Source organism: Hyla sarda, chromosome 2 (assembly GCF_029499605.1).
Source record: "Hyla sarda isolate aHylSar1 chromosome 2, aHylSar1.hap1, whole genome shotgun sequence".
NCBI classification, from domain to species: Eukaryota; Metazoa; Chordata; class Amphibia; order Anura; family Hylidae; genus Hyla; species Hyla sarda.
This window is the reverse complement of record NC_079190.1, coordinates 51,168,929-51,288,928: the sequence shown is the minus strand read 5'-3', so window position 1 is coordinate 51,288,928 and position 120,000 is coordinate 51,168,929. Positions and strand designations below refer to the sequence as shown.

The 120,000-nt window shown below is 43.6% G+C and overlaps 1 protein-coding gene across 4 annotated transcripts; it reads right to left on the bottom strand.

The window, feature by feature from the left end:
- Positions 1-26,972: 26,972 nt before the first annotated feature.
- Positions 26,973-112,944, bottom strand: NUP58 (nucleoporin 58). Of its 4 annotated transcripts, none has more exons than XM_056561776.1 (15): positions 112,652-112,944; positions 102,418-102,491; positions 92,195-92,332; positions 88,733-88,870; positions 87,004-87,105; positions 82,568-82,592; positions 82,408-82,473; positions 79,034-79,208; positions 73,927-74,006; positions 62,840-62,958; positions 62,664-62,746; positions 56,085-56,286; positions 36,988-37,086; positions 30,880-30,975; positions 26,973-27,244 (listed from the first exon to the last, which is right to left on the bottom strand). In XM_056561776.1, the coding sequence occupies exons 1-15, from the start codon at positions 112,756-112,758 to the stop codon at positions 27,075-27,077; spliced, it is 1,674 nt and encodes a 557-aa protein (XP_056417751.1). In that variant the 5' UTR covers positions 112,759-112,944; the 3' UTR covers positions 26,973-27,074. The 4 variants fall into 4 exon arrangements, with proteins under 4 accessions (XP_056417751.1, XP_056417752.1, XP_056417753.1 ...); XM_056561777.1 differs by lacking the exon at positions 112,652-112,944 and adding an exon at positions 112,454-112,610; XM_056561778.1 differs by lacking the exon at positions 36,988-37,086 and having other exon boundaries at positions 112,652-112,942.
- Positions 112,945-120,000: the final 7,056 nt, after the last annotated feature.

The following is a 120,000-nucleotide window of genomic DNA, read 5'->3' as shown; positions in this document are numbered from 1 at the left end:
CCTTAGGGTGCGTTCACATGTGCCTATTTTTGCTGCAGATTTTGCTGCTGCAGATTTTGGTTCTCATTGACAATGGGAAGAGAAATCTGCTAAAGCAGATCTGCAGCAGAAAATACGCACGTGTGAACGCACCCTTAGTGGTGGCACAGTATAGTTAAATAATAGTGGCACAGTATATAGTTCATTAATGGTGGCACAGTATATAGGGAATTAATAGATGAATGGTGGCACAGTATATAGGGAATTAATAGATGAATGGTGGCACAGTATATAGGGAATTAATGGTGGCACAGTATATAGTTCATTAATGGTGGCACAGTATATAGGGAATTAATAGATGAATGGTGGCACAGTATATAGGAAATTAATAGATGACTGGTGGCACAGTATATAGGGAATTAATAGATGAATGGTGGCACAGTATATAGGGAATTAATAGATGAATGGTGGCACAGTATATAGTTCATTAATGGTGGCACAGTATATAGTTCATTAATGGTGGCACAGTGTATAGGGAATTAATAGATGAATGATGGCACAGTATATAGGGAATTAATAGATGAATGGTGGCACAGTATATAGATCATTAAGGGGGGGTATGGTATATAATTAAAGGGAAACTGACAGGCTGTTTACTCGCACTAAACCCAATACACTAGGTTACAGTGCATGTATACAAAAATTGGTCTTCCCGCTTTCTAGGTATTGCCCCACATTGCTAGTATGCAAAGTCAGTCTTGTGGGCAATGGAGGTGAAGCTTCCCTGCCTCCATCCTGTATGCTGTGCTATGCCCGGCCGTCTTTCTATATTTATCATTCTTTTTTTTGCCAACTCTTGTATATTGTAGCATGTAAGCATATATTAGTGTGGTGTCCATCTCTTCAGTGTAAGAACCAGGGCTGTGTGGAGATTCCTGCATAAGGTGGGTGCTGGGTGATTGGGGATGGGTGCTGGGTGATTGGTGATGGGTGATTGGTGATGGGTGGTGGGTGCTGGGTGATTGGGGATGGGTGATTGGTGATGGGTGCTGGGTGATTGGTGATGGGTGATTGGTGATGGGTGGTGGGTGATTGGTGATGGGTGATTGGGGATGTGTGCTGGGTGATTGGTGATTAGTTCTGTCATATAGAGCTCAGGTGGGGGCATATAGGGGGAGATTTATTAAAACCTTTGCAGAGGAAAATCCTTCTGCAAAACGATCTGATTGGTTGCTATGGGCGACTGCACCGCTCTTTCTCTGCACAGGTTTTGTATAAATCTCCTCTATAATACAGTATATTATAGGGCAGCTGTCACATGTTTTCTGTAAATAAGACTGACAGCACAGCCAAAGTGTATATACACATGGCAGACCTCAGAGAAACTGTTCTTGACTTTATTTTACAAAAGCACCAACTTTTATGGGGATAGGAATGTCGAGGAGTCCTCTGTATCCCTGGGCCGCAGCCCATTAAGTCTGGCAGACGTTTTTTAAATTATGAAAAGTGCCCTCTTTTTTTACTTGAGCCCCTGCCCTTCAAAATGTCTGTGCACATCCCTGGTAAGGGCAGGTATATCACCTACACTGCGCATAGGTAAACCTGGTGACGGCTGCCAAGCATGGACTGTGTGGCTCTGCAGAGGAGTTGGTGACACCGCCATGACTTGCAGGCAGGCCTGCTGCCACCTCCTCTACTCCTCCTACTCCATCCTCTTCCATAACCTCCTTGGCCGAGTCCTCTTCCACTGCTTCGTCTTGCTCCACATCACCGGCACCCCCCCCCCCCCCCCCCACAGCTCCCCAGGTGCTATTCCACATCCCGGATACGGCAGTGTCACGCCATCTTGGGGTTGACTTGCCTCAAAGCGGAGAGTCACACCGCACCATCGCTCCTGTCGGCCCTGAACGCACAGGTGGACCAGTGGCTGACTCCGCACCAACTGGAGATCGGCAAGGTGGTTTGTGACAACGGAACAAATTTGTTGGCGGCATTGAGGTTGGACAAGTTGACACATGTGCCGTGCATGGCACATGTGTGTAATCTGATTGTACAACGCTTTGTGCTCAAGTACCGAGGCTTACAGGATGTCCTGAAGCAGTCCAGGAAGGTGTGTGGCCATTTCAGGCATTCCTACACGGCCATGGCGCACTTTTGAAAAGGATTTCTTTGTGTTTTTCACCATCCTGCGTTATAGAGTCTTCTGGACTTTATGATAATTTAAACTTGAATTTTCAAGAGTACTAACCATTACACCAAGGAACGCTTGTTGCGTGTGATTTATTAACTTACATTTTCAAAAGTAAAATACAGAGAGGGAAGAACTCTGTTTCTTTATTTGATGAAAAATTTTATTGATAAAAGAATTTCTTTGTGTGTTTCACCGTCCTGCATTATAGAGTCTTCTGGACTCTTGGATATGGGCTTGTTCTTATATTTCAGCCATGTGTACATGCCTAATTTTTCTAGCCTCTGGTGCTGCACTTTTTCTGCTGCTGCAATTTTTCTGGCCGCTGCTTTCATCTTGATTTGATGACAAATTTTATTTGGAAAAGGATTTCTCTGTGATTTTCACCGTCCTGCATCATAGAGTCTTCTGGGCTTTCTGATAATTTAAACTTGAATTTTCCAGAGTACTAACCATTACACCAAGGAACGCTTGTTGCGTGTGATTTTTAAACTTAAATTTTCAAAAACAAAATACAGAGAGGGAAGAACTCTGTTTCTTTATTTGATGAAAAATGTTATTTAGAAAATAATTTCTTTGTCTGTTTCTCCGTCCTGCATTATAGAGTCTTCTGGACTCTTGGATATGCGCTTGTTCTTATTTTTGAGCCATGTGTGCATGCCTAATTTTTCTGGTACTCTCTGCTGACATCTCTGTCCATTTTAGCAACCGTGCATATTAGATGTATGGTAAGGGCAGCATGGTGGCTCAGAGGTTAGCACTGCTGACTTGCAGCGCTGGGGCCTTGGGCTCAAATCCCACTATGTGCTGCCTAAAGGGAGGCTCTAACTATGTGCTGCCTAATATGGGGGAATCTATGTGCTGTCTAAAGGGGGGATCTAACTATGTGATGCCTAAAGGGGGGCTCTATGTACTGCTTAAAGGGGGCTAAAATACGTTATTCCAAACCATTTAGGAATAATAGGTGATTTATGCCCTTTATGGATTAAAACCAGACTCTGCATCAACTATGTAATTTTCCATGGATCCTCCTCCGGCACGCCACAGTCCAGGTGTTAGTCCCCTTGAAACAACTTTTAAATCACTATTGTGGCCAGAAAGAGTCCCTGTGGGTTTTAAAATTCGCCTACCCATTGAAGTCAGTGGCGGTTCGCCAACTTTTGCGGAAGTTTGCGTCCGTGGTTCGCAAACCGAAAATGTTATGTCCGCGACATCACTAATCCGCATCTATAATTTCTTCCTCATCATTTTTTAAAGGGCCTTCACTTTCATTTTTTACCTTTTTGCTATTTATATAGTTAAAGAACAGTTTGGGGTTAGTTTTACTCTCTTTGGCAATGAGTCTCTATTTTTGCTGCTTTTATGTGTTTTTTACATAATTTACATTTTTCCTGTATGACCTCCCTACAACGCCAGGGCATGCTCCTGATGAGGTGGTGGATGGTCTCCTGAGGGATATCCTCCCAGACCTGGACTAAAGCATCCGCCAACTCCTGGACAGTCTGTGGTGCAATGTGGGGTTGGTGGATGGAGCGAAACATGATGTCCCAGATGTGCTCAATCAGATTCAGGTCTGGGGAACGGGCGGGCCAGTCCATAGCATCAATGCCTTCCTCTTGCAGGAACTGCTGACACACTCCAGCCACATGAGGTCTAGCATTGTCTTGCATTAGGAGGAACCCAGGGCCAACCGCACAAGCATATGGTCTCACAAGGGGTCTGAGGATCTCATCTCGGTACCTAATGGCAGTCAGGCTACCTCTGGCAAGCACATGGAGGACTGTGTGACACCCTAAAGAAATGCCACCCCAGACCATTACTGACCCACCGCCAAACCGGTCATGCTGGAGGATGTTGCAGGCAGCAGAACGTTTTCCACGGCCTCACTAGACTCTGTCACATGTGCTTAGTGTGACCCTGCTTTCATCTGTGAAGAGCACAGGGTGCCAGTGGTGAATTTGCCAAGCTTGGTGTTCTCTGGCAAATGCCAAACGTCCTGCACGGTGTTGGGCTGCGGACGTTGGGCCCTCATACCACCCTCATGGAGTCTGTTTCTGACTGTTAGAGTGGACACATGCACATTTGTGGCCTGCTGGAGGTCATTTTGCAGGGCTCTGGCAGTGCTCCTCCTTGCACAAAGATGGAGGTAGTGGTCCTGCTGCTGAGTTGTTGCCCTCCTACGGCCTCTTCCACGTCTCCTGATATACTGGCCTGTCTCCTGGTAGCGCCTCCATGCTCTGGATACTACGCTGACAGATACAGCAAACCTTTTTGCCACAGCTCGTATTGATGTGCCATCCTGGATGAGCTGCACTACCTGAGCCACTTGTGTGGGTTGTAGACACCGTCTCATGCTACCACTAGAGTGAAAGCACCGCCAGCATTCAAAAGTGACCAAAACATCAGCCAGGAAGCATAGGAACTGAGAAGTGGTCTGTGGTCACCACCTGCAGAACCACTCCTTTATTGGGGGTGTCTTGCTAATTGCCTATAATTTCCACCTGTTGTCTGTTCCATTCGCACAACAGCAGGTGAAATTGATTGTCAATCAGTGTTGCTTCCTGAGTGGACAGTGTGATTTCACAGAAGTGTCATTGACCTGGAGTTACATTGTGTTGTTTAAATGTTCCCCCTTTATTTTTTTAGCAGTGTATTTTATTATCCATGTTTTAATATCCATAGTTTATTTTATTTTATCATCCATGCTTTATGAACTTTATTTTCCAAAAAAGTCTTAATCTGATTTTAGTCTAATCTGATCTTAATCTGATATAATAATAATAATTATTATTATTATTATTATTACATTTTTTTTTTTTTTTTTTTAAACAGTAACTCTTCCACAGCATTTTTCTGTGTTTGTTGTTTTTTTTCTTGCATTTTTTTCTGGCGTTTTTTGCCTTTGAGTGGAAATAGCTTTTTTGGGTACAAAAAAAAAAAAAAAAAGGATGCAGTAGTGATGGAAAAAAAATGTATTTAACGAAATTAATATTTTTTATAACAAAATTTTAATTAATTCTTAAACAGGGATCAATTTATGTGGGTGGGCAAGGCACAAAAAATTTAGCCGACAATAATAAAAAAATGTAGTGTGTGTGTGTTTCACTTTTTTCTTTATTTTTTAGATAGTACTACTACTCCCAGCATGGAACACATGGTGCCATGATGGGAGTAGTAGTTCCTGTACTAATAGACAGATCGCCCGGGGGGTCACTCCTGACACCCGATGCGATCGTCCATAATATAGCAGAGATGTGGAGCGGCTCTATACAGTGCTTGCATCTCTGCTCTGTACTCCGGTCAGTGATGTGAATAGAACATCACTCATTCATATGAATGGGGATTGGCCAGATGGTGGCAGCCAATCACAGCTCTCAGCGGGAAATATGAATGAGTGAGTGACCGGCCAGAGAACAGAGCAGAGATGCGAGTGCAGGAGAAAGCTTCTCTGCATCTAAGGGAGGGAGGATGAAGGACGATTTCAGCGGGTGTCACTTCTGAAACCTGTTGTGATCTGTCTATTAATGCAGGTACTACAGCTCCCAGCATGGAGCAGAATGTGCTCCATGTTGGGAGCAATAGTACCTGCTGTTAAGGAAAGATCACAGTGAATGTCACTCCTGACACCCGCGGTGATGCTCCTGTATAATGTATAGATGCGGCGGCCGCTCTCCTATGGTCCCCTGCACGGCCGTATATATACACATGTTCATATTTCACACATAGAGCTGTGATTGGCTGGAACCATCTGGCCAATCACAGCTCTCTGCGGGAAATATGAATAGGTGTATGCACGGCACTGCAGGGGACCATAGAAGAGCGGCCAGCCCCATCTATACATTATACAGAAGGATCGCAACGGGCGATCTGTCAATTAGAACAGGTACTACTAATCCCATCATGGAACAGTGTGTTCCATGCTGGGAGTAGTAGTACTACCTAAAAAATTTAAAAAATAAACACACTACATTTTATATTATTGTTGTCTACATTTTTATTGCCCTGCTCGCACACATAAATTGATCCCTGTTTAAAAATGAATACAAATGTTGTTATAAAAAAGATAAATTTCATTAAATACAATTTTTCCCATCACTACTGTATCTTTTTTATTATTTTTTTTATGGTACCCTACGAAATTTTATTAAAAAAAGGTATCTTCATCACTTTTTTGGATCGCTAAAGTCCAAAAAAGAATAAAAACCGCCTGCAAAAACGCCAAAGTTAAAACCCACATGTCATTTTTCTTGGCGTTTTTTTTTTTTTAACTCCCATAGACTTCTATGGGAGAAAAACGCCACGATTTCAGGGGGAAAAAAGCAATAGGCTCAACATGCTGTGAATTTGCAAAACTGCCAATGAGCTGAAAAATGCCAAAAAAGAGTGAAAGAAAAATGCCAAAAGGATTTAAAAAACGCCAAACTGAAAAACGCAAAGTGGAAAAAGAATTTAGCTATTTCTCATTGATTTACAGCTGACATCTGGCCACAGCGTCTTTTCAAAGAAAAACCGCCACGGGGGTTGTTTTGGCATTTTTTGGGGGATAAACGCACAAAAAAAAAAAAAAAACAAGTGGAAACTTAGCCTTAAAGGGGTTATCCAGGAATTGAATAACAGATCTAATTTCTTTCAAAAATCACTCCCTCTCTGTCTCCACTTTGGATGTGGAATTACAAATTGGCTCCATTCACTTCAATGGAACTGTGGTGCATAACCACACCCAACCTGGAGACAGGATGGGGAGGGGTCTTTGAAAGAAATGATGTCTCTTTTTCAATTCCTGGATAACCCCTTTAAATGTGAAAAAATAAATCTGCATGTACCAGATAAAAGGTCCGGCAGCAGACCCAACTTGGTGTACAAAAAGCTCCCAGATAATGTAAGAAAAAGGAAATTTGTACCAAAGGAAAATATTCTACTGCAGTGCCAAAGGAGGGGAGATGCTTAATTATACGTAACTTTTATGAGTGTATTAAAAAATACCACAAACAATTGAGAAGAACCCATAACCAATTAAAATAGCAACCTCTGTTATGGGTTGTACTGGACTAACTTTATATGCACATGACAAAGTCAAAATACAGAGTAATAAATAGCAGCTCTATACCACAAAAGAGTGCAACATAACCCCCGATGCATTTCTGCCAAGCATTATATGGCGTCTTCAGGGGAAAAATCAGAAGCACATACAGCACTCACATCTGTGGTATTTTTAATCCCTTAAGGACCAGGCCAATTTTCACTGTAGGACCAGAGCGTTTTTTGCACATCTGACCACTGTCACTTTAAGCATTAATAACTCTGGGATGCTTTTACCTTTCATTCTGATTCCGAGACCAGTTCAGGTTTGAAGTGGATTTGAAGGGTCTTCATATTAGAAATACTCCATAAATGACCCCATTATAAAAACTGCACCCCTCAAAGTATTCAAAATGACATTCGGTAAGTGTATTAACCCTTCAGGTGTTTCACAGGAATAGCAGCAAAGTGAAGGAGAAAATTCAAAATCTTCATTTTTTACACTCGCATGTTCTTGTAGACCCAATTTTTGAATTTTTACAAAGGGTACAAGGAGAAAAATCCTCTTAAAACTTGTAACCCAATCTCTTTTAGTAAGGAAATACCTCATATGTGTATGTCAAGTGCTCGGCGGGCGCAGTAGAGGGCTCAGAAGGGAAGGAGCGACAATGGGATTTTTGAGAGTGAGTTTTTCTGAAATGGTTTTTGGGGGGCATGTCACATTTAGGAACCCCCTATGGTGCCAGAACAGCAGAACCCCCCCCCCCATGGCATACCATTTTGGAAACTACACCCCTCAAGGAAAGTAACAAGTGGTCCAGTGAGCATTAACACCCCACAGGTCTTTGACGACTTTTCGTTAAAGTCGAATGTGTAAATGAAAACATTTTTTTTCTCACTAAAGTGCATTTTTTCCCCAAATTTACAATTTTTACAAAGGGTAATGGGAGAAAATGCCCCCCAAAATTTGTATTCCCATTTTTTCTGAGTATGGAAATACCCCATGTTAGGATGTAAAATGCTCTGGGGGCAAACTACAATGCTCAGCAGAGAAGGAGTCACATTTGGCTTTTGGAAAGCAAATTTTGCTGAAATTGTTTTTTGGGGGGATGTCGCATTTAGGAAGCCCCTATGGTGCCAGAACAGCAAAAAAAACACAACACATGGCATACTATTTTGGAAACTACACCCCTCCACTTTTTTATTTTCACAAGGGGGTAATAGGAGAAAATGCCCCCAGAATTTGCAACCCCATTTCTTCTGAGTATGGAAATACCCCATGTGTGGACGTCAAGTACTCTGCTGGCGCAATACAATGCTCAGAAGAGGAGGAGCACCATTAAGCTTTTGGAGAATTTGTTTGGAATGGTAGTCAGGGACCATGTGCGTTTATAAAGCCCCCCGCGGTGCCAGCACAGTGGACCCCCCACATGTGACCCCATTTTTTAAACTACACCCCTCACAGAATTTAATAAGGGGTGCAGTGAGTATTTACAGCTGATTGGTCATGCTGGGAATTGTAGTTTTGCAACATCTGGAGGGCTACAGTTTAGAGACCACTGTATAGTGGCCTCAAACTGTAGCCCTCCAGATGTTGCTAGGCAACTCACCGGCTTCCGTAAGATCCAGGGAGCTGCATCGCCGTCCTCTTCCGCCCCCGATCGCCGCCACGGATGGGTAGTGGACTTCGGTGCCGGTCCTCGTCGGTTTCCCTATTCTGCCCAGCCTACTGTGGGTGGGCAGAATGGGGAAACCGAAAGTTAACCCCCCCCCACCCCGATCTGCTATTGGTCGTCGCTTCTTGATGACCAATAGCAGGGATAGGAGGGGTGACACCCCTGCCACCTCACTCCTATCCCTTCAGGGGGATCGTGGTTGTCTTGGACAACCCCGATCCCCCTTTTTTTCCAGGTCACCGGAGACCCGTATGACCCGGAATAGCAGCAAATCGCTGGTGTGAATTTACCGGCAATTTGCGGTGATTGCTGTCATGGGGGGATCTGATGACCCCCCCCCCCCCTGGGCATTTGCACGGGGTGCCTGCTGATCGATATAAGCAGTCACCCCGGTCCGGTCCCCGCTCGGCTCGTGGCAGGGACCGAAATTCCCATGGACGCACGTGTACGTCCTTGGTCCTTAAGGGGTTACAATACTATTAAAAGTTATGTAATAGTACCTTCTCTCCTTTAAACTGCAGTAGAATATTTTATTTGGTACAAATACCCTTTTTCTTACCCTTTAATGGGACCTGAAGTTATAGCTCCATTTTATACATGTTTGATCAGTTCTTCTATCATATGATAGAGATGCAGGAATGAGTAGTGCGTATTATTAAAGAAGCACTGTTATTATGAAAAACTTTTTATACTTTGTGGTACTACTGATAAGATAACTTTTTAAAATATACATTTATTTAAAAAAAATTTTACTATAAAAATCTAAAATAAAAATAGCCACCACTAGGGGTCATCTGTCTTTATGCAGACAGACTACTCTGTATTTTGCAGCATACTGGATACCGGCCGTAAAGTGTGTTGGTATCCAGTATAGGAGATCCCCATTGCACCACTACAGCCTTCAGCTGTTCTTAAACTACAACTCCCATGATGGGAGTTGTAGTTTTACAACAGCTAGGGGTACAATCATTGTAAAACTCTGTTTAAGAGCTGTGTATTCTCCAGCTGTGTGCCTCTAGCTCTTGCAAAACTACAGACAAAGGATGTGTGGGCATGCTGGGAGTTGTAGTTTTGCAATAGTTAAAGGGAACACTGCTCTAACACAGTGCTTTATAAACACTGTAGCTCCAGCTGTTGCAGAACTACAATTCCCAGCATGCTTGAACAGCCAAAGCTTTCTCTGACTCCTGAATGACAAAGAAGCTGATCAGACATCCAGGAGACTGTGAAAGCTGAATGACACACACAGTGACAGCTATGTTGATTAGCATTCAGCTTTACTAGGAACAGATAGAAAATGTATGCATAAAAACTACTGTGTAGTGATTTGCAGACTGCCAGGCTGCTCCCAGACTCAGAGCAGATAAGTCATCCACAGTGAGGGAGAGAGATGGACACGCCCCCTCCAGAAGGAAAGAACAAAAAGCAAGTGAGCAATATATAAATGCTATTTGTTAGGGATATATAGGTCCTAGACACATACAAATGATATGTGCATGATCAGGATTAGGTACTGAGTAACATATAACATTTTTTTTTTTTTTTTGCACTATGACAGGTACGCTTTAAGCTAATACCATATACACCTAAAACAAATTGTAGACATTGCAGAGCTCTCTATGGGGGAGAATTTTCAAAACCTGTCCAAAGGAAAAGTTGCTGAGTTGCCCATAGCAACCAATCAGATTGCTTCTTTCATTTTTCAGAGGCCTTTTCAGAATGAAAGAAGCGATCTGATTGGTTGCTATGGGCAACTCAGTAACTTTTTCTCTGGACAGGTTTTGATAAATCTCCCTCACATGTCTCTATTCCCGTATAAAGTGACCAAATGATTATTCGATTACCCAACAGTAACGGATTACAAGGCTCCAGATGCTGAATGCAGGTTTGGACATTTGGGGCGGTGATGGGGAAGACGCTATCTTGAATACAATTATGACTTGGTTTGCAGGGAAGGGATTTCCATTCAGTGTGATTCTCCCTGCTGTGTTGTTGTCTTTGGGTTTAGTCCCATTTCAGCATCTTGTCTTTAGTCCTTAGTCAGTGTGTTGTTTATGTATCTTAGATCTCTTGGCTACTTCACGTACAATACAGCAGTAACTGCACCTACCTACAGAGCGGGCACCTTCCTGTAATGTCTTCGTCTGTCTCACTAATCAAATAATGACATCACCTGGCAGCGGCCTAAGAAAGCGCCAAGTTAATATCCTACCATTGTTCTCTTATTAGGGAGCAGACTAAACATGCTTGTCCAGTGAAGTTTAAAGGGGCACTCCACAGGAAAAAAAAATTCAAATAAACTGGTGCCAGAAAGTTAAAGGGGTACTCCGGCCCTAGACATCTTATCCCCTATCTAAAGGACAGGGGATAAGTTGTCTGATTGCGGAGGTCCAACTGCTGGGGGCCCCTCCCATAGGCCCGCATTGAGGGGGCCTCGCTCCGTGAGGTTGATAATAGAGGGTGCGGAATGAGAGACTGCGGGGGTCCACAGTGGAGGGTCCCCCGCGATCAGATATCTTATCCCCTGTCCTTTGGATAGGGAATAAAAGATGTCTAGGGCCGGAATACCCCTTTAAAGAGATTTGTAAATTGTTTCTCTTTAAAAATCTTAATCCTTCTAGTACTTATCAGCAGCTGTATACTACAGAGGAAGTTGCGTAGTTCTTTCCAGTCTGACCACAGTGCTCTCTGCTGACACCTCTGTCCATGTCAGGAACTGTCCAGAGCAGGAGCAAATCCCCATAGCAAACCTCTCCTGCTCCTGACAGTTCTTGACATTACAAGATTATGCAACATATATGCATGATGTTGCATATATATATAATTTTTACTCTTTTTTTTTTCTTCCTCTTATATTTGTGTGTATACATTTGCCTTTATATCAGTCACTCAAAAAGGAAAAAAAGTGACAAGACAAGTGGACAGTATATCCATAAATAATATGAATATAGCTCCCTCAAGTGGTGGAATTACTACAAGTACCTAGAGCAGTGGTCACCAAACTGTGCACCTCCAGCTGTTGGCTGTCTGGGCATGCTGGGAGTTGTAGTTTCGCAACATCTGGAGGCCCACAGTTTGGAAATCACTGGTAGAAGTAGCACAGTGTGAATAAGCAATTATCCTGATCGGAAGCTTTTATTTGGTTAGTCGAGCGCATGTTGAGCCAACTTTACAGAAAGTTAAAGGGGTATTCTGGCCAAATACATCTTATCCCCTATCCAAAGTATAGGGGATAAGATGTCTGATTGCGGGGAGCCTGCCACTGGGAAACCCTGCGATCTCCATGCAGCGACCGCATTCTATACGGGCTGTGTCTCCAGTCTCGGAAACCTCTTTGTTTCCAGGTGGGGAGACGTGACAGCCGCCATGCCCCCTACCATAACCATGAATGGAGGGGGCGTAGCAGGACGTCTCTAGTCCCAGAAACAAAGAGGTTTGGTAAACAGCTATCTCTCCTGTTAATCCCATACATATCACCATTCAGCTTGTCCAAACCTTCATATGAGAAGGGGAGAGGTAAGATGCTGCCAGACTCCTCTGGATTCAGCTTCTTTCCCAACAAATGGTTTGGGCTGTTGAAATCCAATACAATTGTCCCATCATCATCTGTTGGGGACGTGTGTGTCTGAATACGCATTAGATGGTCGGACGTTCCTGCTGAAATCATTGGGCTCATCTGATTTTCCCTACTATGTATGTAGGCCTCAAGGCAGAATCATGTTTAGGAATCTTCTTGTGCCACCATATCATTTTCGGGTACAGAACTGTAGTACAGAGGTATTCTTGTCCGTAAGCAATGCTTCTAGAGAAGAATACCACCAGTTTTGATGACACTTCTGGCTTTGGCTCAAAAACTGCAGTGGCAGATATCCAAAATCTCCCCGAAAAAAACCAAGTGGAAACTTAGCCTAAGGAGTCTGGAATCTGTAACACTTTATGGGTTTGTTCTGGGGTCTGTATATTTTGGGGGTGGGATGGATGACCAAGCTGATACATATGTGGTTGGTTGGAGTTGTGTCCTATATAAATTGGTGGCTCCTAATATACAGTGGGGCAAAAAAGTTGTCAGCCACCAATTGTGCAAGTTCTCTCACTTAAAAAGATGAGAGAGGCCTGTAATATTCATCATAGGTATACCTCAACTATGAGAGACATAATGAGAAAAAAAATCCATAAAATCACATTGTCTGATTTTTAAAGAGTTTATTTGCAAATTATGGTGGAAAATAAGTATTTGGTCACCTACAAACAAGCAAGATTTCTGTCTCTCACAGACCTGTAACTTCTTCTTTAAGAGTCTCCTCTGTCCTCCACTCGTTACCTGTATTAATGGCTCCTGTTTGAACTTGTTATCAGTATAAAAGACACCTGTCCACAACCTCAAACAGTCACACTCCAAACTCCACTATGAGCAAGACCAAAGAGCTGTCGAAGGACACCAGAAACAAAATTGCAGACCTGCACCAGGCTGGGAAGACTGAATCTGCAATAGGCAAGAAGCTTGGTGTGAAGAAAACAACTGTGGGAGCAATTATTAGAAAATGGAAGACATACAAGACCACTGATAATCTACCTCCATCTGGGGCTCCACGTTAAATCTCACCCCGTAGTGTCAAAACGATCACAAGAATAGTAAGTAAAAATCACAGAACCACATGGGGGGCCTAGTGAATGTCCTGCAGAGAGCTGGGACCAAAGTAACATCAGTAACACACTACGGCTAAGGCTACCATCAGTAACACACTACGTCGCCAGGGACTCAAATCATGCAGTGCCAGACATGTCCGCCTGCTTAAGCCAGTACATGTCCGGGCCTGTCTGAAGTTTGCTAGAGAGCATTTGGATGATACAGAAGAGTATTGGGAGAATGGTTTCATCTGACCATATGACAAAGTCGAATTTTTGGTAAAAACTCAACTTGTCGTGTTTGGAGGAGAGAGAATGCTGAGTTGCATCCAAAGAACACCATACCTACTGTGAAGCATGGGGGTGGAAACATCATGCTATGGGGCTGTTTTTCTGCTAAGAGACCAGGATGACTGATCCGTGTAAAGGAAAAAATGAATGGGACCATGTATCGTGAGATTTTGAGTGGAAACATCCTTCCATCAGCAAGAGCATTGAAGATGAAACATGGCTGGGTCTTTCAGCATGATAATGATCCCAAACACACCACCCAGGCAACGAAGGAGTCGCTTCGTAAGAAGCATTTCAAGGTCCTGGAGTGGCCTAGCCAGTCTCCAGATCTCAACCCCATAGAAAACCTTTGGATGGGAGTTGAAAGTCTGTGTTGCCCAGCTACAGCCCCAAAACATCACTGCTGTAAAGGAGATCTGCATGGAGGAATGTGCCACAATACCAGCAACAGTGTGTGAAAACCTTGTGAAGAATTACAGAAAACGTTTGACCTCTGTCATTGCCAACAAAGGGTATATAACAAAGTATTGAGATGAACTTTTGTTATTGACCAAATACTTATTTTCCACCATAATTTGCAAATAAATTCTTTAAAAAAATCAGACAATATGATTTTATGTAGGTTTTTTTCTCATTATGTCTCTCACAGTATGATGAAAATTACAGGCCTCTCATCTATTTAAGTGGGAGAACTTGCACAATTGGTGTCTGACAATACTTTTTTGCCCCACTGTAAATGCATGCAACTTTTTTTTTTATTTCACATTCTCCCTAAAGCTCTTTCTGAAAAGTGTGACCTTACTCCCTTTGCAAAATGTTGTGCATAATGTTTGTATAACCGCACATGATTATCCGGCTTCTAACAGGGAGCTGAAGGGTTAATGTTTTTGTGCATTCATGACTTGGTAACTCTTCAGAATCCAGTCACAGACACTCCGGCAGCTTGGAAACAGTTCATGTGCGCTGGTGGTAATATAATGAGAACCAGGAATATGAGATTGTACACGTACCTGTGATCAGCGCGCTGACGAAGCGCTGCATTATTACTTTTCTGAACACTACTATGATGTATAAAATAGCAATTACTTTAACCCCTTGTGGACTATTTTGGGCTTGAGCACCACAGCATTTCCCTTCTTTTTGCATTACTGCATTCGGAGAATTTTTTCCATTGATGTAGCTGTATGGGGGTTTGTTTTTTGCAGGTTGTGTTGTATTTTTTTTTTTTATAGCATGATTGTGGGGTATATTACACTCACTGGCCACTTTATTAGGTACACCTGTTCTCTTGCTTGTTTCCCCAAACAGCAAATCACATTGCAGCAACTCAATGGATTTAGGCATGTAGATGTGAGCAAGACAAATTGCTGAAATTCAAACTAAGCATCATGCACAACCATCTCTAGGGTTTACAGAGAATGGTCCGAAAAAGAGAAAATATCCAGTTAGTGGCTGTGTGGACAAAAATGCCTTGCTGAGGTCAGAGGAGAATGGGTAGACTGGTATGAGATGAGAGAAAGACAACAGTAACACAAATACTCACTTGTTACAACCGAGGTCTGCAGAATACCATCTCTGAATACACAACATGGCCAACCTCAAAAGAAGCTGGGCTACAGCAGCAGAAGACCACAGCCTGTTCCACTCCGGTCAGCTAAGAAAAGGAAACTGAGGCTACAATTCACACAGGCACCAAAATTGGACAACTGAAGACTGGAAGAACATTGCCTGGTCCGAGGATTCTCAAATCCAGCTGCGACATTCAGATGGCAGGGTCAGAATTTGGTGCAAAAACAACATGAAACCATGGATCCATCCCGCCTTGCATTAACTGTTCAGGCTGGTGATGTATTGGTGTGGAGGACATTTTCCTTAGTAGTGTTGAGCGGCATAGGCCATATTCGAATTCGGGAATATTCGCGAATATATGGACGAATATTCGTCATATATTCGCGAATATTCTCGATTTATTTTCGCATATGCGAAAATTACCATATACATTAACATAAACGAAAATTCGTATGTGCGAAAATTAGCATATGTTAATTTTCGCATATGCGAAAATTCGCACACCGGTCTCACACAGTAGTATTAGAGCCTTCTTTACACCACACAAGCTGGAAGCAGAAAGGGATGATCACTGTGATGTGTACTGTGAAAAAAAAAATTAAGTTAAAAAAAAAATTAAAAAAAATTAATATTCGTAATTACGAATATATAGTGCTATATTCGCGAATAAAATGCGCATTGCGAATATTCGCGAGCAACACTATTCCTTAGTACCAACTGAGCATCATTTATAGTCTGAGTATTGTTACTGACCATTTCCATCCCTTTATGACCACAGTGGATCCATCTTCAGATGATACTTCCAGCAGTATAATGCCCCATGTCACATCAGATCATCTCATACGTGACAATGAGGTCATTGGACTCCATGTGTGGTTGGTACTCCAATATTGTAGAGTAGAGTTTGTGCAAATGAAAAAAAAAAAGCTGCAAGTAAAAATTGTGTCTAAAAACTCGCTACACTTAAATCACGCTTTTACATCAGAAGAGACACACAAATGTCTAAAGCGTACGTTCGATTATCGCTCTGGCGGCAGGTTAAGTATTTAAATTTTGCAGCAACTTCCAAGCCTGAGACTTGTGTTAAGCTTCAGTGCAAATCTTATTCTCAGTAGTTGCTGTAAAATTTAAAGACATATCCTGCCGCCGTAGCCGTTATTGGACGTAAGCTTAAAAACAAAGACAAGTTGCAGATTTTTAAGCAAAATTAGATTTTTGTGTGATTCCCACAATACGAGCATTAGAAAAAACATTTCTCGGAGGGCTTGTTTTTTTGCAAGATGAGCTGTAGTTGTCCTTGCTAACATTTTGTAGTTAATTTATTACAGAGGTATTCAGAATTATATATAAAAATAAAAAAAAACACTGCAGCCTGCAAGGTCCAAAATTGGCACCCTGTTCTGTCCAGGCCCCTGTTTACTTCCCCTGATGACGTGTTCTTCCTGCTCTACCGATGACATTCCAAACCCACTGCTCTACCTTGTCTACCGATGACATTCCAAACCCACTGCTCTACCTTGTCTACCGATGACATTCCAAACCCACTGCTCTACCTTGTCTACCGATGACATTCCAAACCCACTGCTCTACCTTGTCTACCGATGACATTCCAAACCCACTGCTCTACCGATGACATTCCAAACCCACTGCTCTACCTTGTCTACCGATGACATTCCAAACCCACTGCTCTACTTTGTCTACCGATGACATTCCAAACCCACTGCTCTACCTTGTCTACCGATGACATTCCAAACCCACTGCTCTACCGATGACATTCCCAACCCATTGGTTTACCGATGATATTCCAAACTTACAGCTGTCCGGGCATGCTGGGAGTTGCAGTTTTGCAACAGCTGACGACACACTGGTTGGGAAACACTACTCTAATGTATTTATGGCTTTGCTTTCTGGACCAAATGTGTCTTGTCACATGTAACCCAACTATACAGACAGGCAAGGTGGCCTCTTCAGCATGTTGTCTCCAACGTGTTTCCTCCAAGCTTCCTCATATTTCCTTCTCTCTGGAACACAATGTAAAGACTCATCTGAAATGGAGAATATGGTGTTTTAACTGTTTTTATCATTTCTTTTAGTGCATCTCCATTTGCCTGTGAGTCATGCGTATTCAATACCAGTGGATAGACCACAACAGTGAACTATGCAATGTCTGGAGGCTCCGCGTAAAGAATATAGAATTATCTGATTTTCTTCAGATAGAATTCCTTCCAAACCTCAGACATTTCTTCTTCAGCTGTTCTGAAAGCAACAGGATAATTTAGAACACAACATGTTCCCTAATGTGTGGCGCTAAGACGACCAAAACATAATAAAAGTGTCTCCAACACAAACCAAGCTGATTTATAGAATCATGATAATCTAGAAAATACAATTAAAGAAGGTATCAATGGAAATGTGGAGATCATCAGTGGGTTTGTAGGCAGAATTTATTTAAAAATAAATAAATAAACTAAGTTTTCTTTCCATTTTAAAGGGGTACCATTATTTGGAAAAATAGTTTTTTTTATATAATGAAGATAATAAAATGATATGTATATTTGTAATATACATTGGTTATATTTGTGTGTGAAAAAATGTTCCATACTTCTTACCACTAGGGGTCTCTGCAGCTACTGTGGACAGGACAATCAGGGCTTTGTGCAGGCTCCTGGCTTATCAATCAGCCTGCTGTGTGAGACGTGGGAGTGCCAGAGTCCTCAGTGCACAGAGCAGTCAATTGTTAGCGCTGAGGAGTGAGGCAGGAATTCATTCCCACATGAGCTGTGAGGCAAGCAAGGGAACAACCCCTCCTCCTCAGTAAACTGCATACAATGTGAGCAACATAAACAAGGGAATTAAGAGCCATAAAAGGATAAAAACCTGGATTTAAAGAGTTACTATCATTAAAAACAAATATTGATATATTGATCATGACATGTCAAACATTGTTGATTGCACCAGGTCTCACTGCTGAGACCTGCTGCGATCGTGCATTATTGGCCAAGGAAGTAGAGGGCAATACACTTGATTTCTTGGCCAGTGAGATGTATATTAGACTTTTATGCAGAGAAAGAATTTTCATAGTATGAATGGGGCTCAACATTCCTCCTCTGAGGACCACACACCATGGAGTGGTTTCTGACATCTCTGACTACCTGTCATGCACTGCCCCCTCAGGCCCTGTACTAGGCATTAGGTTTTTTTTATATTCCATTTTCTTTATTAACAATTTTTAGTGCATTACATAACACATTAATACAAAAACAATCCAGAACATGTCCCATACCCCCCCCCCTTGCTCACTACCCACTACCAGCCAGGTTGACTCCTCCCATTTCCTCCATTCGTTTTCTATCCTTGGCCTTTTTTTTTTTACCTCTATAGTAAATATCCTCATATCTTCTCATCTGTTCTATTGCATTCTGCCATTCACGACACGATGGGCCCTCTGGAACAAACCACCTCCTAAGGATTAGTATTTTTGCCATTCCAAAAAATTTTAAGATGCCCATATTCTTAGCCTGCTCCTTTAAACCAATCCCCAGGATAGCTGTTCTGATATCAGACTTTATTTCCACTCCCAGTCTTTCTTCTACACTTTTATAAACCTCAGCCCAAAATGTATTAAGTACAGGACAAGCCCATACCATATGCATCAAATCTTCCCCCTCCATTTGGCATTTAGAATCCTCTCTCTTCCCTATCCTATGTAGGAATCATGGTGTATACGGTACCCTATTTGCCAATTTTATCAGCGAGATTCTATGATTCATGATTAAGGATGAGCATGCAATATTAGAAAAAAAACTCCTCCCACTCTTCTCCTCCCATCAGTCCCACTTCTTGAGACCACTTTTCCCTACTTTTGGGGCCTGATTTTACCATTAAAGCTTTTACCAATCCCTTATATATCCTGCCCAACACCTTTATATTTGTGGTCCGTAACCCAAATATATTGTCCATTAATGTATGTCCTTCTATTACCCATCTTGGATTATTTTTTTCCCTCTCATACGCACTCTTCGTTTGTATATATAGGAATTGATTCTTCTGACTTATGTTATTTTCCCCTTCTTAATGTGCTCCAATCTTTTAACTTATTCTCTACTACTAGGCATTAGGTTAGATTCACATCAAATTTTTGCATCCTGTTGCCACAGCCATTTTTCCACCTCTTTAAAAATGGACCCCGAAGGAAGCTTGCCAGATGGACAAAACACGGATACTTCTTTAGGCAACCCCTTAAGCAGTACAAACCTTCCTCAGCACTTTGTAGTAGTAGGCATAAATTATCTCGAATGAGTTTGGATGTTATGCCCATAAGTTACCTTGGATGCCACACTATTGTAGAATTCAACTTTAGCCACCACTCCCAGATGCTGGCTATGTAGACATGGGGCGGAGGTGTTGTACAGGTAGTCATGCTGCCTCCCCACTCTTCCCTATCACTCACGGTTGATTGGCACACCGTGTGCTGGGCTGTGTATGAAGTTTACGACACAATCTGTCAGTCAAGTGTGAGAGACTGGGAAGAGGGTGGAGGGGGCCACGTGACTAAACACGCAGCAGCTCCACCTCTATGTCTACTTAACTGGTGGCGGGGAGCAGTAATTAAAGTTGAATTGTACAACAATGCAGCATCAGAGGTAATTTATGCTACTACCACAAGGTTATGGGAAGGGGTTGTGCTGCTTGAGGGAACTGACGGGTTCCCTTTAACATTGTTGGAAGACCCAATGAAAACCTATGGAATTGTTAATTTTATTTATTTTTCCAAACGGATTAATTAACGTTTCTACAGGATAGCTAAACGTAATGTGAACAGGCCAAGATACACAGTAAGGCCACTTTCACATGGCAGTATTCTGGTCAGAATTTTCCATTTGTATTTTTTAGCAAAAACCAGGAGCTGGTCCAAAACACAGAAGAGGTGCAAATCCTTTCCAATATAGTAAGTCTCTGTGTAGGTTTCAGTCCTGGATTTGGCTTACAAATACTAATGCAAAATACTGACTAAAATACAAAAGTGTAACAGAGACCCAAGTCAGTTTTGCCTGAAGTGTTCCTTTATTAGGAGGCTAGAGGGACTAATTTGCTTTAATCTTTGATTCCTTCCTTTCCCAGGCTAATATTAGACCTGGAATAAGTAGAATAAATGCTATGGACACCTATGAAAACCTTTAGGGGACGTGGAAAGAAATAACCCGCAAACCCAACCCTCACCCCAGAAATTAGGCCCCCATTTTAATATTTACAAGGTAAGTTTCCTTTATGAAAAACAAAAAACATATAGGAGCATATTTAAAGAAAACATTAAATAACTTACAGTGAGACTGGAATGGAGTTGTGATGCCGGGAGAACCAATCATCGGAGTTGGCGCTCTATTGGGGAGTATAGTTTACTTGCTGATGACTAGTAATAAAATCTGGATGTTGCTATACTAAACCTTGGAGCGAGCAACCAAGAATAAAGGGTTTCAGCGCCCGGTTCTAGGTTTCTGTCTTCCAGAGGAACCAACACTTCCTCCAGCTCCGTTTCTCTTGCTTTTCACACTCCCTATTGTCTGGTGAGAGAGTACTAGGCATTATGTATATCTCTCTGCTGCCTCTAGTTGGCCGCTCTTTGCTTCAGATGATTGTTCCGTCTGATTCTAGCCTCCGAGCCACCTCATAAATAGGTTTTATTCGTGTGCTCGCAGCACCTTGCCGGAATTGGCCTACAAGAGTCAATACCAGAGTCTGTCTTTATCGGCGTATACAGAGAGTTCATACTGAAGTTTACACATGGAGAAGTCTTGGCTGCTTGTGGCTTGTCGCTGGAGTACGTCACCGTTACTTATTTGATTGTGATAAACAGTTGCCAAATTCACTACTAATACCACAAGTTACAAATCCCTGGGCTGGTACAAAAATTTTGTAGCTCTCTGAGGCCTGAACGTAGATTTACAAAAAGAACATGTATATATCGTTTTTACGTATTTTACAACTACAGGCAGATTAAAACCAGCATCAAAAGGGCATAATATATATATATATATATATATATATATATATATATATATATATATATATATATATATATATATATATATATATATATATATATATAGCTGCAACACCAAAAACCACATTAACCCCCTTGTCGCTCTACTGAACAGAATTTAGATCATAAAATTAGGTCAGTAGAAGCTCATGGCATCATTCAGGATTTGGTAAATATGGCTGCTTTCTTCCAGAAACAGCGTCACACCTGTCCATAGGTTGTATCCCCAGCGCAGTTGAGCTCTACAGAAGTGAATGGCGCTGTCCTACAATATCACAACTAACTTGTAGACAGTATGGAATCTGATTGTGCAGCTCACGGTGGTAAATACGCAAGGTTAACTGAAATACTCTCTCACCCGAGGAGAGAAAAAATCCTTTTCATAAGTTGTAGACAGGTGTACCACAGAAGAAAGCAGCCATGTTATTTGCAAACTCGGACAAATGTCTCTAATAGGGTCCATAGAAGTGGGTCATAATCTGGCAGGAAAGAAGTAGCGCACATGGGTTATAAACTCACTCAGTACGGTAATAAAAGTTAAACAAATACTACAATGTCATATGAAATAAGTGTTTCATCTGTACAAAGTAAATACGTCAATGGGGCACAGAAAACCAAAAGGCTTCACCGCATTGTGGATTATTCCAACATTATAGGTCCGGCTAGTAACAAAATATTAAAAGGTTTGATCTGTAATAAGGCGCTGACAGACACGATGCTGTTTTAACCATTACATCGATCCCAGGACAGCTATGGATTCCTGGATGTAAGAAAAAGGAGAACTTGTGATCTGAGAAATACCATCAGCATGGCCATGTCCGTGTGGAGTGTATGCGGTACTGCAGCTGATGGATGGGGTTAACTTGCAATAGCAGGATAAAGGTATCCCACTGCAATATATTCAATATCAAAGAAGTGGAAAAGGGTATGAATATGATACAATTCTGTATCACAAGCCTGTTGAGAAGTATTGGATCAAGAAGGTGTGAGAAGTGGTTTATGGGAGAGGAAGGAGGAGAGGTTGGGGGTTTATATATATATATTTTTTTTTTTTTTAAGAGTGGATAGACGTATATAATATATATTATGTATATAAAAAAAAGGATTGTTTTGGGCATTATAACCAATAAAATATACATTTATTAGCAACAACAACAAAAAACGTGGACAAGACTTTAGATGTTTTTGGGATGTTTTAGGATTGGAGATATCTGAAATAAACAAATAGTGATTATTGTTAATTTAATCTACAATAAGGTTTGCTGCACCTGAATCTAATGAATCGGTCATCCATTTCTTGTATGAGTCTAATAACCAAGTGTTTCCATTCTTTAGAGACGTCTGGTGTGACACAGTCCACAGTCTCATCCCAGACTTCTCTAGGGAATCAGAACATCTGTTTCAAGACAAAATGAATCCTTAGTCAACTCAGTCGATTCAGGATCGGCAAATCATACTGATATTCACTCATTTCCAGTAGTAGAGAGTATGGATTTTCCTGGAATTAAACCAGGCTCCTCCTAACACTCAAATGTACATTACATATAAGAGACTGAAGGTTTAGTGCCACCCAATTAGGGTCCCCTACAGATGTTGCAAAACTACAAGTGGCCATATGCCCTCACATGGTAGGAGTAGTCATTACAGTTGGAGAAGCCCAGGTATAAGGAACACTGCGCGGTCACAGTGTTTTCAGTGACAATGTGTTGCTGTCATTTATAGAAAAACTTTTCACGTGCCATAGAGACTTGTCGAATGTTTTGATTATTCAAGGTTTGAGTGGTGAGACTACAGTGAGCAGGGAGAAGCACTCGGCTCAGCTCTTCTCTCTGCAGTAGACAGGTTCTATAGAAAGGCTAGGAAGACTATCATATACAGAGAAATAGAGAAAAGTGCTTCACTGAGCGCTCTCCCTGCTCATTGTAGTTACTAGTGGAGGTCTCCACACCAAGACCCTGACCGCCAGATTATTCAAATGTGCGGAATGTCCACCATTGTTTTCCGGGCATGCCATATTTTCCTACCCATTGAAGTCAACGGGTATCAAAATACTCTAAAAGCTCAGTCATGGTAATGTGTTTTATACATGAAATGATGGCTGCATGGATTTGCTTTTACCCTTGTGTGACCGAGTTACTACAGTAGTATCTGATCGTTCTGATGGGATGAAGTTCTGTTCTACAGCTAGTTCTGGTGCATAGCACGCACAGTCATAGATCAGCACTAGAACCAAGATGCATAATAACCTAACTTTAAAGGGGTACTCCACTGGAAAACATTTTCTTTTAAAATCAACTGGTGCCAGAAAGTTAAACAGATTTGTAAATTACTTCTATTAAAAAAATCCAAATCCTTCCATTACTTATAAGCTGCTGTATAATACATAGTAAGTTCTTTTCTTTTTGAATTTCCTTTCTGCCTGACCACAGTGCTCTCTGCTGACACCTTTATCCATGTCACGAACTGTCCAGAGTAGGAGCAAATCACCCATAGCAAACCTCTCTTGCTCTAGACAGCTCCTGATATGGACACTTGTGGTCAGGCAGAAAGGAAATTCAAAAAGAAAAGAACTTCTTGTGTATTATACAGCTGCTGATAAGTAATGGAAGGATTGGGATAAATTTTTAATTTTTATAGAAGTAATTTACAAATCTGTTTAACTTTCTGGCACCAGTTGATTTAAAAGAAAATGTTTTCCAGTGGAGAACCCCATTAAAAGGGTTACTCCGCTTCCTAGCATCCGAGACATTGAGTTCCTGGATGCTGTGTGCGGGCTTCTGTGTTCACACCCGCCCCGTCGTTACGTCCCGCCCCCTCAATGCAAGTCTATGGGAAGGGCCGTGAGTGCCGTCGCGCCCCCTTCCCATAGACTTTCATTGATGGGGCAGGCGGTGATGTAACGAGGGGGCGGGTGTGAACACAGAAGCCCGCACACAGCATCCAGGAACTCAATGTTCCGGTGTGAGGTGGAATTCTGCAGATGCTTGAGAGCGGAGTAACCCTTTAAGATATAAATGATGGAAATCAACTTTAAAGTGCTTTTTGTATCCTTCAGATCAGTGTTTCCCAACCAGGGTGCCTCCAGTTGTTGCAAAACTACAACTCCCAGCATGCCCGGACAGCCTTCGGCTGTCCGGGCATGCTGGGAGTTGTAGTTTTGCAACAACTGGAGGCACCCTGGTAGGCAAACTCTGCTTTATATACTATACCACATCACAACTAATACTTTTGTAATTCAGCAACACGAGCTGTGCCTTACATTCTTTAATCATTTTTTTTTATTCACTTTTTAATGGAAAGAAATATTACAAAAACTTGGGAAAGAAAAAAAACAAAAACAAAAAACAAAACATGCTACAAAACGGTCACAAATATACGCAACTCCAGCTCATATACATCCAGTACGCATTACATATACACACGCCATAGCTAAAAACATGCAATCCGGCGTTATTATCCTTACCAGTTTAATACAAATTCACAGACATCTTTCAATGGAAAATATAATTCAGTGTCCCAAAAACGGTCAGGCAACAAAAATGCACTATTAAAACAGAGTCTTGTCCACACAATGTATGTAGACTTGCGCGCAAAAAAAATATTTAAACACAGAGACAAGATGGAGAATCGTCACGTCTACATCTTTTCTATGTAAAGGGGGTCTAACCAAGCAAAGTGTACAACATACAAAAAGTAAAGAAGTACGAATGTGCGGTACTGTTCTTCTCCCCATTCATCTAATAGCTTTTGGTTACCTTTTTGAACTGTGACCGTATTGGTACAATGCAAGATTGCACGCACTTTCCCATAATCCCCTTTGCCTGCATGCACAGTGGAGACTGCAAATACTTCCAGGACAGACCAGGAGACTGCAGCTAAACTGTGTGTGTGCGACCACTAGAGATGAGCGAACTTACAGTAAATTCGATTCGTCACAAACTTCTCGGCTCGGCAGTTGATGGCTTATCCGGCGTAAATTAGTTCAGCTTTCAGGTGCTCCGGTGGGCTGGAAAAGGTGGATACAGTCCTAGGAAAGAGTCTCCTAGGACTGTATCCACCTTTTCCAGCCCACGGGAGCACCGGAAAGCTGAACTAATTTATGCAGGATAAGTCATCAACTGCCGAGCCGAGAAGTTCGTGACAAATCGAATTTACTGTATGTTCGCTCATCTCTAGCGACCACCTTAGTAGAAAGTATAAATCTCTTTTAGAGTGCGTTCACACGCGCGGATTTTTGCTGCAGATCTTTAATGGGCAGCAAAATTTGCTGAAGCAATTCTGCATCAAAAATACGCACGTGTGAACGTACCCTTAGGGCTCATTCACACGGACGCATCTGCAGTGTATTTTACGCTGCGGATACGCCGTCAATGAACCCTACAGTCCTGCCTCCTCTGTGCCTGCTCATAGCGGCAATCCCCTGCTACGAGCAGACACGCTGTGATGTGCGATCCGCTGAGCGCAAACGCAGTATACTCGCACACATCGCGGCTGCTCTCTGTCTAGCTCAGGGAGGAGCCGCGATGTGTGCAACTACACTGCGCATGCGTTCGGCGATTCGCACTCCGCAGCATGTCTGCTCATAGTGGTGGATTGCCGCTATGAGCAGGCATAGAGGAGGGGTCCCATGGTCGGCAAATCCACAGCATAAATTAAGCTGCGGATCCTTCTGTGTGAATGAGCCCTTAAGCAGGACATTTTCAGTATTGTACATTTGAAATCTGTTTAATTTCGCATAATGCAGCAGTTTAGACCTATTTAGCTTAATAGAACAACCCCTTTAAGGGCGCTCTATTTGGATGGACCTATGGCCAAGCACAGGGGCTATATAATGGATTCCCCTCTACATGTGGTGCAGTGTAATCTAAAGTTGTGCTCTCTGTCTGGAAATCAAATACTTACAAGAATCAGGAAATGCTCATCTCCAGTTTCTCCTAATTTGTTATTACCCCCAAAAGAGTGCAAAGGGGAAAACTGGTGTTGGAAAATGATAGGGTATGTTCACACTACAGAAGTTCCATGCTGAATTTCCATGAAAAAAAAAAATCTGGGCACATTCCAATTGCGGCAGTCTCCTCTGGAATCTACCATTAATGGCTGCACGGACATTACGCGGCACTGTCCGATACTATAAAATATATTCACCATCAGCATCATCGCTAAGTAAGCGGAACTTATAGTGCACAGAGCAGGAAATTCCATTCTGTGGATGTAAGAACGGCACAAAAGATGGAACTTTGGCAAAAAAACATTTACCAGCCAATGGTGCAATGAAAGCCCCCCCCAACTTAGTCTTTAGGGTATGGATAGAATATGGAACCACAGCTACCACATCGTAGTTAAAAACATAATTGAAAGAACGCATCATTACTAAAGAGCAAATCAAAGCTATACATAACACACTTTTGGTAACATTCTACCTTTAAAAGGTGAAAAACCATACCAGCGAGGCAGAAGCCATCATGAAGACAATCATGTATATTGCATTTCTAGCTTGGAGAACATTTTTCATGATATTTTTGCAAGGAAGACACTACAGATATATAAAGGACTTCCGGACATGAAAATAAGAAAAAAAAAAAAACACATTTAGAAAAACTTTATAAACCTCTTGGGGAACAATTAAGAGTACTTGTTTAGAAAAATAGATTTTTCAATGTACTAACTACATAATTTCTAAAAAGGTCTATCTTTTCCCTCGCTTGTTTCCAGCTGGGGGCTTCTTAAGCTGTAGCAGCTGTGATCCAGTCCCAAAACCTGCCGATGAGGAGTTAGATACTCCGAAGGTTAAGCCAGCTGATGCATTGATCCCGGGATTGCTGAAGTTAAATCCAGATGTAGATGAACTGCCAAATCCTTTAGGGGATAAAATACATTTGAAACCATTAATTTAAGTGAGAAAGGGTTTCCATTTAAATAACTCTACTCTAGCCAAAACATGAGATACTATTCCCTTCACTTATTTGCACTTTGGAATGGTTACATTTTCGGCGTGTGAAAGTCAGGAGTGACAAAACATCACAAAAATGTTTAAAAAAAAAAATATTAAAGTTACTTAAAGGGGTACTCCGGTGGAAAACAAATTTTTCAAAATCAACTGGTGGCAGAAAGTTAAAACATATTTGTAAATTACTTCTCTATAAAAATCTTAATCCTTCCAGTACTTAGCTGCCGATTACTACGAAGGAAGTTGTATTTCTTTCTGGAGTTCTTTCCAGTCTGACCACAGTGCTCTCTGCTGACACCTCTGTCCATGTCAGGAACTGTCCAGAGTACAAGCTAATCCCTATAGCAAACCTCACAGTTCCTGATACGGACAGAGGTGTCAGCAGAGAGCACTGTGGTCAGACTGGAAAGAACTCCAGAAAGAAATACAACTTCCTCTGTAGTATACAGCAGCTGATAAGTACTGGAAGGATTAAGATTTTTAAATAGAAGTAATTTACAAAGTCTGTAAAATTTTCTGGCACCAGTTAATTTGAAATTTTTTTTTTTTACCACTGGAGTACCCCTTTAAAGTGAACCCCATCACTTAAAGAAATGAAGTTTCGTTCAGCTCTGACATACCCATGGGCTTAGGGACAAGTGTCAGAATGACCCGCTTTACCCTTAGAGCAGTGTTTCTCAAAGTGCCTCCAGCTGTTGCAAAACCACAACTCCAAGCATGCCCGGACAGCCTTTGGCTGTCCGGGCATGCTGGGAGTTGTAGTTTTGCAACAGCTGGAGGCACCCTGGTTGGGAAACACTGCCTTTGTCATACACCTTCCATTATGCCTTTAGCAAAGTTGTGTGCACAAATCTGTGACGCTCAAATGCACTCAAGTCCCTGGGAATATTAGCTTTTGGGATGAAATGTGTCCCCGTTACACATATTTAAGTGACAGGTTCACTTTAAATCTCATAGGACAGAAGAAGAAAAAAAATTTAAACCAGAAAAAGGGCAAAACTAGAAGGTTCAATTCTTAAGAGATCAGTGGACACTTGTACAAATGTAATACATGGCACAGACATCAAATGATTTACTAAATTCTTTACATAGTCCAGGGCATGTGAAGTGCATTATATAATATTTATTTGCTTTTTTAGATTATATTGCACTCATGGATTATTATATCAAAATGAAGAAAAGGCAGAGTTAAAAGGCATTTTCCAGCTTTATTTAAAAAAAATATATATAATTTAATTCATGCTCTGGCGACTATGTATTTGAATCAAGATATTTCCATGCATCACAGCAAGCGGAAATCTTGAAACTTGTTGATAAATTTATATTTATATATATATATATATTAGAACTCCCTTTTAGAACTCTTTTAGCCAGAGGCGTTTAAAACAATACATAGCTGTCACCTTTGACAGTACTTCATTACCACCGCAGCTAAAATGTACGGCTATATACAACTTCCCCCGGAGAGCCGATTGGGAGCCAGATTTAGCTCAAGGTAGAATCTCTTAGAGCGTAACTCCAAGTTTGCTCCGGCGGCAGTAAATCAGTTTAAAGGTGTACTCTAGGGGTAGGGGTAGACATCATATCCCCTATCCAAAGTATAGGGGATCAAATGTCTGATCGCAGGGGGTCCAGCTGCTGGGACCCCCCTGCAATCTCCGGGCCAACACAGCAGCGTTCTGAACACTGTAGATTGGAGCTTCCATGGGAAGGGGTGATGGCTATGGTCGACAGCCATCCAGCACGGAGCGGAGTTCATTCCGTGCACCAAATGACTGGCGTGCCGGAGATCGCGAGGGGTCCCAGGATACGGCATAAGAGGTTAAGGGGCGGAGTAACCCTAAAATTCCCAGCATCTTAGGGGCCCGAGACTACAGGGTCAGGATTTGGATTTTGCCTTAAATCCCATAGACCTGCTTGGGACCCCGAAGATGCTGGGAAATTTAAACAGATTTCCTGCCGCTGAAGTAGGATTTCCCTAGAGTTGCAGCGGCTAAAGCTCTACAACTGAACAATCACTGACTGATGCGGACACTGCTGCGGTCATCTCCGGAAAGCCAAAGATCAGCGGAGACCCATAGAGGCCTGGCCACAGAGTGGGAACCCCGATACCAAAGGCTACAGGGAAGTGAGGAAGAAGAGAGAAAGCTTTTATTGTTTTATTAGGCAGTCTGGGCACAATAGTGAAATAGAAATGTAAACCGGACTACCTTTTTATATGGAATCTGTCATAGTTTCATGCTTCCCAAACCACTGACAGCATGTAACAAGGACAGAGTTCCTTATTACAACCATCTATACATGATTCACTTAGAAAAACTGCAGTGTTTTACAGAAATCATAGTTTAAAAACTAGACAGGAAAGGAGTGAAAAGCCAGCAGGGAAGACTCTTCACCCAGTTCTTGGATAAGTTTTATATTATGAATTTATAAAACACCGTCCATGTTTCATACTGCCCATGGCTCAGAAAGCATGAAATGACCGGTTCCCTTTAACTCCTTGGTGACATACACCATACATGTACAGCTAATGTGTGCTCAAGACCTTAGCCAACTCCATACACAACAGGTGTTGGCTGCTTACAGTCAGTACCCGATGAGTATTTCCCAACCAGTAAGCCTCCAACTGGGGCAGGGAATATTGAGAAGGCAGGGGAGCTCGGCGAGCTGGCTTCCTGCCTCCATTGCGCACAGCAACGCAATAGGAATGAGTGAATAAACAGCAATAACTCTGCAACTACTACACAGATTACTATAAGTAACCCCTCTTTTTAAAGCTGTTCACTCGCACTATAACCCAGTATATTCGGTTAAGTGCGGGTCAACAGGCTGTCAATTACTCTTTAAAAAGGTTTTAAATTTATTTTTTATCTTCTGACCCACAGAAGTTACATGTCAGTTTCAGTGAACTGTGTAAAAACTAAATAAAAGAGATACAATGTTAGCCTACAAATATCACAGTAAAACTTTGTCAAAATAAAGAGTGCCATTAAAAGGTCCAATTTTTGGAAAATACAAAAAGTTATGGCTCCTAGGAAGCAAGGAGGGAGAAAAAAAAATAAAAAAATAAAAAACAGGCAGGCTAGAAAGACAACCCTATTAAGGCATATCAACTTTGCCGAGGGTGTATCTACACATGGTAACCTCTTCTGAGCAAGAGTCGATCTGCTAACAAAAGAATGGCTCACGACCTTGTCGACTGTCGTTACCAGCCTTACACTTATGGGATATTATGGGATAGTCCATTTCACAAGCAATGGTCAGGGCTTCATGGAGCCACACCTTTGGCATTCACCGTATCACTGGGCCAGCATCAATTTAAAAGAAAGAAAATGTTTGAAGAGAAGTGAGAATTATAAATGAGAACATATAACCCAGTGAATGTGCTTTTTACCATAATCTTAAACAAACTAATGGTGTAAGAATTTCTAATGATCTGTACGAGATATCCCATGGGGCACGTCTAAGAGCATTTACATAATGCTTTCGATATGCGTCACTTTTTTATACAAAGCTGCTCGGATAATATACAGACAATACAAACCTGCACTGAGGCTTCCAGATGGTTTATTTGCAGCTCCAAAGCCAAAGGTGGAGGCCCCAGTGGTGCTGCCTCCAAAAGCAGAACTACTTCCAAATCCTATTGGGACAGTATTAGACAAAACACATGTAACATAATTTGTAACACGTAGACAGCTACAAAGGTTATATTATAATATATACACACGCACAAATGATATACAGTAAGAATGTCAATGCTTTCCCCACCAAACCAAGATTACGAGCTACATTTCTGTACAGTTTAAAGGGAAAACAAGTTCTTGTCTACAGACCATAAAACTAACAAATATTCTATGAAAACATAAGGATAAACAGATGTCTGGATAAAACGGATACTGTGCAAGGTCTGAGGTGGAGTGGACACAAGACAACTGATCCGAATGCTGGAGCCGGGAGCTCGTGACGTCATAGCCCCGCCCCCTCAATGCAAGTCTATGGGAGGGGGCGTGACAGCCGTCACGCCCCCTCCCATAGACTTGCATTGAGGGGGTGGGGTGTGATGTCATGAGTGGGTTGGGGCTATGACGTCACGAGCTCCCGGCGCCAGCTCTTGGAACAGTTTGTTCCAAATGCTGAGCAACGGAGTACCCCTTTAAGACCTCCACTAGGAATAACAGTATCGGCATTCCCCAGAGTGTTCCTTTAAAAGGGGGGAGGGGGGTTGCTGGTGCCGAGACCCCCATCTAAGACAAAGGGAACCCCTTGTTTTAGTAATCAAAACTTATGATGTGTCGGTTTGAAAGTACAAGATAAGGGCGTACAAAAGGAGATTGCCTTAGAACACAAACCAGGCCAACCAGAATATCTCCATGTAGGACTGACAAACTGAGCTACAGAAACAAAAGGATTTTTTTTTCATACATTGTTATTATTCTTTGCAATTTTGGTTTTAAAGTGTAACTCCGTTCACAATGGGGCAGCAGGATATCTGTTTAAATCTCCCACAACTTGATAGCCCGAGACTACAGTGGTTAGGATATGGATTTCACTCGCATTGGACTTCAGTCTAAGGCTACGAAGATTTAATCGATTACCTTCTGTCGGACTTATGCTTAAAGTTAAGGGAACTGGTCACCAGGCAGAACTCCAACATTTGGGCATCTATAAGATACCCTAAAAAGTGCTGTAAGTCTACGAGGCTGGGAGGAGCCAAACTTTTAGTCTTGTTGTTACAAACTTAATGGGTGTACACATTTTTAGCCTCTAAATATTATAAAATGGGTCCATCCAGAGGAAACTAGATGGACCCAACTGGTTGATATGGAAACACTGCTCGATAAACTGGTAATGGTCACACTGAACATATATTATGTTAAAAAGGGTATTCCCACCTCAAAGTGATGGTATATGCCTAGGCTATGCCATCATTTTATGATCGAGGGGGTCTTACTTTTCCAACACCCATTATGATCAAGAGTGGGTCACTAAAGAACTGAAGTTACCCTCATTTTAGGTAGAGCAAAAAATATGTTCATAATACAGAAGGGAAAAAAACTATATAAAAACAGGAAGTGCAGATGCACCGCAGAAAGTACACAAAGTAGCACGAGGCAAATGCCAAGCAAGCAAATAATGGTGCAAGAGAAAGGAAGTTCATGAGGAGACTAAGCCAACAGACTAAAGGGTTGTCAGAGCAAAACAAATAAAAAAATAAAAACCAACACACTCACAACCCCCCCTATCCATTCCAACATCCATCCCAGATACCTTCTGCACAGACATGGGAGGAATTGGGGTAGGTAAGTATATTTTTATTTTTGTGCCAGTTCAAACCCCCCAAAAATTTATTTGTACAGACAACTCCTTTAACTGTATATACTGGATATTTGATATTTACTTTGTAAAGGCTCAGAGTCCGACACAACAGTAAAGTGACAGTAGTATAATAGGCAGAGGTTAGGGCACAACAGTTGGAGGTGTGCAGATGCATGCAGATATACCAGACAGAATGAGACCCGACATGGAGTCTATGACTGGGATGGATTATATTTTGTTCCCGTTCTTTCCAAGTACTGGCAAGTTTGCCACTATTAGGTGCTGGGCATAGACACGCTTACAATAGGTATGTGCTACTTGCTTGTAAATAAGAATTAACCCCAATGTTTGTAAGGTCCAAGAGATTGTCTGATTTACAAAATCTATTTTCAGGACATTATGGGGCTCATTTACTAATATTCCTCTTTTTTTCATTTTCATGTGTTCAGATGTTCTTCTTCTCATTTACTTCATATGTATTAAAGTGTTTTTACACATTGGAAAAACTTTGGCGCATTGGCTTGGAAAGTTTGAAAAAATGGTCGGAATTGGTTGGAAAAATTGGCGCATGACATTAATAAATACGGTGAAATGCGTTTCACCCACCTTTTTTCTCCAAAATTTATACGGAAATCCAATAGTAAACGATGGCCTATAAGTTAATAAAGGGAAGGGTTCCATTATGGGCCTTGAGCAGAGAGCTGGAGGTCTCGTCATTACATAAACTGCCCATTGGTTTTAATGGACACTGTAATTATTTCTTGTATGGCGGCACTGCTAGGGGATCAAACACTGGTTTCAGCAGACTGCGGCTGCTAATCACTGCGATTACCTTCTTATAAAAAGGGGTATTAGGACAAACCCTTTCACAGGAAGACACTATAGTCTGCTTAATTATAAAACAAAGTCTTCCACTCTCAGGCCTTGTGAAGCTCATACTGGATATGACTAACCTTTGACTCTGTTGCTTTGTGTAGCATGTCAGATAAATCACACCTAATTTCATGTAACGTGACCCTGCACTTCCCTTGCTCTGAGCCCGACATATGTACATGAAGCTATAACCTTGCACATACCATTGTTACACGCAGAGGTTCTCTCATTTTACTGCCGTGTGATGTAGACAGCTGCAGCTGCTGTTCTGTCTTAGGCTGGGTTCACACCACGTTTTTGCAATACAGTTCCCGTATAGACTCTACATTGAAAACTGTATGCCAAAAGATGCATCAGGTTGTGTCTGTTTTGCATCCTGTACGGTTTTGTCAGTTTTTCTCCTGTATCCAAAACTGTAGCCTAAGGCTGGGTTCACATCACGTTTTTGCCATACAGTTTTTAATCAGTTTTTTTTAAAGAAAAACGTATGGCAAAAAAAAAAAAAACGGATGGAACAGTATGGAAAAAATAAACCGTATCCTGTTTTTAAAAGTGCATACAGTTCCATCCGTTTTTGGAAAAAAAAAAAATAATAACTTTTTGAAATTTTTGTCCATTTTGTCCATTTTTAATGCAAATGCGTATGTGCAAAGTAAAAACCGTATACGGTTTACCCTTTGGAACCATATACATGTCCCATTCATGTCCATGTTATTAAAAAAAAATCGTATGCAGTTGCAGAACGGTTTTTAAAAAGGAGACAAAATCATGGTCAACCACGGTTTTGACTCCGGTTTAAAAATCGTACTGCAACCGCATACGTTTTTTTTTTTTTAAACATGTTATTAAAAAAAATGACGTCAATGGGAAATGCACATGTATACGGTTCCACATGGGAAACCGTATACGGTTTTTACTTTGCCCATGCGCATTTGCATCCTTAAGTCCCCACCCCTCCCCTAAAAAAATGGACAAAATTTTCAAAAACTTAGGCTTTTTTTCTTCTCTTTTTACAAAAACGAACGGAACTGTATGCACTTTTAAAACAGTATATGGTTTACTTTTTTCCATACTGTTCCATCCATTTTTTTGCCATACGGCTTTCTTTAGAAAAACTGATTGAAAACAGTATGGCAAAAACCTGGTGTGAACCCAGAACACTGTTTTTGGTCCGGGTGAAAAACCGCATTAAAACGTATACGTTTTTCTTTTTTTTAAAACATGGGAGTCAATGGGAACCGTACAGAACCGTATGTACGTACGGTTCCATCCGGTTTTCACCATACTGTTTTTGGCTTTGCACAGTTTTTTTTTTCTTGGAATTTCAATCAAACAAGTGAAACTTTATTCATAATGGAGTGAAAAGTTAAAAATGTTTACTTTTTTCTTAAAAACGGATGCAGTCGGACATCATTTTTCAAACCGTATACGGATTAAAATTTGTATACACACTTTGATACAGTTTAGTCAGGTTTTGAAGAGTTTTTTTTTTTAATCAAAAACGTGATATGGTAACTGTATTGCAAAAACGTGGTGTGAACCCAGCCTTACCAATGTTAAAGTTATATTTTTATGGTAAAACCACATTTTATATGGCTATGAAACCTGAAAACCTGCCCAATTATTAACGCACACCAAAGAATCAGCAGAGTCAGGAAGATATAGAGATATAAGCCAACATACATCTCTATACAAAAGTAAGCTTATGTAGGAAGCTATACGGACCTGAGCCTACATGACAAGCCTACATAGGAGGATATATAGGTAAAAACCCATGAAAGAAGGGATATAGACACAAGCCTATGTAGGAGGATTTACAGACAAGGCCACATAGGAGGATATGTAGACAAAACCCTATGCAGGAGGATATACAGACATATGCCTACAGCAGTGTTTTCCAACCAGGATGCCTCCAGCTGTTGCAAACCTACAATTCCCAGCATGCCCGGACAGCCGTTGGCTGTCCGGGCATGCTGGCAGTTGTAGTTTTTCAACAGCTGGAGGCACCCTGGTTGGAAAACAATGGCCACCAGTATGCAGGAGGGTATATGGCTACATAGGAGGATATGTAGACAAAAGCCTATGTAGAAGGATATATAGACATATGCCTATGTAGGAGGATATATGCACATAACCCTACACAGGGTTAAGTTAAACAGATTTGGAAATTACTTCTATTAAAAAATCTTTACCCTTCCAGTACTTTTTAGCAGCTGTATGCTACAGAGGAAATTCTTTTCTTTTTGAATTTCCTTTTTGTCTTGTCCACAGTGCTCTCTTCTGACACCTGAAGCCAATATCAGCAAGTGTCCAGAGCAGGAGAAAATCCTCATAGTAAACCTATGCTGCTATGGAAAGTTCCTCACACGGACAGAGGTGTCAGCAGAGAGCACTGTGGACAAGACAAAAAAGAAATTCAAAAAGAAAAGAATTTCCTCCGTAGCATTCAGCTGCTAATAAGAACTGAAAGGATAAAGATTTTTTAATAGAAGTAATTTCCAAAATCTGTTCAACTTTCTGGCACCAGTTAATTTAAAAAAACTAAAAGTTTTTCACCGGAGTACCCATTTAAGCCTATGTAGACAAATATAGAGAAATAAATCTTTGAAGAAAGACGTATGGCAAATAATGGGGATATTTAAACTTAAGCCTATGTACAGGGATATACAAGGATAGGCCTACCTAAGAGGCTAGAGGCGTAAGGCTGCATATGTAGATATATAAACTTATCCCTACATAGGAGGATATAAGGATATGTATAGACTTAAGCCAAGAGAGCAAGGAAAGTTTTGCCTGCTGCATATCTAGAGGATTAGTATTTAGTCAGCCGTAAGCAAGAAAAAATTATAGTCCACAATCTTAATGCCCAATAAACAATTTCCATGGGAACATTTTTTTTTTGAAGATTATAAGAAAAACAAACAACCCATTTTAAGGGTTATTCAATAATAGAAAAATAAAGCTATTTTCTCCAAAAACAGCATCCTTGGTGGGGTGTGTGGTATTACAACTTAGATCCATTCATTTCAATGGAACTGAGATGCACTACCTCACACAACCAGGTGTGGCGCTGTTTTTCAGAAAATGTAGATGTGCTTCTGAAATCCCGAATAATCCCCTGTAATATCTTTCCTAGTTGTATTGTTACATGCATGTGCATCATTTAAAAAAAAAAAAAAAAAAAAAAAGTTCCCCAAAGCTGATCCTGTTTGCATAATCTAAAGGGGAAGAATGGTTAACATCCATATATGTGTATATGTATGTACGTGAGATGTCCAGGGAGTGCTATGGCGATTAAGTAGACTTTTACTACTTACAATATTATCTCCCCTCAATCTTCTTTACAATATAACAGCTCAGTCCCATTCATTTGAATAAAGTAAAATTCAACGTTCCCATATCACAAAGTACTTTTCTAATACCAAAATAAGGATCTGTAATGATAAAATATAAAAAAAAGTACCTCCGAGATTTGAAGAGCCTAAGCCAGCCGGCTGCAGAGCAGTACTCATAGCTGAGCCGAATGGTGCTCCAAAGCCCACTCCCAGAGAAGGCCGAGGCCCTAGTATGAAGAGTAAATAAAAAAAACAAAGCAAAGATACAAAACAAAAAAAAGGAATAAAAAAATAAAAATAAAAAAAAAAACTTTCCTTACTTGAAAAATTAAACAAAAACTTAAAAAGGCAGAGAAGTAAAAACAACTAAGATATAACCATATAGGACAATCTCCCATAGTCATTTATTATAGGTTACTATAGGCTACTGCCCGGACAGGATGAACAGCACCAATATAAAGAACACAACCATAGATTAGTGTTTATTCAATTTATTTTTCAATTTCAAAGAATCAAAGAAAGGGTAACATCATGACAATTCAGTATCACACACACATTGGTAGAACCTGGTACGCTGGGGGTAAACACATGATTCAAAGCAAGTTATAGATGTCTCTGTGCAGAGAAACATGGGTTTACTGCATCCAGCACGTGAGCATGCTGCAGCTCCAATGGATTAGGGACAGGAGGATGAGGGGAAAAAAGAAAAAAAATACAGCAGTAACAATGACAAAAAAACGGCAACAAAAAGAATAGAAATATAAGAGATCGATTGAACACATCATATGCAAGGCTCTGCTGTAGAGTGGGATCTGCATAAGTGAAATATTCCCTAAAATTAGCTTATCTTAGTCTTTTCTATAGAGATTTTATTATGTCTTGTCCGTTTTGGGAAATTACTAACTCTAGGGCATCATTCTATAAACATTTTCTTGCGCTGTTCTGCTGTTATTCCTCCTGGAAATGACTAAACCGACAACTGGGCATTACAATTCCAGCAGTCGATAGAACTGTGTAGGAACGCACCCTATCAATCGCCACTGAAAAGGGAAGTGGTAACATGTCCTAATGTTGTCAAATTATCCATATTAATAGAAGAACAGCGTAACAGTTTTAAGAATAGATGCTCCAGAACGGTTACTTTATTGGAAAAGCGAGTTTACACTCTATAACAGTCATGTCAGGGGAGCAGAGAAGTCCTCTTAAAGGGAATCTGTCAGTTCTACATTATGCTCAGAGCTCAAGTGTCAGAGGTGGTACTGAGCCACAGAATGCATGTCTCCCTCCTCCACCACCACTCACTGCCCAGCATGATTAATAAACAGAGCTTGTCTTCCAGAACTGAGCCCTGCAGGTGAATCGGTCAAAGCAGGGAAGGGTGGTGGAGTGAGGAGTCATGCATGCTGTGGCTCAGAATGGCCTCTATGACACTTTAGTTCTGAGTATCATCTAGAGCTGACATATTCCCTTTACCTTAGCTCATACTTCAATGTAACAGTTGAAATACCAGTATTATGGTCAGTGCAGGCTGCTATTGCTCAGGTAAAAGTAAAGTAAAACCAAAAAACCTACTCTTCAACAATATTACCTTAGCAAACTCTGCATAAAATGTAGAAAATCTTTGTAACAAAAAAAATAAAAAAAAATAAACCCTTTCCTTAATTAGTACAAATTTGTGCCCAATTCTGGTTTATTAGCTATTTGTGTGAAGGGTGAAAACCAAGCTACTAGTTGCCCCTGACTTCACAGCTGGGCATACACATAAGTGTGTGTATGGGGGGGGGGGGATCAGGAGTGATATAATTATGCATGGATGTATTTTCAATGGGAGTTTAGTCCAACATTACTGATCCTTATCTTCCCAAACAGCAGATATATGGGAGGATCATAAACATTAGATGGTCAGCAAGTTTGGCCAACAATGTAACGGGTTGTCAGGGATCTAAGCTGTTAAAAACGTACCTTGCTTCCAAGTGTGCTCCACTTCAAGGTCCAACATCTGCTACACCATCATATAGCCGATGGCCTGCATGCAGCAGGTGCAGCATAGCAAACATGGCCTGGCCCCTTCAAGAAAGGGGAAGCTATCGCGCTGTATGGTCATGGAGCAAGAGGTGGAGCGCTGGGGAACAAGGTACGCAACTTCTTAAATACAAGCCCTCTAACTAATGCGCATGACCAATGTGTAAAAAGCATCACCGCTTCCACAACGTCCTGCTCTCTAGAAACCGCAGAAATGAGATTTTTATCATAAAAACCATCAATGAATTCAAAGTCTGTACAATATAACAAAAACATTTACAAAGAATAACAAAACTGTAGTTTATTTTTAAAGCCACTAAAAGAAATTCACATTCAGCAGATTTGTTGCAGAAATGCCTGCAGTTTTAGTGACCTGAATCGGGAAATTTCAGATTAAAATAGAGGCTATGCTGCGTGTGAATTACCGTAAAATGGTTATCCAGAAGTAGAAAAGCCTGGCTGCATTCTTCTAAAACAGCAGCACGTCTGGCCCATGGCTTGTGTCTGGTACTGCAGCTCGGCTCCACTGACATGAATAGCGCTGAGCTGCAATACCGCACACAAAGGCTAGGAGTGGTATGATTTTTGGTGGAGAGCAGCAATATTTTTCTAACCCTGGAAAAGCCCTTAAAAGGGGTACTCCGGGCCCTAAGACATTTTATCCCTTACCTACAGGATAGGGGAAACAATGTCTGATTGCGGGGTCCCACCGCTGGGGACCCCCAAAATCTCTCACACAGCACCCACCTGTCTCAGCTACACGAAGCGACGATCGCTCTATGTCTGAAGACTAACGACCACGGGGCCGGAGTATCGTGATGTCACAACTCCGCCCCCTTGCGTCACGACTCCGCCCCCTTTGGATAGGGGGATAAGATGTCTTAGGGCCGAAGTACCCCTTTAAGCAAAGTCAGTAAAGTTTAAATTACTGCAAGCCTTGCAGCCAAATACATCCAAGAAACACATTGTATGTAAGAAAAGCAACGTCGAGGATCGTGTCAGCACATTATTGTACTATAACATGGCACGTCAGATATTACTTCTGTGTGACTTATGACTTCTAGCCCTGAGTATCCGAGTGGATCTAGTATCACCTAGCAAGGAGAGATCCATTAGATCCGATTGATCCAATCGACTAGACCTTGCTAGAATGTAACATTTTATAGCTAACAGACTGCCTAGTTTTCTCCTATTCTGCTCTTCTTGCCAGGAAGATGCTGGTTTTCAGATTTAATAAGGGATATAAGATACGCTGGTGGTAACTGCGGTGGGGAACACGTACAAGAACGCAATGTGAGAGTCACTGGATCTGAAATACAGAAATACTTTTCTAAAAGCAGCATCATCATCATCATCATAAGCAGTTTGCTGCTTTATAAAGTACATGAAGTAATTTCACAGATCCAGCTACAACCCTCGCTATCCAGACAGTGAATTCTGTAAGTGCTTTAACAAAATGCATTATTTTAGAATATATATTTTACTCTATGAAAGTTTTTTCATCATATAAAAAGCTACATAGAGATTCTCCCGAGTGCCGCCAAATGTAGTCGAGCGCCGCCAATGTAGCCGAGCGCCGCCAATGTAGCCGAGCGCCGCCAATGTAGCAGAGCGCCGCCAATGTAGCAGAGCGCCGCCAATGTAGCAGAGCGCCGCCAATGTAGCAGAGCGCCGCCAATGTAGCAGAGCGCCGCCAATGTAGCAGAGCGCCGCCAATGTAGCAGAGCGCCGCCAATGTAGCAGAGCGCCGCCAATGTAGCAGAGCGCCGCCAATGTAGCAGAGCGCCGCCAATGTAGCAGAGCGCCGCCAATGTAGCAGAGCGCCGCCAATGTAGCAGAGCGCCGCCAATGTAGCAGAGCGCCGCCAATGTAGCAGAGCGCCGCCAATGTAGCAGAGCGCCGCCAATGTAGCAGAGCGCCGCCAATGTAGCAGAGCGCCGCCAATGTAGCAGAGCGCCGCCAATGTAGCAGAGCGCCGCCAATGTAGCAGAGTGCCGCCAATGTAGCAGAGCGCCGCCAATGTAGCAGAGCGCCGCCAATGTACCCTAACTAAATGGCTACTTACATTAATTTCATACAGGCTCCACCATTGCCCAATCCCCTTAAACTACAAGTCATTAGTTTCCTCTAGATCAGTGGTCTCCCACCTGCGGACCTCCAGATGTTGCAAAACTACAACTCGCAGCATGCCCGGACAGCCGTTGGCTGTCCGGGCATGCTGGGAGTTGTAGTTTTGCAACATCTGGAGGTCCGCAGGTTGGAGACCACTGCTCAAGATACTACTAGCTGTCTAGCCTACAATGTGATCTGACATTTTATCTGCAGAGCAAGTGCAAATATGATCATCACTGAACAAGTCTACAAGCTTCCGCCACAAGCTCACGCATTGCACTACATTGTGTCCCTATAGGCTCATATTAAAGATCCAGAAGCATCCCAAGCCCGTCATGAAGCACTATTACTCATATGGCACAAAATCACAGAATTGACTATAGGAGCAAAACCTGTTCATGCTTCACTGGCTCTTGTTTCCAACAACACTTCGAAACTGGCTTCCTATCCAATTGGCCTCAGCGGGTGTATGTCTGACAAAGGAGAGTAGTGAGCCCCAGTGTGGACAGGGACTGATGCGAGGACTATCTCACGCAAAAATTATTGGCACTAAATCAGAATGGAAGGGGGAGGCTTCAGTAGCAACCAAACCAGTTATTAGAATCTTCAAAAGACCTGCATTCTGGTTGCTGAAAGCCTTTGCATTGCACTAGGTTTTAATAATTTCTCCCATTGGGGGGAAAAAATTAGACGGGTAAAAATTTTTTATCTGAATAATGTGTAAATATGGGAACAACAAGGATTATAAGTAGAAATTGGAAAAATTTAAAACAGGAACAGTAACCAAGGCTCTTCTCACACCAGATAATACATAAAGTGAGGCTTACTCCATGTTAGGCTGCATTCACACCACATTTTTGCAAAACAGTTCCCTTATACGTTTCCAATGTGAAAATCGTATGCATTGAAAATGCATCTGGCCTACCACAGTTTTTGGTTCAGGTAAAAAAAAAAAATACAAATAAAAAAAAAAAAGGATTTAACCGTATATGTTGTATTTTTATTTTTTTACATGTGCATATGGTTCCATCCGTTTTGCACCATATGGTTTTTGACTTTTCAAAGTATTTTTCCTGGGAATTTCAATCAAACAAGTGAAACGTTATTTATAATGGAGTGAAAAGTAAATGAATATTTTTTTTTCTTAAAAAACAGATGCAACCGGACATCATTTTTCAAACCCTATACGTTTTTTTAACCGTATATGGGTTAAAACTTGTACACCTGTTTTGATACAGTTTAGTCAGGTTTTGAGGAATCAAAAACGTGGTGTGAACCCAGCCTTAAACAAGCGCTCCATCGCCTACTGGGATCTTTGTCAAATGTATGTACGAAGATCACATTATGGGATAGAAACACAGTGCAACATGGAGTAAACCTTACGTTATATATTATCTCATGTGAAAAGTGCCTTGGTTACTGTCCCCTTTTTTTTTTTTTTTTTTTTTTTTTTCAATCCAGTTTCTATAATTAGGGATGAGCGAACTTACAGTAAATTCGATTCATCACGAACTTCTCGGCTCGGCAGTTGATGACTTATCCTGCGTAAATTAGTTCAGCTTTCAGGTGCTCCGGTGGGCTGAAAAAGGTGGATACAGTCCTAGGAAAGAGTCTCCTAGGACTGTATCCACCTTTTCCAGCCCACGGGAGCACCGGAAAGCTGAACTAATTTATGCAGAATAAGTCATCAACTGCCGAGCCGAGAAGTTCGTGACGAATCGAATTTACTGTAAGTTCGCTCATCTCTACCTATAATCATTGGCGAGCCACTCCGGACCGGTCGGATGGAGAGGCTGCTGACCCAGAGACCTACACATGCTCATGTAGGTTGTGCCCTGAGAGCACAAGTTCCTCTGTTAAGTGCAATCGACCACCATCCAACCCCCCCCCCCCCCCCCCCAAGTCCTTGAGTACTACACTGTGGTGTACCCCTATTTATTTTTTTGTCTTTTAGACATTTTAAGGATTATAAGAAATGCTCTTTCTGGATAAGTGTCTGTCACATCAAACTGACAGATCAAAACTACCACTTGATAATCATTAGAGATGAGCGAACTTACAGTAAATTCGATTCGTCACGAACTTCTCGGCTCGGCAGTTGATGACTTTTCCTTCATAAATTAGTTCAGCTTTCAGGTGCTCCCGTGGGCTGGAAAAGGTGGATACAGTCCTAGGAGACTCTTTCCTAGGAATGTATCCACCTTTTCCAGCCCACCGGAGCACCTGAAGGCTGAACTAATTTACGCAGGATAAGCCATCAACTGCCGAGCCGAGAAGTTTGTGACGAATCAAATTTACTGTAAGTTCGCTCATCTCTAATAATCATGTCTAGGCCAGTGTTTCCCAAACAGGGTGCCTCCAGCTGTTGCAAAACTACAACTCCCAGCATGCCCGGACAGCCGAAGGCTGTCCGGGCATGCTGGGAGTTGTAGTTTTGCAACAGCTGGAGGCCCCCTGGTTGGGAAACACTGGTCTAGGCACTGGAAGACTTACAAGGGGTATATCCCCCTCTAGATTTGAAACTATCCAACTACTCATACTAAAGAAAACACCTCAAATCTCATGTCACTGCCACTTACAAAAATGTTCTGACATCTCATATAGACATGTCAAAAGTTTTGATCAGTGATGATTTGGGTGTTCAGACCCCCCCCCCCCCCCAACCAATCCCTAGACCAAGCCAGGATAAGTGCTCCCTATAGAGCTTTTCTTCCCTTGTAGCCCGTCTTATGCTTAGCCAATCATTTCCTCTAGCGATCAGTGGGGATCTGAACCCCGTAACCCTGACCGATGAAAACTTTTCCTATCCCTCTATTCCATGTCAACAGTTCAGTGACACTTTAATTATTAAACACAAAGTTGAAATATAGAATCAAAAAGTTTTATTGTCACTTATACCCGTACACTGATATAGCCTTAGAAGTAAGCAGTAGTTTGGAGAAATAGAAGTCACATTTTTTGGGTTAAGTGCAACCACATAGTGTTGGGTTAAGATTTAAAGTGACAACCAGTCTGTCTATTAAATCATGTCAATTTAATAGTAACACAATAGTAATTAGAATATAAAAAGATAAATAACACACAAATGTAGCTACGCTAAATCTCACAAAATTCTAAATCACGAAAAAGCAAAAATGTGTACCTTGTCACATAAAATAGAGAATAAACATGGTTCACTAGTCCAAGAACTTGTGCTAGGCCAGGACTACACTGCAGCTTTTTGTAGAGATATAAACTGATTTTGAAATTGGAAATTATTATTATTTTTATTTTTTTTAAATCAACTGGTGCCAGAACGTTAAACAGATTTGTAAATGACTTCTATTAAAAAACCTTAATCCTTCCAGTACTTATTAGCGGCTGTATGCTACAGAGGAAATTATTTTCTTTGGATTTCTTTTCTGTCACACCCACAGTGCTCTCTGCTGACACCTCTGTCCGTGTCAGGAACTATCCAGAGCAGGAGAAAATACCCATAGCAAACCTATGCGGCTCTGGACAGTTCCTAAAATGGACAGAGGTGTCAGCAGAGAGCACTGTGCTCGTGACGGAAAGGAAATCCAAAAAGAAAATAATTTCCTCTGTGGTATACAGCCGCTAATAAGTACTGAAAGGATTACGATTTTTTAATAGAAGTCATTTACAAATCTGTATAACTTTCTGGCACCAGTTGATTTAAAAAAAAATAAAAAAAAATAAAGTTTTCCACCGGAGTAACCCTTTAAGCTACAGCTGCAACCAAAGCCATACATTGAGGTGTATGCATTGTGGTGGACCACAGCTATCACTCAATGGTTAAAATCAATCTGTAACAGTACAAAAAGTGGCAGAGTAGTCCGCGGTCTTAACCCTTTAAGGGCCAAGGCCTTCAGATTGCCTGAATGTCTAAAGCAAAAACTTGCCCTTCTGGAATGAAATCTTCTATTGGTAAATATGTATTTTTTTCTTAATATTTCCTTTATTATTACGAATTAGATGCCAAAACGGAAAAAAAAAAAAAAAAAAAAATCATATATACCGTATATATATATATATATATATATATATATATATATATATATGGGAAATACGGCACAAACACCATTAACAGACGATTTTATGCAGCTTGCCCCATCACCTTCAGCATATAGAGACCTTCTTACCCTACAAAACACAGGTATACACTGGGCTCTTTTTAAAGACAGAATTCATAACAAGCGCCGGCTGATGACATCAATCAGCACTCATTTACACTGTTTTCCAGTGATCCGTTTGTATGAACAATTGTTTCGTACAATCCCCTTCACATTACTTTTGGCAGTACATCTCCGGTTTTCACGATGAGATGTGCAACTAATAAAGTGTTACATTTTAGATGTCAGAAAGCTTGAGACTTGTTTTATGATTGTTTAGTTACTGTATGTAGGATTGTGCTCATCCAGCACAGGCAAAGCTATACATATGTAGTGAGAGTTGTAGTGCCCTGCCACGAGTGCAAATTGTTTTAACTCCTCTTTTACCCTATTTATAACCGGGGACTTGATTTTCTACTTTATTATTTACAGCTGTTAGAGCTTTGTATGATTGAACAAATCAAATCAAACAAATCTATTCACCCATTTATTAAGATCCTCCATTACATCCCAGGGCTTGGTTCATACTTGTTTAATATGGCCGCATTTCTGCATCCACATTATGGCCGCATGTCCTAAGCTTGACTGCAGGTCTGATGACCCGGAGTTGACCGCTATAAGCTTTATTATTTGATCTGTATATATATATCTCATGTTACTAATAGTGTGCATAAATATATATAACATACTATACACATTCACACATGTTTACGTAATATAAAGCAATTATTAGTGATCTCAATTCTGCAGTACCATAAAACATGGTACAATAACTTATCTGCATTTATAATGCACCGCAAAAGTATATACAACTTTTACTGCCTTTACTCAGAATGATAAATTAAAAAGGGGTACTCCACTGGAAAATTTTTATTTTTTAATCAACTGGTGCCAGAAAGTTAAACAGATTTGTAAATTACTTCTATTAATCTTTTTTAAACCTTCCAGTACTTAGCTGCTGTTATGATCCACAGGAAGTTCGTTTCTTTATGAATTTCCTTTCTGCCTGACCACAGTGCTCCCTGCTGACACCTCTGTCCATTTTGGGAACTGTCCAGAGTAGGAGCGAATTCCCATAGACAACATCTCCTGCTCTGAACAGTTCTGAAAATGGACAGAGGTGTCAGCAGAGAGCACTGTGCTCAGGTAGAAATTCAAAATGATATGAACTTCCTGTGGATCATACAGCAGCTGATAAGTACTGGAAGGATTAAGATTTTTTTTAATAGAAGTCATTTACATATCTGTATAACTTTCTGGCACCAGTTGATTTAAAAAAATAAAATAAAATTTTCGAGTGGAGTACCCCTTTAAGCAAATGGCAAGAAGGGCATCTAAAGGGTGTCTACTAGCTCACACACAAATTAAAGCATACCTCCAGTGATTCAAGTAAAAACCTCTAAAGACTAGCAGCCCAGTGGGTAAATTCAAGTTTCTTACCTAAAGATAAAAATAAGTGCATGCGCCAAGAATTTCAAACTATTCCAGAGAAGTAGATCTGAATTACTATAGCCCTTTACTTTCTCCCTGCCAGTGTCCGCTACAAGAGCAAACTATAATAGATAGGTAGATAGATCAGAGATATTGCTTAAATAAAGCTTGTGTATCTCACTTACATTCAGACTGTAGTTACATTAAGAGTATGTAGAGGGAATCAGTTAAAGTCCTGTGGTTACAGCAGCATCAGTGCTGATCGATGCATTGTGTAGACTAGGGATCGACCGATATCGTTTTTTTAGGGCCGATACAGATACCGATAATCAGTGTAGGTTAGGGCCGATAGCCGATAACTTATACCGATATTCCGGTATAAGTTATCGGCTATTTATCCCCCCGCGACACTGCTGCAGATCATTGATTTAAAGCGGGCGCTTTAAATCAATGCACTGCAGTGGCTTTTGCGGTGTCATAGACCGCCGCCTCCACCTGCTTCTCTCCCCCTGCCTGTCCGGGGGTCCTGAGACCTATCACCGCCACCGCCCCCAATGCCTCCCCCATCCTCGGTTTTATAATTACCTGTTCCCGGGGTCCACTCTACATCTGGCTCTGGTGGCGTCCTCCTGAACTGTCACTGTGCGCACTGACGGTGACGTCACGTCGTGCACGTCACGTCACTGCGCACAGCGTAACGCAGGATGCAGCAGGAGCAAGAAGAAGCATGGGCCCCGGGAACAGGTAATTATAAAACCGGGGATGGGGGAGGCAATGGGGCCGGGGCGGTGCGGCATTATCGGCAAGGTAATTGCCGATACCGATAATGCCCAAAATCGTGATTATCGGACGATAATATCGGCCATACCGATAATTGGTCAATCCCTAGTGTAGACCAATGTTTCCCAACAGGCGTGCTTCTAGCTGTTGCAAAACTACAACTCCCAGCATGCCCGGACAGCCGAAGGCTGTCCGGGCATTCTGGGAGTTGCAGTTTTGCAATAGCTGGAGGCACACTGGTTGGGAAACACTGGCGTAGACTTATAAGCAACAGGGGAAAGGAGCAGCAATGTTAATGTGAGCTAGTGGCTTTAATACAGTGATTACTGTATCTGCAATGCGAGAGACAATGGGGAGGAAGGTGAGGTCTATAGTACAAATGGTTGGGCCTTATAAGAAAATAACTCCACCAGAAAGGTACCGTGCAAGAGGATCTAAGAGCACTGAATTATTGTCACTGGAGGTAGGCGTTAAAGGAAATATGTCATAGTGAAAAATGATCCCCTATCCGCAGAAGAGGATACGTTTAAAATCGCGAGAGGTCCAACCACTGGAACCCCTGGTTCTCCCCGGGAATGCAGCGTCACGACCCCCGCCTGAAACAGGGCCACCACTCCCCCTCCATATATCTCTATGGGAGAGCCGAAGATAGTCAAATGGCTCTACCAAAGAGATATATGGAGGGGGCGGGGATCATGCCGCTCCCTGAGAGCGCCGGGGCCCCGTACAGGAGATTGTATGGGGTCCCAGCGGTCCGTCTACCGGGAATCTAAAACTTAACCCCTATACGTTTTTCACTATGAGACTTCTCCTTTAAGAAAAAAAAATCATAATTTCCTGTAGTGCTTTAAATACAACACTAGTAATATAACAAACCTATTAAATAACATAGGAAAAAAATTTATGGCTGCCAAAAATGGAAATTTACAAAAAGCAACCATGATAAGAAAGCTATAAAATTAATATTGGTCAATCAGTATGGGGGGAAGAAACCCAAAACAATGTAAACATCCTTTAAAACACCACTGGAATAAACCAAACATGACCAAACAATGGCAGTAGGTTAAACACACTGCTCAAAAAAATAAAGGGAACACTAAGATAACACATCCTAGATCTGAATGAATGAACTAATCGTATGAAATACTTTTGTCTTTACATAGTTGAATGTGCGGACAACAAAATCACAAAAATTATCAATGGAAATCAAATGGAGGTCTGGATATGGAGTCACACTCAAAATCAAAGTGGAAAACCACACTACAGGCTGATCCAACTTTGATGTAATGTCCTTAAAACAAGTCAAAATAAGACTCAGTAGTGTGTGTGGCCTCCACGTGCCCGTATGACCTCCCTACAATGCCTGGGCATGCTCCTGATGAGGTGGCGGATGGTCTCCTGAGGGATGTCCTCCCAGACCTGGACTAAAGCATCCGCCAACTCCTGGACAGTCTGTGGTGCAATGTGGTGTTGGTGGATGGAGGGAGACATGATGTCCCAAATGTGCTCAATCGGATTCAGGTCTGGGGAACGGGCGGGCCAGTCCATAGCATCAATGCCTTCCTCTTGCAGGAACTGCTGACACACTCCAGCCACATGAGGTCTAGCATTGTCTTGCATTAGGAGGAACCCAGGGCCAACTGCACCAGCAGAACATTCTCCATGGAGTCTCCAGACTGTCACATTTGTCACATGTGCTCTGTGTGAACCTGCTTTCATCTGTGAAGAGCACAGGGCCCCAGTGGCAAATTTGCCAATCTTGGTGCTGCTGGGTTGTTGCCCTCCTACGGCCTCCTCCATGTCTCCTGATGTTCTGGCCTGTCTTCTGGTAGCGCCTCCATGCTCTGGACACTACGCTGACAGACACAGACACCCTTCTTGCCACAGCTCGCATTGATGTGCCATCCTGGATGAGCTGCACTACCTGAGCCACATGTGTGGGTTGTAGATTCCGTCTCATGCTACCACTAGAGTGAAAGCACCGCCAGCATTCAAAAGTGACCAAAACATCAGCCAGGAAGCATAGGAACTAAGAAGTGGTCTGTGGTCACCACCTGCAGAACCACTCCTTTATTGTGGGTGTCTTGCTAATGGCCTATGATTTCCACTTGTTGTCTGTTCCATTTGTACAACATAATTGTCAATCAGTGTTGCTTCCTGAGTGGACAGTGTGATTTCACAGAAGTGTCATTGACTTGGAGTTACATTGTGTTGTTTAAGTGTTCCCTTTATTTTTTAGAGCAGTGTATGTTTGCAGCATTAAAAGTTTTATTTAAAAAATAAAATACACATTCTTACAAGCCACGGAGCAACACTGCACACCGTAACAGCAAGTAAGCTCACCTCAATACAGCAATCTTGCCTGGTGTCTACACATATTCTAGAAGTGAACATCCAAGATAAAAATCTAAGACTATTTACATTCACACTGATCAATGGATGTTCACTATAACACAATGAACATAAGGATTCTTCTACGACTAGTACTGACAGCGACTATGAAGAGTACATGACAAGAAAAAGACAAAGTAGTCATTTGATGTAAAAGGATTGTGGTGGTTTTGGCACTTTTGAGTCTAAGAATCTGGCCTGGCATTAAAGGGGTTATCCAGGAAAAAACTTTATATATATATATCTCTCAACTGTCTCCAGAAAGTTAAACAGATTTGTAAATTACTTCTATTAAAAAATCTTAATCCTTTAAGTACTTATGAGCTTCTGAAGTTTAGGTTGTTCTTTTCTGTCTAAGTGTTCTCTGATGACACGTGTCTCGGGAAACGCCCAGTTTAGAAGCAAATTCCCATAGCAAACCTCTTCTAAACTGGGAGGTTCCCGAGGCACGTGTCATCAGAGATTACTTAGACAGAAAAGAACAACCTTAACTTCAGAAGCTCATAAGTACTGAAAGGATTAAGATTTTTTTTAATAGAAGTAATTTACAAAACTGTTTAACTTTCTGGAGCCAGTTGATAAATAAAAAAAAGTTTTTCCCTGGATAACCCCTTTAAGACCTTAATGCAGCGTTTCCTAACCAGGGTGCCTCCAGCTGTTGCAAAACTACAACTCCCAGAATTCCCAAGAACAGGCATGCTGGGAGTTGTAGTTTTGCAACCGCTGTAGGTACCCTGGTTGGGAAACACCGTTCAAAGGAAAGCAAAAGTTAATAGAATAATTCTAATGCAGCGCCATGATAGTCCATGGCAGTCTTTCCCAACCAGGATGCCTCCAGCTGTTGCAAAACTACAACTCCCAGCATGCCCGGACAGCCGAAGGCTGTCCGGGCATGCTGGGAGTTGTAGTTTTGCAACAGCTGGAGGCACCCTGGTTGTGAACAACTGATCCATGGACTGTGTCTGGTATTACAGCCATGTGATTGCAATACACGGTAGGATAACCCCCAGGTGCCGGGTACCCAAATTTTCTGCACCCGATGTTGAAAACCTTCAGGGACATTTTCTTATATATTTTTTTGCTAAATCCTATAGATAGAGCTCCATAATATCGTTTGGCACCACCCACAAAGAGAAATATCGCTAAACTTCACATTATTACTATTCCTTGCAAAAGGAACACGTTAAAAAATACATCCAGATACTGGTTACTTTTGGAGCAAGAGTATGCAATAGATTTCAGATTTTAAATCCCTTAAAGGGGTTATCCAGGAAAAAAAACTTTTTTGATTAAGATAGATAGATAGAGATTATATATATATATATATATATATATATATATATATATATATATATATATATATATCTCTATCTATCTATCTATCTCTCTCTCTCTCAACTGGCTCCAGAAAATTAAGCAGATTTGTAAATTACTTCTATTAACAAATCTTAATCCTTTCAGTACTTATGAGCTGCTGAAGTTGAGTTGTTCTTTTTTGTCTAAGTGCTCTCTGATGACACCTGTCTCAGGAGCTGTCCAGAGTAGAAGCAAATCCCCATAGCAAACCTCTTCTACTCTGTGCAGTTCCCGAGACAAGCAGAGATGTCAGCAGAGAGCACTGTTGCCAGATGGAAAAGAAACAACTCAACTTCAGCAGCTGATAATTATTGGAAGGATTAAGATTTTTTTTTTTTTTTATTAGAAGTAATTTACAAATCTGTTTAACTTTCTGGCATCAGAAATGTTTTCAAGTGGAGTACCCCTTTAAGTGCTCCAAAAACTCAAACTGAAGATATGGAAAGCTGATATGTTAGACACAGGGATTGATGCTCCGCTCTCTATCAGACTGATGGAGCAAGAGAATTGGAAATAGACCAGCGATAGTAGATGGGTAATACACAGTCACAGTACGGATAAATGAAGCCATAATCATGTAGTAAATATGGATACAGTGATGGCTACTCACTCAACATTGGTCTAACATATTTTACACACAAAATTCTGTGCCAATTTCTTAATATAGCTTTATACCAATTGAAGCTCACTTCTGATCTATATTCTCCTGTATTTAAAACATAACATTTTGACTGCCTGAATGTGTTCCAATTTCTGTGTAGGGAAACCTCCGAATGCATATGGAAAACATATCCATAGATCCCATCTATAGGAGTGTGTCATTCCTGCTTCCACTTAAAGGGGTACTCCACTGGAATTTTTTTTTTTTTTTTTTTTAAATCAACTGGTGCCAGAAAGTTAAACAGATATGTAAATTCCTTCTATTTAAAAATCTTAATCCTTCCAGTACTTATCATCTGCAGTATATGCTCCACAGGAAGTTCTTTTCTTTTTGAATTTCTTTTCTGTCTGACCACAGTGCTCTCTGCTGACATTTTAGAAAACTGTCCACAGAGCAGGAGAGGTTTTCTATGGGGGATTTGCTCCTACTCTGGATAGTTCCTGACATGGACAGAGGTGACAGCAGAGATCGTCGTGGTCAGAAAAGAAATTCAAAAAGAAAAAGAACTTCCTGTGGAGCATTTAGCAGTTGATAAGTACTGGAAGGATTAAGATTTTTTAACACAAGTAATTTACAAATCTGTGTAACTTTCCGGCACCTGTTGATTTAAAAAAATAAAAATAAATAAACTGTTTCCCAGCGGAGTACCCATTTAAGTAGATTCTGTTGCAATTCCACTTGTATTTTATCGAGCAGGATATAGTTTGTATACCAAGTGCTATACTTTTTTAAAAACTATGAACCATAAGTTTAACTATCATAAGTTTTACTATTAAGTGGCATCAATTCCTGACATATTCCCCTGAGAACACTGCAAAAAGGCAGGGTAAGAGTCTTAGAGCTTAGGGTAGTGTCACACGTGCCTTGTTTTGCTGCATATTTTCTGCAGCTGATTTTGCTACCCATTGGCTTTAATAGGTAGGAAAATACACAGCAAAATAAGTCAAGTGTGTGACCCTACCCCAATAATGTAACAGCAAGGTCCTACACTCCCTGTAGACCAGTGTTTTCCAACCAGGGTGCCTCCAGCTGTTGCAAAACTACAACTCTCAGCAGGCCCAGACAGCCGAAGGCTGTCTGGGCCTGCTGGGAGTTGTAGTTTTGCAACAGCTGGAGGCACCCTGGTTGGGAAACAATGCTGTAGACACAATGTCATGTTTTAACTCCGACTATGTACCGTAGGTGGTTTTCAGCTGAAAGCTACAATTAGAGATGAGCGAATTTACAGTAAATTCGATTCGTCACGAACTTCTCGGCTCGGCAGTTGATGACTTATCCTGCGTAAATGAGTTCAGCTTTCAGGTGCTCCGGTGGGCTGGAAAAGGTGGATACAGTCCTAGGAAAGAGTCTCCTAGGAATGTATCCACCTTTTCCAGCCCACCGGAGCACCTGAAAGCTGAACTCATTTACGCAGGATAAGTCATCAACTGCCGAGCCGAGAAGTTCGTGACGAATCGAATTTACTGTAAGTTCGCTTATCTCTAGCTACAACCACAACAATGATATATTAGGAAATTAACTGGCAGAGAATTTTGAAACTTGAAATTTAAAGAACAAAATAGTATAAGGGCGGAGATTCGCTCAAAGACCCAAGCTACATAGGATTGTAAAATCACCATATACTAAGTGTCTACATTATTATAGGGCAAAATACACGTTTGGACATGAATTGGTGTAAAACTTATTAAAACTTCTCTTTAATGGATATACCCTAAAATGTCCTTGTTATTACTTTTTATTTAAAAAAAAAAAAAAACAAACAGATTTGTTAGAAAGTTATCTGTATACTTGGTCAGTCAAGCAGACTTTCTGTTACGGGTATCACAACAAATCTAGTTTACCAGTAGTAAAATAAACACATTACACTGTCACCAGCAGAGTATACAAAGTGGATTCACATTATCAGGTTACTCCCCTTCCAATGTGGGGTAGCAATACATTAAAGGGGTACTCCACTGCCCCAGCGTTCGGAACATTTTGTTCCGAATGCTGGGTGCGGGCTGCTGGGGTTGTGACCTCACAGCCACGCCCCCTCAATGCAAGTCTATGGGAGGGGGCGTGGCACTGCCCAGAGATCACGGAGGTCCCAGTATCTGGACCCGCGCGATCAGATATGTTACCCCCCTATCCTTTGGATAGAGGATAACATGTCTAAAAGGTGGATTAACCCTTTAAAGGGGTTATCCAGGAAAAAAATGTTTTTATAGATATAGAGATATATAGAGATTGATTGATATATATATATATATATATATCAATCAACTGGCTCCAGAAAGTTAAACAGATTTGTAAATTACTTCTATTTAAAACTCTTAATCCTTTCAGTACTTATGAGCTTCTGAAGTTGAGTTGTTCTTTGCTGTCTAAGTGCCCTCTGATGACACCTGTCTCGGGAACCGCCCAGTTAAGAAGCAAATCCCCATAGCAAACCTCTTCTACTCTGTGCAGTTCCCGAGACAAGCAGAGATGTCAGCAGAGAGCCCTGTTGCCAGACAGAAAACAACAACTCAACTTCAGCAGCTGATAATTATTGAACGGATTAAGATTTTTTAATAGAAGTAATTTACAAATCTTAGAAAAAGAGACAAAAATACCCAGACCTCAAGGAAGGTAAACTATATCATATAGTTTACCTTCCTTGAGGTCTGGGTATTTTTGTCTCTTTATCTTTTATTATTGGCACCATAGGTATAGGTGCATTACTCATTTGTCCTCGGTTGGTGATATAATTGTGAGCTGCACATATTTCTTCTAATTTACAAATCTGTTTAACTTTCTGGAGTCAGTTGATATAAAAAAAAAATAATAATCTTTTTCCTGGAATACCCCTTTAAGCAGGCATGGGATAGACATAAGGCTATCCTTCATATAAGAGAAGGACAAAAACTATTCATGGTATTCAGAACATTGGGCAGATTAGATGGGCCAAATGGTTCTTCTTGGTACTTTGATGTTGACCGTATAATACATTAATTTTAGTAAACTAGATCTATTGGGATACCAGTAACTAAGTCTACTTGTCCGACCAACCATAGAGAAAATAGAAGAAAAAAAGAAAATATATGTTTGAACTTGCACTGGTATAATTGAATAGGACATGTATTTTCAGAATGTATACACTAAAAGTGAAGTATGAAAAAGTTATTCAGTTTGTTGTTTAAGAGTATAGAGTAACTCAGCTCACCCTTCCAGCCAGACGCCTGTCGCACGGCACCGTGTGAACCAACACCAAAGTAGCAATGAAGAAATAGATGGTCCAGCGCAGGATAACGTGCAATAAAAGCCAAAATTTATTGTAGATTCAAGCCATAGGATAGCAGGACACAAGGTAACGCGTTTCAGCCGGAAAGGCTGGTTTTTCCGGCTGAAACGCGTTACCTTGTGTCCTGCTATCCTATGGCTTGAATCTACAATAAATTTTGGCTTTTATTGCACGTTATCCTGCGCTGGACCATCTATTTCTTCATTGCTACTTTGTTGTTTAAAAATAAGTTAATTTTTTTAAGTACGGTATCTTTTTTTTTTTTTTTTTTTTTTTTTTTTTGCTGAGAGGGCTTGGAATAAAGCAAACCCTAAAATATTGGTCAATAGTCAAGCAACTTGTTTGGTAACTTAGTTACTTAAAAAAAAAAAAAAAAAACTTTTACTGATTTAAATTGGTTGAAAAAAAATGTACTTTCAATTTAATAAGCCAGCACTTCAAAGAAGGTGACTTTTTTGTTGTTGTTTTTTTTTAAATTACAACTAAAACCATCATCCTTGTAGCTTAGGCTTAGAGCAGAATTCACATTAAAATTTTAAGTATATTGCTTCCACTGCTTAAATATATAAATTACATTCCGAGATGAAGTAATTCATCAGACCAGTTCTCCATTACATCAAGGCCACAATGACTCCAGGTCAGAAAGTTTTTAGTGTCTAGGCAAAGAAAAGTCTCTTCAAGTATTAGAATTCCCCTATAAGCAGTGGTCTTCAACCTGCGGACCTCCAGATGTTGCAAAACTACAACTCCCAGCATGCCCGGACAGCCAACGGCTGTCCGGGCATGCTGGGAGTTGTAGTTTTGCAACATCTGGAGCTCCGCAGGTTGAAGACCACTGACACCCAAAGACTTCTAAATACAAGCAGGCAGGATTGCTGATTAAATAGGGTTGTGCTCACTCCAGGAAAAGGTCACACATTAAACTAAGGTATAATTATTGCCAAGGCTAAACCCTGCCTAGTCTAGAAAGCTCTATGTAGTATAAGAAAATACAAAAACTAGGAAGACCCAGCAGATAGAGAGAGAGAGAGAGAGAGAGCGAGAGAGAAGTTTACCGAGCACAGTTGTAAAATATCTAGAACTTGAATGCATTCAGACCTGTAGCAGGTTGCTGCTGCTGGGTCAGGGTGGCAGCCATTGCGACGGCGGCCGCGTTTGGTATGTTGCTGAAAGGTGCCGGTCCGGTGGTAACGCGGGGAGCGCTTTGCCATTTCTTCGCTTCAGCCCTCCTGGCTTCAAACACATCTGTGGGATCTCCCAAAAACGCTTTTCGGTAACCGAGGTACTGTTCTTTGAGCATCTGAGGGAAAGCCATTTTAGTTTCATACAGGAAAGTCCATAATCTTACTAAAATGGATAAGTGGACATATTAAAAACACTAAGAATACCAAACCCACAACAATTCAAATGAATATAGGGATATACCTACCAGAAGTAAAATGAACATTTCAGATTGCACCCACATAGGTTACGCTGAGTGCTTGTGCACATGTTACTCTGAATAAACTCAAAAAGTTCCAAAAAATAAAAAATAAAGCACAAAAACTGCATCTGGGCTCTTACTGCACCACTACATGCTTCTAATTTCATAGAGGTTTTTTTTTTTCCCCAGCAGATCCATACAGAATGCTGTGACTATACAATATTTTTTAAATATATAATAAATTAATAAATATTACATTTAATAGTATATTTAACATTTATACAAACGCACGTGTATGTATATACGAATGGCAAAGGTGGCAGATCGACAAAGGGAACCAGCCTACTTACAGCTTTTACTTTTCCAGGTAGCCTCATTAGCATGATAGCTAGAATTTGGTTATTATGGGCAATGTGCTAGTTGCGATTTTATCCCCCATTATATGTTTTCCTAACTGGGAAGTAACAACTTCCCCGAAGTATATTAACCCCTTAACGACCACAATAATTTATTTACACTCGTGGCCGGCTTCTGGTATGTTCAGCGCTCTCAGGAGCGGAGCGCACTTCGTACCTGCTGGGTCCCGGTTGCTATCAGCAGCCAGGACCCGAGGCTAATACCGGACATTGCTGATCGGGCTCACGTAGAGTATTTACCCTTTAGACGCAGCGATCAAAGTTTATCACGGCGTCTAAACAGGGAGAAAATACTGCCGGTTAACTCGGCGGAGCTGTTCGGGACAGCTGCGGTGAAATGGCGGCGTTCCGAACAGCTGAGAGGACAGCGGGAGGCGCCTTACCTTGCTCCTCGCTGTCCGATCGTTGCTCCATGCCTTAGATCCAGGTTGGGGCAATCAAGCACAGCTTACACTGACGAATGCTATATCTATGGCATAGCATTGTTCAGTGTATGATATCAAAGGATTGCATGTAGTAGTCCCCTACGTGGGCTAAATTAAAAGTGTAAAAAAAAAGTAAAAAAATGAATAAAATGAAGGGATTTAACCCCTTCCTGGATGAAAGTTTTAACCACCCCCCTTTTCCCATATTACACACACATATACACAAAAATAAACATGTGGTATCGCCGTGTGCGTAAATGTCCAAACTATAAAAATATAATGTCACCTAAATGGCACGGTCAATGGGGTACACTTAAAAAGGAGAAATGAAGAAATGGGTGGGTGCTGTGTCCCCCAATGAAGGCTACGAGAGAGAGATTTTACAGTGCGTACAAAAAAAAAATCTCCTTTTCTCGGTCGCTCTTCATTGGGGAACACAGATACTGATGGGATGTACCAAAGCAGTCCCTGGGGTGGGAAAGAGCAACCAGAGGAAAGGGAGTCAGTCCGGAGACTGAATCCAAGTCAGCCGTAAGGCTCACGGACAAGACCCTGGGCCAAAAGGCAAGAGAGGTCTAGAACTGAGCGTCCGGCAGATCCCACCATCCATGGAGATGGACTAGGACACCAAGGAAGAGACCGTCCATAGTAGAGACCAAAAACCAATAGGCCACATAGAGAGCCAAGAAAGAGGCGCATCGGAGACCAAATGGGCCGTAACAAAACTTGGAGGTAGGAAACCAATTCCAGAAGCACAGAACCAGAGAGAGGGAGAGCCCTGCCGGCAAACAAAAAGGCAAAGGGAACAACAAGAGGACCCCATACAGAAAACATGGCAAGAAAAATGCCAGGGAGGTCGGTGGATGTCTGAGTGGAAAGGCGAGCACAAGATGAAGACCAGAAACCTCTGGAAGAAGAGGAAGAGAGACAGGAACCATCTTCAGAGAGGCATGGTGCAGAAGATCGAAGACCCAAACCAAGAAGCTGTAGGCTCCCAAAAACCACAGTCCCAGGGTCCACGGCATGATACTAAGGAACAGACCGTGCCCAGCTCCGGGATCCCTGTACCCCATGAGAAAGGAGGATTGCCTAAGTGCGCCAGGTACTGTAGGGGCCGGGAAATGTCGCCCCAAGGCAACAGTCTAGGTACTGGGTGGATGTGGCCCCCAGGGACCCTGTGATAACATACCAAGGCATGGAGGAGCCATGTGTGTCCCCAGAGGGATCTGAGTCCTGGACACTGGAGCATGGTAAAGATATGAGACATGAGTACAAATGCAGAGAAGCAGCAAACGCATTAACCTACAGCATTGGGAGAACACATCATTGGGGCGAAACCATGAACCCTGCAAAAAAAGGGGGGGCAGAAGGTGCTTCAACTGAGCCATTCTGAACATTGCTAAGGCAACAGAGCGAGCAGGCACCAGAGCCACCCTGCACAGGAACCCGGGAAGATACCTGGAGGCCGAGGGGGGGGGGGGGGTGCTACAGAACAGACTGCAGCCCCATCAGATCCCGCACTCAGAACCACACACTGCAAGTGGGTTACCAGCGCACAGTCGTGAGAGCAGCAGGCATGTGGAGAGGGACCTAGGAAAATAGGGAACCCTGCGAACCACTACGTGGTGAATTGTTTAAGGCCCATGGAGCAACATGGGGTCACGCACTCAACCACAGCATGGCAGTGGGTTACCTGAAATTCCACCACGGTGCGGGCCATGTATGCTAGGTGACCCGACGTAGTAGGAACCCATGCAGACAACCGTCTGGTATAGGATTCCTGAAGGCACTCCTTCGAACCCTCCCACAGAAAGAGGGGTACTGGAGTGCGGACGATCCGATGGGCAACTTGGTGGTGTAGGAGACCATGCAGACGAATGTCTGCCTGACTGGCATCAGTCCAGTATACCTGCAGGGACCTTCTTCCAGATTTCTCCCACCAGCAGAGAGGTACGGGAAACCCCAGCCATGAACGCGGCTGCTCTGAGGTAGGAGACCGACTGCGGTGGAAACCGTTCAGACAACGGTCTGGCTTAACGATTACACCTCCAGGTGATGGCGAAAAGGGAACAACAGCTAGACGGCAATTACTGTGCCCTTTTGTCACATGGGGAGGGCGGGGTGACCTAGGAGCCATGGATAGAGTCCCCGTCACCCTGGGAGATATGGGGAGGCTGAGAAGCCGTGGATTGTATCCCGTTGCCCCGTATAGGGTCCATAGGACACACCAGGTCACTTCTTTAGACACCGCACACAACAGTGGGGTACCGGAACTTCAGCCACAGATACATCAGCCAAGTGATAAACAACAGGCGGCAGAGGAAACCTGGTATGGGTCCATAGTATACAATAGGTCACTCCTTCGGATACCTCGCACAACAGTGGGGTACCGGAACTCCAGCCACGGATACATCAGCTGTGTGATGAGTGACAGGCGGCAGAGGAAACCACGCAGACCACTGTCTGGCTTACTGGTATCTGTCCATAGTATACAACGGGTCACTCCTTCGGGCACCTTGCACTAGCAGTGGGGTACCGGAAAGCCAGTCGCGGATGCGGTCGTTATGAGATTGGTGACCTGTGGAGAAGGGAATCATAGTGTATGCACACGACAAGAACCCTTCCTGATAGATGACAGGTGGATAAGAAAACCACTGTTCCGGATGCTCCGGGGAATAAAAGCTGCATGGCGGACTCCCGAGGCACAGGGGCGTGGTAAAAGGCAGTAGGGGGAAAACAGACAAAACGTGAATGCCTGGGGTCATCCAAGGGAGTAGACATCCCTGGAAACGACCCCACCACAGCGTGTCGCATAAGTTCTGCCTGTGGACAGGGGCTCGATTACATAGGTAAAAGGGCCGACATGGAGTGACTGCAAAGATGCAGCACACAAAGTTACCACCAGAGGAACTCATTTTAGAAGAAAACCAAGAGGGTGAATGCAGTAGACGACCACAAGGGGGCGTTTGAACACACACACACACGTTTTTTTTTGCTGTCCGCTGGCTTACAAAGTAAGCTGCTACGGCGAGGGAATATAAAAGAATGTCCCCAACTGCAAAAGCAGGGGAGAGTGTGCATCAATTCCACCCATACAGAGACAATGGGCATCGGCTTACAGTGTAAGCTGCGGCGGCAGAACAGCGGGGAGAGGAATGTCCTCGGCTACCGAAGCGGGGGAGGAAGGGCAGAGCTAAGCCCCAACTCCCCCAGCTCAGAGATAATGGTCGCCGGCTTATAGTGTAAGCTGCGGCGGCTAGGGCATCGGAGAAAGGGAAAGAATGTCCCCCGGCTGCCAAGCGGAATTGAGGAATATACTCACCCTGCATATAGCCATACTCACCTAAGATGTCTTCAGCCAGCTATGGCCACCTGCATTATATCACGCTGAGACAGCAGGATGAGCAGGGAAGAAAGGGAGACTCGGAACCAAGCTGCAACCCCAGGAGTTGGCCATTGGCGGGAAGGGGTTAACGGTCCATACTCTATGCCCCGTGCCCCTTAGCCACATTTGGGGGAAGAGGTAGTGCCGTGCTCCTGAACCCCCACCTAAAAACCAGAGAAGAAAATGAGAGACAAACCTAACTACAGGCCCTGGCAAGAAAATTAAAAAAAAGAAGACCAGGTCTGGAAAACTCCAAACCTGTGTCTGCCTCCTACTGACACTAAGCTTAAACTGATTAGCACAGCGTCAGTAGGCGGGGTATATCCTGCCAGGAGGGGCCGACATTTTGTATGCCTAGTGTCAGCAAGATATACCAACAGTCTCTGTGTCCCCCAATGAAGCTGACCGAGAAAATAAGCCCTTAGACCGACCCGAATATGGAAAAGTAAAAAAGTTATAGGGGTCAGAAGATTACAATTTTAAACATACTAATTTTGGTGCATGTAGTTTAGCAAAATAAAAAAACACCTACATCAATTGGGTACGATACAGACCAACAGAATAAATATATGGTGTAATTTTTACCGAAAAGTGCGTACAATGGCGTTTTTTTTCTCTCCAATTTTGCCCCACAAATAATTTTTTTCTGATTTTGCCATCAATTTTTGGGTGAAATGGTTAATGTCATTACAAAGTACAATTGGTGGCGGAAAAAACAAGCCCTCATAGGAGTCTGTAGGTGCAAAATTGAAAGCCTTCTTATTTTTAGTAGGTGAGGTAGAAAATTTGAAAGTGCAAAAACAAAAACACCATTTCAATTTTGCATCTAAAATTCCATAAAATGGCTTATTTTATGCACCACCAATTCTACTTTGCAGTGAAATCAGTCATTTTATCCAAAAATCTACGGCGAAACGAAAAAAAAAAAATTGTGCGACGAAATTGAAGAAAAAAAAACCCCATTTTGTAAATTTTAGGGGCTTCCGTTTCTACACGGAAAAACAACACCTTATCTTTATTCTGTAGGTCCATACGATTAAAATTACACTCTACTTATATAGGTTTGATTTTGTCCTACTTCTGGAAAAAAAATCCCAACTACATGAAGGGAAATTTATACGTTTAAAATTGTCATCTTCTGACCCTTATACCTTTTATCTTATAACTATCACTTTCTATTCATTTTTTTCACGATATAAAAAGTGACCAAAAATACGTTATTTTGAACTTTGGAAATTTTTTGCACGTACGTCATTGACCGTGCGGTTTAATTAATGATATATTTTTATAGTTTGTACATTTACGCAAGCAGCGATACCACATATGTTTACATTTATTTTTATTTACAGGTTTTGTTTTTTTATGGGAAAAAGGTGGTAAATTTCTTTTACACTTTTTTTTTGCAGTGCTATAGCTATAACACTGCACACACTGATCTTATACACTGATCACTGCACAGCCATAGCTTTGCAATGATCAGTGTTATCGTTGGTCGATTGCTCAAGCCTGCATCTCAGGCTTGGAGCAATCGCTGAACGGACGCGCCGGAGGAAGGTAGGAGGACCTTCGTTCGCGTCCTAGCTGATTGGGACACCGCATTTTCAGCCCCACTGAGCAGCTGGGAAGCTTTTACTTTCATTTTAGACACGGCGTTCAACTTTGAACGCTGCATCTAAAGGGTTAATAGCGTGCGGCACCACGATCGCTGCAGCGTGCTATTAGCCCCGGGTCCCGGTATGAGTTACATGCCGGGACCGACCCGATATGACACGGGGTCACCGTGTTACCCCGCGTTATATTGCAGGAGCCGGCCAAGGATGTAAGTATACGTCCTTGGTCGTTAAGGGATTAACTGGGGGGCAAAAACCTTACACGACTCATTTAACATATGAAAGTATAAAATATTAACATTTTATGGCCTAAAGAATGAACAATCAAATAAATAATTTTTTTAAAAATTCTTTGTACAAGTGACTTTTTATGTAACCTCTTCCTTGTATGTATTGCTACATTCGCCTGGGCACATACCTTAACATTTTCATGGATTACTTGCAACTGTGCTGCTAAGGCTACAAACGTCTGGTAGAGCTTTTGCATTGCCATAGAGAGGTCTAAAAGAAACAAAATGGATGTGGAGAAATTCCTGTTTTTAAACAGCTAAGCACATATACAAAGTGCACAGCAACTGAGTTCCAAATACCTACCTTGGGGTGTTAGGTGGGAACTGTTGGCCTGTGTTGCTAGGTGGTTTTCTAGCTCCTCTATCTGCTGCCTGTACTGCTGCAACTGGACTTCAAACTGCTCAACTAATACCCGGAAGTAGCTAAAAAAAAAAAATGTATGTGTATATATATATATATATATATATATATATATATATATATATATATATATTCCATGTTTTATTCTCTAACACACTTAATATAATAAGCAGATGTTCAATGCCATCACCTTTAACAATTGTAATCAACTTCACAAAACTTCAAAGAGGTTTGACAATAAAACAGTTGAATTACTGAAGATATTTATTCACACATGAAGTTTGTATTACAAGTTAATGGAGGGGGAAAAAAGGAGATTTTTTTTAACACTTACCATAAAATCTTTTTCTCGAAGGATCCATTGGGGGACACAGACCGTGGGTGTATGCTGCTGTCTCTAGGAGGTATGACACTATGGCAACAAAAAAAAGTCGTCTCCTCCCAGCAGGATATACCCGCCTCCAGGCACTGAGCTAATCAGTTTTGTACCAGAGCAATAGGAGAGGACCGACAGGTCAAGGAAAAAACACGAACTGTCCAAGAACCAAAAGAAAAAATATAACTGAACACACCCTCGGACAGAAAACCAAAGAGAAACCCAAAAGGGTAGGAGCTGTCCCCCCCCAATGGATCCTTCGAGAAAGAGATTTTACGGTAAGTGTTAAAAAATCTCCTTTTCTCTATCGGCTCCATTGGGGGACACAGACCGCGGGACGTACCAAAGCCGTCCCTTGGGTGGGCAGATTAGTAATCAGGCAGACAGCTGTTCCACTGCCGCCTGCAGCACTTTACGGCCCAGAGTAGCATCAGCCGATGTGAAGGTATGTTTTCCAATCCCCTTCTGGGAGGAGATCCTCCCTTCCGGGGAACAATACCCTATCTGTAACCCAATTAAAATATAACTTTTATTCTTATTACTTAAAAAGGTCTATCTGTGATTGTGAAACTTCTATATATTTAAAATTGTCAGGAGAGACAGTGTGTCTTTTTGAGTAAGCCCACTGGGTGGTGCTATAGTGCTGGTGTAGGAGTTATCTTGTTTCTCACTGTGTGTGGTCAGTATATCACTCTGCCATCACACAGTAACTCCGCACCCTTAATACACACTGTCTTCCTGTCTAAAAACTTGATAAATTGCTCTAACGTTTCGTTAGAAAACTAACTTCTTCAGAGAGCTGCCTTATTAGGGTATTGTTCCCCGGAAGGGAGGATCTCCTCCCAGAAGGGGATTGGAAAATTTACTATTGAACCCATAACCCAATGGGACCATTGGTGTTGGATGTGAAGGTATGAACCCGGTAGAACCTCGGGAAAGTGTGCAAAGACGACCAAATAGCCGCCTTGCAAATCTGCGAGGCCGAGGCCTTGTTCTGGAGAGCCCAGGATGCCAACAGAACAGGTAGAATGAGCTACAACCCTGAAGGGGGAACCTTCCCCCTACAGCGATAGGCTTCCGAAATGGCAGACCGGATCCATCGAGAAATGGTGGCCTTGGAAGCAGGTTGTCCCTTGCGACGACCTTCCGTAAGGATGAAAAAGGAATCACACTGACGAAACAAAGTAGTGAGAGAGGTAAGACCTAACAGCCCGAACCACATCCAGTTTGTGGAGTAAATAGTCCTTAGGATGAGAAGGAGCGGGACAAAAGGACGGAAGAACAACGTTCTCATTGAGATGAAAAGCCGAAAACAACCTTAGGCAAAAAGGAAGGATTTGGCCGGAAGACAACCTTGTCCAAGTGAACCAGAAACGGAGAACAGCAGGAGAGAGCTCCCAATTCAGGCACTCTCTGAATGGAGGTGATAGCAACAAGAAATGCCACTTTCCAAGAAGGAGGCGCAGGGACACCTCCCTAAGGGGTTCAAAAGGTTCACCTTGGAGGACCCCCAGAACCAGATTCAAGTCCCAAGGGGGAGAAGGTGATCGATAAGGAGGGGCAGCATGCGCCACTCCTTGAAGGAAGGTCCAGACATGAGAATTAGAAGCCAGAGGATGCTGGAAAAGAATAGAAAGGGCCGTAACCTGACCCTTAAGGGAACTGAGAGACAACCCCAGTTCCAAACCCGACTGCAAGAAAGAGAAGACGGGGGAACAGAAAAAGAAACAGGAGACAAAACCTGAGCTACACAACCACGAAAATAAGACCGCCAAGTATGGTGGTAAATTTTTGCCGAGGAGGGTTTTCGAGCCCTGAGCATGGTGCGAATGACTTGGCAAGAGAAACCGCGGTCTCAACCGCCACGCCGTCAAATGCAGCGACTGTAAATTGGGGTGGCAAAGAGGACCCTGAGACAGAAGGTCCGAACGAAGTGGAGTGTCGTCCAGAAGCCTGACCACGTCGGCGTACCATGGGCCAATCTGGAGCTACCAGTATGGCGGGAACTCCCTCCGCTTTGAGGTTCCTCAGAACCCTGGGAAGGAGCGGAAGGGGAGGAAACAGATAGGGCAGAGCAAACCCTGTCCAAGGAATCACTAGGGCATCCACAGATAGCACCAGGGGGTCCCGGGACTTCGCCACAAACAGAAGGATCTTCCAATTGTGCCGAGTCGTGAAGAGGTCTACGTCTGGAATGCCCCAGAGGTCGCAGATGCAGAGACCACTGGATGCAAAGACCACTCGCCGGGGGTCGGCCGAGGACCGGCCGAGGAAGTCCGCTTCCCAGTTGAGCACACCCAGAATGTGAATCGCCGAAATGGCCGGAACCTTGCTTTCCGCCCAGATGAGAATCTTCGTCACCTCGGCCATGGCTGCCGAGCTGCGAGTGCAGCCTTGCCGATTTATGTACGCCACGGTCGTGGCGCTGTCCAACTGGACTCAGACAGGGCGGGACTGAAGCAGGGTCTCCCAATGAAGAAGGCAAAGAAGAATCGCCCTCAGTTCCAAGATGTTTATCGGAAGAAGAGCTTCCCGGGGAGACCAGAACCGTCTAGTCCCTCAACACACCGCCCCAGCCCGACAGACTGGCATCCGTTGTAACCACCTGCCAGTGGAGGGGAAGAAATTATCGTCCCTGAAGAAGAAGGGGGGAGCGGAGCCACCAGAGCAGAGACTGCAAGATCCGACGAGGGAGAGCAATCTTGCGATCGAGAGACAGAGGAGATCTGTCCCATCGAGAGAGAATCGCCAGTTGAAGGGGTACCATCCGACCCAAGACTTCCATGCAAACGCGGATGGAAACTGGGCCCGAAAGGAGCGGACTCCTGACAGGAGTGTCAGACGTTTGTCCGGCGGAAGGCAAATTCCCAAGAAGATCAAGAAAGGACAGACTTGTCCCTGTTCACTATCCACCCGAAGCGATCCAGGATCTGGAGGGTGAGATCCACATTCTCCAGGGTCTGGACTCTGGTGGGAGACTTGATGAAAAGGTTGTCTAGGTAAGGGATTACCGAGACTCCCCTCGACTGCAACAGGGCTATCACTGGCGCAAGGATCTTGGTAAAGACCCGAGGAGCAGTGGCCAGACCAAAGGGGAGGGCTACAATCGAAAATGCCCCTCTGGAACCGCAAAACGGAGGTACCGTTGATGGCCGGGAAATATTGGAACATGGAGGTAGGCATCTTTGATATCCACCGAAGAAAGAAATTCCCCTTGCTCCATGGATGCCCCTACCGAACGGAGATACAATATATTAGCGAAAAGAAGGCGGCGCTCTAATCCCAAAATATAGGAAATGAGGTGTGTGTTACTCACGTGGTGTGAGTGGGGGTCACACTGGATGTGTATTCCCCCACAAACACCCTGGGTCCTCTTCAAATGTAAAATTTATCTCCCAGTCTCTGACACAAGGACATCCCTTTCAGGAGTGCGAAAGGTATTCCGGAAAACCCATAAGGAACCCGTAGCAATATAAAAACAAATGTAGAAAAAAAACAGCGCTCAGAGTAGGAGAAATGACAGTGTTATTTTAGATTGTCATAGGAAGCAGAGAAGTGGTTCACTTACTTCACATGGGGGGAGTGTAAGACCAAGTCTCACATACTATCCCCCCTCCAGGAAGGCATATAGATAATAACCAAGAGAGATCCTCGCATATCATACGGTTTTTAATAGCAACGCGTTTCGGAGGTCATATATACAGCCTCCATACAGGGATTCCATTCGAAAGTGGCGGATGAGAAGATGACGGTTGAGACACTTGAGGTCCAGGATTGGCCGCACCGAACCGCCCTTCTTGGGAACCCCGAAAACGTTCCCTTGGAGGAACGGGGACAATAAATCCCTGGTGAAGCAGGGACCGAAGAGTCTGTTGAAACTGCTTCGCCAGAGAAGGAGACCAGGGAGCCCGGGACCGATAAAAACGATCCCTCGGGAGGGAGGCAAACTCGATTCCGTACCCGTTGGACACCACGTTCCTGACCCAAGAGTCCTGAATGTAAGTGGTCCAGATGTCTCGAAAAAAATAAGAGATGACCTCCCACCGAGAAAAATCTGCGGGTTGGTGCATCACTTCATGCAGAAGTGGGTTTGCGGTTGCCTGATTTGGCCGCAAAACGGCCGGAACGGTTGTTGTCCGACTTCCAAGACGGGCACGCCCGGAACAAGGGAGCCTTCTTGTCCTGCGAAGGCGCCTGCCCCGACCCCTTATTGGGGCCAAAAGTCCGAAAGGAAGAGGACTTCCTCTGGGAAGTAGAGCGAGCCTTATTTTGAGCCAACAAGGAACTCTTACCCCCCGTCGCCTCAGAAATAATATCATCAAGGCGCTTGCCAAAAAGACGGACACCAGTAAAAGGAAGATCTGTGAGAGACCTTTTGGAAGCGGCATCCCAAGCCTTAAAGGGGTACTCCGCCCCTAGACATCTTATCCCCTAGCCAAAGGATAGGGGATAAGATGTCAGATCGCCGCGGTCCCGCTGCTGGGGAGCCCTGGGATCCCCGCTGCGGCACCGTGCTATCATTACAGCACAGAGCGAGTTCGCTCTGCCCGTAATGACGGGCAATACAGGGGCCGGAGCATCGTTACATCACGGCTCCGCCCCTCGTGACGTCACGGTCCGCCCCTTTCAATACAAGTCTATGGGATGGGGCGTGGCGGTCGTCACGCCCCTCCCATAGACTTGCATTAAGGGGACGGGCCGTGATGTCACGATGGGGCGGAGCCATGACGTCACGCTGCTCCGTACCCCGTATCGCCCGTCATTACGCACAGAGCGAACTCGCTCTGTGCTGTAATTATAGCGGGGTGCCGCAGCGGGAATCCCAGAGCTCCCCAGCAGCGGGACCGCGGCGAACTGATATCTTATCCCCGATCTTATCCCCTAACGGGCTGACTGCATGGAAGCTGTGCACAGAAATTCTCCAGCTTTAGAGCATTGGAGAACCAAGGCAGACAGATCCTCGGGCAGAGAACCAAGGCAGACAGATCCACAATGATAGGGCTTTGGACACCCAAGCCGAGGCGAAGGTGGGAAGTAGAGAAGAACCTGCTGCTTCAGAGGCAAACTTCGCTAAGGACTCTACCTTCTTGTCTGTCGGCTCCTTGAAAGTGGCAGTGTGGTAGCCTTAGAGAGGTGGGAAATTGGTGGGTCCACCGAGGGAGGGGAAACCACCTTAGAGACAAGGTCCTTGTCAAATGGGTAACGCACCTGAACCTTCTTCATTCCCGGAAACCTCTTGTCTGGATGTTTCCATGTAGATTCCAGAAGGGTGTCAAATTCAGCGTGAGTGCTGAACATTTGAGGTGCTGGTTTAGCACGATGAAAGGATACTTCAGGAGTCATGTCCGAAGATCCTGGGTCCTCTAAGTGAAAGGTGTCTCTTATGGCCGCAACCAATGAGTTCACCGTTTCAACTGAATCTGCGTGGTCTTCCGAGTCAGATGCCGATTCAAAAGCCTCATCCGCCAGTTCACCAGGAGAATGTGAACGAGTGGAGGCAGCCCTGGAGGGGGGCAACCCTGATCGGGTACGCGGCTCTGGCAAGGCAGAGTGGCAACTGCGGGAACGTCCTCTGGAGGAGCGACGTTTGTGACCAGATGACCCGGGGTGGCGGGACCCACGAGGGGAACGCCCAAGTCTACCTGAAGACTCAATGGAAGAGTCAGAAGATGCACCCCTAGTACGCTTGTGAGAGCATGAGGTATGTGGAGAAGGGGAGTGGGTCCGTTTAGAGGGCCTGCGCAGGGCAGACTTCTTCAAGGCAGACACCACGTCACGGGAGGCCTCAGCCACCGAACGGGAGACTTGAGTCAAGTCAGCCATATACTGGGATAGGGAAGAAACCCAGGCTGGAGGGGCGGCCGAATCCACCGGAACTGAAAGAGCATACGGGGTTACCATGGGGTCAGGGGCAGCAGAGGAGCAGGCAGAGCAAGTGGGTTCAGCAGAACCAGGCATACTGGAATTACAGGTCTTACAGATAAAATAGGAAACTAATGCTCCAGTTGTCTGTTTAGAGGGAGGAACAGTTCTGGGTATGGACAAGAACTCTCTCACCCGAGTCGGTGTCCCCTGTGGCAGCCGCTGTGAGGAGAACTCCGCTCTGAGTGAAAGAGAGGCAGAAACAGGCCAGCCAATAGCCATAGAGGAGCGTGCCTGGAGCAGAGGCACTGCCTAATTGGCCTCTGGCTGCGAAAATTGCGCGAACGGCGCTGATTGGAGGGCGGTTCGCTCTCCAGTAAGCTCCGGCGGCCCTGTGGGCGGAGCTATAGCGCCCCGACACTAAGCTTAAACTGATTAGCTCAGGGCCTGGAAGAGGGTATATCCTGCTGGGAGGAGCAGACTTTTTTTTTTGTTGCCATAGTGTCATACCTCCTAGAGACAGCAAGATACACCCACGGTCTGTGTACCCCAATGGAGCCAATAGAGAAAAAAATGCATCACATAATTAATACAATAAAGATAACCCCCGCCACCAGTTATGTAGGGCTTTGGATAATGTTAAGATTTACAGGTACCTAATTTTTCTCTCATCTTGGTCCATGACTGCCAGTATATCATTAAGCCTGGGAATGGTTGTTAATGTACTCCTAAATCAGTGTTTCCCAACCAGGGTGCCTTCAGCTGTTGCAAAACTACAATTCCCAGCATGCCCAGACAGCGTGCATCACGAGAGGCGTGGCAGCGACGTCAAGATCCCCGCTGCCAGCATTCTAAAGCCAGGTGCTGCCCAGAGATTGCAGGGGTCCCAGCTGTGGGACACCCTTGTGATCAGACATCTTATCCCCTATCCTCTGGATAGGGGATAAGATGTCTAGGGGCGGAGTACCCCTTTAACCCACTTAAAAAGACACAGGACATACCTGTACGCCCGTGGGAATTCCGGTCCCCGTCGCTCGCCGGCAGGGACCGGACCGAGATGCCTGCTGAAATCTTTAAGCAGGCATCCCGTGACAACACCTGGGGGGTCCTGATCGGCCATTTGCGACGATTTTGGGTCCATCAGGTCCCCGTGACCCGCAAAAAAAAGGGTAATAGGTGCCGTCCGAGACAGCACCTATCACTCTATAGCAGCAGGAGTGAAGTTTCACTGGTGCCACCTCACGATGGTCCTGATTCTTCGGCCGTTACCAGCGGACGAATCAGGACCCCTGCTGTGGAGGTGTCCTTAACCCCTTAAGGACGCAGGACATAAATCTACGTCCTGGTGAGGTGGTAATTAACGCACCAGGACGTACATTTACGTCCTGTGCATAACCGCGGGCATCGGAGCGATGCCCGTGTCATGCGCGGCTGATTCCGGCTGCTGATCGCAGCCAGGGACCCGCCGGCAATGGCCGACGCCCGCGATCTCGCGGGCGTCCGCCATTAACCCCTCAGGTGCCGGGATCAATACATATCTGCGGCAGTGCGCGAATTGAATGTATGATCGGATCGCCCGCAGCGCTGCTGCGGGGATCCGATCATTCATAACGCCGCACGGAGGTCCCCGCTCCTTCCTCCGTCCGGCTCCCGGCGTCTTCTGCTCTGGTCTGTGATCGAGCAGACCAGAGCAGAAGATCACCGAAAACACTGATCTGTTCTATGTCCTATACATAGAACAGATTAGTATTAGCAATCATGGTATTGCTATGAATAGTCCCCTATGGGGACTATTCAAGTGTAAAAAAAAATGTAAAAGTAAAAGTAAAAAAAAAGTGAAAAATCCCCTCCCCCAATAAAAAAGTAAAACGTCCGTTTTTTCCTATTTTACCCTCAAAAAGCGTAAAAAAAAAAAATACATTTTATTTAAAAAAAAATTATAAAAAATGTATTAAAAGTTTTTTATATGCAAATGTGGTATCAAAAAAAAAAAGTACAGATCATGGTGCAAAAAATGAGCCCCCATACCGCCGCTTATACGGAAAAATAAAAAAGTTAGAGGTCATCAAATAAAGGGATTATAAACGTACTAATTTGGTTAAAAAGTTTGTGATTTTTTTAAAGCGCAACAATATAAAAGTATGTAATAATGGGTATCATTTTAATCGTATTGACCCTCAGAATAAAGAACACACGTCATTTTTACCATAAATTGTACGGCGTGAAAACAAAACCTTCCAAAATTAGCAAAATACGTTTTTTGTTTTAATTTCCCCACAAAAAGTGTTTTTTGGTTGCGCCATACATTTTATGATAATGAATGATGTAATTACAAAGGACAACTGGTTGCGCAAAAAACAAGCCCTCATACTAGTCTGTGGATGAAAATATAAAAGAGTTATGATTTTTAGAAGGCGAGGAGGAAAAAATGAAAACGTAAAAATTAGATTGTCTGAGTCCTTAAGGCCAAAATGGGCTGAGTCCTTAAGGGGTTAATGGCACTCGTCCCGCCCTTATTCCGGAGGGCGAGAGCGGGTGCCGGGAGTATGTACCTTGAGCAGGGGCCCCCCGATACCCAGTGGGATCGGGGCCCGAGGAGCGGAGTCAGCGGTGGGGGCAGGAGGATCATGGCGCAGCAGCAGGTGGTAAGGCTGGCCTCCTGCTGTTGCTTAGTAACATCTCCCTGCATGCATAAAAGGGCATGCTGGGGGTTGTAGTTATGCAACAGCTAGAGGCACTTTTTTTCTATGAAAAAGTGTGACTCCAGCTGTTGCATAACTACAACCAGCATGCACGGACAGCCAAAGGACATGCTGGGAGTTTTAGTAGTATGCCTCCAGCTGTTGCATAATTGCAAGCCCCAGCATGCCCTTCGGCTGTCAATGCATGCTAAGAGTTGTAGCTTTTGCAACAGCTGAAGGCACACTGGTTGTAAAAACAGTTTGTTACTCAACTTTCGCAACATTGTGCCTCCAGCTGTTGCATAACTACAACCCCCAGCATGCATGGACAGCCAAAGAGCATGCTGGGAGTTGTAGTTTTGCAACAGCTGGAGGTTTGCAATGAGTTTGAGCTTCAGCGGAAAATTTGCGCCAACTCCCAGCGGGAAACTCGCTGTGAACCCCCACCCATGTAAATGTACCCTAAAAACACTACACAAAACAAAGTGTATAACACTACATATACCCCTACACAGTTTTTATTTTTTTATTTTTTGCTGTTCTGGCACCATGGGGGCTTCTTAAATGCGACATGCCCCCCCCCCCAAAAACTATTTCAGCAAAATTTGCTTTCAAAAAGCCAAATGTGGCCTTCTCTTCTGAGCATTGTAGTGCGCCAGCAGAGCACTTGACGTCCACACATGGGGTTACAAACGGGGTTACGAATTTTGGGGGCATTCTCTCCTATTACCTCTTGTAAAAATGGTAACTTTGGGAGAAAACAATAAAAATTATTTACACATCCGACTTTACCGAAAAGTCATCAAACATCTGTGGGGTGTTAAGGGTTACTGTAACCCTTGTTACGTTCCATGAGGGGTGTGGTTTCCCAAATCGTATGCCATGTTGGGTTATTTTTGCTGTTCTTCCTAAATGAGACATACCCCCCAAATAACATTTCAGCAAAATTTGCTTTCAAAAAGCCAAATGTGACTCCTCCTCTTCTGAGCATTGTAGTGCGCCCGTAGCGCATTCTACATCCACACATGGGGCATTTCCATACTCAGAAGAAATGGGGTTACAAAGTTTGGGGGGCATTCTCTTCTATTACCTCTTGTAAAAATGGTAAATTTGGGGGGAAAACAGCATTTTAGTGAGAAATTTTTAACTTTTTTTATTTATACATTTGACTTTACCGAAAAGTGATCAAACACCTGTAGGGTGTTAAGGCTCACTGTACCCCTTGTTATGTTCATTGAGGGGTGTAGTTTTCCAAACTAGTATGCCATGTGTTTTTTTATTTTTTTTTTTGCTGTTATGGCCCCATAGGGGCTTCCTAAATGTGACATGCCTCCCAAAAACCATTTCAGCAAAATTCACTTTCCAAAATCCCACAGAGCACTTTACATACACATGAGGTATTTCCTTACTCGACAGAAATTGGGTTACAACTTTTGCGGGGCTTTTTCTCCTTTTACCCCTTGCAAAAATGCTAAAATTGGGTCTAAAAAATGAAGATTTTGAATTTTCTCCTTCACTTTGCTGCTATTCCTGTGAAACACCTAAAGGGTTAACAAACTTTCTGAATGTCATTTTGAATACTTTGAGGGATCATTTATGGGGTATTTCTAAAATGAAGGCCCCTCAAATCCACTTCAAAAGTGAACTGGTCACTGAAAAATTCTGATTTTGAAAATTTTGTGAGAAACTGGAAAATTGCTGCTGAACTTTGAAGCTCTCGGATGTCTTCCAAAAGTAAAAATATGTCAACTTTATGATGCAAACATTAAGTAGATATATTGCATATTTGATTCAATATATCATTTGGTATATCTATTTTCCTTACAAGTAGAGAGCTTTAAAGTTAGAAAAATGCTAAATTTTCTAATTTTTTTTCAAAGAAATGATGAAAGTATCGACAAAAAATTACCACTATGTTAAAGTAGAATATGTCACAAAAAAAAAAAAACTCTCTCAAATTCATAAGTAAAAGCATCCCAGAGTTATTAATGTATAAAGGGACAGTGGTCAGGTGTGCAATAAAGGCTCTGGTCCTTAAGGTCATAATGGGCTTGTCCTTAAAGGGTTTAACACCAGGTCATTGAAATATTCATGATCAAACAAAAACATACTCAGCTGGTGCTGTGTTTTCATGTTGAAGGCCGAGTGGGGTTTTCTGTGTCCGCAAAGCTATTTCTGCATTTTTAAGTTCCTAAATAAAGAAAAAAAACATATGTTATGAAGTAATGCAGCAATAATAGATGGCACAATAATTAATAAGCAGCTAGGAATCATTGGTTCTGACCTGAGTCTTAAAGGGGTTTTCCAGTAAAAGCTTATAGATGGCCTTTCTTCAGGCTAGGCCATCAATATCTGATGGGTGGGGGGTCGGACACCCAGCACCCCAACCATCAGCTGTGGTGGAAGCAGATTGCTTCAGACACTGGAGTGGGCACGCTGTCTTACTGAAGATCAGCTCCCATTAGTCCACTACATAGAGAACGGATCCATCCATTTTCCGGTTGTGTTTGTGTGTGTATGTGGAGACCGGAAAGGGTACAAGGTGTTAGACCCCCTCCAATCAGATATCCTGAGGATAGGCCATCAGGAAGGTTTCATAGTGTTCAAACCAAGCAGCATTAAAAAAAAAGGGCATGTGCGGTTTAGGCTGCGTTCACACGGCTGTATAGTCCTGTCCAGTTCTTCTCCCGTCAAAAAAAAAAAAAAAAAAAAAAAAAAAAAAAAGACTTAAAAAAAAAAAATTATGACAATAACGGATGTTATCCGTTTGTATCAGTTTTGTTCAGTTAAACAAAAAAAAAAAGTTTTTTGTTCTGCGCATGCTCAGAAGTATAAAAAAAAAAAAAAAAAAAAGGATCAAAAAAACGGATTGAAAAAATGGATCCAAACGGATGACATTAACCCCTTAACGACGCAGGACGTATATTTACGTCCTGCGCCGGCTCCCGCGATATGAAGCGGGATCGCGCCGCGAACCTGCATCATATCGCTTCGGTCCCGGCGCTCATCAACGGCCGGGACCCGCGGCTAATACCACACATCGCCGATCGCGGCGATGTGCTGTATTAACCCTTTAGAAGCAGCGGTCAAAGCTGACCGCCGCTTCTAAGGTGAAACTGAAAGTATCCCAGCTGCTCAGTCGGGCTGTTCGGGACCGCCGCGGTGAAATCGCGGCGTCCCGAACAGCTGATCGGACACCGGGAGGGCTCTTACCTGCCTCCCCGGTGTCCGATCGACGAATGACTGCTCCGTGCCTGAGATCCAGGCAGGAGCAGTCAAACGCCGATAATGCTGATCACAGGCGTGTTAATACACGCCAGTGATCAGCATAGGAGATCAGTGTGTGCAGTGTTATAGGTCCCTATGGGACCTATAACACTGCAGAAAAATGTAAAAAATAAGTGTTAATAAAGGTCATTTAACCCCTTCCCTAATAAAAGTTTGAATCACCCCCCTTTTCCCATAAAAAAAATAAAACAGTGTAAAAAAATAAATAAACATATGTGGTATCGCCGCGTGCGTAAAAGTCCGAACTATAAAAATATATCATTAATTAAACCGCACGGTCAATGGCGTACGCGCAAAAAAATTCCAAAGTCAAAAAAGCGTATTTTGGTCACTTTTTATACCATTAAAAAAATGAATAAAAAGTGATCAAAAAGTCCGATCAAAACAAAAATGGTACCGATAAAAACTTCAGATCACAGCGCAAAAAATGAGTCCTCATACCACCCCGTACGTGGAAAAATAAAAAAGTTATAGGGGTCAGAAGATGACATTTTTAAACGTATAAATTTTCCTGCATGTAGTTATGATTTTTTCCAGAAGTGCGACAAAATCAAACCTATATAAGTAGGGTATCATTTTAACCGTATGGACCTACAGAATAATGATAAGGTGTAATTTTTACCGAAATATGCACTGCGTAGAAACGGAAGACCCCAAAAGTTACAAAAGGACGTGTTTTTTTTCGATTTTGTCGCACAATGATTTTTTTTTCCGTTTCGCTGTGCATTTTTGGGTAAAATGACTAATGTCACTGCAAAGTAGAATTGGTGACGCAAAAAAATAAGCCATAATATGGATTTTTAGGTGGAAAATTGAAAAGGTTATGATTTTTAAAAGGTAAGGAGGAAAAAACGAAAGTGCAAAAACGGAAAAACCCTGAGTCCTTAAGGGGTTAAAGGCTCATCCGCCTTCCATAGACTTCAATGTTAAATGTATTGTTTCCGTTTTTTCTTCCGTTTTTTGACAGAAGGAAAAAATACTGCATGCACCGTCTTTTCTCCCGTTAAAAAAAAAAAAAAAAAAAATGGAAACGAGCACAGACGGTTGCAAACGAATGTGGAAAGATTGTAAAAAAAAAAAAAAATCCCATTGACATCAATGGGATTATTTTACAACTGTTTGTAATCCGTTTACAAGCAGCAACAACGGAACCTAAACTGGGAATTTATCAAAACTTGCGCAGAGGAAGAGTGGTGCATTTGCCAACAGCAACCAGATTGTTTCTTCTAATTTTTACTGGTCTCTTCAAAAATGGAAAAAAAAAAACACAATCTGTTTGGTTGCTATGGGCAACTGCACCACTATTCCTCGGAACAGGTATTGATAAACCTCCACCAGCATATTTATATTTTAGTCAAAAGGCCAAAGATGTTCCAGAGGGTGTCCCATTCAGTCCTGGCCGCTTAGCTTCTCCTTACTGACAGCCACCTAACTTAGGGCTCCACCTTGTGTCTGGTTTAAGTATTTTATTGTATATACAGGCACCACAATAGTCTATAACAATGTACAGTGACCCCCCCGACCTACGATGGCCCCGACATACGATGACCTCTCAGAGGCCATCGCATGTTGAAGGCAGCATCAACATACGATGCTTTTGTATGTCGGGGCCATCGCATAAACGACTATACGGCAGAGCAGACTGCTTCAGAGGCCACCGGATAGCCGTTTACTGTGCCCCGTGTGGTCCTCTGTTGATCACTTACCTGTCCTCGGGGCTCCGGCGTGTCCTCTTCAGGATCCCCTGCATCGTCGGTGCTCTCCATCGTCATGTCGCCGCGCACGCCGTCCCGTCATCCAATAGGAGCAGCGTGCGTACCGACGTGATGGCGGTGACGGAGAGCAAGGATGCCGGGGAAGCAGATGCCTTGCCGGTGCGTCGGGGACACCACGGGGACAGCGATGGAAGGCAACATCCAGGGCAGCGGTGACGGTCCGGAGTGGCGGGGACACGCGAGTATAACCTCCAATACCAGTGGTCTGTCCGGGCATGCTGGGTGTTGTAGTTTTGCAACATCTGGAGGTCCGCAGGTTGTAGACCACTGTCCTATACTTTACATTGCACGGATCCCTCAACATACGATGGTTTCAACAAACGATGGTCCGTTTGGAACGGATTACCATCGTATGTTGAGGGACCACTGTATACCGCAGGACAGCATTTAGGTATCTATATTAATAAGATTTTAATGGGTCCAATTGTTTCATTTACTTATTAATTCATGTCTCCTCTGTATGGACATATGTTAGGCTGGGTTCACGCCACATTTTTGCAATACATTTCCCGTATCAGGTTTTTGATTAAAAAAAAAAAAAAAAACGGATTCCTCAAAACCTGACTAAGCTGTATCAAAACGTGTGTACAGATTTTTAAACATAAATGGTTTAAAAAATGATGTCCGGTTGCAGTGTTTAAAAATACAAATAAAATAAAAAAGTAAAAAAAGTTAAACGTTTTTAACTTTTCATTCCATTAAAAGTTTCACTTGTTTGAAATAAATTCAAAGAAAAAAACTGTGCAAAGTCAAAAACCAGATGGAACCGTACGCACATACGGTTCTGTCCAGTTCCCATTGACTCCCATGTTAAAAAAAAACACAAATAAAAAAAAAACAAACGTATACGTTTCAATAAGATTTTTCACCCGGAACAAAAATAGTGGTAGGCTGCGGTTTTGGGTACAAGAAAAAAAAACTGATAAAACCGTTCAGTATGCAAAATGGACACAACCTGATGCATCGTTTGGCATACGCTTTTCAATGGAGAGTCAATGCAAACGGTATTCAATACGGTTCCGTACGGTTGTCAAATTGAAAACCTATACGGGAACTGTATTGCAAAAACGGTGTGAACCCAGTCTTAGTTTTATATACTAACTATACATATGTATTTTAGGACTCAAATTGACTTAATACAGTTACAGGTATCTGTAGGGGCTAATGGGTACACGTGTCCCTGTGACAGTTCTTTGCAATGGACTTTAGCCTCTAAAATCATCTGCACTTCTCTTGGCACTGAACAAAAACACTGCCGATATAGATGTGACCCGTGCACAGATGGATGGTCGCTGGTTACTAGTTATACCTGTTGTATCTATTTTCAATTAAATTGTTTCTCATTGTGTACCTTAGACCTGACAAAAGATTAGCTTCTTAAAGGGGTTTTCCATGAAAAAACAAATTTTTTATAAATTATATATATATATATATATATATTTATATATATATATTTATATATATTTATCTATCTCAACTGGCTGCAGAAAGTAAGACAGATTTGTAAATTACTTCTATTAAAAAATCTTAATCCTTTCAGTAATTATGAGCTACTGAAGCCGAGGAGTTGTTCTTTTCTGTCTAAGTGCTCTCTGATGACAACTGTCTCGGGAACCGTCCAGAGTAGAAGCAAATCCCCATAGCAAACTTCTACTCTGTGCAGTTCCCGAGACAAGCAGAGATGTCAGCAGAGAGTACTGTTTCCAGACAGATAAGAACAACTCAACTTCAGCAGCTGATAATTATTGAAGCCAGTTGATATATATTAAAACAGTTTTTTTCCTGGAACACCCCTTTAATATAGAACACAAGTCACATTTGAATAAAACACATTTATGTTTTCACACATACAGTATACAGCTTGAAAACCCCAGTACAGCTAATAGCTAAAACACCTGCGCTGCATCCAAAAGGTCCATTTGTTCATGGTGGCCTCACTTCCTGAAGACCCCAACCTCCGAATTGTATTTGACCTGTGTGTGGAGTGAGCACTGGGGGAGCCTGCTGCAGCCGTGTCTATATGATCCCACAAAGTAAAGTTTATTGGGTCCTGCCTGATTTTTAATGGGGTTATTCATCCTGGAAAAAAATAATGATGTCCTTTCTAGTGGATAAGCCATAACCATGTAAAGCCATGTAAATATATATTAAATACCTGAGCAGTTTCAATTTTAAGTTTGTCAATAGCCAAAGTATTTCTTTGAAGGCCACTGGACGCCACAGACAGGAGTTGTTTCAGAGCTTTGATGTCTTCCTGTACTTTATCCATGGCTTTCGAGGACATTCTGCTGATCTCCTCTTGCACTTGCTTCTGCTCCTTCACAAACTTTCTGCACATGAATACAGACATGACTTGATCAGTATAGGAGAGGTCAACTTTGTAGGTCAGTGTTTTCCAACCAGTGTGCCTCCAGCTGTTGCAAAACTAAACTCCCAGCATGTCCGGACAGTCTTCGGCTGTCCGGGAATGCTGGGAGTTGTAGTTTTGCAACAGCTGGAGGCACACTGGTTGGGAAACACTGTTGTAGGGTAACATGCAGTTGAGCTTCACAGGGCCTGGACTGCAAGTCACCAAAATACATTTGACCTTAGCTGAGAATTCGAGGTCAAAGCAGTAGGGGTCATTTATACTCTGGTTTTCTACATTTTTTGGATTTAAAATTATTTTTATTTTAACCTCTCCCTACACATTTATTTCAAAAGTAGAAGTGCCTTTAAGTAAAACTGTCAGCTTTCTCCCCAGCACTAACCAGAGGTACTGGCTGGTAGTGCGGGGACGCTGATCAGTTTGATGCTTACCTTGCCCGGATCCGCCGTGCCATTGAGCCTTAATCTTCTATTTTTGGGATATGCTAATGAGGTGCTAACTGGCACTCTGACGTCAGTGCCGCCTGGCTCATCAATATTCCTCCCCTCTCTCCATTACAGAGCGGGGATAAGAGGGAGAGGCGGAGGGAGGGGAGGAATATTGATGAGCTGGGCTGCGCTGCGGCACTGACATCAGAGTGCCAGTTAGCAACTCATTAGCATATCCTGAAAATAGAAGATTAGGGCCGAATGGTGCAGTGGATCTGGGCACGGTAAGCATCGAACTGATCAGCGTCCCCCGCACTACCAGCCAGTACTGCTGGTTAGTGCGGGGGAAGAAAGCTGCCAGTTTTCCTTTAAAGGGGTACTCTGCTGCACACATCTTATCGAAAAGGATAGGGGGATAAGATGTTAGATTGCGAGGGTCCCGACGCTGGGGACCCCCGCGATCTCCGGGCCGGCACCTCTGTAATTTGGGGCACGGTGTGACAATGCAGGTCACCACGCCCCCTCCATTCAAGTCTATGGGAGGAAGTGTGACAGCTATGTACAAGCCATCACGCCCCCCTCCCATAGACATGAATGGCGTGACGTCACAAACGCAGAAGCTGCAAGCTTCCGTATTCCGGATGCCACAGCTGCCAGCCTGGAAATCGCGGGGGTCCCCAGTAGTGGGACCCCCGCGATCTAACATCTTATCCCCTATCCTTTGGGTTTGGTGCACCGTGCACCACTTTCTGCAGTGGAGCTGAATTTTACTATTTGTGCATATTAAATTTAGAAGTGTTTTTTTGCACAGACCTACACCACCTAATAGGACAGGTACACGTGCCAGAGCACAACGCTTAAACCAATCTCTGCAGCTCACCGGTTTCTTTAGTGGTGCAGAATTTGTCAACTCTGTGCACCATTTTGGTAAATTTTGAGGAACTGTAAAAAATACACCAAGCAAAAGGGGAAAAATCTATAATACCTCACACTAACTTTGAGGGGGGGGGGTCGATGAGGGGCGTGGCTTATTTCTCCCTGTGCAGACCTGCTTCCTCTGCCTTCACTCCCCCCCAGCTGTAGCTTCGGAGAGCTGAGGGGAGGAGGCACGTCTGCACGGGGAGATGCATGCGGCACTCACAGGGGAGTATGGAGCGGGCTCCGGATTCCTGCCCGCTCCATACTCTGCAGCCCCCGGCTGTTCTCAGTAGCCGGGGGCCGCCGCTAATAGCCAGCATGCGGCGATCGCTGCGGCTGGCTATTAACCCTTTAGATCGCCGCTGTCAAAGCTGACAGCGGCGTCTAAAGGGACATGTGAAGGCTCCCTGGTGGGAGCGCGATCGCGGGGGGAGATCCACTATGGAGGTAGCCGGAGGGCTTACCTCTGCTTCCTCCTGTCCCGGCTCTGTCATTGATAGATCCTGGCTGGACTAGGCTCTATCAATGGATCACAGAGCACACAGATTAATAGAGTTCAATAGAATCTATTCATCTGTCTGAGGAATCTAATGATTCCTCATAAGTCTAATAAAGTGTAAAAAAAAAAAAAAAAAAAAAAAGTTTTAAAAAAAGTTTGCAAGACACATTAACCTAGTGGTCTTCAAACTGTGCCCCTCCAGATGTTACAAAACTACAATTCCCAGCATGCCAGGACAGCCGTTGGCTGTCCGGGCATGCTGGGAGTTGTAGTTTGACAACATCTGGAGGGCCACAGTTTGAAGACCGCTGCAATAACCCCTTCCATGTTAAAAGTTCACATCACCCCCTTTTCCTATATAAAAACATGTAAACATAATAAAAATAAACATATTTGGTATCGCTTCGTGCGTAATTGTACAAACTATTAAAATATAACATTATGTATTCCGTACGGTAAATGTAAAAAAAAATACCAAACCACAGATTTGCAGAATATCCCAGAAAATAAAGTTAAAAAGCGATAAAAAAAGTCAGATCAATACCAAAATGGTACCGATACAAAAAACAGATTATGGCGCAAAAATGAGCCCTCATACAGCCTGGTATGCGGGGAAAAAAAAAAAGCTACAGGGGTTAAAAAATGGCAATTAAAAAAATTTGAAAACGTTCAGAATTCGTAAAACATGACGTAAACGATACAAATCTGGTATCGCTGTAATCAGGCGCCTAAAGTATAAAACTAACATGTTATCTGACCACAAGGTAAATGGCGCAGAAAAGAAAAACCACCAAATCTGCAAAATTATCTTTTACTATTTCAATTTCACTTTCCTTTATATATATATATGTATTTTTTTGGGGGGTTCAGAGAATTTGTTATTGAAAAATTAAAAGGTATCATTATAGTAGGTGGTTATAGCTATTATAGGGCGAGGAGGAAAAAATCAGAGCGTAAAAGCGAAAATTGGCCGGACAAGTGGATCGTCATGAGGGACAAGTAGATTTTGCTCCATTTTAGTCCCGTGGACAAGTAGTTTTTTATAAAATTTCCACACCCCTGAAAACAGAGTTGATTTCTTCCAAAAACAGCACCACCCCTGTCCTCAGGTTGTGTGGCATTGCAGCTCAGTTGCATTGAAGTGAATGAAGCCAAGTTGTAATACCACATACAACCTGAGGACAAGTGTGGTGCTGTTTTAGAAAGAAATTAGCTATTTTTCCTTCTCCTGGATAACCCCCTTTAACATAGTGTAAAAGTGTTGACATATGGCAACTATACAGATTAAAAAGAATTTTAGTTACCACTATACTTACTGAAAATTTTCCACATCTAGACAGATTAATTGAGGTAGATTTTCATCCTTAAGTGCTTTACTGTCCCTACAAGAAACACAAAGATTAAAGATTTAAAAAGGTGTTTATTTCATTATAACTTAAATAATGTACAATAAAAACCAAAGACAATAAAACTTACTCTGGTCTGGTTCCTGTTTTGTCGCCTGAAAATGAAAACAATGACAAATTAGGTAATATTCTTTATAAAATAAACCATAATGCTGTCTGTTTATCATATCAGATCTTCAGGTTGCGCCCTTCATGATAACTATGGTATTCATGCTGCAAAAAAAACCATCAGCTCCTCACATTTTGATCTCTTGGTGTGCTCATTCATAACAATCAGTCTGAACCAGCAGACTAAAGCGGGACTGGACGACCATCTCATGTTTATACTGTAAGCTGCTGAAGAAGGGTCCTAAGGTGGACATGAAACACGTCCAATCCCCCTTGTTTTTACCAGTATTACCTCTGCATACCTGTTTATACATCTGATACACTAGAGTGTGGGCTCAGAATCCCTCATCTGGTGACCCGTTCATTTCGCACCTACGTTCCACAAAAATGCCGCTGCGGACATCGTTCCAAGTGTAAGCACCTGCAGCTGCCCAGCAATTACTAACATCTTAAAATGGGTACTCGGATGGAAATTATTATTATTATTATTTATTTTTATTATCAACTAGTGCCAGTAAGTTAAAACAGATTTGTGAATTATTTCTATTAAAAAATCTTAATCCTTTCAGTACTTATTAGCGTCTGTATACTACAGAGGAAGTTCTTTTCTTTTTGAATTTCTTTCCTGTCTGACCACAGTGCTCTCTGCTGACAACTCTGTCCGTGTCAGCAACTGTCCAGAGCAGGAGAAAATCCCCATAGCAAACCTATGCTGCTCTGGACAGTTCCTAAAATGGACAGAGGTGTCAGCAGAGAGCACTGTGCTCAGACAGAAAAGAAATCCAAAATGAAAAGAATTTCCTCTGTAGTATTCAGCAGCTGATAAGTACTGGAAGGATTAAGATTTTTTTAATAGAAGTAATTTACAAATCTGTTTGATAAAAAAAATTCCACCGGAGTACCCCTTCAACCCCTTAAGGACTCAGGGTTTTTCAGTTTTTGCACTTTAGTTTTTTCCTCCTTACCTTTTAAAAATCATAACCCTTTCAATTTTCAACCTAAAAATCCATATTATGGCTTATTTTTTGCGTCGCCAATTCTACTTTGCAGTGACAGTCATTTTACCCAAAAATGCACGGCGAAACGGAAAAAAAAAAAATCATTGTGCGACAAAATCGAAGAAAAAACGCCATTTTGTAACTTTTGGGGGCTTCCGTTTCTACACAGTGCATATTTCGGTAAAAATTACACCTTATTATTCTGTAGGTCCATACGGTTAAAATGATACCCTACTTATATAGGTTTGATTTTGTCGTACTTCTGGAAAAAATCATAACTACATGCAGGAAAATTTATACGTTTAAAAATGTCATCTTCTGACCCCTATAACTTTTTTATTTTTCCACGTACATGGCGGTATGAGGACTCATTTCTTGCGCCGTGATCTGAAGTTTTTATCGGTATGATTTTTGTTTTGATCGGACTTTTTGATCTCTTTTTATTAATTTTTTAATGGTATAAAAAGTGACCAAAATACGCTTTTTTGGACTTTGGAATTTTTTTGTGCGTACGCCATTGACCATGCGGTTTAATTAATGATATATTTTTATAGTTCGGACATTTACGCACGCGGCGATACCACATATGTTTATTTTTATTTTTTTTATGGGAAAAGGGGGGTGATTCAAACTTTTATTAGGGAAGGGGTTAAATGACCTTTATTAACACTTTTTTTTTTGCAGTGTTATAGCTCCCATAGGGACCTATAACACTGCACACACTGATCTCCTATGCTGATCACTGGCGTGTATTAACACACCTGTGATCAGCATTATCGGCGCTTGACTGCTTCTGCCTGGATCTCAAGCACGGAGCAGTCATTCGCCGATCGGACACGGAGGAGGCAGGTAAGGGCCCTCCCGGTGTCCTGTAAGCTGTTTGGGATGCCGCGATTTCACCACGGCGGTCCCGAACAGCCCGACTGAGCAGCCGGGTCACTTTCACTTTAGAAGCGTCGGTCAGCTTTGACCGCCGCTTCTAAAGGGTTAATACCGCACATCGCCGCGATCGGCGATGTGTGGTATTAGCTGCGGGTCCCGGCCGTTGATGAGCGCCGATACAGACGCGATATGATGCGGGATCGCGGCGCGATCCCGCTTCATATCGAGGGAGCCGGCGCAGGACGTAAATATACGTCCTGCGTCGTTAAGGGGTTAAGGCTGCATACACTACTGAGTCCACCATCCGAGCACTGACAGGATTATGGCAGCCCTGTCTTTTCAAAGAGTACTACAAGATTATTCTGAGACGGTCCTGTAACAGAGCGGTACGGGTGAGTGGTGCAGTGCACAGATACTGACTGTGTATAACTAACTATACCCGTCACTAACCTTGCCTGTCTCTGATACAGACGGTGCTACAAGTAACATATGCTACCAACATATGCTACTATCAGTTGAAATAATCTACTACCTTACTGACAGTATATATATATATATATATATATATATAGATAGATAGAGTAGTGCTTCCCAACCAGTGTGCCTCCAGCTATTGTAAAACTACAACTCCCAGCATGCCCGGTTCAGCCTCAAAAAGCAAGCATGCATGCCTATTAAAGGGAATATGTCACCATTTTATTTTCTTAATTAATAAAATTATTCTATCAATATAAAGCATTTCATTTATGTATTTAGTTTTAGGACAATGTAGTGTTAATGTTATTTATTAATAAAGTGTGTACTGGGGGCTGCCATTACTGTAGCCTCTTTGTGGGGTGTCACTTCACAACACCTACACAGTTGATTTATGGCAGGCACAGGGCATAAGAAAGTTAAAAGGGCACTGTCATGAACTTTTTTTTTATATGTTGTAGTACTTATGTACTACAACATATTTCTAATATACTTCAATTATTTATTGGGTGGTTAAAATATTGTATTTTGCTTTTGAAATCTGGCCACTAGGGGTCTCCCAACTAGTGGCCGGCTGCAGCCTGCTGTGACGTCACAGCTGAATTCGGACAGATCCCGGCAGGGCATCAGTCCGAATTCAGTCAGGCTGCGCTCGCTCCCTGCCTGTCAGACAGGCGGGAGTGAGCGCTGTGAACGCCAGCCTTGCACGCCGGCCCACGCCTCCCAGCATATATGCACGGTAGCGCACACTGAATCCCAGTGCTGCGCTGCTGCTGCCTCAGGACGCATGTGTCATGTACTTGGGTATGTCTGATCTGAGGTCTTATAGGGAAATATTTTGGGGGGGGGCTCCATTTCTTTCACCACTACAACTCCCAGCATGCCCTGACAGCCAATATCTGGAGGTACACTGTTTAGGAAAACAATCATGGCCTGTATAGATAAAATAAGGGTGTATAGATGAGCTAAGGGCGGCAGTCGGCCCCAGCAGGCATCAGTGACGTTGCGCCTGCTGGCGAAGTCTGCCAGGTAAGTGAGCACACTACCAGGTAAACAAAAAGACATTTCTAAGATAGTTAAAAAAAAAATTAAAGGCAGGGAAGGGGTTAGGGATAGATGGGCAATAGGCAGGGACAGAAAGAAAAAACAACAATAATAATAATAATAATAATAATAATAATAAGGATGGTGGGAGCTACTCTTTAAGACTGACTGCTTACTGCACATGTGCATAGCACAGGCTAGGTAAAATGAAAGGGGGAGCCAGCACCTGAGGAGAAGTGACCTAACAAGAGATATCTAGCTTGTTCTTTACCACTCTTCAGACACCAACAAAATGGTGACAGTGGAATTGAAAAAAAAAAAAGCTACAAAACCCTCTCCCTCCCCCTCCTTTTGCACATAGACAGAGGAAGAAGGTAGACTGGCGAGATCTAATTTGCAGCAGCCAGACAAGCTGCTTGCTTATACCAGATTCCTCATGTTATCTCCCTCTGCTAATCAACAGTGGGAGATATGACATTACATTTTTCATATTTTGTTTACAATTTTATTTATTTTTTTTATTTCCAAAAATATTTTAGAAAGGTGAAAAAATTATTTAATAAATAAAAAATAAAAATAAATCACATTTGGTGACACATTCCCTTTAAGTGGAGGGAGCAGGAGGGATATGTACAATGTTTGCCAGTGACATCAGGAATAAAGACCCCAGCCTGTTACCGGCCTCTCTCCCTACGTACAGCCTCCAGTTATCACCTCTCTTATCAAGGACAGAGTGTGTGGGGGAGATTTATCAAAACCTGTCCAGAGGAAAAGTTTCCCAGTTGCCCATAGCAACCAATCAGATCGCTTCTTTCATTTTTAACAAGGCCTTTGCAAAATGAAAGAAGCGATCCGATTGGTTGCTATGGGCAACTTTTCCTTTGCACAGGTTTTGATAAATCTCCCCCCCCATGTGTGCTCCTGAATGTCACTGAGCAGTTGCACAGCTAAATCCACCATGTCTAAATTAGACCATTTGCCACTCCTTGACTGTACTCACTTTTCTTGTCAGAAGAACTACTGAAGTCTATTCCACCAAGCCCTTCATTGGTTGTAGTCTGTATAGAAGGAGCAGCCAACCCCAAAGGATTCTGTCCAAGACCTGCAGTTAAAATATAAATATAGGATATTTAAGTTGGTCTGTTTCAATAGTCATATTCATTAATTATATAGACTTGTCAGCCAAAGGAGGCTGCATCCCATGCACCGGCACCATCTCTCTTCTGCGCATGCACTGGTTCAGATCTAGCTGCAGGAAGATAAAACATAAGATCTGAACCTGTGTCTGCACAGAAGGGACGTGAAACTGATGCACATACTTATTTAAGATACACCCAGTAGTCAGATAAGGCAATTAGAGCTGAGCGAACTTACAGTAAATTCGATTCGTCACGAACTTCTCGGCTCAGCAGTTGATGACTTATCCTGCGTAAATTAGTTCAGCCTTCAGGTGCTCCGGTGGGCTGGAAAAGGTGGATACAGTCCTAGGAAAGAGTCTCCTAGGAATGTATCCACCTTTTCCAGTCCACGGGTGCACCGGAAAGCTGAACTAATTTATGCAGGAAAAGTCATCAACTGCCGAGCCGAGAAGTTCGTGACGAATCGAATTTACTGTAAGTTCGCTCATCTCTAAAGGCGATGTAATCCATGGCGTCCTGGCTGGCACATTTAGTTAATTAACCCCTTCAGCGCCGATATATCAAAGTTTAAAGGGGTACTCCACTGTAAAACATTTTTTTTAAATCAACTGATGACAGGAAGTTAAACAGATTTGTAAATTACTTCTATTAAAAAATCGTAATCCTTCTAGTACTTATAAGCTTCTGTATGCTCCACAGGAAGCTCTTTTCCTTTTTGAATTTCTTTTCTGTCTGACCGCAGTGCTCTCTGCTGACACCTCTGTCCATGTCAGGAATTATCCAGAGCAGGAGAGGTTTGCTATGGGGATTTGCTCCTACTCTGGACAGTTCCTAAATGGCCAGAGGTGTCAGCAGAGAGCACTGAGGTCAGACAAAAGGAAATTAAAAAAGAAAAGAACTTCCTGTGGAGCATACAGAAGCTTATAAGTACTAGAAGGATTAAGATTTTTTAATAGAAGTAATTTACAAATCTGTTTAACTTTCTGGCACCAGTTGATTTAAACAAAAATGTTTTCCAGGGGAGTTCCCCCTTAAAAAGTTATACAAATTAGGCTTTGAAGCCCACAGGGCGTTCCCCTCAGCTTCTGAAGTCCAGCACAGCTTGAATTATTTATGGGTTAGTCCAGTGTTTCCCAACCAGGGTGCCTTCAGCTGTTGCAAAACACCACCACCCAGCATGCCAGGACAGCGGAAGCCAGTGTTTCCCAACCAGTGTGCCTCCAGCTGTTGCAAAACTACAACTCCCAGCATGCCCGGATAGCCAAAGGCTGTCCGGGCACGCTGGTAGTTGTAGTTTTGCAACAGCTGGAGGCACACTGGTTGGGAAACACTGGCTTAGTCACTCAGGGTCAAAATCCCTATACAGCCATGCCCTTTTAAAAAACCCGCTTACAGGTCCACTTAAAATTGCAGAAGACAGGGACCACAGTCCCTCCATTTATTCTTGTCCATGCAAATATGTCAGGTACGGGTGTTCAGCCCTAATGCTTTCACCAATGTTCACATTCATTGACTTGTTTAAATTGCACAAAAACCATATTTGTGTTTTGCTATTGCAAGGTAAAAGTTAGGAAAGCAAATCACAATTACCTGTAGATACCGCACTTGCATTCTGAAATGGCGATGCGGTCAGCCCAGCTAGCGTTCCAAGTGACAAACCAGTAGTCGATACAGAAGTAGTTGTAGCAGCAGGTGTGGATGTACCCAAATTCAAAGAAAATCCAGTTCCTTTATGAGAAAGGAAAGAAAAACAAAACTATGATCACCTACATCTGTATAAGTTTTTATATATATATATATATATATATATATATATATATATATATATATATATATATATATATATATATATATATATATATATATATATATATATACCCTAGAGAATGTACATCCTGCGCTTCATACCCAGTGTGTCCCAGCTGCTCTCCGCCTATTCGGTAGATGTCCAGCATTGAAGGAGATCTCCAGGAAAAAAAAAATGTAATAAAAATAAAAAAAACAACATCCCCTATCCACAGGGGATAGGAGAGCAGACACGAACTCCATTGATTCCTACGGGAGCGACAAAAATACCAGAGTACAGGTCTCGGGCATCATCGTTGCTACCATAGAAATGAATGGATCATGTGCAGTCTACTGGAAGACGACACTCTCTCCTCAATGAAGAGTGCCAGGGTCCCATCACTGTGATCGCAGGGGCCCGAGCGATCCGATCCCCAGCGATCAGCTACTTATCCTCTATCCTGTGGATCGAAATTTTCCTTTAAATGGGTACTCATTAAAATAAATTTTTGCTATTTTTTGCTTGCGGTAAATAAATATTTCTAATACACTTTGGTTAAAAAAAATAAAATAAAAATGAGTTTTTCTATGTTTTATTTGTGCTTAAAAAAAAGCTGAAGAGCACATTTCCCATTTCTTATACACAGACTAAGGACCGAAGCCCAAACACAGGAAGTGCAGCCTGGAGTGCTGAGGAGTGTGTGTCCAGCCTCATCCAATCATAGCTCCTCTCACACTTAACTGCCATATGCAGTTGGTTGGACCCCAACCCCTCAGCACTCCAGGCTGCACTTCCTGTGTTTGGGCTTCGGTCCTAAGTCTGTGTATAAGAAATTGGAAATGTGCTCTTCAGCTTTTTAAAGCACAAATAAAACTTCATTTTTTTTAAACCAAGTATATTAGAAATATTTTTTATTTACCATAAGGAGTGCAATGGCAAAAATAAATTTTAATGAGAGTTAAGAAACCACGCTCAAAGTCGATCGCAGTGTCTAATGACCCGAAAATCGGTTGCCAGTAGGGACCACCACGGCAAAATTGTGGGGTCCCGTCAGCTTAGAGGATGGGCAGAGGGTTCCTACCTGTCTGTCAGATCGGTGCTCCATCTCTGCAGGCAGCCTCAGCAGCCTGTACTAATGGAGCGCTGATAGCACAGATCTATGCTATGCTATGGCACAGCACTGTTCAGTGTATGCAATCAAAAGAGTGCATGTAATGTAAAAATAGTAAATAAAATGTATAAAATAAATAAATATATAAATATATATATATATATATATATATATATATATATATATATATATATATATATATATATATATATGTTTCTAAAAGGTTAATGAGCTCCTCCCCTAACTGAAGTTTATATTACCGGTCTTTCCCATTATTTTTAAATAAAATAATGTAAATCAAAATAAACAAACATATGTAAGTTTGGCCTTGAGCACGATGTGACTAATCGATTATTGGAGACAGTGGAGTAGCGATGACACGGTGGTTGCCAACATGCCTGATGAAAGGACCCAAGAAGTCTTGAAAGCTTGCAATCTATAATCTCTCCATTAGTCAATAAAAGGCATCATCGCTACTTCACTCATTTCCTATATTTCTAAGGCTAACACGGTAGAAAACCCTTATCTTATCAAAATCAATGATAACGGTTTTCATTGTCAATAATTATTGTCTCTGACGATTAGTTGTTTTAGCCCTTCTCTTTCTAAGGCCTAATATACAGTGAATGTCTGAAGGTATAAATTAATGAGATTACTTTTTGTACTCCACTGTCTTCTAGTGTAGAGAATATGGAAGCCGTCATATTACAATATACAATGCGCTATTGACATGGATAAACTGAACTACAAATGGAGTTATGAGCTATTGGAAGGTGAGAATCAGTACGAGATACAGTAGTTAGACCCCAATAATCAGTAAGTGACAGCATTTTCTAGCAATATTCTTGCCTGCAAGAAATAACCGTCAAACTCTGCTTTTGAGACGAGAATATTTAAAGGGGTACTCCGCTGCTCAGCGTTTGGAACAAACGATTCCGAACGCTGGAGCCGGGAGCACGCCCTGTCCCATAGACTTGCATTGAGGGGGCGTGGTGTGATGTCATGAGGGGGCAGGGCTATGACGTCACTTGCTCCCAGCGCCGGCTCCAGCGTTCGGAACAGTTTGTTCCAAACGCTGAGCAGCAGATTACCCCTTTAAAGGGGTGCTCTGCCCCTAGACGAGGGCTGTGGAGTCGGTAGATAAATGTTCCGACTCCGGAGTTTTTGTACTTCCGACTCTGACTCCTCTGTATTAATATGCGAATGTATTTTATACATTCCTTGAAGGAAAGAAAGGTAACATACATGTCATTACCACAGGACTACTGGCTGGGAAGCCAACAGTCTACTGTATTGAACAGTTTGTGTGCTGATCTGCTGCTGAAGATAGGGCAGTGGGAGGATCCAGGAAGGGGCATTTATTATAAAACAAGATTTCCCTAGTAGAATCCCATAGTCATGTTTAAAGGGGCACTCCGCCCCTAGTCATCTTATCCCCTATCAAAAGGATAGGGGATAAGATGTCAGATCGCCGGGGTCCCGCTGCTGGGGACCCCTGGGATCGCCGCTGCGGCACCACGCTTTCATTACTACACAGAGCGATCGCTCTGTGCATAATGACGGGCGATACAGGGGACGGAGCAGCATGATGTCATGGCTCTGCCCCTCATGACATAAGGCATGGTATATGGCAGGGGGCGTGATGACAAGCCCCCTCCCATAGACTTGTATTGTGGGGGCGGGGTGTGACATCACGAGGGGCGGAGCCATGATTTAACGATGCTCCGGCCCCTGTATCGCCAGTCAATTATAACTTTTTGTGAATTGGGACATTTAAACTTGCTTTTTTTTTATTCCAATCTAAATTTAGTAGGAGTCGGTGCATTGTTTGCCGACTCCGACTCCAAGTACCCAAAATTTCGCCCGACTCCACAGCCCTGCCCTAGACATCTTATCCCCTATCCAAAGGATAGGGGATAAGATGTCTGATTGCGGGGGCCCCGCAGCTGGGTGTGGGCAGCAGGGGGTAATGACACACCCCCTCATGACATCATGACCCCTGTTGCCCGCTCCAAACCGTTCCGAACGCTGAAGCCAGGAGCTTGTGACGTTAGAAAATAAGTCTACCTGATACATTTTCAGAGGAATAATCTTCATGACAACAGCACTAAAATTCATAAATTCTCAACTATAAAGCAGGCCTGGTCTCTCCTACCTGTTGCTGGGGTAGCTGAGAGGGAAAACCCAGTAGTTGAGGTAGTTGCAACAGGCAGAGTGAAAGGTGTAGCCGATCCTGCAGGTTTCCCAAAATTTAAGCTAAAGCCGGGGTTTGCTGTTGCGGTTGTTGTTGCGGCTGTAAATAAAAACAGGATATTTTTGGTGATTTTCAGTGGGAGGAGGGCACATATAAATGAATGGCATATAAGACTGCTGCCACTAGGAGGTAACAGTAAGCAAAGGACATTGTTAGTTCTTCCTGCACAGACCATACACCTTTCCTTTAGACCAGTGTTTCCCAATCAGGGTGCCTCTAGCTTTTGCAAAACTACAACTTCCAGCATGCCCGGGCATGCTGGTAGTTGTAGTTTTGCAACAGCGGATTGGGAAGGCAGCAAGACAGCATCTCCTCCTACACAGACAATAAGATAAAACTGACCAGTGTCTGCAGTAAATGGTTAAAGGGGTATTCCCGTGGAAAACTTTTTTTTTATTTTTTTAAATCAACTGGTGCCAGAAAGTTAAACAGATTTGTAAATTACTTCTATTTAAAAATCTTAATCCTTCCAATACATTTTAGGGGCTGTATACTACAAAGGAAATCTTTTCTTTTTGGATTTCTCTTCTGTTACGACCACAGTGCTCTCTGCTGACCTCTGCTGTCCATTTTAGGAACTGTCCAGAGCAGCATATGTTTGCTATAGGGATTTTCTCCTGCTCTGGTAAGTTCCAAAAATGGACAGAGATGTCAGCAGAGAGCACTGAGGTCATGACATCAGAGTAATCCAAAAAGAAAAGCATTTCTTCTGTAGTATACAGACCCTAAAAAGTACTGAAAGGATTAAGATTTTTTAATAGAAGTAATTTACAAATCTGTTTAAATTTTTCACGCCAGTTGATTTAAAAAAATAAAATAAAAAAGTTTTCCACGAGAGTATCCCTTTAAGACCTGTGAAGAAAGAGTTAATTTTATTTTTGCTTATCCTCACCTCTAAGTGGCAGTAGCCTATGCCATAATGCCATATACCAGCCTAAACCATAGTCTTGTGTCCCCCCCCCCTATGACAAAAGCAAGAAAGATCAACATAACATATGTACAATTAATTTATATACTAAAATATACAAGTAACAGCAATGAAAAAACCTAAAACCTTAGTACCACAGTATGCAGGTAAACCATATAAGGAGAAATGCCAAATAAATACAATAGCGCCTACAAAAAAATACGTCCCGCCGCCCCCCAAAAATAAAATATCCAACAACAATATTACAATAATAATGGTGTACACTGTATGGCATAAAGACATGACAGCTTATTAATAAAAACAATATTACCAGAACACAAAAGAAAAATGGAGGATAACGCAGATAACGTAATGGGTACATGCATACAGGAAACAATGGCTAAAGTTACTGTGCCTTGGAGGCGCGTCCTTGGTGTTTTAGCACTTAGCGGTCATCTGTTAGTTGTATTTAACATTTGCTACACTTGCTTTGATGACTTAAATGTATATGTCTGCTTGGCAGTTTCTATGCAACAGTATATGTAAGTTATACTAAAAATCTGGTTGGGCTACTTTATATGTTGACTATCGCCCCCCCTTATAGTAAAAGTAAAAACAAGCTCATTTCCTCTTAATGGGGTATTCCAGGAATTATTTTATTTGACTATGATACAGGGGCTGTAAAGTTAGTGTAGTTCATAATATAGTGTCTGTACCTGTGTGTGACGGTTTTCTCACAATTCTTGTGTGATTTTCTCCCCAATATTTATTTTTAACAGCATACAAAATGACTGTTGTCTCAGATTTTTCCCAGGTTGCAATGCGGCCGAGACCTGACTCACTAGTCAGCTGATAACAGGGAGCCTATCTGCTTTAATGGGTGGAGCGATCACTTGGTAGGAGAGAGATCAACTGCAACTAATGCAACAGCTGTAGGCACCCTGATTGAAAACCACAGGTCTTTTGAATGGATGCAGCTCATTTATGTTTCAATGGGTGGGGTGGCTGATGTGTGGGAGGGAGGAAAAGGAGATTTTTTAACACTTACCGTAAAACCTCTCTTTCTCGAAGGATCCATTGGGGGACACAGACCGTGGGTGTATCTTGTTGTCTCTAGGAGGTGTAACACTATGGTAATAAAAAAAGTCAGCTCCTCCCAGCAGGATATACCCGCCTTCAGGCTCTGAGCTAGTCAGTTTAAATTCCAGAGCAATAGGAGCGGACCGACAGGTCAAAGAAAGACCCAAAAACTGTCCGAGAGCCAAAAAGAAAAAACATAACTGAATACACCCTCGGACAGAGAACCAAAGGAAAAAAAAACAAAGAGGGCGGGAGCTGTGTCCCCCAATGGATCCTTCGAGAAAGAGATTTTACGGTAAGTGTTAAAAAATCTCCTTTTCTCTATCGGCTCCATTGGGGGACACAGACCGTGTGACGTACCAAAGCTGTCCCTTGGGTGGGCAGATAAGTAATCAGGCAGACGTCTGGTCCACTGCCGCCTACAACACTTTACGGCCCAGACTAGCATCAGCCGATGCGAAAGTATGAACTCGTAAAAAACCTCGAGAAGTATGCAAAGGCAACCAGGTAGCCGCCTTGCAATCTGCGAGGCCGAGGCTCTTTTCTGGAGAGCCCAGGATGCCCCAACAGAAAGTGTGGAATGAGCCACAACCCTGAAAGAAGGAACCTTCTCCTTACAGCGAAGGCTTCCAAAACAGCAGACCGGATCTACCGAGAATGGTAGCCTTGGAAGCCCTTGCGACGACCTTCCGTAAGAACGGAACGAAAAAGTGATTGAGAGATCAGACCAAACAGCTCGAACTACATCCAGCTTGCGTAGTAAGCGCTCCCTAGAATGAGAAGAAACCGGACAAAAGGACGGGAGGACAATGTCCACATTGAGATGAAAGGCCGAGCCCATCTTAGGTAAAAAGGAAGGATCTGGCCGGAAAGCGACCTTGTCCAGTTGGATAACCAGAAACGGAGAACGGCAGGAAAAAACTGCCAATTCAGACACCCACCGGATGGAGGAGATAGCCACAAGAAACGCCACTTTCCAAGAAAGGAGGCGGAGAGACACCTCTCTAAGGGGCTCAAAGGGTGCACCCTGGAGGGCACTCAGAACTAAATTCAAGTCCCAAGAGGGAGAAGGTGACCGATAAGGAGAACAGCGCGCGCCACTCCTTGCAGGAAGGACCGGACATGAGGATTAGAAGCCAGGGGCCGCTGGAAAAGAACAATAAGGGCCAAAACCCGACCTTTAAGAGAACTGAGAGACAACCCCAGTTCCAGCCCCGACTACAAAAAGGAGAAAAGACAGGGGACCGAGAAGGTCACCGGGGAGAAGTCCTGAGCTTCACACCAACGAAAATAAGACCGCCAAGTACGGTGGCAAGTTCCTGCGGAGGAGGGCTTACGAGCCTTGAGCATGGTGTTGAGTACTCCTGGAATGTGAAATGCTGAAAAGGCCGGAACCTTGTTCTCCGCCCAGGTGAGAATCTTGGTTACCTCGGCCATGACTGCTGAGCTGCGAGTGCCGCCTGTCGATTTATGTACGCCACGGTCGTGGCATTGTCCGACTGAACGCGGACAGGACGGGACTGAAGACGGGCCTCCCAATGAAGAAGACAAAGAAGAATCGCCGTAATTCCAATATGTGTATCGGAAGAAGGGTCTCCTGGGAAGACCAGAGTCCCTGAACCGTCCTATCCCTGAACACGCCGCCCCAGCCCGACAAGCTGGCATCCGTTGTAACAACCTGCCAGTGAAGGGGAAGAAACGACCGCCCCTGGGGAAGAAGGGGGGGAGCGGATCCACCAGAGCAGAGCCTGACGGACAAAGCAAGGGAGAACAATCTGACGATCGAGGGACAGAGGAGACCTGTTCCACGACTTCCATACGAGTGCGGATGGAGACTGATACCCATGTCCGAAGGGAGCGGACCCCCGACCGGAGCGTCAGACGTTTGTCCGGCGGAAGACAATTTCGGCAGAGGCCGTGTCGAATCGAAGACCCAGGAAGGTCAGAGACTGGGTAGGACGGCGGACTGACTCGTCCCGGTTAACCATCCACCCGAAGCGAGTCAGAGTGTGGAGAGTGAAATCCAGATTCTCCAGAGTCTGGGCTCTGGATGGAGCCTTGATGAGAAGGCCGTCCAGATAGGGTATCACGGGATTCCCCTCGACCGAAACAGGCCCATCACTGGCGCAAGGATCTTTGTAAAGACCCGAGGAGCCGAGGCTAGACCGAAGGGGAGGGAAGTGCCCTTCCGGAACCGCAAAGCGGAGGTACCGATGATGGCCTGGGAATATTGGCCCATGGAGGTAGGCATACTTGATGTCCACCGATGAAAGGAACACCACTTGTTCCAGAGATGCCACCACCGAACTGAGGATTCCATTCGGAAGTGGCGGACGAGAAGAAGATGGTAGAGACGCTTGAGGTCTAGGATTGGTCGCACAAAACCGTCCTCCTAGGGGGCCACAAAAAGAATTGAATAGAAACCCCGAAACCGTTCCCCTGGAGGAACAGGAACAATCACCCCCTGGAGAAGCAGGAGGAGGAGACCGGGGGGCTGGAATCGAAAAAAAGCTATGCCTCGGAAGGGAGACAAATTCAATTTGGTAACCTTTGGACACCACGTCCCTGACCCAAAGTCCAGATGTCTCGAAGAAGCAAGAGGCAACCTCCCACCCGAGAAGAAATCGCGGGTGAGGGCCTCACTTCATTGCAAAGTGGGTTTGCGGTTGCCTGATTTGGGCGCAAAACGGCTGGACCGGTTGGAGTCCGACTTCCAAGACGGGCGTGCCCGGAACGAGGGAGCCCTCTTGTCCCGCGAGGGCGCCTGCCCGGACCCTTTGCTGGAGCCAGAGGTCCAAAAGGACCGAGAAAAAGGACCTTCTTTGGGAAGTAGGGCGAGCCTTATTTTGAGGTAACAAGGAACTCTTACCTCCCGTTGCCTCAGAGATAATCTCATCAAGGCGATTGCCAAAAAGACGGGCCCCCGTATAGTTAAGCTCAGTGAGAGACCTTTTGGAAGCGGCATCCGCATTCCAAGATTTAAGTCACATAGAGCGGCGGAGAGCCGCTAGGTGACCCACTGCAAAGGCAGAACAACGGACTGACTGCACGGAAGCTGCGCACAGGAAGTTCCCAGCTTTAGAGCATTGGAGAGCCAGAGCAGATAGATCCTCAGGAGAGGATCCCGCTAAGATACCCTGATGGAGCTTTTGGCACCACTCCTTGGACACCCATGTCGAGGCGAAGATGGGAAGAAGAGAAGAGCAAGCTGCTTCAGAAGCAAACTTCGCTAAGGAGTCTACCTTCTTGTCCGTGGAATCCTTGAAGGCAGCGGCATCTGCCAGAGGCAGTGTAGTCGCCTTAGAGATCCGGGAGATTGGCAGATCCACTGAGGGAGGGGAAACCCCCTTAGCGACAAAGACTTTGTCAAATGGAAAACGTTCTTGAATTGTCTTGATTCCCGGGAACCTCTTGTCTGGATGTTTCCATGCAGATTCCAGAATGTCGTTAAAGTCAGCGTGAGAGCTGAACCTTTGAGGTGCTGGCTTAGCACGATGAAAGGATACTTCTGGATTGGCATCCGAAGATCCTGGGTCCTCTAAGGAAAGGTGTCTCTTATGACTGTCACCAATGAGTTCACCGTTGCAATGGAGTCTTAGCAGTCCTCTGAGTCAGATGCCGGCTCGGAAGCCTCGTCCATCAGGGGAATGAGGATGATTAGAGGCAGTCCTGGAGGGGGGGCGGCTCTGGCGTGGCAGAGCGGCGACTCCGAGAACGTCCTCTGGAGGAGCGACGTTTGATCCCAGATGACGGGGGGGGGGGCGGGACCCACGAGGTGAACGCTCACGCCTATCTGAAGACTCAATGGAAGAGTCAGACGGTGCACCCCTAGTACGCTTGAGGAGCGGGCCCTCCTGCGCAGGGAAAACGCCTTCAAGGCGGACACCACTTCCCGGGAGGCCTCAGCCACCGAAACGGGAGACTTGGGTCAAGTCAGCCATATACTGGGTCAGGGAAGAAACCCAGGCTGGTGGAGCAGCGGAACCCACCGGGACCTAAAGGGCATCAGAGGGTACCAGGGGGTCTGGGGGAGCAGTGGAGCAGGCGGGGCAAGTGGGCTCAGTAGAGCCAGGCATCTTGGCATTACAGTGCTTACAGAGAAAATAAGTCACAGAAGTCCCAGGCTTCTGTTTAGAGGGAGAAACAGCCCTGAGTACGGGCATAATGAGAAAAAAGACTGTGTCCCCTGTCAGCTGCAGAAAGGAGAGCTCGCTCCGTGCAGCTATAGTGAAGGAACAGGCCAGCCAATGGGAAGAGAGGGGCGTGTCCGAAGCCAGGCACTAACTGACCCCTTCTGACTGAAAATTGCGCCCCCGGCGCTGATTAGAGGCTGCATCGCGCCTCTGAGAGCTCCCAGCCCTGTGGGCGGAGCTAATGACCAGCCGAGAAGAACTGTCATGGCGCCCGCTCCTTGTCCCGAGCGCACCTGTCGTCGCATATGCGCTCGGGGGAATAGAGCGGGCGGCCTAACGCCGGCAGAGGCTGCCGGAGTAAGTGAAACTAAGCCGGTGCCGAGAACGCCTGGCCCGTACCAGCGCCGTGGCTGTGAGGCGCTGTCTGCATAGTGAAAGTAAAGCCGGCGCTTTGAGCGCCCGGCCCAAAACAGCGCCGCGGCTGACAGCCGCATATAAGGCGCTGAGGACATAGTGCACTAAACACACACACATATAAAGTGAAGTTCCCCACACACACATATAAAGTTAAGTGCCCCATATTTACTGCCCCCTTAGGTGCCACTGCTCCCCCAGAATAAAAATGCAGCCCCTGCATGAGCCAGCTCCATAAGAAAGGTGGGCCAAAAACAGGGGGTCTCCAGAGGTTGCAAGTCCGTACCTATGGAGAAAAGTACTTACCTCAGTCAGAAGAACTTACCTAATGGAGTCTTCAGACAGCTTTAGTTACCTGCATCACGCCTGGCTGCTATGCGCGAGCGAGGCGTGCAGGAAAATAGGGGGACCCGGACCCATGAGGTACCACCCAGGCGCTGACCGTTGGCGAGGGGGGGGGTTAACAGCGCATATACTGTCTGTGCCCCCTTACTCGCAATGGGGAAACAGGGAACCGGAGTCCCCGAGTCCCCACCTGAAAACAGAAAAGAAAAGGGAATAAAAAAAACTAACACGTCCCTATACTAGGAAAACAAAAAACAAAAGACCTGGTCTGGATAGCCTAGACCAGTCCACCTCCTTCAGACACTAAGCTTAAACTGATTAGCTCAGAGCCTGAAGGCAGGTATATCATGCTGGGAGGAGCCGACTTTTTTTTATTACCATAGTGTCACACCTCCTAGAGACAGCAGCATACACCCACGGTCTGTGTCCCCAAATGGAGCCGATAGAGAAAATGAAATTATGGGATTTGTAGGAAAAAGAAGAAGTCAAACAGGAAATACTAGCTTACAAAAAGCTAGCCACAGTGTTGTGGTAATCTCATGACATAGCCATTTAGCCCCAAGACAAGTGCAGATCCTTCCTAAGCATTTCCATTACTGTCTGCCAGGTACGTACTAAAATCACCTTATGATAGATAACCCCTTTAATAGCTAAAGCTACCCTCAATTTACTTCCCTACTAGTTATAGCAGGAGTAAACGTTAAGGGGATTATCAAGGATTTTTTTTTTTATATCACGGCTGATTTATTTTATTTTTTTTTTTAACACAACAGCACCATCCCCGTCCTCAGGTTGTGTGTGGTATTGCAGCTCAGTTGCATTAAAGTGAAAGGAGTCAAGTTGTAATATCACAAACCCAGGTGTTCAGCAGTTTTGTTTTGTTTTTAAAGAAAGTTTTTCTGGATAATCCCTTTAACAACAAGCTTCCCCATACTAGAACCACCTCAGCAGTTCTTAACAGCATGGCTCCCCCTCTCCTCAAGAGTCACACAAAATCTGGTGGGCAAGAGGAAAAACTTGGTCATCAAGCAGGATTTTTAAGGGGATATTCACACTGAGTAATTAGCACGGAATTCCGCACACTGAATTGCGAGCCAGAATTCAGCAGTGTGAACTCCTAACATTACATAGTTACATAGTTACATAGTTAGTATGGTTGAAAAAAGACATACGTCCATCAAGTCCAACCAGGGGATTGAAGGGAAGGATGTAAGGGGATAAGGGAAAGGGATGTAGTTTTATAATTCTGCATAAGCATTAATGTTATTTTGTTCCAGGAATGTATCTAACCCTGCTTTAAAGCTGTTAATTGTTCCTGCTGTGACCAGTTCCTGAGGTAGACCGTTCCATAAATTCACAGTCCTCACGGTAAAGAAGGCGTGCCGCCCCTTTAGACTAAACCTTTTCTTCTCCAGACGGAGGGAGTGCCCCCTCGTCCTTTGGGGGGGTTTAACCTGGAACAGTTTTTCTCCATATTTTTTGTATGGGCCATTTATATACTTATATACGTTTATCATATCCCCCCTTAAACGTCTCTTCTCAAGACTAAACAATTGTAACTCCTTTAATCGCTCCTCATAGCTAAGATGTTCCATGCCCCATATTAGTTTAGTCGCGCGTCTCTGCACCCTTTCCAACTCCGCAGTGTCCCTTTTATGAACAGGCGACCAAAACTGAACAGCATATTCCAGGTGAGGCCGTACCAATGCTTTATAAAGGGGGAGTATTATGTCCCTGTCCCTCGAGTCCATGCCTCTTTTTATACATGACAATATCCTGCCGGCTTTGGAAGCAGCAGCCTGACATTGCATGCTATTCTGTAGTCTGTGATCTACAAGTACACCCAGATCCTTCTCTACCAGTGACTCTGACAGTTTAATCCCCCCTAAGACATACGACGCATGCAGGTTATTAGTACCCAGATGCATAACTTTACATTTATCCACATTGAACCTCATTTGCCAAGTGGATGCCCAGACACTTAGTCTATCCAAGTCATCTTGTAACTTATACACATCCTCTATAGACTGTACCGTGCTACAAAGCTTGGTGTCATCTGCAAAGATAGAAACAGAGCTGTTAATACCATCCTCTATATCATTGATAAATAAATTAAACAGCAGCGGGCCCAGTACTGAACCTTGGGGTACACCACTAATAACCGGGGACCAATCAGAGTACGAATCATTGACCACCACTCTCTGGGTACGATCCATGAGCCAGTATTCAATCCAGTTACAAACTAAAGTTTCCAAGCCCAAGGACCTTAACTTACCTGTCAGATGTCTGTGAGGGACAGTATCAAACGCTTTGGCAAAATCCAGAAACATTATATCCACAGCCATTCCTCTGTCAAGGCTTCTACTCACCTCTTCATAAAAGCAAATTAGATTGGTTTGACAACTTCTATCCTTAGTAAACCCATGCTGGCTATCACTTATAATACTATTATCCCCTATGTATTCCTGTATGTAATCCCTTATAAGTCCTTCAAACAATTTACCCACAATGCACGTTAGACTTACCGGTCTATAATTGCCTGGCGAAGACCTAGAGCCCTTCTTGAAGATTGGTACCACATTAGCCTTGCGCCAGTCCCTTGGCACAATACCAGACACCAGAGAATCTCTAAATATCATGAACAAGGGTACAGATATTACTGAACTTACCTTGTCTTCTGCGGACCCGTTCACACTGCGGAATTTCCGCGCAAAGAAGGAACATTCTTAGCGCAGAAGTCTGCCAGCACTGCATACCCATCAATGGTGATGACGCAGTGCCGTGTGGCAGCCGTCAGATGGAATCTCTGCTTGTGGAATTCTGCAAGCGGAGATTTGTTCACATTACTCAGTGTGAACATACCCAAAGTCATCATGGTGACTTCTTACATACCAGGGTCACACTGGGTGCATCGGAAACGTATTTCACACTACGGTTGCGTCAACAGCAGTCACAAAGGGGGCTGCTGAGCGCCCTTCCGACTGCGGCCAGTTAGCTCTTTGTGTCCACTTGTATGAGAAGACAAACAAAGCTACAAGACCGCAGCTAGGAGCTCACTCTGCTGTCCCCTCTGTGACTGCCGTCAGCGCTTCTGCATCGAGAAATACGTTGCGGATGTGAAACAATCGCCACTACTCATTTTAGTAAAACGTATGGGGGGGAACCCTTTTTATACCCAACAGAAAATGAATCATTGCTTTTTCTAAGTTAAAAGAAAAATTAAGTGAATAAAAAAAAAATGTCACCTGTATTTGTCAGTCCCAATCCAGTCGCAGGCTTCCCAAAGGCACCAAGACCGAATGATGATGTACCAGTGTTACTGCAAGTAATGAGAAACAATAGGAGCATTAAAAAAAATTACAGATGTGGGTCATGTGACAGATCAGGTTGGCAACAGATTATACAAGATAGATATAATAAAAGGACCTACTTTTTGTAAATATACTTCGGACTATAAAGGCCCAATCACCTTACCTATATCAGAGTGGAATTCTGTAGTGTGAATGAGCCTTAGAGGAAGACCATACGGTTCAAGGGAATACCTTTTAATCATAAGCAAATTGAGGCTGTGTTCACATATTCAGGTTTTTAACTGCAATTATTAAATTCACAGCCAGGAAGAGACCATGAATGGAGAACAATTATAAAGACTAAAACTTCATCTCTTTTCAGATCCATTCCTGGCTTTGTATTCAAGAAATACAAATGAAAAACCTGAATGTGTGAACACAGCCGCATAAAAAGTCACACCTCCTTTACCTTGTATTGGCAGCAAGAACATTCTTATTTCCCTGGGTGGAACTACACTTGTTACACAGTTTAAACAAATGTATCATTCTTCGATGGTGTCAAATCGTTGTACACCCCAAATCCTGCGATCAACAACTACATGCAATCAAACTACTGAGACAATACAATAAAAGCTATGACATCACACGTGTAAGCTTTGATGTAATATACACAGTAAATAGGGATGTCCCGATACCCTTTTAAGACTGAGTACAAGTACAGATTTTTTTTTTTTTTTACTTGCTAATACCAATTACGGGGATAACATGCTGATCAGTGAGAGTCGGACCGCTGGGACTCACCTTCTGAATCTTTCGTCCTCTGCTCTGGTGCAGGTGGATTGATGTCCCTCCACCTGCGTAAGGGCAGAGGTTTTTTTTTATTTTATTTATTTATTTATTTTTTTACCCATGGAGCTGTATTAGGTGTTTGCATATATGTGACTTTTCATGAAGTATTTTTCTGGTACGCAATGTGACCAAAAATAAGCAATTCTGCCAACTGGAATTTTTTTTTTTTTTTTTTTTTTTATGCTTTTCATCATGAAGGATTAGTAAGGCCATATTTAAAAGGGGTACTAAACTGGAAAACATTTTCATTTAAATCAACTGGTGCCAGAAAGTTATACAGATTTGTAAATTACTTCTATTAAAAAAAAAAAAAAAAATCCCAATCCTTCCAGTACTTATCAGCTGCTGTATAATACACAGGAAGGTCTTTTCTTTTTGAATTTCCTTTTGACCACAGTGCTCTGTGCCGACACCTCTGTCCATGTCAGGAACTGCCCTGAGCAGGAGTAAATCCCCATAGCAAACCTCTTTTGCTCTGGACAGTTCCTGATGTGGACAGAGGTGTCAGCAGAGAGCACTGTGGTCAGACAAACCCGGTAGAGGCCTATCACAAACCATCCAAAGGATTGGGGATAAGTTACAGATTGCGATGGGGCCGACTGCTAAGACCCCCGCGATCTCCTAAACTGGCCCCAGCAGTCTGCCAGAAGAGACTGTTCCCACCCTGCAGGAAGCTGCGGCCGACACGTCCCATTCCAGCGTGCAAATGTCCAGTATCAGTCCCGAAACCAGTATACCAGGATATATTAGCAGAGTCACAGAGGCCTTCAAAAGGGCCCTGGCTGTCATGCTAACCAATTATACCCCATGATCATGTTGCAGGAGTGCGAGTGCCATCTCCTGTTCTGGTCCCTTAATGTTAGTCTCTTCTGTCTGCCTTCGAGATGAGAGGTTGGAGCAGGACCTGCCTGCAGCGGGGCCTCCCGTCAAAGCCAGCCTGCTCTCTCCCACATCTACTATATAAGCTGCTACAAAAACTTCCCCATCACTCATGAACAGCAGCTAAATGGTAGGGAATTTCTAATGAAAACCTGTTATTTTGCATTCAGGAAATTGTTTAAAAAGAAAAAAATATATATTGGTGCAAAGGTGTCCATAGAACACTGAACATGTAGTGAGATCTGCAGGTAGCATAATATAAAGCTGGAGGAGCTGAGCAGAATAATGATAGACTAAATCCTTTCCCATAACAAATGTATAACCCCTTAAAGGGAAACTGTCAAGATGTTTTAGCCATATAACCTAACAACAGAATGTGCAATGGGGTTAGAATAGTAATCCAGCATTATAGGTGTGGATAGGACAATGCCCCTCCTATCTCACAGGTCCACAGCGCATGTGCCCTCCATGGTACCTCTGTGCCCGCAGTAGCAACAGCATTACATTGATCTATGTAAGCCACCTAATGATGGCCTAAGATAGGCCCTCCTAATAAAATTACAAATCACCCCCTTTCCCCATTTTCAACTTAAAAAACAAACAAAAAAAAAACATTTGGTACCGAACTATTTCAAACTATTAAATTATGATGTTCCCGATCCTGCACGCAAAAAAATTCCACATGCAAAAATTGCTGATTTTTGGCCAGATCACGTCTCAGAAAAAACATAAAAAGCAATTAAAAAGTCACAGAAAAACTACAGGTTATGGCACAAAAAAAATAAACTAACAGTTCCATAGGTGAAAAAAAAATTAAAAAGTTACAGGGGTCAGAACATGGCATTGCACAAATTTTTGGGGGATTTTTCAAGTTTAAAATATTTTTTTTTTTTACCTTAAAAGGATAGTGGAATATAACATTTTCCCTATCTGAAGGATAAGGAATAAATTATAGATCGTAGGGGGGTCTGACCGCTAAGAGCCCCGCGATCTCTTGTACGAGGCCCAGGCAGTCTGCAGGAAGGGGGCGTTCCATCCCCGCATGACACGGCGGCCAACATGCCCCCTCCATGTATCCCATAGAGATACATGGAGGAAAGAAATACATGGAGGCGTGTCTTCTGCGGTTTCCTGCGGACCCCTATGGATAGGGGATAAGTTATATTCCACTACAGTACGCCGTACGGCATTAGCCAAGTTGGAATCGTACTGACCTATGGAATAAAGATAGCATGTCAGATTTACGGTATTGTAAACCATGACAAAATTGTTGCCAATTCCATATTTTTTTTCAATTTTGCCTTACATGTTTTTTCTGGCTTCATAATACATTATAATAAAATAAAGTATGCGAATGAAAAGAGCAACTTTTACAGCTCCCACAACTAATACAACTTTGTCAGTGGAAAAAAAAAAATTACGGGTCTTAGAATGTGAGTAGCAAAGAAATGTGGGCCGGAAAAAAGAAAAGAAAATGCTGGTCATGAAGGAGTTAACATTACAATTTAATAATTCGGACATTTCCATGCGTAGCAATAGCAAATATGTTGACTTTTTTTTTTTGGGAAAATCACTGCATCTAAAGGGTTAGTGGTGAGCATCAGTGCGATAGCAGCCAGGACCCGTGGTCTATGAAGTAAGTGCAACTCCTGTGCTCGCTTTATAACCGGGAGGAGACTCAGGACGTACCTGTATGTCCTGTGCGCCAAGTAGCAAACAGCCAGGGTTTACAGATAAGCCCTGTGTCTTCTGGGCTTAGGAGTCCAGTGGGCGGTCCTAGTCACTGACTGGAAGCTTTCTTTGCTCACTAGGGATGTAAGAAAAAAAATCGATTCGCGCGATTATCGCGATTTTTCACTTGCCGATACTGAATCGATTCAAAATATGTTTTAATCGATTCTTTTAGGGATGTGGAATTTTTTATCTCCTGACGCCCGGAACAGCATGTCCCGGGCATCAGGAGATACAAGTTCCACATTTGTGGAGCCGGGCAGGCCGGATCTGACGCGGCATCGCTCTGGGTGTATGGAGCGGGCTCCGACTCGTGCCCGCTCCGTACTCTGCGACCCCCGGCTGATTTCAGTAGCCGGTGGCCGCCGCTATTAGCCAGCATGCGGCGATCGCTGCGGCAGGCTATTGACCCCTTAAGGACACATGACGTTCTCATACGTCTCCATTTCCGAGTCCTTAAGGACACATGACGTATGAGAACGTCATGTGTTTTACCGGCCCCCCGCAACCATCTGGAGCGGAGCCGGTGCCCGATGCCTGCTGAAATCGTTCAGCAGGCATCGGGGCATATCGCCCAGGGGGGTCATTATGCCCCCCCCCCCATGTCGGCAATGGCCGCAGATCGCTGGACAATTCAGTCCAGCGATCTGCGGCGGATTCCGGGTCAATCGGGTCTCCAGTGACCCGGAATTATTGGCTCTGACGGCCCCGAACAGCCAGACCCAGCAGGCGTGAGGTGGCACTGGTGCCACCTCACGATCGCCCTGATTCGTCGGCCGGATTACCGGCCGACCAATCAGGGCGCCTGCTGCGGGTGTCACTCCCGCAACCCGCTCCGCCCCTCTTCCGGAGGACGTGAGCGGGTGCGGGACGTGCACCCCGGGTGCTGGGGACCCCGATCCCCGGCGCCCCTGTTGGGATCGGGGCCCCAGGAGCAGCGGCGGCGGCGGTGACGACGAGGGACTGACCTGTGCGGCTGGATCGTTGGAGGTGAGTGACAGCCTCCTGCTGTTGCTTAGCAACAGCTCCCTGCATGCAAAAAGGGCATGCTGGGAGCTGTAGTTATGCAACAGCAGGAGGCAGACCACCACAACTCCCAGCATTCCCTTATGGGCATGCTGGGACTTGTAGTTTTGCAACAGCTGGAGGCACATTCTTTCTATGGAAAAGTGTACCTTCAGCTGTTGTGTAACTACAACTCCCAGCTTGCACAATCAGCTAAAGTGCATGCTGGGAGTTGTAGTGGTGCATCTGGTGGTTGCATAACTACAACTCCCAGCATGTCCGTTGGCTGTCAGTGACTGCTGAGAGTTGTAGTTTTGCAACAGCTGAAGGCACACTGAGTTAAGTAGCAAACCAGTGTGTATCCAGCTGTTGCATAACTACAATCCCCAGCATCCCCAGCCAAAGTAGTATGCCTCCAGCTGTTGCATAACTACAAGACCCAGCATGCCCTTCCGCTGTCCGTACATGCTGGGGGTTGTAGCTTTTGCAACAGCTGAAGGCACACTGGTTGCAAAACACTGAGTTTGTTACCAAACTCGGTGTTTCACAACCAGTGTGCCTCCAGCTGTTGCAAAACTACAACTCCCAGCATGCACTGATAGACCGTACATGCTGGGAGTTGTAGTTTTGCAACAGCTGGATGTCCCCCCCCCCCCCCCAATGTGAATGTACAGGGTACACTCACATGGGCGGAGGATTACAGTAAGTATCCGGCTGCAAGTTTGAGGTGCGGCAAAATTTCTGCCGCAGCTCAAACTGACAGCGAGAAACTACTGTGAACCCCCGCCCATGCGACTGTACCCTAAAAACAGTACACTACCACAAAATAAAATAAAAAGTAAAAAACACTACATATACACATACCCCTACACAGCCCCCCTCCCCTCCCCAATAAAAATGAAAAACGTCTGGTACGCCACTGTTTCCAAAACGGAGCCTCCAGCTGTTGCAAAACAACTACTCCCAGTATTGCCAGATAGCCGTTGACTGTCCAGGCATGCTGGGAGTTTTACAACAGCTGGAGGCACCCTGTTTGGGAATCACTGGCGTAGAATACCCCTATGTCCACCCCTATGCAAGTCCCTAATTTAGGTATCAAATGCGCATGGCGCTCTCACTTTGGAGCCTTGTCGTATTTCAAGGCAACAGTTTAGGGCCACATATGGGGTATCGCCGTACTCGGGAGAAATTGCCTAACAAATTTTGGGGGGTATTTTCTGCTATTACCCTTTTTAAAAATGTAAAATTTTGGGGAAAACAAGCATTTTAGGTAAAAAAATATATATTTTTTTTTACATATGCAAAAGTCGTGAAACACCTGTAGGGTATTAAGGTTCAAACTACCCCTTGTTACGTTCCCCGAGGGGTCTACTTTCCAAAATGTTATGCCATGTGTTTTTTTTTTTGCTGTCCTGGCACCATAGGGGCTTCCTAAATGCGGCATGCCCCCAGAGCAAAATTCGCTTTCAAAAAGCCAAATGTGACTCCTTCTCTTCTGAGACCTGTAGTGCGCCAGCAGAGCACTTTTCATCCCCATGCGAGGTGTTTTCTGTATCGGGAGAAATTGGGCTTCAAATTTTGGGGGGAATTTTATGCTATTACCCTTTTTAAAAATGTAAAATTTTTGGGAAACCAAGCATTTTAGGTAAAAAATATATATATTTTTTTACATATGCAAAAGTCGTGAATCACCTGTGGGGTATTAAGGTTCACTTTACCCCTTGTTACGTTCCCTGAGGGGTCTAGTTTCCAAAATGGTATGCCATGTGTTTTTTTTTTTGCTGTCCTGGCACCATAGGGGCTTCCTAAATGCGGCATGCCCCCCAAAAATCATTTGCAGCTCCTTCCCTTCTGAGCCCTCTACTGCGCCCGCCGAACAATTAACATAGACATATGAGGTATGTGCTTACTCGAGAGAAATTGGGTTTAAATACAAGTAAAAATTTTCTCCTTTTTACCTCTTGCAAAAATTCAAAAATTGGGTCTACAAGAACATGCGAGTGTAAAAAATGAAGATTTTGAATTTTCTCCTTCACTTTGCTGCTATTCCTGTGAAACACCTAAAGGGTTAATACACTTACTGAATGTCATTTTGAATACTTTGGGGGGTGTAGTTTTTATAATGGGGTCTTTTATGGGGTATTTCTAATATGAAGACCCTTCAAATCCACTTCAAACCTGAACTGGTCCCTGAAAAATAGTGAGTTTGAAAATTTTGTGAAAAATCGGAAAATTGCTGCTGAACTTTGAAGCCCTCTGGTGTCTTCCAAAAGTAAAAACGCATAAATTTTATGATGCAAACATAAAGTAGACATATTGTATATGTGAACCCAAAAAAAATATATTTTGAATATCCATTTTCCTTACAAGCAGAGAGCTTCAAAGTTAGAAAAATGCAAAATTTTCATTTTTTTCATCAAATTTGGGGATTTTTCACCAAGAAAGGATGCAAGTTACCACAAAATGTTACCACTATGTTAAAGTAGAATATGTCACGAAAAAACAATCTCGGAATCAGAATGATAACTAAAAGCATTCCAGAGTTATTAATGTTTAAAGTGACAGTGGTCAGAATAGCAAAAAACGCTCCGGTCCTTAAGGTGTAAAATGGCCTGGTCCTCAAGGGGTTAAAGGAGTACTCCGGTGCACACTTTTCTCATTTTATCCTGTCCGAGCTGCAAAATAAAAGAAAATGCACTCTCTCTTACCTGCCAACGAGCCCCCGGAGCTCCGATACAGGTGTTCGGTCCCCGGGCTGTATTCTTCTTACTTCCTGTTAGCCCGGCACGTCACACGGAGCTTCAGCCTATCACCGGCCGCAGCGATGTCCCGCCTCAGCCAGTGATAGGCTGAAGCTCCGTGTGACGTGCCGGGCTAACAGGAAGTAAGAAGAATACAGCCCGGGGACCGAACACCTATACCGGAGCTCCGGGGGCACCTAGGCAGGTAAGAGAAAGTGCATTTTCTTTTATTTTGCAGTCCGGACGGGATAAAATGAGAAAAGTGTGCGCCGAAGTACTAGATCGCCGCTGTCAAAGCTGACAGCGGCGTCTATTGGGATCTATGAATGCTCCCAGGTGGGCGATGTATCGCTATATATCGTGATGTATCGTCACCTAGACGGTATCGCGATTCGAATCGTATCGCCAAATTCTTGCAGATTCACACCCCTATTGCTCACTATGCATCCATTTCCACACATGGTGAGATGCTACTTTTTATAGGTTTATGAGAGTTTTTTGTTTTACATTTTTTATAGCAAAAGGTGGCGATTTGAATGTTTAATATGGTTCATTTTTTTTTAACCTTAAGAACACTGGGGCGGGTGTCACAGGACGGGAAGAGGGTCATAGAAAAACACTGGGGTGGGCCTCACAGGACAGTATATTCAAGAACACTGGGGCGAGCATATCAAGACAGGGGAGGGGATATTCAGAGAAGCCACCACCCATGGAGCCGATGTGTACTCGTACAATGGAGCTGGCCAGGACCACTGTGGTGTCATAAAGGGATGATGTATCTTCTGTAACATGTTAGAGGTTACAGACAACAGGTGAAAACTTGTATACACTAGTCGACTACACTTGGGCCACTGAAATGAATGGGGCACCAAGCCAGTTCAAGCACGGAGTTGCCTGCATCTCATTTTGATATTTTACGGCCATATTCGTGCCTCGGAGGCACAAATCATGGTGTGAACGTGGCCTAAGCAGCTTCAGGAGCACGCTGACGTCCCCGCTGGGTCCTGATGTGAGCTGACTCGGGGAAGCAGCAGTGGTAATGTCAGCATGCTCCTAAAGCTCTGCATGCCGCCCAAACACGGAAGATAACGGGCAAACAGGACTACGCATCGGGGACAGGTAAGTATGGTTATCATCTGTGTCACCCACACTACACACCTGTACCAACAGGTTAGTGTGGGCGAGACTGATGACAGTTTCCCATTAAAAGAAGGGTCACATATTGCGCATCCGCAGTGTATTTCATGCTGAGTGAGCTCTCGGCTGTGTCTGGGTAGCTGTGTGTTTCCCACTATAGGCACAGTACCTGCTCTGCTCGTAGCAGATGCTCACAGAAAAAAAACCACCACTACATGCGGACACACAGGGCCACCCAGCCGCAGCAGGGAGCTCGCTTGTGACCGCCACTGGCACATCTGCAGCTTAAAATAAGCTGCGGATGCACTACATCTAACCCCACCCTAAGGGTGTATTCACATGAACAGTATAACACACATATTTAAAGGAGTACTCCGGGATGTAAAAAAATTGTGTTTCAGACTGCCGGAAGTAAAAATAAATAAAGGGATACATACCTGCTACTGCTCCCCCGGTATCCTGCTCCGGCCTCCGCCGCGATCATCTTTCTGGTTGCCGGCGGTCGGCGAGTCATACTGCCCTCAGCCAGTCACCGGCCGCAGTGCAATCCCGCTTCAGCCGGCGATAGGCTGAAGCGGCAGTGTGACGTTTTCGGTCATGGTACCAGGAAAAAAAAAAAACGGGGCCGAAAACGTCACACTGCCGCTCAGCCTATCGCCGGCCGAGGCGGGACTTCGCCAGGAAGAGGATCACGGCAGAGGCTGGAGTGGGTTACCGAGGCACCGGTATATTTCCCTTTATTTATTTTTTTTACTGCCGGTTGTCGGAAAAACAATTTTTACATCCCAGAGTACTCCTTTAAAGGGTTACTCCGCTCCCCAGCAGCCAGAACATTGAGTTCCGAATGCTGTGTGCGGGCTTCTGTGTTCACGCCCGCCCAATGAAAGTCTATGGGAAGGGGGCGCGACGGCTGTTACGCCCCCTCCCACAGACTTGCATTGAGGGGGAGAGACGTGACGTCACATGACGTGACGTGAAGTCACGAGGGGCGGGCGTGAACACAGAAGCCCGCACACAGCGTTCGGAACTCAATGTTCCGGACGGCTGGGTAGTGGAGTAACCCTTTAATGGGTAGGATTTGAAGCTGCAGATTTCAACGTAAACTAAAGGACTGAACACAGCTTCAAATCTTGCACACCAAATATGTGCAGTATTTAGTACATATGAATAGACCCGTTGGGTGACACACGGTACATCCGCAGCGTATTTTACATTGCGCAAAATTTGCTGTGCAATGGGAAATAAGATGCGTACTCTATGAACAGACACGTGTCTGCTTATAGGAAAATATGCCTATTTCCCGCTGATCATGTTACAGAGGCTCTAACCGAAAACCATGTTTTCCAACCAGTGTGCTTTCAGCTGTTGAAAAACTACAACTCCCATCATGCCCGGACAGCCAAAGGCTGTCTGGGCATGCTGGGAATTGTAGTTTTTCAATAGCTGAAGAGTTTCCCAACCAGGGTGCCTCCAGCTGTTGCAAAACAACAACTCCCAGCATGCCCGGACAGCCGAGTTGAAGTTTTGCAACAGCTGGAGGCACACTGGTTGGGAAAAACTGCTATAAGTAAAAGAGACGCCATTCTTTATACAGGTCTTCCAATCATGATCTGTTACTGGCTTCAAAAAACCTGAAGGTGAGAACACACCCTAAGGATAGGATCATACGTCGCCACCAACAAAGGAGGTCACCGGAAGCTGCCGCAGAACTGCGTACACAGCAGTCAGTGAAGCGCCGGTTTTCATAGTGACAGTTGTGCGCGTGCAATTGCACCGGACAGGTGAGGCAGTAACCATGGAGACGCGGGCGGCAGGAGCAGGGCGCGCGCGCGGTCACAGGGGCTCACCTCGCACCCGCTGTTCCTCCAAAGGAGAATGGCGCCGCCGCGGCTGTTGCCGGATTTAAGGTGGTGGTGGAGGCGCCCGCAGCCCCGAAACTGAAGCCGCCAGACATTTTCTACGTCTTTCCCCCTATTCCGGGCCCCGGAAACCGAAAGCAACACGCGGGGCGGGAGAAACTTGGCGCCGACTGATGACGTAACGGCACAGCTCGCGCATGCTAACCTTACAGGCGGACGTCATCAGCAGAGCGTCGCTGGTGTGTGGTACGCGCAACTCTTGCGAGCGGTGATGACGTCACACCATGTCCGTTTTTTCTAAATAAAGTTTTGTTTGGTGTTTTTTTCTCTCCATCTGACACTGCTGTATCCAGGAGCACTAATGTAGAACTGCGCTAGGGGGTTGGCGGAACTGGCCTTACCCATAATAAGATATGTGTTGACTGAACGCTCCTGGATTTCGAGCGTGCATGTATTCTCAATGAGGAGAGGGGATAAAGGATAAAGACTCCTATGGCAATGGCTTATCTATCCAGAGTACAAAAGGATTACGTTTCAGTGTTTCCCAACACTATGCCTCCAGCTGTTGCAAAACTACAACTCCCAGCATACCCGAACAGCCTTCTGCTGTCTGGGCATGCTGGGAGTTGTAGTTTTGTAACACTCTGCTAGGCTGCTTTCACACTACCGCCATGTTCCTGCATTTTTCTGCTGAAAGAGGTCATGAAAAATAGACAAAATAACTGAACATAACGGATGATCAATGTCTTATTTTCACGGCATTCTGTCAAAAGAAAGGACGTGTTCCATCCGTTATCACCCGTTATTTCATCCATCATGCACCATTATAGTCCATGTCCGTTTTAACCCCTTCTGGTTGTGATGCTGTACTGAGCATGCTTAGCAATAACGGAAGGTGAAAATAATGAGCGTTAACGGATGTTCTTTGTGAACATCAGTCAGCCATAGACTCCAATGTTAACATTTTAACGTCCGTTGTTCCACCATTAATTTTGATGCGACAAAAATTAGTGCATGCACAGTTATTTGCACCGTCAAACGTTAGTCATAATTGGATATAACTGGTGACATGAATGGGATTTTTTGACAGCCATTTATGGACTTTCTGATGGGAGTTCAGGATGGTAATTTTTACAGGAGCATAATGGTAGCGCAAAAGGGGCCATAGACTGTCAACTGATTACGCCATGATTAGCAGGTTCTGCCAACAGCATATATTACGCTGCAGATCCACCGGTGAAGGACCTCTGTATGGTGCCCTTAAATGTGCCTGCTCAGAGCGGCAATATGCCGCTCCGAGCAGACACACTGCGATGTGCGAGTCGCCACGCATGGGCGGTGTACTCGCACACATCGCAGGTGATTCCCCAGCTCAATGAGCTAGGCCGAGAGCTGCCACGATGTGCGAGTATACTGCACATGCGCACGGCGACTCGCACATCGCAGTGTGTCTGCTCGTAGCGGCGTTTTGTCGCTCCGAGAAGGCACATATAAAGGCAGCATATAGAAGGTCCTTCAGCGGCGGATCCGCAGCGAAATACGCTGTGAAAATCCGCACGTCTGAACGTACCCTAAAGGAGTATTCCAAGTTTAACTAACATATCAATTATCAGATTGCAGGGGTCCTTCCCCTAGGACCCCCACCTATGGCTGTAGGAGATTGCTGGAGGTTTTGGGAAACAGTGCCTTAGACTAGAATGAATAGAGTGGTGCCATGCATGCGCAAGTAGCCACTCTGTTCAGAACAATGAGTCAGGGCCCTAGATCGCAGGGGGTCCCAGCAGTTGGACTACACAACATGATGCTAATCCTCTATCCTGTGGGTACAGGATAAGTTATTTTAAAGCTTCACTGTCATTTGGAAAAAACTTTTTACATCATCCAGACACATCGCAAAATTTAGATCGCAGTAGTTCTCAGTCCTTGCAAATTATAACCCTGTGGAGTGCACCACAGCGCTCTTCACTCCTTAGACAGCTGTTCTGCTCAACTTGTTCACTACATTAGAGTCTATGACAGATTAGTTGGGTTTGAAAAATAGCTAGGGAGTGAGGCGAACGCTGTCATGCGCCCTCCATTCATATCTGTGGGAGAATCGGAAATACACAATGCTCGTGTATCTCTGGCTTTCCCATAGGGGTGCATAGAAAACGCTTCTCAAAAGTTTTCCACCGGAGTACCTCTTTAAAAAAAAGAAAAGAGCCGATCGGACCCTTAAAGGGGTATTCCAGGCCCAAACTTTTTTTTATATATCAACTGGCTCCGTAAAGTTAAACAGATTTGTAAATTACTTCGATTTAAAAATCTTAATCCTTCCAATAGTTATTAGCTTTTGAAGTTGAGTTGTTGTTTTCTGTCTAACTGCTCTCTGATGACTCACGTCCCGGGAGCTGTGCAGTTCCTATGGGGATATTCTCCCATCATGTACAGCTCCCGGGACGTGACATCATTATTGAGCAGTTAGACAGAAACTTCAGAAGCTAATAACTATTGGAAGGATTAAGATTTTTTAATAGAAGTAATTTACAAATCTGTTTAACTTTCCGGAGCCAGTTGATATATATAAAAAAAAGGTTTTGCCTGGAATACCCCTTTAACAGGTCAGATGCGAATGGCAATGTGAACGAGGCATTAGTTCTCGCTGCACAAGCCATTTAACTCCCTAGATACCATAGTCAATAGTAATCAAGGTATCTAAGGCTAGGTTCACACTGCTCCGCTGTAGGGAGCTCCATCACTTAACCCATTTGAAGAGTACCTGTCATCAAACCATATTTACTAAACTATCTCAGATTATATTCCCTAACTACTCCAAACACCCCTCTTGCCCTTAAAACATTTTTCCAAGCTTTAAAAATATGTGTATCATACCTTTCCCTTGCTCACATTGTGTGAGCTCCCGGCAGGAGAAAGTGGGCGTTCCCCAGCAGGCGCAACGTCACTGAAGCCTACGAGAGCTGTGCCTCACCATGCCCCGCACGCACTTCCTGAGTATTGTCTCCTGCCAGACCGGGAGGAGACCAAACATACTGTTTGACTTGCGGCAGGGAACAGTACAGAGCCACCTAGTGGCTATTTCTTCAATCACATTACAAACACATATAGGTTTAGAATTTTAACAGCAAGTAAATAGCAAAGTGTCTTATAATTACATAAGGAACAATATATTAAAAGTTTAATTTGGTGACAGGTACTTTTTAACTGATAGCCTGTTCACCCACACTAAACCCAATACAATGAGTTATAGTGGGGTAAACAGGAGTCCAACTAGGGGTCAATTATTAAAATACGTTCCTTCTGTCCAAAGATATGTCCCCCAGAAGATCATCTACATTCCGTGAGTTGTGCACTGGAGTCAGGGACCCAGTGGCTCAATTTACATGTCCTGCACCTCCACATCCTAGTAACGTGGAGTCACTGGTCATGTGAGCGCTCAGTCGGCGCATGCGCTCTATGCAAAGAGCTCACGTGACCAGTGACTCCACGTTACTAGGATGTGGAGGTGCAGAACATGAATATGTACATTGAGCCAGTGGGGCTCCGCCTCCAGTGCGCAAATCACAGACTATAGAAGAGGGTCTTCTGGGGGACATATCTCCGGACCTAAGGAACATATTTAACTAATTGACCCCTCGTCAGACTCCTGATTACCCACATTATAAACCAGTGTATTGGGTTTAGTGTGAGTGAACAGGCTGATTGAGTTCTCCTTTAAAAGACGGAAGTTGAGCAGAGAGAAAAAAATATTAAATGTCATATTTATTTTTTTTCCACTCAACTTATAATACTGAACACCCGATGGACCCCATTCAAGTCAATGGGATCGGACTGCTGCTGTGCCACCATTATGGGATGCTGTTGAGCTGTCATGGCAGCCAGGGGATTATTAAAGACCCCACACATGCCATGATAGTACTCCTAATATACATTGTTTACATCTCACTTGGGTAGTTGGAATGGAGTCATATAGGTTATCATGTAACAAAGGGGTACTCCACTGGAAATCATTTATTTTCTAAGTCAACTGGTGCCAGAAAGTTAAACAGATTTGTAAATTACTTCTATTTAAAAATCTTAATATCCTTCCAGTACTTGTCAGCTGTTATATGCTCCCCAGGAAGTTCTTTTCTTTTTGAATTTCCTTTCTGTCTGACCACAGTGCTCTCTGCTGACACCTCTGTCCATTTTAAGAACTGTCCAGAGTAGGAGCAAATCCCCATAAAAAAACACCTTTCCTGCTCTGGTCAGAGGTGTCAGCAGAGAGCACTGTGGTCAGACAGAAAGTAAGTTCAAAAAGAAAAAAACTTCCTCAGGAGCATACAGCAAATGATACTTACTGGAAGGATTAAGATTTTTAAATAGAAGTAATTTACAAATCTGTTTAACTTTCTGGCACCAGTTGATTTTTTTTATTTTTTTTCCCAGTGGAGTACTCCTTTAGCAAAAATGACAGAATAGTTATTTTTTTTATTTTTACTGCACAGTGGAAATGCCTATTTTTTTATTTTAATATATTGTAAATGAAAAGGTTTCACATCATTTCTACATATCTTATATACTACTCTTGGTCTAGAACAGGGGTCCTCAAACTACGGCCTGCAGGCCACATGCGGCCCGCCGAAGACATTTATCCGGCCCGTGGCTGCCTGGGACATCCCTGTGTGCCGAAAGATGTTTTCGGGACACAGGGATGCGCTCTCGGAGACCCCGCGTTTACTTTAAAAACGCAGGGGCTGCCTGGAAGGTGGCCCACGCAGGGACGTCACTGACGCCGTGCGTGCGCCCATAACAACGGAGGAGCGGGGCAGCGATGAGGACGTGCGCTGGCCAGCTAGGTAAGTGTTACCAGCGGCACGTCAGCTTCGGTGCTCCGACCACCGCTCCTTCGGTCCCAGGACTTACTGCTATGTCCGGACCGGAGGAGCGGTGGTCGGAGCACTGAAGTGGGGCAGAACACAGGCATACAGCCTCCAGCCATACACTGTATATGACTGGAGGCTGTATATCTGTGGGGGAACACTGCACCTAATGTGGGGGAACACTGCACCTAATGTGGGGAGCTATACTGCACCTAATGTGGGGAACTATACTGCACCTAATGTGGGGAGCTATACTGCACCTAATGTGGGAGATCTATACTGCACCTAATGTGGGAGATCTATACTGCACCTAATGTGGGGGAGCTATACAGCACCTAATTTTGGGGATCTATAGTGCACCTAATGTGGGGGGCCATTATCCTGCACCTAATGTGGGGGAACATTATACTGCACCTAATGTGGGGGAACATTATACTGCACCTAATGTGGGGGAACATTATACTGCACCTAATGTGGGGGAACATTATACTGCACCTAATGTGGGGGGAACATTATACTGCACCTAATGTGGGGGGAACATTATACTGCACCTAATGTGGGGGGAACATTATACTGCACCTAATGTGGGGGGAACATTATCCTGCACCTAATGTGGGGGAACATTATACTGCACCTAATGTGGGGGAACATTATACTGCACCTAATGTGGGGGAACATTATACTGCACCTAATGTGGGGGAACATTATACTGCACCTAATGTGGGGGAACATTATACTGCACCTAATGTGGGGGAACATTATACTGCACCTAATGTGGGGGGAACATTATACTGCACCTAATGTGGGGGGAACATTATCCTGCACCTAATGTGGGGGAACATTATACTGCACCTAATGTGGGGGAACATTATACTGCACCTAATGTGGGGAAACATTATACTGCACCTAATGTGAGGGAACATTATACTGCACCTAATGTGGGGGAACATTATACTGCACCTAATGTGAGGGAACATTATACTGCACCTAATGTGAGGGAACATTATACTGCACCTAATGTGGGGGAACGTTATACTGCACCTAATGTGGGGGAACATTATACTGCACCTAATGAGGGGAACATTATACTGCACCTAATGTGGGGGAACATTATACTGCACCTAATGTGGGGGAACATTATACTGCACCTAATGTGGGGGAACATTATACTGCACCTAATGTGGGGGAAAATTATACTGCACCTAATGTGGGGGGACATTATACTGCACCTAATGTGGGGGGAACATTATACTGCACCTAATGTGGGGGAACATTATACTGCACCTAATGAGGGGAACATTATACTGCACCTAATGTGGGGGAACATTATACTGCACCTAATGTGGGGGAACATTATACTGCACCTAATGTGGGGGGAACATTATACTGCACCTAATGTGGGGGGAACATTATACTGCACCTAATGTGGGGGGAACATTATACTGCACCTAATGTGGGGGGAACATTATCCTGCACCTAATGTGGGGGAACATTATACTGCACCTAATGTGGGGGAACATTATACTGCACCTAATGTGGGGGAACATTATACTGCACCTAATGTGGGGGAACATTATACTGCACCTAATGTGGGGGAACATTATACTGCACCTAATGTGGGGGGAACATTATACTGCACCTAATGTGGGGGGAACATTATCCTGCACCTAATGTGGGGGAACATTATACTGCACCTAATGTGGGGGAACATTATACTGCACCTAATGTGGGGGAACATTATACTGCACCTAATGTGAGGGAACATTATACTGCACCTAATGTGGGGGAACATTATACTGCACCTAATGTGAGGGAACATTATACTGCACCTAATGTGAGGGAACATTATACTGCACCTAATGTGGGGGGAACATTATACTGCACCTAATGTGGGGGAACATTATACTGCACCTAATGAGGGGAACATTATACTGCACCTAATGTGGGGGAACATTATACTGCACCTAATGTGGGGGAACATTATACTGCACCTAATGTGGGGGAACATTATACTGCACCTAATGTGGGGGAACATTATACTGCACCTAATGTGGGGGAAAATTATACTGCACCTAATGTGGGGGGACATTATACTGCACCTAATGTGGGGGGAACATTATACTGCACCTAATGTGGGGGAACATTATACTGCACCTAATGAGGGGAACATTATACTGCACCTAATGTGGGGGAACATTATACTGCACCTAATGTGGGGGAACATTATACTGGACCTAATGTGGGGGAACATTATACAGCACCTAATGTGGGGGAACATTATACTGCACCTAATGTGGGAGAATTGTACTGCACCTAATGTGGGGGAATTGTACTGCACCTAATGTGGGGGGAATTGTACTGAACCTAATGTGGGGGAATTGTACTGCACCTAATGTGGGGGAATTGTACTGCACCTAATGTGGGGGAACTGTACTGCACCTAATGTGGGGGGAATTGTACTGCACCTAATGTGGGGGG

Excerpts from the sequence above, each read along its gene's own strand:
- NUP58 (XM_056561776.1), bottom strand. The coding sequence starts at position 112,758 with ATGTCTGGCGGCTTCAGTTTCGGGGCTGCGGGCGCCTCCACCACCACC. Across the intron at positions 74,007-79,033 it reads TTAAAATTGAAACTGCTCAG|GAACTTAAAAATGCAGAAAT; the intron begins GTATTTAATATA and ends TTCTTTATTTAG. Across the intron at positions 27,245-30,879 it reads ATCTGGAAGCCTCAGTGCAG|GATTTGGCAGTTCATCTACA; the intron begins GTTTGTATTGTC and ends TATCCCCTAAAG.